This window comes from Helianthus annuus, chromosome 16, assembly GCF_002127325.2.
Source record: "Helianthus annuus cultivar XRQ/B chromosome 16, HanXRQr2.0-SUNRISE, whole genome shotgun sequence".
Lineage (NCBI taxonomy): Eukaryota > Viridiplantae > Streptophyta > Magnoliopsida > Asterales > Asteraceae > Helianthus > Helianthus annuus.
This window is the reverse complement of record NC_035448.2, coordinates 1,012,819-1,156,997: the sequence shown is the minus strand read 5'-3', so window position 1 is coordinate 1,156,997 and position 144,179 is coordinate 1,012,819. Positions and strand designations below refer to the sequence as shown.

Sequence of the window (144,179 nt, the reverse complement as noted above, 5' to 3'; positions counted from 1 at the left end):
GGCTTCTTAACGATGCTATGGAGCTAATGCCAGCCAATTACGTGTAGTACCTGCACTTAATCTTTTTGGGAAAATACGTCAGTTTACACTGGTAAATACATTCAACCGACTCTCTTGTAAATGTTTAATAAAATTGATTTGAATGCACGAGGCACAAATTCTTTTATAACTTGGGAGAATTATTTAAAATTATAATCATGTGAACGAATTACATGTTCCTTCTTTGCGTTCAGTAGCCCGGATCGTGCCGGGTTAAAGATTAATAGACACACCACATTTGCGTAAAACCGAGGTGGGTAAACCATCGGCTACGTCTTTTAATAGTATAGACATCATACCGGGTGTACGCCTACACCCGGGTGTCGAGGTCGTGGCCATTTCGTAAAATGATGCCAAGGATATCCGGGACATGGTCATTAACCCCCCAAAGGCTTTTAAGTAACAAGACTGTTTAAATGAGCCGATCAAACTATTCAATTAACCACCTAAACGGTGGAATTATTTGATGCTCAATCAAGCGGTATTTTATATACCGTAACCCAAGCCCGTATAAGGGAAAATAAGTCAAAAGTATTTACCTTTGCAATGTATATTCCTTAATCAATTAAATCACCGATAGCTTTTACTGGGGCTCCTTATTCTAGAACGAAGGTTTTAAATAACCTATTAGAATCCTAACGGGTCTTTATATTAGCCGTAGCCTAGACCGGTTAGTTTCGAGGGATAGATACGGTTTAATCGCGTGAAAGGCGAAAACCGAGAATGGAATGTGATTCTGACCCAACAAGTTCGGAGACTTGTTTTATATGGGTTTAATATTCACACTCTGGATTTTGAGGTCAAAATGATATAGTTTGCCCCGTATCGGCTAATTTATGTAAACTAGTTACATAAGCCGAACCGTGCGCGCGATAGGCGCAACGGGTAACCGTAGGAGTCCTACACTGTTTTCCTAAGTCAATATACTTTAAAGAGGTTATGGTATCAGTAGGATACCTTCCATAATGCCCGTAACGAGTTTTAGTTCACTATACGCCCCGTAGGGGTTTTCCGGTCATTTTAAAGACTTTTAAAAGGGATTTCTGAGTTCTACAGGAAACCTAAGCTTCCCGATCAGTTTAATAAGTTTAAAATATCTTATTTATTATTTAAAATCAGTAGCAACTGGAATCGGGTCAAAAGACCTTGTAGAACTCAAGTTTTGGCCGAAAAGGGCATATTCGGTATTTACCGAACCGTAGCCATAACCGCAGGTTATGAGCAGGTTAAAATTAATTAAAAATCTTTAAAAATCCCAAAATATTATTTTAATATAGTGGGTAAAAGTTTTGGTAACGAAATCTTGGTTTAGGTAGGCGTTATGCTAATTGCGCCGTTTATTACAAAAGTTTCTTATAAATGCGCTAATTAGCATAACTCCCATTCTAGACCTCGGATTGGCGCGAAACTTTCGGGACATGTTTAGAATTTAGTAAGCAAGGTTAAGGTCCCTTCACGTGTCCGAAATACTCGTTTTATTTTAAAATGGGCGTTACGGTCAACTTTTAAGTAATTAACGGAAATGCGTAAAGGACTCGGATAAACAACGAACCGGTCACACAGGGTGATACCAACACGTGACCTGGTCCTAAGAGAGTCCTAAGGCATATCTACATTGTACTAAAACGGGTCAGAACTGAAGTCAAAACAAAAGTCAAACTTTTGCGACATTCGGCTCCGAACCGGGTCAATATAGCAAATGGCCGAATCAAACGAGTTTAGACAAGTTTATATACTTAATATCATGTTTTATGATCATCAAAATAGGTTTCATAGCATATACATTACAGATTATGCACAAAGTTGCAAAATGACTTTCTGTTGACTTTTTGGGTGCACGTTTGACTCGACATTTGACATAGTTAGAGTGGTGATCATGGGGAACCCATTCAGGGGTTTATTACCCACATAAAAACCAACACATAACTACCTTTGATTCGACATAAGACTGAGCCATTAAGGATTTATCTTGAAGTCAAACCGTAGTTACGACGGTTTGGTTTTTAGCTATATACTAAGCAAAACTAAACCACAAAGGATTTAAACGACTTACAGAGGCTTGATCACGAAGTAGGATGATAAGAGAAAGCTTTGAGAGCTCCAAGTATGATCAGAAGAGTGTGTTTGAGGTGTGTTCTAATTGTGAACAATGAGTGTCTATTTATAGTGCAATGTATGCTCCTAGATCATTACAACACACCCTACAAGTGAGTATGGATCAATGGCAGGTGTCCTAAGGTGTTATGGGTCGAGTAGGGGGTGCCCATGCCTCACTTATTGCCTAGTTGATCCTTCACAAGCTCAAAAGGCATGCAAGTCCAAGGTTTCTGCATCTGGGCGTCTCACGCGGCCCGCATGGACGAACCATGCTCTTTGTACGCGGGCCGCCTGAGTTTAAATATCAGACGCGTATCAATAGGTGGCTCGCGGCCCGCCTTCACTTAACCCAAACTGTAACGCGGCCCGCGAGAGGGTTGTTTTTCAAAGATTTTAAATCTTTTGTAATGATTATCAGAATCTAGTAATTAATAACGAAATCTTTCGTAATTATTAACCTGACCTTTCGGGTTTGAAGGGGTAACTTTGCAGTTTGGCCCTCGATTATTTACAACTAAGGGCCTCATGTTATTTACCCGCATTGTTAAGTCCCCGGTTAGTTTATTAATTATTTGGAAAGCCTTAACTTTCAGTGTTGACGCTTTTAACCTTTCTCGTACGAATTTGATCATAACTTTCTCGTTTTTAAAACGGAACTTCGCGGAATTTATACAGTATATCCTAGGGAGCGTATTTTACTGTTACAAAGCCTCGGGTACGTCAAAGGGTCACTCAGAGGTATAATTAAACATGTTGACACAGTTAACCCCCGCAGCTTGTAATCTCCCACTTTCTTCCGCGTTTCGCTTCCGTACGATCCATGATTTATTCGTTTGAAGGTACGAGCACCATTTAGGGTTACCATACAGTATACTTACCCTTGTTTGACATTTATAACCCTCGAATTTATATACTTTCAAGTTTTGTCAACATTAGTCCTTTATTTAAATATAATACGCCACGTGTAACTTAAGACACGTGTCAATACATTATTGGACACAAAATTTCGAGGTGTTACATCTATTTATAGGCAAACCAAACCACTGAAGTATCTCAGCTGACGTCACCATGATAGTGACATCTAACGACCTAACAACCTATAAACACTATTCTACACAAACTACTGAAATGCAACATCTGATTATCAGTATAATACAAAACAAGAGATAACTACTGCTTCACGTTCCACTGTTGTAGCCTGAGCACTGATGTTGAACTTCAGTGCTTTCTTCAGAGATGATCAGTCTTTGAGTGGGCAGTGCTTGAGTCTTCAGCAGTACTTAGGAAACAGCAGTAGATAGAACAACAGCGTTTGTCTTCACTAGTCTTTAAGATCTCATCAGTGTTTGGTTCATCAGTGGTTATGGTGAGCAGTACTTAAGATTCATCAGCAGTTAGAATACCACTGTCAAGGGGAAAGCAAAGTGTAAACTGCTGCTTATTGAAGTCCTCTGATGTGATCCGGTTTTGGCTTTACATTATCTGTTCCTCTGGTAGGGTTCAATCCCAACATGTGGTAAAAGCGTTCATCCCCAAGTAGTTAGGGTTCTAGTCTCATGTTAGATAATTATATATATATATATATATATTTATTAATATCTTTACAGTTGATGACGTGGGTAGCTCAATCTTAACAAACCGACGAAAGTGTAATATAGCTTAAAGGGTTGAAAGGTAAAATGGTTCGATAAATGACCAGCTGTGGTGAACAACAAAAGCATGAAGCCTCCCACTCAGCCGCAAAAGAGTATGTGAGAAGTAACACTCTTTTACCCGCAGTTCCAAAGCCTTCAACCTACCAAAAGGTAACCCCTCACTGAATCAACGGATCACTAGTCAAAGGTTTTCTCTCTTGGTTCACTCTTTCCCTATAAATGACCACATTTGGTCATTCAGCCAAACATTCCGAAATCTTACTCTCTCTCTAGAACTTGTACTCTACTTGTTCTATTCTTCACTTATCAAATCATGCATAAGTTCTGGGTTGAATCTCTTTTAATCTTGAACTCAAAGCAATCAATAGAAGAGTGATCCGACCCTACGTATTGCATACGTAGGGGGGCCCGCGGCATACGTTAGGCAAATCAAGACCCTTGAACTCTTTTGCCTAACCAGTCTAACCACTATCCTTGGTCTTACATTTGTTGTAGCAACTATAGTGCGTATGAGTTAATCATTCTAAATTTTAATTATAATATGAGTTCTCTTTGGTGTGTGCAAGATAATTGATATAATTATTTAAAAGGAATATCTTCACGGTAGTTAAAGCTCAAGTTGACCTGTCTCTTATTCATCGAGTGCGATTAAGTGAAATGAAATAGCTTGACGCCAACCCCAATCTACCACCCATTGAGTCCCACAAAGCATGCCTCATGATCTCTTCTCAAATCCAACTTTTATGTGCCACTTTTATTTCACTTATTTGACCATCTTTCTCTATCTTAGTTTATATAATGCGAAATCAGTATCATAAGATCATCTTAATTCACATGTGTTATGTTCTTAACAAATTTTACGCAACTCGAAAGACGAGCATAACTCATTCGTTTATAGTTTGTATGTCTCTTGGCGACCCTGCAATTTTTAGATTTTGACTCTTTTTGGTTCAAACTTTTTTCACAGTTTCAAAATCTTGATATTGAGATAGGTATAGTGGTCTCTTTTAAAAGTCGGTAGTAACTAATACCATGACTAGTACTTTTCTTGGGAATACGTTTTGAGTCGAGATTACACCACAACACTACACCCTTTGTTGTACATTATAACTCTAAAAAGAAAAATGAGACAGGAAGTAAGATGGCAAATATGAGCTCATACTTTGTTGAGATCATGTTAAAAAAAATTTCTTCCAAAGGTTTTCAAAAAACTGTAGGTAAGACATTAGTTCAAACACAGTCATTGTGCAGGTTAGAAGGGGGGGGGGGGGGGGGGGTGGACCCCCCCGTAGTGTAATATATGTGATTTTCGTATAGAAATTTTTTGGTATATACGTTTTCGACCTCCCGTCGGAAATCTCAAGCTTCGCCACTGAACATAGTACTCTGAGGCCCAAAACTTCAAATATCAGTTAAGTGTCAATTAGATATAAAAATAATAAAAGTCTTAACATCTTGTCTCAGTATTTACTTACGATACGCCTTTGTTATAAATTAAAAAAAAAACCTATAATAAAAGTCCTCAAAGACAAATGCAATCAAATTTAATAATGGCTAAAATGCAATCACATAGATCCAGACCCGGCCTATTGCAAGACATCAAGAACTTAAAAGAGGAGTCGAAAGGCGTATTACATATATTTAAAAGATAATATAGAATAAAAGTCAAGGAAAATGATGCATCAAGGAAAATGATGCATAAAAGCATGCAACTAAGGGGTGGATGATGCAATGCATAATGTGACACATATTTTATTATAACCTTTGCGTGCTTTTAACGTTTATGTACGGATATATAAAGCATGTATATTTGATTAGTATTTTTCTATAGTAAATAGCATGTTTTATTTTTAGTTTATTTAAGGGGTGATACTTTTGTCAAAGAAAACAATATATTGATCATTTATTAATTTGCAACTATACTTTTGGATGAAAATTTATCTCAATAAAGTTTCGGATAGTTGGTGTTCTTGTATGTTCTCTAATCTTTTTTATATAATAACTTCATGAAGAGTGTTTATTCATTCTTAGCAATCATTCTTTTTCAAACTTTTTTTAAAGATGATAATGATGTTGACAAAGTTGCTTATAAGCTACCATAACAAATGATAAATTAAATGTTTTATGTAAAACACATGCTTACAAAAGTTTGACCTTCACATTTATCAATCAATCATTTTTAAAATTTGTATTTTAACGAAGGCCTTTTTTAACTAAACCCATTTAGATATCGCACTGCAAAGATCAAGAGCAATAGCGGCGATAAAACGTCGCTTATAATGTGTCACCGTTAATACACATTCTCTAATGCCCAAAAATTTTGGCTTTAAATAAGACTTTTTAGCACATTTGAATATTTCAAACTGGTTAAGAATCATCCCAAACAACCATGTTTTGAAATCTAAGTGGGTTTTGGTTAATTAAGTAACTCGTAACACGTTAAACACACCATTCGGGTCTAGCTTTCAAAATATCATAAAAAACGGGAGATTGGTATGTAATAATCCCATCTAGACCTTATTGGAAAAATATGTGAAAGGTGGGACTGGTGGGGGTAATATTATGAGGTGGGATTATTAATGACCAATAAAGTTTAGATGAGATTATTACAGGTCAATTCCCCTAAAAAACCAACAAATTACATAGTAATTTCAATAAAAAGAAATTAGTATTATGTTCCAAATAATGATAATATTAGTTTTTTTGAAAGGCAATGATAATATTAGTTAAAATACTATTGAAGCCTTTTGAACGTAAGAAGATGGTATCAGGTATATATTAATATTATATATGTGTCCTTACCATCCTACTAAAAGAAATCTTGCCTCCGCATGCACAACACAACCATCAAGACTGCCTCTTCATCCTCAAATAACTCTACTTACATGCCTTGTCAACTACATCAAAATACATATAAATAAATCAAATGAATCACACATTAGGTAATACCAAGTTAAATAACTTGTTTAAGTTAGTTGAACTCAAATCTTAACTTAAAGCTTATAGAAAAATCACTGATAAAATTTATTTTCATAGACAGATCACCGATAAATAGATCAAAATCTTACAAGAAAATTAGCTATCGGTAAAATAGGTGTCCATGTTCCTTTGGTAAAAGACCCATCAAGGTTCTGCCGGTAATATTGGTTGATTTTTCCATGGATCTTCAATAATTGCTATTTAACACGCTACGTTATGCATCATATGATCATTGAATGTTATATAGTTAAAATTGTTGGGAGTTTAGATATAGATAAGATTGCACAAATCAACCTTTATGTTATACCTTAAATTGAAATGAATATGAAAACTATTGAGTTTGAAAAAAAAACTATCGAACTAAAAGTATTGTTTTTGACAAACTATAGTGACTAAAAGTCAGTTTCGGGATGGGTTGTGAAATCTATAATGATAAAGTCAGGATCATATAGGTTAAAGTGTTGTTGTCTAATAGTCTTGAATAAAACAAATCAAAGTCTAAATCACATTATATTTTGTTTCGGTTCTAAAAGATTATGTAATTTGCATCTATCTTAAGAACCGAATATATTATGATTACTAAACTTATGATAACTGTAAATACTATTGACTTATATTTTTATTATGTCAAAACCAATATTTATTGTTTAAATAAAACACATGGTTCTTATATCAAAAGACAATAGTATATCTTTTCAAATGTTCTACTTTGGCACTTGTGTTTAGGATTGGAAAACTTGCCTTGTTATGTTAAATGGGACAAATATGACATGACACGTTTAACACAATGTATTAAGTTATCCATGCATACTAGGGGTGTAAACAAGCCCAGAGGCTCGAGAGCTACTCGTGATCAGCTCGGTTAAAAGCTCGAACGAGCCGAGCTCGAGCCTGACATAGAGCTCGTTTTGTTATCGAGCTCGACCTCGAGCCTGAAATACAAAGCTTGTTTAGGCTCGCGAGTCTAAACGAGCCCATACAAAATTTTAATTTTTTTTATATATATTATATTAGTAATGATGATAACATTGATGAGCCGAGCTAGAGCCGAGCTTTGGCTCGTTTAAGCGATGTTGAAGTGAGCTCGAGCCGAGCTTTTAGCTCGTTTAAGGTTGTTCTCAAAATAGTTCGAGCCGAGTCGAGCCGAGCTCGAACTTTGGGTTTTACTCGCGAGCCGAGCTCGAGCTCCAAGAAGTAGATACCAAGGCAAAAAAACCTAACGAGTCGAGCTCGAGCCTGGTCGAGCTCGGGCTTGGCCCGGCTCGTTTACACCCCTTACGAGTGTTCCCAATGAATCGAAAATAACAACATGAATCTATAACTGAATAAAAAAAAAAAAAAAAACCTTTTATATAACTACTAAAATCAATTAAAGGTAACGATGACCCTTACGTAGTAGTCATACCATCTAAGTAGATACCAAGGCAAAAAATAACGATAATGATAGAATAACAGAACACGCATATAAATAATTCTAGAAAGTAATAACGAAACCAAATCAAAGATCAAAGTGGAATGCTAAGAAATCAAAATCTTGCTATCCTCATGTTCTCCTCCTTGGATATCCATGTCACCTTTCTAGTTTACCACAAGTTTTCATTGAGGTTAAAAGAATATAATGGAACATTCAAGTATCAAGGTGCCCTTTTTGTGAAGATATTGATTATTGCACGCGGATGGAAGACTTTTCTTTTCAATCCTCAATAGTTGTGAGTTCGTAAAGAAAAGTGTGACTTGACATAGCATTTAATAGCACTAGAGGTTTTGATTGGACGACTGAAAGTGATATAAGGTGAGCGTGATATTACATATACATTTAATCTCTAGTATGTATAAATGGTGTAGATTTATGAGTAAGTTTATGGGATGTGTAAGTTTGCGATAAAAAAGTAGTTATATCATCAAACAAACCATTTTTATTAGCTAGTTGTAAATGTTGGATAGGATGTATGATGTTCATTGATTTTGGATCTTTAACTTGAAAATAAAATAATTTATGTAAGAAGGAGATAAGTGTGAGAATACATAGAAATTGATATGTAGGCATCAGGTTTTAGACTTAGCCATGATCTTTTGGGTTGTTTTGGCAAAAAAAAAACACTAAACACAACAATTTAATGTATTATAGGCATGAAATTTAATACACAACTAAAACACCCCGCTTAACACTTAAAACACACTACTTAACGTTCTTGGTTTGGTTTCGGTTTTCAATAATCTAAAACCGTTACTAGCGGTTTGGCTCATAGTTTGACCTAAAACCGTCCAAACTGAACCATGAACACCCCTATTTAATGTAGTTAGAAATGATACAGGAATCAGAGAATGGAATAGACGATGAAATGGAATGGACGAGGTAGTGGAATGGACAAATGAATGAAATGGATCATTGTCATCCCATAGTCTTGTTTGGTTACCATATGTAAATGGAATGAACGTTTCTTTGTATTGTTTGCTAGGCAGGAAAAGACGAAGGCGATGGTGGCGGGCCGGGGGCGGTGTTGAAGATGCGTGGTGGCGCTGGCGAACAGCGGCGGATCTTGCCCGTTGAACGTGCCAGGGCCGAAAGACACGAGCACTAAAAAAAGCCCGGGCAAGCCCGTGCCAAACATAGTATATATAAAAAATTTTGATCGAAATACGGAAAACTAACACTGCGGCCGAAAAACTTGCCCGGGCCATGGCCCTGCCAGTGGCCTTCTACGAACCGCCCCTGCTGGCGAAGGGTGGGGCCGATGGTCAGTCGTGGCGTGTGGCGATGGCGACGAGTGTCGGCAATGGCAGTGGTGGTCAAATTTGATGGTGGCGGTGAAGGTGAAGGGTGAGAGAGGGAATGAAATGGGAAAAAAACAAGGGGATGGATGGAATGAATTTGATGTTTTTATAGGGAATGAAATGTCTTATGTAATGGGTGATTCTATTACCTTGACCAAAAAGACACATTTTTTTCATTCCTTTCATTAGTCCATACTATTACGCCTTCCACTCCTGCATACCAAATAATATCTAGAATTTTGAAGAGTAGAGCCTTTTTTTTCTCCTTCTTTTACAACAGAGTACTGCCTACTTGTTAAGTAAAATAACAAATATTTGGTGGTTTGTCTTCATATTCATCATAGTGAGCGCAAATAAAATCCATGGACGTGTAAAATTCATTATCATCCATTTTGAGCCTCAACTAAAATTAAAATAACATGACACTACTACTCATAAAATATAAACTACACCAAGCAATGAAGCAACTTAAAGTCCAACCTGTATGTTTCATTTGAAAACCAAAGAAAACGATCTCCATCATCATCTCCTCCATCCAATATAATTATTCTTAGAAACATGTAGGCTAGCCTTATTTTCATCCAACAATCAGAGTGTAGTATTTATAAGACACAAAACAACAAACACCGTCCCACACCATATCAATGTCATCTTCATCACCATCACCTGTGATAATCCATCCTGTTTCATGTGTTTACATGATAAAACAACTACCAGTACCATTATTGATCTTGTGAACGCAACATTTATTAATAGTTCGACGCCCATGAATCATAATATGTGTACTTCATTCGTAAACTCATAATGTTTGTGATCATCAAGTTGAAACTTCGGATGACACTGTATATCAGCATGGTTGAATCATAAATTCAATACATTTTTTACTACAAACTCAAATGCTACGAGCTTTGGCGATCAGCAAAATCATTTTCTGAAAAAAGAATGAAGGATATTAGTTACTAGATAGAAAAAGAACATGCTGATATGGTTGAATTGTTTAATTGACATAATACAAGGAGTAAACTGCCATTTTGGTCCCTGTGGTTTGGGCACTTTTGCCATTTTAGTCCAAATCTCAAACTTTTTAAATCTGGGTCTCTGTGGTTTCACTTTTGTTGTCATTTTAGTCCAAAATTCAAATTACCTCCTATTTCACTATTAAAAGCTGATAGGTTTGTCTTTTTATTCAGGGGTATAATCGTCCAGTTTTTTATAACAGTTAAATCATTAAATTAATTATACTCGTTAATTCCTTTATACCCCCCATTTAGCCATCATCTTCCCTAAAAGACCCTAACAAGAGTTCATCTTCCTTCACATCCTCAAAGCTCTCAAACAAGCTTCACACAACCTCCACCAAAACCCTAACCCTTCACAAACCGATAACAACACAGTTTCAACCTCTCTATCACAGACGCTGCCGGCACCACCGCCGTCGTCTCTCCTGCAAACACTCCGGCGATTTGCAGAGGCCCAAATGGTGGTGGAGGTGGTGGTGGTGGTGTTGAAGAGCCCCAGCATCTCTCTACGAATCCTCACCGCCACTGGTCAACCTACTCACCGTCTTCCCCATCCCGTTTCCAGCAGAGATGGTGGTTGCAGTTCTAATGGTGATGGTGGTAGACTGATGGTGATGGTGGTGGAAGAGTACACGCGCCTTCCATATACACGCTTTCACCGCCTTCCTCCATTTCCCTTATAAATACCCCAAATCAAAACCAAAATCTCTTCTCTCCACCGATCGCAAAACCCTAACCCTAATTTAACTCCACATTCCATATCAATTTCATCATCATTATCTTTCTCGCAAACAGTATTGGATCTGCATCTAATCTGTTGACACACAATGTCTGCGATTGTGTGTGGTAAAAGATCCTTATTCGAAGAATTATCCACGTCACCGACCTCTGCATCGCCTCCCGTTGCTAAGAAACTCCGTTGTTCTTCCACTTCTCCGGTTCGGCTTCTGATTTTTCATAATTCATCGCATGTATCCGCTTTTACTGACCAGCTTCGGGCTCTGTTTTCTAACATGGATAAGCAGGTTTGTTCTGAGTTCATGTTCAAAGTTTGAAGTGTTGAATTAGTGATAAATGTTTGATTGTCAATTGGAAGACGTATTCAAATTTTAATCATTTTGTTGATGTGTTTGTAGACTGGATCAACAAATTGAAGAAAAGAAATGATGAACTAGAGAGAGAAAGGGGGTGTTAGAGAGAGAGGAAGTGTAGAGATTTAGGGGTGTTTGGTATTTTGTATATGTTATAATAAAATTAAAATGACTAAAATGCCCCTGAACAAAAGCACAAAACAATCAGCTTTCAACAGTCAAAATAGGAGGTTTTTGGATTTTGGACTAAAATGACAATAAAAGTGAAACCACAGGGACCCAGATTTAAAAAGTTTGAAATTTGGACTAAAATGACAAAAGTGCCCAAACCACAGGGACCAAACTGGCAGTTTACTCTAATAGAAGTATAAAACATCAAAAGTTCAAATAAATGATAACTTGGCGTGCTAACTAATATATCCTGTTTTATTTTAATTTTTAACTGGTGTTACTTATTAGTTACTTACAATCTTATATCTTATGTATTAACGGGTTGATAAATATAGTGCTATATAATTATTGGGATAGCATATAATAGGAAGTTTATTTGGGTAAGAAGCCTAGGAAGTAATCTTGACCATCTATTTATTTAATCAAGGGCTAAGATTAAATGTGTTAAATTGAAGGAAAAAAAGGAGGCGCGTGGGTTTGTCTAGGGGCATTCTAGTCAATCCAAGGCAATAGTTTCTTTCTCCTCCAATTCCCTCTTATTTTTTAAACGTTAAAGTGTGAGAGAGAGAGAGAGATTGTGTGTGCGCGCGCACGTTATTGTGTTATTGGGATGGTTATGATTTTGGGAGAAAGGAACTTAGAGAGAGAAGTTGATGTGGATTTATTTTCAAGTACCCTTTTAGGGGAGGTCTTATAATTCTTGTGACGAGGTTTAATAATTCTTGTGACGAGGTTTAACGACAGAAATTCATAACATGTTTCGTGATCATGTTTTGTTTATTTATAGTATTATTGGATCATGTTTTGTTCATTTGTAGTATTAATTGTTCTCATGTTAGTCTTAAACAAAATTGTAGAAATCAACCTTTATGATTTTACCCAAATTGCACTTCGTACTTTTTACTATGAAATCGGCAAAAACCAACCTTTATGTTCATGTTTTGCTATAGGATCAACCTTTGCCACTACCTCGTTTGTTATCTTGGTTAAATGGCCTCACATGTGTTGCACGTAAGGGCATTACAGTCAGTTCACCTATCCTTTTGATGTCTTTTTGTTTTATATAAACCATAAATAAAATAGCAGGTTGTTCATCTTCATCCTCTTGTCATCTTCATTCCCTTCCTATAACCAAACCCTAATACTCCAAAGTCCAAACCTTACCAAAATCATGATAAATAATAATAAGAGTTGGGAGCTTGCTACATCGATTATAGAAACCCATAACAATGAGGTCTTGAAATGAACTCACCAAATCTATGCCATTGAAGTGGGCGCCTTGTTGCGATTCAGTTACTATTGGAGCTATTTCGATATAATTTGCAGAAGTGGGTTGTTGTGTTACAGGTCCGACCGAGGAAAAGAACCATTTCTAATTTTTCTCTCCAAAAAAAACGCGATGTTGATTGTTCAAATAATAGAGATGATGGGTTTTAAAAAAGGGCTTCTTCAAATGTAAAACAAGTGTACTAGTGATTACCTGTGTATAAAGTGAAGGATCTGGTGCACAAAACACCTTTGAATCTTGAGATTTCACCAGAAAAAGTTCAAGATCACGGTGGCGGTACGACGACATAACGACAGAGATATTAGTTAAAGGGTGTTTGTTTGGGTTGAAGTTAGGTTAAAAAACGTATGAAATTCGGTGAAGTGGTCGGCATTAATTCCGACTACTGATGGGCCAAGGAGATTTAGTGAGTTATATAAGATTTATATGGCTTTTCATGATCATGAATCCCGGTAGGCATAAACTAAATCTTGAAACTTGAGGCTGAATACATGAAGTATGGGTTGAATTAAGCTTCTTCTAATAGCAAAATGACATCTTGTTTAAGTGGAGCTTATAGATTTTATTTTGAAAATATTGCTAAAACATCATCATCATCCTCTTCCTCTGCTACTTCAAATAAAAAACTGAATTCTACCATCTATGTGAGTTATAGACTGAGTTTTGAGGTGGCGGGTTATAGAGCTACTTTAATTACTTAATAACTAAAAAAATAGAATAAAATGACAATAATGCCCTAACAAACAAAGCATGTGAGGGGTGTTTAACTGACTTTTTAGACTATATTAGTGGTAAAGGTTGACCATGTAGAAAAAACATGAACATAAAGGTTAGTTTTTGTCGATTTCATAGTGAAACCATGTAGCAAAGCATAAACATAAATGTTAGTTTTTGTCGATTTCATAATAAAAGGTATGAAGTGCAGTTTAGGTATAACATAAAGGTTAATTTGTGCAATTTAGTCTTAGTCTTATGACTGGTAGGCAAGAGACCTAAGGTGAGTTAGCCAAAAATAGAGTTTTGAGTAAAATTACTTTTTGAGTCTCTGTGTTTTAGTTGTTTTAACCACTTGAGTCCAAAATCAAAAAGTTTAACGCCCTGAGTCCCTAGCCATTTATTTTATAACGTTTTGAGTCCAATTTTGTTCATTTTATAACATTTTATAACGATTTGAGTCCAAAAAATTGGACTCAACAAGTTAAAGTTTGGACCCAAAAGGACTCAAATGGTTAATGAAAATGCTTATAGGGACTCAGGTCGTTAAACTTTTTGCTTTTGGACTCAACTAGTTAAAACCACTAAAACACAGGTACTCAAAAAGTAATTTACCCTAGATTTTAATATGTTTTCAAATAAAGAACGATTTACAACTTCAAAATTCATATATTAAAGTCATTTTTATATTTAAAAAACTATAACTCCGAACTAAAAATCTCCCTATACTAATAAATAAAAATCTTTTTTGGACACGTGTCATTTTCTGATCTTTTCTCACTTTATTTTTTCCTATTTATCTCTCATATTAAATAATAATAATAATAATAATTTTTAAAAAAAATATTAGATAAGAATAAATATTTAGATAAGGATAAACATTTGTTTTTATTATTATCATAATAAATAATAATAATAATTTTAAACAAAAAATTAGATAAGAATATAAACGTTTATTTTTATTATGATCATATTAAATAATAATATTAATAATTTTAAATAATAAATTAGTTAAGAATACATATTTAACAAGGTAAAATGTTATAATAAGTAAATAATACATTAAAGTTCATTTTTAAAAGATTAAATCTTGACGACTGTATGTGTTAACATATGACATTATATTTTATTAAACGCGTGCAATATACGAGTTTTTTTTAAAAATATATCTTTTTTATCATTTATTATATCAAATTACATTTATGCAAAATAAAAAAAAGTAAAATTTAATATTAAGTAAATAGTATATCAATGTTCATTTTGAAAATATAAATCTTGATGACTGTATTAACATATATCATTATATTTTATTCAACACGTGAAATATATGAAATTTTTTAAAAATATATCTTTTTATTATTTTTTGGGTTATTGGATTTTATCACCCTTAATTATTGGTTATTGGCCGCTGCTACCCCCAACTATCACTTTGACACCCGCCACCCCAAACTTAACACTTAGTGTGTTCTGTCACCATGTCGTTAACTGATCACTAACTTTTGATCATGTTACTATACTTTTTGGGGTATCCAAAGATCCCCAAAACCTTTCTAAGATACCTATGACACCCCCAAAAGTATAATAACAGGATCAAAAGTTAGTTGTCAGTTAACGAAACGACGTGGTGACAGAACACACTAAGTGTTAAGTTGGGGATGACGGGCGTCAAAGTGATAGTTGAGGGTGGCAGCGGCCAATAGCCAATAGTTGGAGGTGATAAAATCCAATAACCCTTATTTTTTATATAAAATTATATTAACACAACACGTGTAACACACGGGGTTTTAACCTAGTTCTTACAATATATGATTATCTAAAACAACTTTGGTTTAACAACTCATCCATATATCTATCTATATACATTGTAGGTGTCAGCAGAAAACCAAAAAACCAAACCGAAATCGTAAAACTCAAACCGGTTTCTTTGCTAAAACCAAAGAAACCGACACAGAACAGTTTAAAAAAAACCAAAAACCGAACATTTCGATTTCAGTTTTGATTGTATCACAAAACAGAACTGAACTAAATCTTACACACCCCTACATGGTATGAAACAACATGTTATCGTGATTGATTTTAAAACTCGAAACTAGTGAATTAGAGTGGTTGTTGGTCCCCACATAACTTGATATGCAAAACTATCTTTGACAACTTGCATGTCAAACTGTAAGTTAACTAAATGTCAAATTCCATAAGTCTATAATTGCTAAAATATGGCCCTTTCACTATGATACGACATAGAGTGGGCGTTGTTTCTTGGCGTTGTTGTCAGTCAAAGCCCACTTTCCCACACCGTCCCCGCATTGTTTGGGCGAGAGATATTCCACCGCGTGGAGGGCTAAAACGAGTCGACGTGTAACTTGGTTATTGGTTGTTTCAAACTACCGTTCAAACGGCTAGTTTGACCTTAAAAAAACTTTTTTTACTAACATATTTCATACCATTTTTTAAAAATCACACACTCAATCATCCATTTATCTTTTCTCAACTACCTATTCTCTCCCATTTTTACAAAATATTTAAAAATGATGGACTCAAATTCTTCACCTTCATCTTCTTCGTCGTCGTCTGGGCTTGACAGTTTAATTTTATTCTCGTCAGATGACGAGAAACCGACACTCATAATTTCAGCAGTTGAAAAGGTGGTTCAAACTGTAATGGAAGACGAAGGGTGCTCCTTAGAACTCAAAACCCAAGAGGAGAAAATACATAGTACGTGACCGAGTCACTGTACATGAGTTATTAAAAATAATAATATTAAATAAGTGTCACGTGTCGAATAACGCCTCTCTTCCACGCCCCTTCCCACACCATCTCCTTTTTCCATCACGTCACTTTTCTAACGCGTGCTTACGTGTCATTCACATGTCACATGATACGTATTTTTCAAGCCCTTTCACAACGTGTAATTCACGTTAGATTGATATCTATGAAAATTATCTATAATTAGTAAAATGAAGTATATTAGTTTCATACGCTATCAGTTATGTTTTTAATATGCGGATCAAACATATAATACTTCAAAGAGTATACATTATTTGATTTCAAGCATTCATACATCGAAAAAACCTTTTGATTTGACCTACAGATTTACGAAAAGTTAAATTTGATAATCAAGTACTTAATAAAACATATTAATAGATAATATTGACAAGTTTTATAAAACAATATCTATATTATATATTTTTTTGAACGGCCAACAAAATCAATTCCAAGCACACTCGCGGTACCCACTTGACCGAACGGAGTACTTCGAGAGTAATGCGAGTCCACAACCAATTCCGCGGAAAACCCAATAACCCACCCGCTCGTAGACACGACGGTGAAGTTACCGGTAAAACCCGTTTCGCTCAAGGATCGAACCTAGGTTTCCCTGGGTTTCCTATCATTGCCCACCAGTGGCTCACTCTGCACCAAGTGGGAGTTGAACTACATCTCAAAAAAAAAAAAAAAAAAAAATACAAAGCTTCCACCACTTAGTCGAGAGATCATTGGCAATATCTATATTATACATTCCTTCATATTACAGCACCCACCATAGGGCCGTATTTTAGTATTTTTTAAATAAATGGTGTGATGTGAATGAGAGAATCGTGTGGAAGGATGTCTCAAACAGGTTTTGAGTAAAGGTACAAGGTAGGGAGAGTGTGTGTATGTGTGTTATTGCGTTATTGGGATGGTTATGAGTTTGTGAGAGGGTAACTTAGGGGGAGGGGGTGGTTATCACTTGCAAAAATTTCATCACTCACAACATCCAATCAAGTTCCGTCATGTCGTCAACCATTATTCCATCACTCACAACCTTTTTTAGTGGCAATGGTCATCACTCACAACACCCAACAATAAACCCTCACACCCCTCACATCCATCCATTTATCATGCGTGAATTTTTTCACGGAAGTATCTAATCACTCGTTAAAGAATGTTGGTGGCGGTGGAATTTGATCAACTTCCATGCGTTGATAATTTCCATCACGTGAATTTTAGGCACCGCTCCGCCTCCCCTTAGAGAAAGAGAGAAATAGGTGTTGATATGGATTCATTTTCGAGTAACTTTTTAGGGGAGGTCTTATAATTGTTGTGGCGAGGTTTAATGATAGAAATTCGTGATCATGTTTTGCTCATTTGTAGTATTAATGGATCATGTTTTGTTCATTTGTAGTATTAATTGTTCTCATGTAAGTCTTATGACTTATGACTGGTAGGCATGAGACCTAAGGTGAGTTACCCAAAAATAGATCTAATAATGTTTTCAAATAAAGAATGATTTACTTCAAAAATCATATATTAAAGTCATTTTTTATATTTTAAAAAACTATAACTCCAAACTAAAAATTCTTGCAATATATGATTATCTAAAACAACTTTGATTTAATAACACATCTAAATATCTATATACATTATAGGGGTGAGTAGAAAACCAAAAACGCAAATCAAAATTGAAAAACTCAAACTGGTTTCTTTGCTAAAACCAAAGAAACCAAAACCGATCAGGTTTAAAAAAACCAAAAAACGAATATTTCGGTTTCAGTTTTGATTGTATTACAAAACAGAACCGAACTAAATCTTACACACCCCTACGTGGTATGAAACAACATGTTACCGTGATTGGTTTTAAAAATGGAAACTAGTGGATTAGAGTGGTTGTAGGTCCCCACATAACTTGATATGCAAAACTATCTTTGACAACTTGCATATTCTGGAAATTGTGTGCGATATACATGCACAACAAGTGGATTGTAAGATCACAACTAGGATCAATGTCTTTAGTTTTATATCCATAGATAGATACTCTTCACCAACTTCATCTTTTCTTTAAGATAACATTCAATCAATAGTAACAAACTACTTTTTTTATCTCTAAAACATTCATTTAAGATATAGGTTAAACAAATATCCAATTCAATACATAGTATTATATGAGTTACACGTTAAGCCTTATATTTTAATGTCCCTATTATCCATAAAAAGAATTTTTATAAGTCACTCTAATTGAATATGACAATATGTTTTAACTTTATAATTGATATCAAAATAGGTGGTTAAACCCACTTTGACCAAAAAGGCATAATCACCCTACATGTGAGAGCACCTTCAATGGTAAATCAGTCGATAAGATCGATTTAATCAGCAGTTCGTTTCTCAAAATACGATTAGTTTAACACATTTATTCAACCATGATAAGTATCTTTACATGTGTCACTTTTTTTTTTTTTTTTTTTTTTAGCTTTTTTAGTTGTTGCACGTCACGACCTACTTTGCATTTCATCCAAGTGAAAAAAGAAAAGTCACTTCTTATGGCTATAGGTTTTGGAAAAGGTTTAAACAAAACTAATTTTTCTATTCCATTATATTATACTAGGTTATAACCCCGTGTGTTATATGGGGTGAATCATAATTATAATATTAAATATAAAAATATGTTGATAATATGATCTAAGTATATATAATATAGAGTAATATGGAGACCAAATATGAAATAAATATTGGAGTTTGTATAGCCATTCATAATAATAAGATATGTTATTTGTTTTAGGATTTGTCATAGGAACTTAAAATTTTGTACCACTACTAATATGATATGTTATCTGATAATAGATTATTCAGAAGGATTAATGTTGGCATAATATTATATTTTCTACCATCTAAATATAGTTTCATCACTTTCGCTATCACCAACATTAATATAAGATTTGCTCGTATTCAAAGCTATAAACCAATATGAATTGTACGAAATAATTACTTAACCAATAAAAACTATTGATAATGTAATATGTCTCATACCATTTGAAAGGTCTGAAAAATGACTTCTAGACAGATAAAAGTAATGTAAATAAATAGACGAAAATTGAATCAATAAAACCAATTAACTATAGTTGAGAAAATACCATGTATAGTGTAATACTTTACATGTACAATTGAACCAATGAAACATATATATAAGTGAAAAAATAAAGACATGAGACACTATACGACAACTAAGTAAATCTAAATTTAAAAAAAAAGGTTATGACATTCCGAATGTAAAGATACCTTCCACACACCTCTACATCTTAGTTACAGTAGGAAAAATATGTATGTTAAGAGTTTACCTTGTTTTAAAACACATATATCTAGAATTTTTTAAAATATTTTAAAAAAAAATCTCATTTGATTAAAGGGGAATAAATTATTACTTATTTGACATGCTAAACTTATTTGAAAAAACATGATGTATTCTATGTGACATAGATAATATGATGAAGAGTAAAATAACATACCTAGTATGTAGAATGAAGCGGGGTTTAATTCTACATATTGGATGTAATATATTGAATATTAAATAATGATTTTTTCTATTCTTGACAAAACTTTAATTATCACAAAAATCTAATTTGATTCCAGAAGCGAAAGTAAAACTTACGAAATTTATATTAACATTAAAATAAGGGTTTTTTCTAAAAAAACATTTAATTGATTAAATGGTTACTAATTTTATGGGTTTTTATTTTAATAATTTCAAATCAAAATTAAATCCTTAAATTATAGATTAGATTTAAAACACATTTTAGACTTTAGATTTACAATCAAGATAAAATTCTAATATAATATTTAAATCTTTTTATTTTGAAATTTAAAATTTATCTATAAATTATCAATGCCCTCATTGAATGACATGCGTCCAAAATCAGGTTTCTTTTATTATATAGTATAGATTGCATGAGACTCGCTATTATCTATATATGGGTTTTTATTTTATTTTGTTATACTACTAGTATTAAGCACTTGTGTTGCAGCGGTTGTCGTAAAACTGTGTCAAGTAGTACCAATGCTATACCATTGTCAGCGACCACCAACACCGGAAAAGATCGTAAAAACAAAATAAATAAAAACGGGAAAAAGTAACGCCGAGTAAAAAGTAGACGTGAAATCTTTGAATCACGCACGCTCGTTGCAGAGAAATTAAACCGAAACGTAAAACATAGAAAAAAAATTACTAATTAAATCCAGGACCTGCGCGTTGCGATGAACTTGTTAAACGGAGAAAAATATAAGTGTTGCGACGGGCCAGTCAAATGGGAAAAATATACGAAAAATGTTGAACCCCACACGTAGGCTGCGGTGCGTTAACTCATAAAATTTAGAACGAAACGAAAAATTTGGGAAAGATGAAAAGTATGGTGGACCAAAATTGAAAATAAAAAAGAGTTAGGTTAAATTGCAAAAGATAAATTTTTTTTGGTTAAAAGTAAAAAAACAAAAGGTCTAAATTGCAAAAAAAGAAAAATTTTGAGTTAAAAGTAACAAAAACCCAATACATGAGGTACAACACCATAAATTACAAATAAACTAAAAAATCATTTTTGTAAAACTTGAATAAACTATTATATATTATGGGTATGTTTGGCAAAAGTAGCTGATGACTGGTAGCTGAAAGCTGCAAGCTGGTAGCTGGTGGCTGAAAGCTGTTAGCTGTAGCTGGTAGCTAGTAGCTGTAGCTTTTTAGATATATTTGGTGTTTGGTAGAGTAGCTGGAGCTTTTAATAAAATGTATAAAATTACCAAAATGGACATAACTAAAAATTTAGAAAGTTGGTGCATTAAAAAGTTTCTTATTTTGAGAGGTTAAAATAGTCATTTTTCCTTAAAAGCTTGGAGCTCCTTCTAAACGCTACTAGTAGTAGCGTTCAACCAAAAGCTTCAAGCTCCTAACCTAAAAGCTTAAAGCTCCTTCAACCAAACAAGACTTTTTATTAAGTAGGAGCTTTTTTTTAAAAGCTTAAAACTTGAAGCTCCTAAAAGCTCCATGCCAAACATACCCTATATATATTAATAGAGTAACTCTAGTTAATGGTTAAATACTTATATATATATATAGGAGAAGTTTCCTTTGAGAAGAAATTTAATGTGAGAAAAAAAAAGGGCATATTAGTAAAATAGTATTTCATTTATAACTCATATCATTAATTTTTCTCTCTTTAATTAATTAGTCAACTAATCATTAATTATCCTACATATAATCTACAAAACCTACACATATCAAAATTTTCCTACATATACCCTACATATTATAGAATTTTATCCTACACAGTCGAAATTTATCCTACACACCTCGAAATATATCCTACACAACTCGTAATTTATCCTACACAACTAATAATTTATTCTACACTTTAAATTAAGTTGTTTTTTTAATTTGGAAAAAGTATATATATTTTGAAAAGGAGTTACAAATTTAATTTAGTTATTATTAAAGGGGAAGAATACGAATTAATGATTTATGTAAGTTTACCAATATACCCTCATATTAAAATTAAATGCAAATATTAAATGAAGTAAAATGAAGTAAAATGAAGCATTCTTATTGGTTGAAAGTTCTTCTTTTTTCTTCTTATAAAAAAATTCTTCTCATTTGAACCTCCACTATATATATATATATATATATATATATATATATATATATATATATATATATATATATATATATATATATAGTGGAGGGTTCAAATGAGAAGAAATTCTTTGTAAGAAGAAAAAAGAAGAAATTTCAACCAATAGAAATGCTTCATTAGACTTCATTTAATATTTGTACTTAATGTAACTATAAGGGTATATTAGTAAACTTACATACATCATTAATTGGTAGTTTCATCTTTAATAACTAACTATATTAAATTTGTAACTTATTTTTAAAATATATATTTTTCACAAAAAATAAAAATAAAAATTCATTTATAGTGTAGGATAAATACGAGGCGTGTAGGATAAATTACGAGCTGTGTAGAATAAATTTCAATATGTGTAGGATAAATTTCGAAATGTGTAGGATAACTTTTGATGTGTGTAGGCAAAAATATTTAGTGTGGAGGATTATAGTCTTAATGACTAATTAATTAGTCAAACATAATAATAAATGAAATGAGAAAAAAACTATTTAATGTTTTACAATTATACCCTTTTATTCTTTTTCTTCTCAATAAAATTTTCTTCTCAAATGAACCTTCCCCTATATATATATATATATATATATATATATATATATATATATATATATATATATAATTTTAAATAGGGTTTGTGGAGGTTTGTAAATTGTGGAAACGGTAGGATTTTTTAGAGAATTCTGAATTCTGATGAGGCGCTAAGGTGTCGGTTTGTGGAAGTCTCAAATTCTTGTACTTTGTGGATGCTCAAATTTAGAACAAAGATGCCTCATAATTCTTGAAAAGTTCTAGAAGTTGGCTTAAAATATCTATGATATTTCCTATAATATATTATTATAGATTTCCAAAGGTTTCTTAGTAAATATAGTTTTGTATAAAGTAATCTAGATTAAGAATGTTCTAGTCTAGTTACAACATGCATAAATAGAAGGTAAACTTCCTTTACACAAATCATCTCAAAAGATAATTATAGTCATTCTTGTTAAGTTCTCTCAAAAGCAACACAAAAACTTAATTTGTTCAGACAATCTTCCCATCACTTTCTCATTAAACGAAAGGTTAAAGGAATGACCTTATAATGTGACGAGGCAAATGATTAAAAATTGCATTTGCTCGAGTTTATTAAGCATGTGAGTTTCTCGTTAGGCTACTCGGTGTGGGGAGACGTCCAGGCCCATCCTGGACCGTCGCTGGCCCTCAACACCATTTCCAGGGGTGCAGCGGCGTCGTAAACGTCCTCCCCAAGTGTTGACAAGTATGAATCATAGAAGAAAACCAGAAAATAACGACAAAACTGTGGAGAAAACTTTTATTAACCCAAACCAAACATTCCCCCAAACCCTATATCTTACAGAAAGTAAGATCAACAACGATACAAGATCAAACAGAATAGACAATGATCATCTACAGATGATCAACGAAACAAGAACAATATGTAATCTCTCAAATGTACAATGGAGATATTACAAGAACAACTAATCGAACAATACAACTAACAAACCCTAAAAAGAACCAGAGGGAAAATGTGAGAGATGAGACGGTGAAGAATAATGATGTGCATAGTGATCCTCATCTTTTTTATACCAGCATCAATGAATGTTTCACTTTGCACCTTCAACTACTCACTAAAATGATCGCAGTCCCTCATTTAAGCTATAAGCAGCCCTTCATGTATGCGTAATTGTTCATTAATGCCCCCCTAAATATAACAGCTTGTACACATCTCACAAACACATTATATTGTCACAAATAATACTTATAACAGTTATAAATGTGACACATAACAAATGAATGATATAATATATAGTTTTAACACCAAGACGTTTATGTCGGGCCTCCCCCTTCTCACACACACATATACATACAACACACACACACACACACACACACACACACATATATATATATATATTTAGGCTCATCCTCCATTTCCCTTGGTCCATCCTTAGAGGGGCATCCTCCTTGGATGTTGACGTGGCGCTGACGTGGATGGGCATCCTCCAAGGACTTGCCTCTTCCCACACCGAGTAGCCTTAGATCTTCATGTCATTTAAATGTGTCTTAATGATTAATTAATTAATTTTATCTCATAAGTGCTTACACTTCTTGATCTTTCTAGTTGAAAGTTAGGCCACTTCAGGGTCGAGCATATGACACGGTGAAACTAGCGACCCCTGGTCACATTATTACAATCATAATGCTAGGTCTAGGCAGTTTTTGTATTTCAATCATAATTTTAATATTTTGTTGAATGTTTATCAGCTGATACACATAGAAGCCTGCTTTAGCGGGAGTCTTTTGACCATGGTAAACTTCCAGAGTATCTAAACATATATGCCATAACTGCTGCTCGCAGAGAACAAAGTAGCACCGGAAAGTATTGCAGCGATGTTTAAGAAGTTGCCTAGTAGGATACCCGATTTGTTTGGGGAACAGGTTCAGTGATGCGTGGATGAGCTACTTGATGGAACATGATTTGCGAACGAAAACTCTAGGTGAATACCTTGAGGCAGTGAAGATAGACACCGCAAATCATAGAATATTTAGATCGAGTGTTCAAGAATTTGGCTCACTGAAATTAAAAAAGCGGAAGCTAGAATCCTTTTTCGGTACACCAACCTGCTAGGCTACTAGACCTGAAGAGTATCATTTGAATCTTGTCTTCAAACACCAACCTGCTAGGTCTGACTATGATGTGATATTTGTTTTCGTTAATTTCCGAATATAAGACAGTCTACTGCTCCTTTAACATTTTTTGTATTATATCTAGTTTTTGCCTACAACATATAACACTTACAATATATATTAGGATGTGTATCGGTGTATGTCAAAATTACCTTTTCCAATATCATCAAACTCTACCGAATCTTCGATGTAGATTTCCTTTTTAATTGATGCACGAATCCAATCCTCTGTACATATTAATGCCTCGACAATCGGAGTTGATAAAGAAGTTCGATAAGTATCGACAACTCTTCCGCCTGTACTAAACGCCTCCTCAGAAGCCACACTGGATACCGGGATAACCGATATGTCTATAGTGATTGGAAGAAAATCTAATTAACACTAACGTATTATTATAAGTAATATAAATAAACTACTAATTAGTAAACATACCTTTCACCATTTTCGCTAATACAGGGTATTTTGAAGATGCAGCCTTCCACCAACCCAGAATATCAAACCCCTTGTAATAGGCCTCCTCTCCGTCGTCTAGGTGCCTCTCAAGTTCTGACTTGGTGGTATAAGATGTAGAACCGCCATCCGCTTTAAGTTCTGTAAAAAAAAAATCACTCTCTCCTTGTGCGGATGGTTCAAAGTTCTCCTGACTTGGTGAAACTTTATCTGAACCTTGTTTTTCACTACTTGATGCATAATGCTCATACAAAAGCTTCAATTCGTCCTTTATACTATTAACTATAATTTGAACTCGTTTCTTCAAGTTATCTTCTGTCTCTTCATCTTTTTTTTTTCAGCCCTGAATATTCTCTCAAATCCAAACTGAATAACACGAACCTTTAACCTCGGATCTAAAATTGCAGCAAAATACAGAATGTAATTAAAAGATCTGCCAGTCGGTATATTTCTCCAGTACTTGTCGAACTTCTTGTGTATCTTAGCACCCATAAGTTTACCTTCCAAGTCAATTCCGTCTTTCATCTTCCTTAAATGCTTGTCTATATCCATAACCTTGTTAAAAAATAAATTAACGGTAACTGTTTTGGAGCAGAAGCATTGGTAGTTTTACGGTGAAACAATTCTAACACACTTGCCAATTGTCTTGTGTAGCTCCAGTCAGTAACTCTAGGAGCATCATCACCCAAATCATTTTTATAATTTGGGTCATCCAGATCATATATGTTTAACGCCTTCTCAAATTTTTCTGCCTTGTCTAACATCTCCCAAGTCGAGTTCCATCTTGTAGCCACATTTATACCTATTAATGCTTTGCTTTCGATCTTTTCTGCCTTAACACACTTTTTGTAAGTATCTAATTAATTAGGATACAATCTGATATAGCGAATTGAATCTATAATACGATTTATGCATTATGACCCATCACGTAAGCCGTCTTTCACAATCAGATTGATTATGTGTGCCATACATCGGATGTGCAAGTATCTCCCGTCGAACAAGAGGTTGTTTAACCTTCTTTTTAGAAATTGTATGGTCAGCACATTTTCAATATCCCATTCTTTTAAACATTGAATAAGGGACCTACCTATCTCATCTCCCTTGTGGCTGAATATTTGCTTGAAGTTGATGATCCTTTTGTGTAACACCCAATTGTCATCTATAAAATGAGTTGTAACACACATATAGTTAACCCGCTAATTTGAAGTCCACATGTTTGTGGTTAGACACACCCGTGTGCTATTCTTTGAAAAAAATGACTTCAACTTCCCTTTTTCCTCCAAAAATATTTCCCCAATATCCCTCGCAATCATAAACCTTCTAGGCATCTTAAAATTCAGATTAAAACTTTCTATAACCCTTCTAAATCCCTGATGCTCAACAGTTGAAAACGGGACCTCGTCTATTAACACCATCTCTGCTATGGCTCTTCTACTTGCTTTCGCACAATACTTCCATGCCTTAACCTCACCGCTACCGCCCTCACCATCATCGCCTTTTTTCAAGAAAATATTGCTTTGGTTTTTTAAAAAAAAAATCCGGATGTTTTTCACATCCCCTACTATGTTTACTCAATGCTGATGTGCCATTTTATACGTGTCTGCAGCCAAATCTTTCGAGCAATGCTTGCATCTTGCTCGTTGGTTTCCGTCCTCATCTTTATACTTCTCAAAATCAATCCAAATAGTAGATTTTCCTGATGTTTTAGAACCTGTCGTTTTCTTCGTTGTTGTGGTTTTAGCTATCTTTTTTGCAGTTTGTTTTTCGACATTTTGTGATTTCCTCTTTCCTCTTCCATCTCCTTTAGAATCGTAGCTTGATACATTCTCGATGTCGACATTTGATGAATCTATCTACAATTTATCAAACAGAAAATGGGTCAGTGTATCAAACATAATAAAAAATTACCTTTTTAATAATCTTATAAAACCCAAACCTAATTGAATGGGTCAGTGTATCAAACATAAAAGGTATTAGTGCTCAGACATAAAAGTCATTTATTAATTATCAAGGCTGCAACTTTGTTTATTAAAACTGTGGACATAAAAGGTATTAGTGTTTATTAAAACTACAGACATAAAAGTCATTTATTAATATCAGTTGTTTGTGCAGTCGTCTGCAGGTCTGAAAACATCAGTTGTTTGCAGACCGGCTGCAATATACAATGACTTATCGCTTGTAACGATTAAGAGATAAGTGTTATAAATAATAATGACTTTCACTTGTAACGATTAAGTGATCACTTGCCAGCATATCAGTTGTCTGTGTGCAGAAGACTTGATTAATGAGTTATGAAATTCTTAAGAAGTTTTGATCTTGATCCGACACCTTATATTTTCCAAAAGACGCCCCATGATATTAAACAATTAACTATCTAATTTTAATTGATTAAACAATTCCAGAAGTTTTGACTTGATTATCAGTTAGGGATGAGCTCGGAACCGGTCTGGTACTGAAAGTACCGGAACCGATTTTCACTAAAACTTGGTACCGGTGCCGAAAATACTATACCGGTTCTAGTACCGGTACCGGTTCGGTACCGGTTTTTCGATATGGTACCCGTATGGTACCGAATTTTTCATCAATTAATCACAAGATATGGAATTATGTGTCTATTACAATGGCCAAAAAAAATCGCTGAAAAAAAAACCTGTGTGAACTGGGAAATGGTAACATACCAAACAAACTAACATATAAAATCATAAGGTTGTATTGAGTAATGGTTCATGCCAAAACAAATAAATGTTTCAAGCATAAACCATACAAAAAACCTTACCCCCTACAAACTATTTTGAAAGTAATACCAGATTAGGAGTTTTAAAAGGCACTAAGGCCAAATAAGAACAAAATAATAGTCTATCTCCATGTGAGCAAAAGTAAAAAGTCAAAATGATGCACAGTACTCAAATTCCATTTCCTTGAGTTTGTTCAAGCCTTGTCATGCACTATCCCTTTCACCTTTTCATTTTGTTTTTTTACGGCATCTTCAATCTCTATAGGAAAACAAGAATTGAATAAAGTTAACAATGCCAAGTGGCGCTAGCTCACTTGGTAGAGGCTCTTGCCTCTTAGTGGGAGGTCTTAGGTTCAATCCCAAGCAAGGGTGAGTTATTTGTAAATATAGGAGTTTGGAAGAATAACGGTAGCCATTAAAAAAAAGAATAAAGTTAACACCCCATTTTACAACCATTTATGATGAAGCTGAAGAAGTGATCTATAATAAGTGATGAAAGAAATAATTGAGACATTACATCCTACCTAAAAACATGTACATCATTTAGACAATAAATTTGAAAGAACCATTTTATTACTTTATTTCTCTATAGGAATATTTTTTTTCATATTTAAACCACAATTTAATTCATCATCATCGTACATCTCTATTTCTCTGTCATTAATATTCAATTCAATGGCATTTACTCAAAAAACATTACAACAATAATAAATGGTTTTGCATTTATGTATAGAATGTACACCATTCAGGTTATACTATGCATCTAAAAATCTCATAGTAATACATGCTTCAGACAAGAACCATTTATGGATAATCCAAACAACACATTACTACTACATCTTTGTAATTAAAAGAAAGCCCTAAAAAGTAAACACCATAAAAATTATGGGTCTCACCTGAAGTTTTTTGAGTCAAAATTAGAGCATCGACACAAATGGAGGCTGACGGCACTGGAGAGTGGAGAATTTTGATTGTACAGGTGAATATGAGGCCAAAGGAGGAGGTTGTGTGTGTGTTCGTTTTTTTTTTTTTTTTGACCTAGGGAGAATTGGGAAAGATGAGTTGTTGATTTTGTGAGAGATCAAATGATATTTCTTAACTTAGCTTTGTACGTGGCTAGTAGTAGGGATGATAATGATATGGCAGTATGGCTTACTTGAGAAGACCACCAGTCACCAGCCTTTGAATTTTAAAAGCCCATCTTAGAAATCGGTACCGGTACTAGACTTTGTGGGAAAGTATATAATATATAGTGGGTAATAATGAAGCGTATAAATAATCGGTACTAATGCGGTACTCCCGGAAAATACCGGTACCGAAATATCTTAATATTTGGTACCGGTACCGAATAGGACCGGTTCAGTACGGTACCGGTACCCGGTACCATATGCTCATCCCTATTATCAGTTGTCTGTGGTTCTGTGCAGTCGTCTGTAGACACCTGAAATTCTTTGTTGTTTGCAGACCGGCTGCATTGCTGCAACATACAGCCAGCATATCGACTGTTCGTGTTTGTGCAGTAACCCACCAGCATATCGACTGCAAACCTAGATGAACTTTTAATAAAAAATCAACTTTTAAACTAGATGAACCTGAGTTTTTTGTGCAGTAAACCACCAGCGATTTCTTGTTCTTCAGTTATTTTGACTTTGTGCTGCACCCGACCTGTTTTGATATTAGAATTGAATTAGGTAATATTGCATGATGTTTTATATGCTCAGCCGACCTGTTTTGATATTAACTTGGGCCCCACGTTTTTGCAAGATTATGAGCCCTTGCCCCTTATCACTTAATCAGTTAATCGTTTAACCTCAATTCTCCTTATCACAGGCTTACGACTGCAAGAAGACATGCACTATTTGCTGGATGATGCTGCCGCCAGCTTCTGAAGTATTGAACTCGGTATGATTTACTTACGCATCACGTTTTTATGATTTGGTGGGCCCCTAAAATTCTTTATTAAAAGTATATTATTGTGTTATAATCTAATGATAATCTTGACTCAATACGAAATATTTTTTTATAAAATTGAGTTTAATAGATATGTATATTTTTGGTTTTTGTGTGTTTTAAAAATTCAGATATATCTAATTAGTTGTTTCACTTCAAAATTCAAACTAACTATAACTTGTTTACTTACTTATCACTGTTTTCATACATTCCTACATACATAATGTTGAACATGACACAGATAATAATGAACAAGAATCACATAATATATAGTCATCTAATATCATGTTTATCATCGTTTTCAAACAAATTCAATTAAAAAAAACAAAAGTACAATGACCAAAGAAAACATAAAGCCTTCGTCTTCTAATTATTTTCCAAATTCATCCACCGGACCACCACCGTTCGCTTATCAATAACATTTTCTGCATAGCATATAGAAACGATTTTAATTTGTATACGATATATTGATAAGATAAGGTAAAATGGTTATATCACGTACCAGGGTATTTCTCACATCTTTTCAGATGCCTTATCAATGCCACTGTTCCGATTTTTACCTTGTCCGCATTGACAACCATCGAGCAATGCTTGCATCTTGCCTTAGCCTTCCCGTCCTCATCTGAAAACTTCTCAAATTCGTCCCAAACATTGATATTCGCATTAATCCTGTTTCGAACCATCTAAGTACAAACAACAATAAGAAGACAACTAATTGAATTTCTTGAAGGCATGATAAAATTGTGGTAAATTGCAAACTAGATGATACGATCGATTTGTTTTCTTTGTATATATTTTGTAAATCGATTGTGGATTAATATCTATCATGTGTATTCTCTATTGACAGGTTATCAAATCACATGCCTCGTCAATGATCAGCCAATGAATGATGGATGAATGATGGTACTAGTGTAGCAGCTAACAATTTTGTAGATGATTTGATGTAGGATTTGGAACTACATGCAGGCTTGCAACCATAATTGGTATATGAATGATAACATTATGTTTTCTTAGGTATTAAAAGCCCACACGCTACTCAGCCGTAGCCTTTACTTCATTATAATATCAATCAATATCGGTCCATTGGTCCAACTCGGTTTTTATATACAAAATACCCGGAATCGACCCGACACCAATTTTACATGTAAACAAGGAACCGAACTATGGACCTATTTGCGTGGGTCCGGGTCGGTATCGGTTTTTTATAGGGTTGGTTCTCGGTTAATTTCGGTCCGACCCTAATTATGCTCACCCCTATTTGTAACACCTATTTGATTTATGTTTGTTGATGTGAGTTATGGACTTGGTGAATGGCGTTATATTATATTTACAAAATATGTAATATTATATTATATCACTAACATTTACCACATTACATTCGATGAACAGTGGCATACAGCCTGCTGCGTTATTTTTGTGGATTTGAACGTTTGGAATAGATTTTTCTTTCACTATGTGCACCCCTTTTATACCACGTATTCTTCGATAAGATAATAAGATGAAGTGGTTTCCTTTTGTGTTTCTAAGATAATTTATTGTAACACAACTGATAAATAATATACGAATATATATAGATACTATATAAGCCGTTTAAGATAGATTTTAGGTGGTGGAGATTGCGGATTCATTAGTTTCGTTTGGTTCATATGGTGTCGCAACTCGGCATAGCAACCGAAGAGAAATAACAAATACACTACACCTAGCAACCAAAAAATAACCAAAAAGTAAAGTTGTAGCAAAACCGAAATGATACCTACACGTGTTCAGTTCAATTTGGACAAAATACTAAAAACAGCTGTTTCAGGATTGGTTAAAACCGAACAATCACAACGCATTAGTTATAATTCAGTTTTAGATTTTATTAATGGAACCATTAAACTTTTCTATATTACAATTTGACCATCTTAGTTTTCTCCATAATTCCTATCCTTTGAAATTTTTCGTTTACTTTTATATTTTTTTTTATCAATCTTTAAGCCTTACTTATTTTATCTATGTTTTCAACCCACCGTGAAGGGTGTATAGTTGCCCACTATTAATTTATGTTACCGCTTGTAAACTTCAACGCACTTACCATACGGTTCGTAAACTATCGTTTGTCGCCGCACGTTTTGTACATGTTTGATCCCTGCATTAACGCGAGTGAGAGACTAGCTAGTTAGAAATAAAACCTAAAAACAAGTTTTTAAGTTTAATTATATATATATATATATATATATATTAAAATTTACATCTGACAAATATAGTTTATTGTGTCACTAAACTAATGTACAAGTGAAGATTAAAATATAAATAAAATGCTTTTAAGTGTAAAGCTATATAAATTAAAATACTTTTTCTACGATTACAACTATTAAATGAGAACAAAATCAAATGAACGAGAAACGTTGTCTCGAACAAATAGAGACACATATGTAAGCCTTCAAAATGGAGGAATGCAAAGGAGTTTGAAACAGTAAAATCTTATCATGAATTCCCTGTTTTTATAGAATATTTAACTTTTAAATTATAGCATTTAACGTAGCCATGATTGATTACTATGTACTTTAACCGATTCGTCTAGAGGACAGACATGTTAGTGCACGGATTTTGATTAAAAAAAATTCAATTTACGCTATTAATTTCTTTTTTATATTTACGACATCACCTGGTTCTTACATCCGGTCCGACCGACCAGACCCGACCCGACAAGTGAACTAGTAAGGAGAGCAGTTCGACATCTAGTCTGATACTAAAAAACATTGCAATTAATAAACCATTTAAGTTAATAAACCAATCACGTGGGAAGATTAGAATTATGGTCAAAGTCAAACAACATGATGATCCTTTTTGCTTCTAAAAATGGGAAAGATAAAAGAAAAGGCTGGTGTTGTGTTTCAAGATTTATTTGAAAAAAATTGACCAATCCATGAAAGTACATGCCTCGCACCTCTGGTTTGTTTTTCATGTCGATCATCCCCCCCTCTACTTCCCTTTGTAGCTTATCGCCCCTTTAAATTTAACTCAAAAGCTTTAAGATCACCAGTAATGTGGGTGAAATAGGGAAGTCTGAATTAAGTCATCAATTTCGGACGAGGAGTAAATGTTTTCATACATTGTGGCACTTTTTTAGAATGAAAGTTTGAACTATTTGTCCGGAATTTCGGACTCTATTTCGTACAAAATAATGAGAACCCCCCCCCCCCCCACACACACACACACACATAGAGGATTCTGAAATCTGATGAGGCGCTAAGGTGTCGGTTTGTGGAAGCCTAGAATTCTTGTACATTGTGGATGCTCAAATTTAGAATTTTCTAAAGAAACAAAGATGCCTCATGAGTCATGATTCTTGAAAAGTTCTAGAAGTTGGCTTAAAATATCTACGATATTTCTTGTAATATATCATCATAGATTTCTAAAGGTTTCTTAGTAAATATAGTTTTGTATAAAGTAATCTAGATTAAGAATGTTCTAGGCTAGTGACAACATGCATAAATAGAAGGTGAAGTTCCTTTACACAAATCATCTCAAAAGATAATTATAAACATTCTTGTTAAGTTCTCTCAAAAGCAACACAAAAACTAATTTGTTTAGACAATCTTCCCATCCCTTTCTCATTAAACGAAAGGTTAAAGGAATAACCTTATAATGTGACGAGGCAAATGATTAAAAATTGCATTCGCTCAAGTTTACTAAACCATCAGTAATGGGGCTCTATATCACGCCTACCCCTCCCATAGCGCCCCATGACGCCCCTGAACACCATTAGGGGGGGCGTCATGTGCTGAAAATCCCTCATCCTCGCGAAAATTTTCACGGCGTTGCTCATTCTTCCCCACTCACACACATATATATACATACATATATATAAAGCCCCATAAAGCCTCTCTCTTACGCGTTTCGTCACTTGTCGCATAACGCCCCACAAAGGGCTTTATGTCGCATAACGCCCCACAAAGGGCTTTATGACTACACATGCCCTTAAGCAGTTCGTTAGATCTTCATGCCATTTAAATGTGTCTTAATGCTTAATTAATTAATTTTATCTCATAAGTGCTTGCACTTCTTGATCTTACTAGTTGAAAGTTAGGCCACTTCAGGCGAGCATATGACACGGTGAAACTAGCGACCCCTAGTCACATTATTACATGCGGAGGAACTCCTTGACCATCTTCAAAGATGTCCAGACCTCAAACTATTGCCAGGGACAACATAGGTTGTGATGCGACACCACATGCTTAAGGTGGCCCTACAACACTAGAGGTTCATCATAAACTATGTATGGGATAGTGTAAGCTTTTACAACCGAATACACTGCTATTGTGGGTCACCATTTGTTTATAGAGAACCCCGGAGAGATCCCTGTGCCCATTAGGTTGAACTCTAAATATAAAATTTGAATTTTAATTTGAATATAGCATTTCAATTAAAATATTTACATTATTCACCTTTAATTTAATATTTTACGACGTATTGGTATAACGATTAAAATAAAATTTGAACAACACATTATAATTTTAAATGATAATATATCAAAAACCTTATATGGATTGAAGATGTGTTTCCATTGAGCCTCGATATCAATGACCTGCAACGTCATACATTTTTCTTTTTTGTTATATGAAGCTCATAAACCAATATACTCGATTCATCCAGATGCAACAAAGAGACATCTAGATATAAAGAGTGAACTTTGGTTGCTAGGTATGTAAATATACAATACTAGGTTAGAACCTCGTGTATTACACGGGTTTAATAAATGTAATTTTATATATTAAATAATAAAAAGTTATATCTTTATGAACCCTGTATATTGTACGGGTTAACTAAATGTAATTTTATATATCAAATAATAAAAAAATGATATATTTAAAAACCATGTGTATTACACAAATTAAATAAATGTAATTTTGTATGCTAAATACTAAAAAAGTCGTATCTTTAAAAAACCCGTGTATAGTCGGGTTGAAAAATCTACCAAATAATAAAAAAAAATTATATCCTAAATAAATGTAATTGTTTATATTAAATACTAAAAACGTCGTATCTTTAAAAAACTCATGTATAGTCGGGTTGAAAAATCTACAAAATAATAAAAAATAATTATGTCCTTGAAAACCTCGTGTTTTACACGAGTTGAATAAATATAAATTGTATACCAAATAATAAAAATAGTTATATTGTTAATAAATTAGGATAACATTTAACATTAATTTATTATTTATATATTTAATATAAGATAAGTAGATAAGAGAGGTATTTGTTTTAAAAATATATTAAATTAACAATTTAGATTTGAGGATAATATTTTATTAAAGTATGATAAGATTCAGGGCCGGCCCAATAGGCATACAACCCTAGGCCCAGGCCTAGGGCCACTAGATTTGAAGGGCCACAATTTTTCTAATAGGGTTTTCTTATACTAGGCCCATTTTTACAAGATAGATTAAGCCCAAATTTGTTATTGTACGTGATAGAAGGCAGGGAGGCCAGAACGTGAAACACAAAAGCTCGTGGAAAGAATGTCCTGACGATGCCTATGTAAACACGCAAACGATGAACGATAATCATGGCTTCCCAATTTCAATCCGCAACAATAATCGCGGCAGGTAACTAACGGTCGATTTTTTACTCTTTTTATATGAACTGAAGTTACTCAAAGTCTGAAATCGAACACATTGGCAACTTCAATTTTGTGAAATCAGTTTGAAATCCGTTTCTGATTCGAAATATTTGTGATTTGCAGCAGCAGTACTCTGATTCAATTTTGTGAAATTGGTTTGATTTGAAATCAGTTCTAGTGGTTTGGAACCTCGAGGCTGGAACACATCGGCTATTTGGCACGTTGACTCCTTTTTGCGAATTAATTTTGTGGCTCTCACTCAGGTCAGACATCTTCATTTGTTGATTTTAAGTTGTTGTTTAGGGAATTAGGGCTTATTTGTTGTTAGGCATTCAGGGCTTGTTTTATTATTTTAGTTTGTTGTTTAGGGCTCATTGTTAATCTATATAATAGATTTATATTTTAGCAATGTCGAATCGAATCCGAACTTTTGAATCCGGTTATGCAAAAAGGCAAAAAAAAAAAAAAACTTAAACAGGAAGCTTTAATCGAATCACAAAGGGGGGCACTTCTAAAATTCTATACAAGTGAATCTCCAAACGATGATATACCTACAAATAATGAAGCTACGAATGATATACCTACAAATAACGAACCTACGCCAATTACAAATTTTTTAGTTTATAATTGCCGTTCCCAAGCCCGGGTAAAGGAGGAGGGTTTTGTTATTAAATGTGTTGAAAAGGAAAATTTTGTAAAAGGACCTCCACTTCGTAGTTCGCTTAGGGCCTCTAAAAACGTAGGAACGGCTCTGATAAGATTTAATATTAATTTATTATTTATTTAGTGAATATAAGATAAATATAGATTTGAGAATACTTTCAATGAATGACATGTGTCCAAAAGTTGGTTTCTTTTATTATAGTAGTTAGATTATGATAATTTTATAACTTTGATTTTGTAAGTTGTAAATAGTGTATGGCTTTTAAATTATAAGGTATGTGAACATACAATGCTATGATAATAATGACTTGTGTAACGGGTAATTGATTACCTTGACAAACTAAACAAATTTTTTTTTTTTATTTCTCGCAATAGTCTATTCGATTCCGCTTCTAATTTATGCATACAAAACATTACCTAATATCCATCTTTAATTCAAATATATCTTAAGTTGACCAATATCTTTTGGTTGGATTTGATCTGCTAAACCTTTAAAAAAATCGACCTTACTTCAAATATATCCTTAATTTATAATTATAATCTATAATCATAATGATATTTTTGAGTTAAACTTACCAAAATTAGATTTTTATGAATATTTTTTGTATTAGATTTATAATGATAATAATATTTATAAATTATGTTACCAAAAATGGCTATTACTTCAAATATAATTTATTTTCAAGCTTTTAATCACGGATATTTATTTAAATTCAAAGCACGACCATTCATTTAAACACGTTTATCTAATTTTTAAAATTTTATTGTTATATATTTTTTAAAATTTTATTGTTATAGAAAAATAAAAATAAGTACTTTTAAAAAATATGTTGTTATAAAAGATACAGTAGAAACTCTATAAAATAATACACTTGGGACCAACAAAATTGATTAATTAAAAGAGTTATTAATTAATCGATAAATTAATAATTATTAATTTATATATTAATTAATATTTTATTAATTTATAGTAGAATACTTAGTTTACAAACACCTTTCAAGCTTCCACTTAATTATTGTATACAATGCATGTATATCAAATGAACGACCCAATTTGAAAGAAACCTTCAATCTCCCACCTTATTATGTTTCTTGTGTTCAATGTATCACTTTATGGACATTAAAAATATTTTCTATATAAATACAAGATCAAAATAGGTTAACACAAACAAATCATACACACAACATGGCTTCCCATCTTAAAGGTGTGAAAAAAACAACAATGACAGACGAGATTCGAAGAGCATTATGCAAGCACAACAAGGATAATCCAAGTCTCACTCAAAAGCAATTGCAAGAATGGGTTCATAGTAACTATGGTTTGCAGGTGAGTCAAGCGACAATATCAAATACAGTTAAGCGGTCTTTAGAATATCTCTCACTTGATCCCGAAAGAGGCGATGTTAAGCGACACAAACCGACAAAATTTCTTGTTGAGCTATGAGAAAACAACACCAGAAGTTCTTACCATGCTAAGGAAAATTAGAGACGAGATTTAAGGGGAAATTGATTTCAACAAAAAACAAAAGACAATTGAGTCATTTTTCAAGAAACCTTCATAAATCATTTATGTAATATGTTATATATAAGGAATTATTAATTTATATTTTATATGTGGTCTAAAGAAATTATCAAAAATGTATTATCTTATAATTTTAGCGAATTATTAATTTAGCACCCTATCCCCGAGTCGGGACCGGCAAAAAACGTTATCTTAGAGAGCTTATTAAATAATCGAGTATTAATTTATCGAGTTTCTACTATACAAATAAAAGTTTTTATTATTTAACCTTTTATTATTTAACCTACAATATACGCGAATGTATCTTATTCTTGACAATAAAACAATTTCAAAGGTGAGGGAAGGAAGCAAATTTTGAGATGATCTCACTTTCCATGAGCCTTTACGGTTTTACCTTGTGTGTATGACTCAAAGATAAAAATAAATTAAAAAAAATCTTTTTTTTAATTTATTTCTGCCTTTATAGTTTTACCTTGTGTGTATGAGTCAAAGATAAAAATAAATTAAAAAAATCTTTTTATATTTTATTTCCATCTTATAAAAAAAGATAATCTTTTTGTTAATTTATTTCCATCTTATATTTTATTCCCACGTGGGACCGTAACGCTAGCAGCTTTTGTTTTACTAAATCCTTTCTCATCAACTATATAAGGCCCCATACTTCTTCCACCATTCGACTTTTAAATTTCTTTCATTTAAGAAATCATTATAACCTCACAAGAAACGGCTGAATCAACCGTTTCGAGATGCAGACCTTCATAAAAATTATATTATTTGAGAACAGCCGATGCTTCATAAAATACTTTGATTGAGTTTTCTACATCTTAAAAACACCACTCACTTGTTTTCCTGCCAGAAAACGAGATCTTGCGTAGTCTAATATTTCTCCAAACACAAACAAATATAAACATACATAGATCTTGCTCATGAAGAAATTAAGAGGACACACCGGATCCGTTAAGTGTGGAAGAACAAGATCAGATCTGTTTGAATCATTACATGATGATCTTGTTATATCTATACTCTGCAAGCTTAGTTCTACTGCGTCTTCTCCGTCTGAGTTCTTCGCTATTCTTATAACGTGAGTTTTCATTCACACGTATATTTTTTTTATTTGTTTGATTTTTTTCTGATTGAAACTTGTAGACTGTCAATTTTTTTGGTAAGTATTTATTTGATTTTTTTTATGAGTGAAACTTATAGATTATTATTATTGTTTTGTTGTCACAGATGTAAGCGTTTGAAGAAATTAGGCCTTCATCCGTTAGTTTTATCACAATCATGTTCAAAAGTGTTTGCCGTAAGAGCTAAAAACTGGTGCAACGAGGCTCACCAATTTTTGAAGCTATGTGTCCACGCCGGAAATAAAGAGGCATATTATACTCTTGGAATGGTAAGTATTAACAACTAGGATTTTTATTATTGTACATATTTTAAGGATGGCTGTTTTAGAAAGCAATGGTGTGTGTTGCTTGACTTGACTTGTTTTGTTTTGTTTTGTGTATCTGTTTTTTATGTAGATTCGATTTTATTGCTTGCAAAATCGTGTAAATGGAGCATCGTTGTTGGCGAAGGCGGCAATGAAATCATATGCTCCGGCACTGTACTCGCTCGCTTTGATTCAGTTCAATGGTAGTGGAGGGTTGAAGAACGAAAAGGACCTCTGTGCAGGTGTAGCTTTGTGTCTCAGAGCGGCCTTCCTTGGTCACATTGACGCTATCCGGGAACTTGGCCATTGTTTCCAAGACGGTTATGGTGTACGTAAGAACATCCCCGAAGGCCGTCGTCTTCTAGTGCAAGCTAACGCACGCGAACTTGCATCTGTCCTACACGGCTTCAAAAGTCCATCATTTCCGTCTTCTTTGGCATGGAAGTTTTATAACCGCCGCCAACCACCCGTTGTACCAAGTAAGTCAATCAGAGCTCCAAGTCAGTCAGATTTTGACTTTGAGTTGTTTAGCGACTATGGTTTTAATGTAATCACTAGAGAAATGCATCCGGTGAATAAGTTTATGGTCGAATGGTTTGGGTCAAAAGACGGGAAGCTAGGTCAGGGTTTGAGAATGTGTTCTTATGAAGGATGTGGGCGACCTGAGACCCGAAGAAACGAGTTTCGAAGATGTTCGGGTTGTGGGAAAGCGAACTATTGTTCTCGTGGGTGCCAAGCACATGATTGGAGGGTGTGTCATAAGGTGGATTGTGCACCCATGGCGGAATGGATGGGTCATGCAAATGATGGCGTGGAGGAAGATGCTATGAATGGCGGAAATGTTGTTATGGATGATCAAACGGTGCAGAATGAACAAGGCTAAGTTGATCGGATCCGGATCTAAATTTATAATGTTTCTGTTAGTATGATTTTCTTTCCTTTTTTCCAATATTGTTTTCTTTTTTTCTCCTTATAGATGGTGTTAGTAGCACGATATTCAGGCTACATCCCATATATGGCATGGACGGTAGAAATATTCTTGTATGTACACACATAAGTACAAGTAGCGGTTTTTTTATTTAAAGATAGCATAGATGTTTTATTCTGAAAAGATAGACGAGGGTAGTATTTTCTAGGTGTGTTGTACTTGTATATTGTTGGAGAAAATCATGTTTATATCATGACATACTTGATCTAGAGTTGCATATCTACGTTATCTTATAAATTCATATTCTACACGATAGCAATTGTGCATCATCCTTTCACCCATAGGGTGTTAGAAATCATCTCTTTAGTGATAGATATCTGACAATTAATTGTTATATAAGTTATTGTAATTTTTGTTGAAGGGGTATAGTCTTAAACAGCGTGCATGGCCATACGCATACAAGACTATACCCATAGTCACCTAAAAAACCACTCAACTGGCTCAGAGTTTACTGTATAGGCCTAACCGCGTATGCGCAACATGACAACTTATGAGAGGAACAACCGGTACATGTGGTAGGAGTCTGCAGCCAATCAGTAATGTCAGTATCTGCCAAAACGTTCCCCAAAAAAGACAATCGTTGTCACCCTCAAAATCCACATGCGGAGTACTGCCGCGAGGCGTGTGACTGACCAAGATCTAGCCACTAATCATGAAGAACCATTCTCGTACATTATAAATTTTCCAATTGACACGATTTGTGTTCAGGATTTAAATGTTCAAAAACACAGTTTAATTTAGCAGCGGAAGTATAAAGAGAACCCATGTTAACTAAAAACCCGAAGTTAGTTAATTATACGTTAATCATGAAACTTACAGACCACACACTCCAGCTGATTGCAACGTTCGTCCTAAGTTGTATTGAGCAACCTGCAAAGCATGCAGTACGGTGTCAACATAAAGTTGGTAAGTTCACGAGTTGTCCAGTTTTAGTTCCAAAAACGTAAGTTGTTTAGATTAGGTATTTATAATCACTTTATGGCCATGTTTGGCTTAGCTTTTCAGGAGTGACTTATGACTTTTTGAAAAGTCAGGATGGAGTGACTTTTTGGAAAAGTCACTTTTCCCCTCACATACACCCTTAATCCAAACAGACTTTTTGAAGCTTATGACTTTTCAAAAAGCCAATAAGTCAATAAGTTGTTTCAAAAAGCTTAGCCAAACATATGGGGAGCTACCCCATCTGTAAGCTCACTAAACTGTAGATACCGAATACTGGTGACGTTGAGTTGCTGTGCCCCAAGTCAATGTCTATCATCATTGACCAAGTTGCAAGGCCTACTAGTTCACGCCTGATGCCCCCGGTCACGGTGTGAGATTTGTCAAACCTAATAGCGCTATCAACTAATATCTTGTTCGCCCCCGACGATTAATACTATGAAACAACCCATTTCATCATATGTATGGAATTTACTCAAATCTAACTTAGTCAAAGACTTTAAACATTCATGTATAAATGATTTCAAGCACATTTTAACATCAATATAACATTAATTTCATCATATCATCTAAACCCATTTCAAGTCATATATAAACACTTAATCAAATCACAAAATTGTTCATGTATTTCACCCATACAAGCAAGTATGTTGGTTATGAATATTACAGCATCATCAATTTCATCATATCATCTAAACCCATTTCAAGTCATGTATGAACACTTAATCAAATCACAAAATTGTTCATGTATTTCACCCATACAAGCAAGTATGCTGGTTATGAACATTAAAACATCATCAATTTCATCATATCATCTAAAACCATTTCAAGTCATGTATGAACACTTAATCAAATCACTAAATTGTTCACATAGCGTTGTTTAGATGATGTTAGATAGCTAAAACCTTCAACATGCAATCAAAATCCACTTGATATCATCCTTGATTTCTAGGTTTTGTGCTTGAAGGTTGTAAGGGTTCTTCCCTTCCCTTCTCTCCTTCTCTAACTCACGACACATGTGTGTGTATTTTTTGTGTTTTTATCTTTTAAGTACCCATGTCTTTTGTTCATACCCCTTTCAGGCCCTATGGTCTAGTTGTATTCGGTTTGTTCATGACTCACCCCAACAGTCGTCAATGTTAACTAGGTTAACATTCCTAGTTATGTACCACATGCCGCTTTTTTTTATATAAAACAAGCATGATAATTATATTTGCTAAGTTCGGGGATGCTACGACCCAACTTAATTATGTCCCGATAGCCCGAACCTTTTATTAACTTTATCTACTAAAAGTATTTGCTCATCCTTTATTTAACATTAAGTTTATTTAATTAAATTCTAATGTATTTCTGGTTTAACTTTTGGCACTAGCGCTATTTTACCCGCACATCCCAATGAGTTTGGTTTAATTACCAAACCCGTTTTTAGGGTTTACATCATTATCATCATCCTCGTCATCGTCATCGTCATCGTCATCGTCATTTATTTTTAAATAGCTAAAATTACCACATCTGCTTTTTGTTTGGATTTGAATTCGCAGTCATTGTTGTTATTGTTGTTGTTATTCTTTCGTTAATTCTACTTTTCCATGAAAAATTAAGTTTTATCTTTTGGTTACACATGAGCGCTTTTCCACGGTATAGGGAAACTTTTTAACAATAAATAGCTATGATTTGTCACTTATAGATCCTAGTTGAAGTTTAAATTATAATTTATAACTATCGGTTGTTTTCAAATTCAACATCTATCTAACAATGAATAGCTATGATCGTCAGTTATAGATAAATTGAATACAATAGCGTTCATACATATCGATTTTTTAATTAAAGATATTTTCTATATATAAAATGTCATGCCATTTGTAAATTGTAAAATTATGCAAATACTTTATCGCTCTTAAACGAATCAAGGTTAAGAGTTTTTATTTTTTAAGTAGCCCAAACTTTAAGGCTCCCTGTTAAACGAGTTGGGCCGGGCCCTTAACTACCCAAGCATGATCATCGTTCTCAGTTGCCATTTTACATGCTTTTAGTATGCAAATGCAACCATTAAGCCTTTTAATTATTTTACAAATGCAACCATTAAGCCTTTTAATTATTTTACATTAAAATATTCAGCCGGTATAGTAAAAAGTAAATTGAAAATCATTATTTTACGTTTTTAACCTGTAAAGTAAGTAAATAAGTGATTGATAAATGCTTTTAGTTCATAGCATTTTTATAATTTTTGTTTGTTAACTTTTCTTGTTAATATGCAGCAGGGCCGGCCCGGAGAATTCAGGTGCCCTGTCCGAGCTCGAAATATATGCCCCTTCGGCCTTAACAAGTGTTAAGTAACAAGACTATTAGTAAATTTATTCACTCTTAAATTAACATGATGATTAGCAAAAATGCAAAATCCTCAATTTCTAACAAAGTTTTTTGACAAATTAACGGCCAAATAATCGACAATACATATTAAAGCCTAAAATCAAACAATGCATACATACTGAACATCAAATTAAATAAAGTCATAAATTAATAAAGTATCATTATCATTATCAGTTGTTAAAAGGAAAAAAAACAAACTGAGAATGCTTGTTTATGCAAGCTTTTAAAATAAAATAGTACTAGTAGGTAAGCTTAACTCATTGCCTGAAGAAACGAAAAAAAAAAAAAAACAGATTTGCTGGGAATCGAACCAGAGAGATCTTTGATTTTTAGCGGGCAAACTAGCTTACAACCAAACCTTTAACCATTAGGCTAGTTCCTCACTATTAGTTATAGTTCCTTTTAATTTTTATTTATGGATGCACTTAGTATTTTTTATATGCGTTATAAAAAAATATGCCCTTCGGAATCACGGGCCCTGGCCGGTTGTCCTCCCCACCCACCCTCAAGGCCGCCCCTGATATGCAGTTTTGCTTGATTTTTTTTTTCTCTCTGCATTTCTGTATATATTTTTTTAAAACAAAGTTATATTCAAAATATAGTGTTTTTATTGGTATTGTATCGTAAACTACAGATAGAGTGAAAAAAACTTGGTCATTATACAAATCCTTTTTTAATTAAGAAAAAAAAATAACAGTTAATACTCAATATTCATCACTATGATCTTCACTAGTATTTTCTAGGGGTGTTCAAGATCGGATCCGAAAACTGGATATTCAAAAATGTTGGATAGTGAATATTAATATCTAAACCCGTATTCAAAATTTCGGATATCCGAAAATCGGGTATCTGAAATTTTGGATACGAATTCGGATATCCAAACGGATATCCGAATTCATAAAAAAAACAAAAAAAAAAAAATTGTTTCTTAAAACTAAACATATATTCGATCTTCCAAATTTCCAGCATTGAAAACTAAAAACATAATCCACATCCGAATCCGATTATTTACTATATTTTTACTATTTTTTACTATATTTCGAACTAAATATAATGTTCTTATATTATATATATTTATAAAAATAATTAGTTTTCGGATATCAGATAATCAAATTATCTGAAATTTTTGAAATTCATATCTGAATCCGAAAATTCAGATTATCCGGTTTCCATATATCCGAAATTTCTGATATTTCGGATACGGATTTTCAGATATTTCAAATTCAATTTCAGATCTGAATAATTTTGAACACCCCTAGTATTTTCCAAAGTATCAATGCCATCCTTTCACAAAACGATTAGGAAAGCAAGTGATTCACGTTTTCATAAACTAAAAGTAAAGATGCTATTTGAACAGTGGGTTTTTAAGTACTTCTTTTTAAATTCTAATAATTAAGGTCGACTTGTTTTTTTTTTTTTTTTTTTTCTGATAAAGTAGTTAAATAGCTAAGCCAATCATAAAAGGTTTCTGTTGTATCTTATCTTTATTCTTTTCTTCAATGCTAACAATTTTCTTTTTTCACTTTTGAATTGTTTTTATTGTTTATGTTTCATAGGGACCCTCACTGTTCAGAAGAGCATAACGCAATATTCATATTATATTACACATCTATCGAATAAACTAACAAGTCAAAAGTGTGAATCGAACGTTGCATGTTAATTTGCTATATATATTATATATATTCAGCCATTTATTTAAATAACTGTTGGTTTCTTCATTCAACATGCACAGAATGAAGATTCAATTTTGTTTCATTTTTGTGACATTTTTAACTTCATTTACTTCCATTCCATTAACCCATGCCACGTCTCGTTACTATCGAACACTAGCGGGTGGTCACCGCCAAGGTGGTTCGACCAAATTTAACGAACAACCACTAGCGGAAATTGCAATCTACGAGGCGGTTTTAGCCCTCCATGAAGATGCCTCCGTTAAAGCTTCACCTAACGTTCTTGGGTTAAAGGTATCGGCCATATCTCTTTTTGTTGTTGGGTATGCATATTCACACACCTTAATGCCTATTTGCATAACTATATATACGCCACATATAGACCTGTATGTGGCGTATAGTCACCTTTTTCAATTTCCAAAAGAATATCTGAATGTGTCCTATCATGGTCCTATACGCCGCGTATAGTAAAAAAGATCATTTTACCCTTGGTTTAAGGCTTATACGCAGCCCAAACCAGGGGTAAAATGGTCTTTTTTACCCCTTGTATACGTCGCATATAGGAACAACCAGACCATAACTGACATCAGTCAGACTCTGATTTTGATGCAACCCGGCCTATACGTCACGTACTCTACGTGGCTTACATAAACCCTAAAGTGTGCAAATAGGCACCATGGGCGTGCCAGTAGTTTGAGCCTTTTTCTTAACAACGAACACATACCCGGAAAATTTACTCTTAAAATTCACCTGTTGTGGGACTCGAGCACCACTTTAGTGGGACTAAACACCTTGTGTCACCGGGCCAAGAGGCTACGGACATATCTCTACGCTTAATATTTAGAATATCTTGTTAATGATATTTTTTGTTAATTTAAAGGGTGAGGATACTGAATGGGTTACCATCCAAGTTGACCATCCAGAACCTTCTCCAGATGATTGGGTTGCTGTTTTCTCTCCAGCACAATTCAAGTAACTTTTGCTTTAATTTTCTCTTGTAAACTGTGTGTGTGGTGTAAAAGTGTGTGATAATATATAATATAATTCATCATGTTATGTTAGTGGATCAACTTGTTCTTATGAAGATTATACAAGAATACAGCCTCCATATATATGTTCATCTCCTATAAAGGTTTGCTTTCCTTCCATCTATATATAGAACACATTATTCATTCAGCAACATCTTTTGTTCTTCGTTTCAATTATATATTATTCCCTAAATATGAATGTATCCATCATCACAGTTCATGAATGTAAGCTACGAAAATCCGGATTACGTGAATACAGGCAAAAGTTTACTAAGGTTGCAGATCATAAACCAACGTTCTGATTTCTCTTTTGCATTGTTCTCCGGTGGCTACTCAAAGGTAAGGTACTTATTGTTGTTGTTCTTCAGCTTCAGCTTCAGCTTCAGTTATGGTTTATATCTCAAATATCGTTAAAATGCCAGCCGGAACTAAAAGCAGTCTCGAATACTATAACATTTGCAAACCCGAAAGCGCCTCTTTATCCTCGCCTTGCTCTCGGGAAGTCTTGGGATGAGGTGACTTTTTTTTTTTTTTTTTTACTTTTAATTTCAAACTATCGTTATGTAAAAACCTAATTAACCTAGATAGCATGTCGTTAGTCATTGTTAGATGATTATGAAAATTAAAATCCAAAGGTTCTTTCTACTCATGATGAATTAAACTAATAATGCAAGATTAAGTTGCAACTAAACTAAGAAACGAGAAGCATAACGCTCACAAAAGCAAGATTTAATTGTATCAGCCCATCGAAAAGATCTCAATTAATATTATTTGTAGCCCAAGATATCTTCAGCCCACCTAGATTTTCATCAAAGCCCAATTAATACTTCAAGGTAGTGCACTAAAGCCATCTGCTACCTTTTCTTATTCCAAAGAGTAAACTGCCATTTTGGTCCCTGTGGTTTGGTTAATTTTGTCACTTTGATCTAAAATTCAAACTTTTTGCATCTGAATCCTTGTGGTTTCAGTTTTATTGCCATTTTGGTCCAAAAATGAAACCAGGTCATATTTGTCTTATAAAATCCTGTTATTTTGTCATTTTCTGCAGGGGCAAAATGATCATTTCTTTTTTATAAATAAATACCATATTTTATAAGACAAATATGACCTGATTTGCCCCTAGGGAAAATGAAAAAATTACAGGATTTTATAAGACAAGTATGACCTGATTTTATTTTTGGACCAAAATGGCAATAAAAATGAAACCACGGGAACCCAGATGCAAAAAGTTTGAATTTTGGACTAAAGTGGCAAAAGTAACCAAACCTCAGGGACCAAAATGGCAGTTTACTCTATTCCTAATTCCTAAACAAACTCATTTATTTTTAGTTAAGCCTCAATAAGATTTAGTTAAGCTTAATTAAATTTAGCATATATTAAAAATTTGAGACTATCATTTTAATATACAACCGTCTTAAAACCTATATAAAACATATAAACGAGTTAAAGTAATATACAACCGTCTTAAAACCTATAAAACATATAAACCAGTTAAAGTGATATATTTTATAAAATCGATCCATTTATACAAAAATAATATACAGTATATAAAATGTGGGTCAGGATAATAGGAAAGTTTTTTTTGCTAGGAAGAGTTAGTAAGTAATCTTAACCATCATTTTATTAATCAAGGGCTTGGATTAAATGGGTGTAATTGATAATGTTAGAATTGGATACCAAAGAACGTATTGAATTAAAACTCGTTTATTGAGGGTTACAAATAAATCCTTCTATTTATAAGCCTAATAACATGTTCAACAAGTAAACCTATTTGACTCAAACTAGGATTAAAAAACTATCTCAAAAAACATACCCCAAGTTTATAACCTGGTCACTTTTTACCCGAACTTTGTAAGTCGGTCACTTTTAACCCGAATTTACGCATAATATGCAAGATTAGTCTAACAATTACCCCCCTAATCTTGCAATACCGAGAAGATATCTCATCTCGATAATCTTCAGTCGTGGCACGGCTTTTGTGAAGATGTCAGTCCGTTGCAAATCCCCGCTAATACGTTCCACTTTAACTTGATCTTGCAATAAGTTCTTGACTTTCAAACTTATCTCTTCGTTTGATAAACCGAGCATCCATTTAAGTATTGAAGTGCTGAAAAACTGATCTGTCGCAGACTTGTCGCTAAAAGTTGTCACTGGCTGATCAGATTCTGTCGCTAACTGGTCAGATTTTGTTGCAAATTGGTCAGTTTGGTCGCTATATGTCTGCTATGTCGCTGACTGCCCAGATTGGTCGCTAATTCCTGTTTGCTAACTGATCTGTTTGGTCGCTAACTTCCGCCACAATAGAGACTGGTTGGTCGCTATTTTCAATATTGTCATCTTTAGTCTGTATGCAAATTGGAGATACAACCTCAAGATTAATCTTGTAAATGCGATTAGGTGAACGAGGTACCTTCATTAGCAAAGTTCCGTCTTGCTCAAACATCCAAAGTATACCGTCTTGGATTGCGATCTTGTACCCTCTCTCGTCCAACTGACCAATGCTTATTATATTACTTTCAAGTGCTGGAATATAGTAAACATCAAGCAACACCCTTTGTTCCTCAGATTTTCCTTCCAAGACGACCATCCCTTGTCCTTTAATCTCTACGCATGACCCGTCTCCAAACTTCACTTTTCCCTTGATGTTGTGATCGAGGTTAGTGAACCACTCTTTTTTACCCGTCATGTGGTTACTCGCCCCGTTATCAAGAAACCATGTATTGAGTTCACTTGGGCTCGAAGTATACATCCTTGGAATAATCCTTTCCTCGTCTAGAAACACATCATTAGCCTCTTCAACGTGTGTTTGCAAGTGAAGAACCGGTTCAACCCTTTGAATAAGATTGTTTTCCTCGTCCTCGTCCTTTTTACGTGTAGGACAATATGAAGAAAAATGTCCACATCATCACATCGAAAACACCTTATCTTAGAACGATCCTTCTTTAGTTTTTGATCTGGTTCCTTGTCTTTATCTTGACCCCTAGTGTTTCCTCGACCGCGACCCCGACCTCTTTGACTAGACTCGGCCGTTCCTTTTCCTCGATCGTACCCTTCCTTTTTTCTAGCTTCCCACTCCTCATACGTCAGCAATAACTGATCACTTCTAACTGGTTGCTCCTTATCTTCAAGGTTGACGCGTTCCTCATAAGCTATAAGACGACTTACGACATCATCAAATCCAACTGTCTTAAGGTCAATGGATTGCTCAAGAGAGGCAACCGTGTGCATAAACCTTTTTGGCAAACCATGTAGAAACCTTTTAACCAGTTTCTCTTCTTTAATCACTGTTCCAAGAGAAGCAGATCTAGAAGCAATCCCTAAAATCTTTCATGCGTACTCAGCGATCGTACTTGGTTCATTCATCTTCAAACCCTCAAATTCCGACATTAAGGTTTGAAGTCTTGCTTCTTTCACACGTTCAGCACCTTGATTGCGAGATTTCACTGTTTCCCACATCTCTTTTGCTGAATCATTGTTCCCAATCTGCAACACTAGCTCTTCTGGTAACCCTTGGAATAGCAAAGCGATTGCTATAGAATCTTTGTGAGTATCGATGGTTGTTCCTGGGTCAATCACATCCCATACCTTGTAAACCTTGAAGATTACTTTCATCTTCATAGCCCAAACAGTGTAGTTTGTATCCGTAAGCATTGGACATGGAAGACTAGGCATTGGTTCCTTCGTTGGAGGTACCCGGTTCGTGTTATCACCCATCCTCCGGTTTCTTCTACTGTTGTTAGACTTTGTGGTTTCTTCAAGGAAAATAAAGAACCTTCTGTTACTTTCGCTTCTTTTAATTCCTATCTCAAAGAAACAAAAACCCTTTTTTTTGTTTTTTTTAATCGTAACTTTCAAAACTAAACAAACCCCTTTTGTTTAAATTGTTGATCTAAAAGAAGACACCCACTACTTCTCTCGATAAAAACACACTTGCTCCTCCTTTGAAAGCAACCTGGAAAACAAACCAATCTAAAGAAACCGATTCTGACCTTATCGATTTCTTCACAGACTTACGCGCCAAGTCTCGTCTGCCGCCGCCTTTTGTGATCTTCGGAACCCGTCGCAAGATACTTCAATCGCTGACCTTCGCTGATTGATCTCTTCTTGCCGGACTCCAAGATCAACAGTCTTGATCGTGGGTCGAACTCCTTAGAACTCTAATACCAAATTGTTAGAATTGGATACCAAAGAACGTATTGAATCAAAACTCGTTTATTAATAATTGGTACAACTAGGGTTACAAATAATTCCTTCTATTTATAAGCCTAATAACTTGTTCAACAAGTAAACCTATTTGACTCAAACTAGGATTAAAAAACTATCTCAAAAAAACCCCAAGTTTATAACCCGGTCACTTTTTACCCGAACTTTGTAAGTCGGTCACTTTTAACCCGAACTTACGCATAATATGCAAGATTAGTCTAACAGATAAAAAAGGAGGCGCGTGAGGTTGTGTAGGGGTATTCTGTCAATCAGAAGCAATAGTTTCTATCTCCTCCAATTCCACCACGTTTTTTAAACGTTAATAACTCTTTCATACGATATTATTTTTTTATAAAAATTGCACAAAAAACGAGCGTTTTTTATCTTTAAAACGAGTATACTACTGCTATATTTTTGAATTTTTTTTCGAAAACCCATATGCATAAAACGCAATGGACAAAAAGCATAAAAATGACTTTTTTTCTAAAACGCAATTGACAAAAAACACAAAGAAATGCTTTTTTTTTTTTTTTTCTAAAACGCAATAGACAAAAAACACAAACGAAATGTGTTATTTCTAAAACGCAATGGTTGAAAAACACAAACAAATGTCCTTTTTGTAAAATGCAATGGCCTAAAAACACAATGAAAAGTCTTATTTCTAAAACGCAATGGCCAGAAAACACAAAGAAATGTCTTTTACCTAAAACACAATTGACTAAGAACACATAAAATGTGTTTTACCTAAAACGCAATGGACTAAAAACACAATAAAATGTGTTGTTTCTAAAACCCAATGGCTTAAAAAACACAAAGAAGTGTCTTTTACCTAAAACGCAATGAACTAAAAACATATAAAATATGTTTCACCAACGCAATGCACTAAAACACAATAAAATGTGTTGTTTCTAAAACGCAATGGCTTATGTTTTTTTTGTAAAACGCAATGGCCTAAAAACACAAAGAAATGTCTTATTTCTAAAACGCAACGGCCAGAAAACACAAAGAAATTTTATTTTCTAAAACGCAATGGCCAGAAAACAGAAAAAAATGTGTTTTACCTAAAACGCAATGGACGAAAAACACAATAAAATGTGTTGTTTCTAAAACCCAATGCACTGAAAATACAAAAAAAAATGTCATTCATTACTTTGTAAAACGCAATGACTCAATTCAAAAACCCAGATCGTAAAAATGCAAATAAAAAATTTCTTACATAGATCGAAGCCGATTTCTTCAGATTTCTTCCACGGTTGACGAAATTTGAATGCTAGAAACACTTATCAGCGATTGAATCGAACGAATCGAATGATTCGAATCAAAATCACGGGAAAAATGAGATATTGTATGAAATTAAACTGGGGTTCTTCAAAAAAGTTGAAGAACACGTTGATTGGGTGTTTGAATCATTGATTGGTGACGAAAATCGCATTATAATGTAGTGATTATAGAGATAGAAGGTGAAGAAAAGGTTGAAGATTGTGAGTTTTGAAAATGGTGGATTTTGAAGTTAATGGGAGAGAAAAGGAAGAACATTGGATAAAATTAACTAAAATACCATTCCCTTTATTTTTAAATTTATCACATGTCATAATCCTATTGTTTCATATCCTTCCTAGCCATATTAAACTTCTTATTTGATCATCTCCCTATAAAATGCAGTAAACAATCCGATAATGTTAATAAAATATTTTTACCATTTAGCAATTTCAATGGTCTGTTAAAAAAACTATAGTTCCATATGTTTTAAATAAGTTTTTTAGATAACATTTAAAATAATTTTTTATAACATATTTAAAACTTAAATGCATTAAAAGTTTTTGTTTAATAGTTTTTTTTTTGAAAAAAGTATATTTAAAAACTTAAAGTTATTACAAACTAAATTTAAAAGTTCAAGTTCCGCAACTAATAGTATGTTTGGCGTTTGAAAAGATGACAGTAACATGGTCGAGCGGCTACAACATAGATGAAGCGGTGCCATTTGTCGAATGGGCTATGAAGGGTCACCACCAAGCACAATCACGTTCACCCGCCGGAACACTAACATTTACTCAAAACGACATGTGTGGTAACTATCTCTTTTTCTTCTTGATCCAAATTCTATTATCTTTATCATCATTTGTATATAGTTTGTCTTTTAACTTTGTTTGTTTGTTAGTTATTACTACATTTCTTTGTTAGTAATAGTTATATCTCTAGTTTGAATAGTTATTGATGGTTTATTATTATTAATTGGTTAGCTTTATCATTTTTCTTTATTCTTTCACTTCTATTCATACAAAGAGATTTGATTTTCATTTGTACCTGCGATATTGATGTAACTCGGCCAGTATTTTATTTGTACTTTTAGTTCTTTCATATGCATCAAACTACAATCTTTATATGTACAGGAGGAGCAGCGCGTGGTGTAGGATGGCGAGATCCAGGCTTCATACACACGGCTTTCTTGAAGAATCTTTGGCCAAACATGGTGTATGCAACCTATTCAACTCGTTAATGTTTTAAACTTGAAACTTCTTGCAACGGGTTTGGTTAATTTTGATTGTAATGGTTTTCTAGGTACATGTACCGAATGGGTCATATGTTACAAAATGGCGAGTATGTTTGGAGCAAGACATACTCGTTCAAAGCGTCACCTTACCCTGGCCAGGACTCGTTACAACGCGTAATAATATTTGGAGATATGGGAAAAGGAGAACGTGATGGCTCTAACGCGTATAGCAACAAGCATCCTGGTGCAATCAATACAACCGACACACTCATAAAAGATTTGGAAAATTATGATATTGTTTTGCACATAGGAGATATGTCATATGCCAATGGATACATTTCTCAATGGGATCAATTTTTGGCACAGATGGAGCCCATTAGTTCAAAAGTCCCCTATATGGTTGCCAGGTTTGTAATTTTCGACATGTTTTAATTTTAGTGAAGTTAGGAGTGTCGTTGATCAAATTACCAGTATCAATTTTTTAACTAGTAGAGTAAATTACAAAATCGTCCTTTATGTATGTCACTTATTGCAAACTGTGTCCTTTATCTTCAATAATTACAGAAAATGTACTCGATGTTTGCAGACCCTTGCAAGTTATGTCCTTTAACCCTAACTCAGTTAATTTTTTTTTGTGGTTAAATCTGACCAAATGGACCCACATGAGGATATTTTGGTCATTTTACTCTCATGTGGGGTCCACTTGGTCAGATTTAACAACAAAAATACCCTCATGTGGGGTCCATTTGGTCAGATTTAACCACAAAAATTAACTGAGTTAGGGCTAAAGGACATAACTTGCAAGGGTTTGCAAACATCGAGTACGTTTTCTGTAATTATTGAAGATAAAGGACACAGTTTGCAATAAGTGAGATACATAAAGGACGATTTTTGTAATTTACTCTAATAGTAATTCATAGTTGGGATTATTAAAATCTAATTTTCTTGAATTTATAAACTAAAAATCTTTAGGTTATTCTGAAAAAAGGTTATAAATATCTTTTGTTTTGTGCAAATTTTGGCTTTCTCAGTGGAAATCATGAACGTGATTGGCCAAACAGTGGATCGTTTTACGACGTCGACGATTCTGGTGGCGAGTGTGGTGTGCCAGCCGAGACATTGTTCTACGTTCCTGCGGAAAACCGAGCAAAATTTTGGTAATTTCGACAATACCACGCTTTTAAGAACCTTTTGACAAGTTTTGGCACTTAACATGGTTACAACTTACAACATCATTGTATGGTCATTTTTTAGGTACTCGATGGATTACGGGATGTTTCATTTTTGTGTAGCGGATACAGAACACGATTGGAGGATCGGTACAGAACAATATGCGTTTATAGAGAAATGTTTGGCATCAGCCAATAGGCATAAACAGCCATGGCTTATTTTTGTTGCTCATCGTGTTCTCGGGTATTCATCGAACGAATGGTACGGACTTGAAGGCTCGTTTGAGGAGCCCATGGGTCGAGAACACTTGCAACATTTATGGCAAAAATACAAGGTTGATATCGCATTCTTCGGCCATGTTCATAACTATGAAAGAGTTTGCCCCATTTATCAGGTACCATGGTTTGAATAATTATAGCTTAGAGTACTTATAATTAAATAAAATTATTTCTTAGGTTAAGGTTATTGTAAAAAAAAGGTTAAAGTGTGAGAAATGTGAGAAATATTGTGGAGATGACATGTGTTCTAAATCTAAATTAATTCAAAAGAATAAACAAGTAATTTTATCATTAATTCAATTAATTAAAAACTTCCCATAACCGCTACCTTAATTATAAGAATTGGATTTTTTTAAAAGATCTCTATAAACACCATTCAGCAAGTATATATAACACCATTCAGCAAGTATATAACACCATTTAGTAAGTATATAATACCATGGACTAAACATCTGATCGAGACATATTTTTTTCTCTATATAAATATAGCAATATGGTACTCATATTAAAGATAAAAAAACGCTCGTTATTATGGTGTAATTTTTTTTTAAAAAGTTACGTATAAAAAATTATTGACGTTTAAAAAAGACGGGGGAAGTTACATGTGCATTAATGTTAGTTTCTTAATTTAAAAATGTTAAATTTACGTATATACCATTAATCTATAAAATTAATATGTTTAATAGTAAACATTATTTACAATTTTGTTATTATAATCTCAACCATTAGATCAAATATCTAATGGTGCATAATCTTTCTTACCTTTCTTGCAGAAAACCTTTTTTTTTACAGGAACCTCTACCTTCTTTTTTTATCAAATAGTTTTTTTATTTTTTTTACCATAATTGTCATTTTTTGTAACAAACCTTTTATATGTGTTCATGTAGAATCAATGTGTGAACAATGAAAAATCTCACTACTCGGGTACAGTGAACGGAACGATTCATATAGTTGCTGGTGGTGGAGGGAGTCATTTGTCTGATTTCTCTGAGCTGGATACAGTTTGGAGCATTTACAAAGATCATGATTTCGGGTTTGTAAAACTAACCGCGTTTAATCAGTCATCATTGCTTATGGAGTACAAGAAAAGCAGCGACGGAGAAGTTTACGACTCCTTCACTATTACAAGAGAATATAAAGACGTGTTGGCTTGTGTTCACGATGGTTGCGAACCCGTTACACTTGCAGCTTAACTTCCAATTCAACTGACAATTGTAAATTTAGCTTTTAAGTGCATGTTTCATTAGTATGGTATTTCATTATAGAATAAATGTACCTTTTTGTTGTAATGAATGTAATGTACTTTTCAACTTTAAAGGCGTTACACACCAAGTGTGTAGATAGTCACACCCAAAAAGTTGTTTTTTATCTTATATGCACACCTTACAGTATCAAGTTGTGGTTAAAGCGCGGCGTTTTGGTCCGGTTAACCAGACAAAGACTGACGGGTCTGTTGACCAGATCAAAACGCCGAGCTTTGGCCGTGTTTTGGCCCTGTCAACCAGACAAAAAACTGACCGGGTGTCAGTCTTTTGTCTGGTTAACGTGGCCAAAGCTCGGCGTTTTGGTCTGGTCAACAGACCCATCAGACACCCGTCAGTCTTTGTCTGGTTAACCGGACCAAAACGCCGCGCTTTAGCCACAGCTTGACACTGCAGGGTGTGCATATAGGACAAAAAACACCTTTTTGGTGTGCCAATAGGCAAATGGGTGTTTGAATAGGCACACCCTTTGAAAATTATTATTTTTTTGGCAAACTAACCTACTCCTTTTTTACCCGTAATGGGACTTGACCCTGCACTACTTGGATAAACTCCGTCCATTTGATCATCGAAGGATAAAACAAAAATTTAAAGGAAAACTAGTATTTTTATAGTACATGAAGGTTTGGTGCAACTTGTTTAGAAAACCCCATATTTGCATTTTGGATGTACTCTTTACATTATCTTTATGTGGTTGTCTAACCAACTGATCATCTTTGACATTTATAATATATTTTTCATCACAATAATATTGTTGATCTTCATGACTTTGTGATTAACACCTATAAATAAGCTATAAGTCTTCATGACAAGTGTTTGATGATGTCTACGTTCAATAATCTTTTCGCGTTATTCTTGCTTTTGGTCTCCAATGATATTGCATATGGAGTTGTTCATCATGCTTCATCATACCCTAGTCATGTAAGCAATGTCCCCGAGCAACATGTTCATGCTCCAATTGTCGAACAACCACTTGCCAAAATCGACATTCTTAAGGCTGTTATCGCGCTCCATGAATCAGCTTCCATTCGTGCCAACCCTTTTCTTCTCGGGTCTAAGGTAAGAAAATGCTTACTTCATCTTTGTTTACACATTAGAATTCTAGTAAGTTTCATTGGTAACATTAATGAGGCGTTCTCGATGTGATTATCAGATTATGTACGTTTTGTGAAAATCTATAGCTAGAACAAAGTTTGATAACAACATAGGAAATGTATACTCATTCATTATGTTTCTTGATCGCTTCATAATAAGAACAACCAATAAACTAGTAACTATGTATGTTCTTTGTTACAACCATGAAGATCATTACAGATTACATATTTTCACTCAAATTGTATACTCCTAGTTAGGGCGCCAGGCAAGCGCCTTTGTAATCTTTAATTACCATGATTGACGTTGATTCGAGTGAAAGAGAACATAGATTGGTTTGTAACTTGAAATTTTTGTAAACAAACACAACTAACACACTATTTAGACCCCATTGTACGACACATCGAAAAATGGTCTTATTAGATGTATGAGAGTGAAATCATACTACCCATATAATGTTTTGGCTGACAAAGAAATGACTAGTGTGAACTCATATGACTTGTCTGACCTTTTTCACCATGTTAACGGCCCCGTATGATATGACAAGTGGGTTGGTATACACTAATGAGGGTGATGTTTCTTTACCAGCACCCGTTCAGTTATTATAATAGTAGAGGCAATAATAACTTTCTTTAAATGTAAAAAACTTAATTGTCATTTAAAGGATTCTGATTAATAAATAACTACCCTAGTATAATTATAATTCTATCAATAATTACATTTTTTTGGGGGAAATGATCCCAAATATGAGCAAAAACTAAAAGATGGAGATGTTCTAATTTGTTTTAATTAAGCATGATCCTTAGTTTCTCTCCTTTTCACAGTTAAATATTCAAATTCTAAGGTTTTGGGGTCACTTAATTACTACTTATTGTTTATTTGTTTCAAAGCAGAAGCATTGCATATAAGCAATCCCAAACAAACACTCTCAAAGGCCAAAACAACTTATAGTTATATCAAACACAACAAACATTAAAAAGTGTTAATAAGCAATCACAAACAAGTAATTGGTATAATACATAACTGTTGATATGCTCATAGGGTGAAGATACCGAATGGATCAACGTGAATCTCGAGTACCCTAGACCGACCAATGATGACTGGGTAGGCGTTTTTTCACCCGCCAAGTTCAAGTAATTAATCTTACCTATCAACGCCTATAATACCTCTTTAAGTGCTTGCATCTTGTAATTTGGTTTTAAAACAAATTCTAACACCTTAATGAATTTGATAGTTCATCAGATTGTTACCCAGAAACTGGTACCCGGCAAGAGGCTTCGTATATATGCACATCCCCAATAAAGGTACGTTACTAAGTAAAGAACTATGATAACCGCATAATATACATGTACGAAATACTTTGCTTATTTAATAAGGAGAGAGAAAAAAATGTGTGGGTTAGGCAATTACATAACTGTCTTAGGGGGGAGGGGTGGTCATCACTTGCAAAATTCCATCACTCACAACATCCAATCAAGTTCCGCCATGTCATCAACCATTATTTCATCACTCACAACCTTTTTAATGGCAATGGTCATCACTCACAACACCCAACAATAAACCCTCACACCCCCTCACATCCATTTATCACTCAATACCCCATAACGCGTGAAATATATCACGCACTACATCCATCACTCGTTGAAATATATGGTGGCGGTGGTAATCTATATTGTCCACGCGTTGAACATTGGTCATCACGGAACATCACGTGTTCCACCCCCACTGCCCTTATGCATTACATTGAGAAAGATACAAGTGTTTATGCGTTTCTTGTAGTTATCTACTTATTCTTGATTACGCTATGCATTGTAGTTTAACTATAAAAAGTGTAATAACACCAGCCACATAACTGCCACGTAGACAATGGACTTTAACTAACTCACCCTTTAACTATCACGTTGTGGTTTAACTAATAATAAAATAAAAGAAACATGAAAATTGGTGATTGGCCAATGTGAAACGGGGGCCCACTCTTTTCTCCCTCACGCCTTGTAAGGGGTTAGCCAGCCCCCCCCCCCCTCCCCCCCCCCACCCCGGTGTTAAAGGCTAATGCGGAGGAGGGTGCTACTCCAGAACGCCTAGCCTTATGTATTGAACATATCTTTATTTTTGCTTTCGGTTCATGTTAAATAATAGCATGAAACATGTTTTGTGATAGTACAAATATGCAAACCACTCCACTGCTGATTACGTGCGTCGAGGAAAAGCAACATTGAGCTTTCAGATTATTAACCAACGCGCAGATTTCTCCTTTGCATTGTTTACAGGAGGGTTCAAAAATGTGGGTGAACTCATTCTTTAACTTTGCACATGTGTGCTTTATTTAACTTTTAAGTTTTAACTAGCATGATTCTCGAATATGGAACTAATTATGTTTCTGGATTCATAGCCAAAATTGGTGGCTGTTTCAGACCCTATATCGTTTTCAAACCCAAAGGCCCCTTTGTATCCTCGTCTTGCTCATGGAAAGGCTTGGGACGAGGTACATTTATCTTTCATCGTTAGCTTATGATATTATGTCTTATAGTATTGGTATCGTTATATCATGCTAACAAAGTTCCTGCTCATAATAACTAAATTAATTGCCAACCGACACACTCTTTCACAAAGCATTGTGTCGTTTTAGCTAAAAGTTGTGATGAATCCCCATCTATAAAATGAGATGCTTCATTCTATGATGGATACATGTTTCACAACATTAAATACATATTCGGGGGAAAGTTCTTGTACAAATAATCTTAACATACTAAACATACAAATTGAAGGAAAACTCAAAAAGACAAGGTGATATTTTTGTAATTATCAATAACTATCAAAGTTACTCTACAAATATACCTAAAAACCTGATAAAAACCTAGCCCCCCCCCCCCCCCAAAAAAAAAAAAACAAAACCTAAACCCCCCCCCCCCCCAACCCACCCACCCAAGCTAAACTAACCCCCAAAAAACCTAAAAAAATCTAAAAAATAAAAAAAAAATACACAAATTATTTTATTTTATTTTTTTTAACATTTTTTATTAAAAAATCGCTACTTTTAGTAGCAGCAAAAAAAAAAAAAATTCTAACAAAATGTAGCGATTTTTTTATAAAAATATTTAAAAAAAATGTGTTTTTTAGGTATTTTTGGTTGAGTCCACATTTGTATAGTAACTTTGATAGTTGGTGGTAATTACAAAAATGCCACCTTGTCTTTTTGAGTTTTCCTTCAATTTGTATGTTTATTATATTAAGATTATTTGTATTTGATCTTTTGCCTACATATTCGTATACTTTTTGTTAATTTATAGCGATCACAAATGTTCAGTATTGTAGTAGTGAATATATTTTTTTTGTCAATTTGTATCTTATTTTGTTCATTATAATTATGATGTCTTGTGTTGTGTGGTTGTGTAGATGACAGTAACATGGACAAGTGGCTACAACATTGATGAAGCCACCCCGCTTGTTGAGTGGGGTAGGAAGGGCCATAACAAAAAGCTTTCTCCGGCTGGAACATTAACCTTCACACGTGGCAGCATGTGTGGTATGTATGGTGTATCTTATACAATAAACTGTTGAAGTTGATTGAACCGTCTAAACTGTAGCAAGTCGATTGTTTTGGTCGGTTTGATATTCATAAGTTTAAGTTTTAGTGGTTTGTCGGTCTAACGGTTTTGAAACCCGCTGAATCACCTAAACTGTAGCAAGTCGGTTGTTTGGTCGGTTTGAGACCCAAACGTTCAAGTTTTGACAGTTTGTCGGTTTAACAATTCGATCCTATTTGGAACTTGGATACGGTACTTTAACTTTTGTTATTATATGTGACTTTTCAGTTTTGGATTTTTTAGTTACGTATATGCACTATGATCATGAATTTTCTTTATCATTTTAAATTTTTAATACGAACTAATGATTTTGAAAAACAAATAAAAACTTTAGCTCAAACCGCCAAAACCAAGCTGTTAAGCCATCAAACCAGTAAAACCAGCCGACCTACCTAACTCGGCCAGGTTGGTTCATCATTCCCCAAAACTGTAGTTAGTCGTTACACCTATAACATATGTTAAATAAAAATGTGGCGAAATAGACTTATGTACGTATTTTGGTGGTCTATAGGTGCGCCTGCGCGTACAACTGGATGGCGTGACCCTGGTTTTATCCACACTAGTTTTCTAAAGGAATTATGGCCCGACACCATGTATGTGTGACATTTACATTTTCCGTTAGATCATTTATTATCTTATTTTGTTAACAAAAATATTTTCAGATACGAATACCGAGTGGGACATCTGTTGAAAACTGAACTAACTATTTGGAGTAAAATTTATTCATTCAAATCATCACCATATCCGGGACAAGACTCGTTACAACGTGTTATAATATTTGGAGACATGGGAAAGGTAGTATCAACCAACTTTTATAAAAAAAAATATATATATATTTTACATTGGAAAAAAATGTTCTCAATTTCGGCTATTATCTTTTAGGCCGAACGTGACGGCTCAAACGAGTATGCGAACTATGAGCCAGGATCATTGTTTACTACAGACCAATTAATCAATGACATTAAAAACTATGATATAGTTTTCCATATAGGAGGTTTGGCATATGCAAATGGATTTCTGTCACAATGGGATCAATTCACCGCGCAAGTCGAACCCATTTCATCAGTAAAGCCATATATGATTGCAAGGTTTGTATAAATGTATCTCTTATAAATATTTTTGTATCATCTATGAAAGGATACAACTTGCAATGTTTGTAGAATAGTAGATAGTTTAGAAAACAAAGCTCTCGGGGCTTGCTTAAGTCATAAAGCGCCTTCTTCAACAAACATGCATGATGAGGCTGAGTCGGGTCAACAAAGCCAGGATGTTGTGACACTACGTGTAACAATTTCGATAATAACTTTTTAAATCTTGTAGTGGAACCCATGAACGTGATTTTCCAAACTCCGGATCTTTCTATGACACTTCGGATTCAGGTGGGGAGTGTGGTGTGCCAGCGGAGACCATGTATTACGTTCCTGCGGACAGTAGAGCTAAATTATGGTATTAATAAATATTTTTTTCTAACAATTTAATTGTTATTTATCTTAAATTTGTATAATGTTTACAGGTACTCAACAGATTATGGAATGTTTCACTTTTGTATAGCGGATTCTGAGCATGATTGGAGGGAGGGCTCGGAACAATATGTATGGATAGAGAAATGTTTAGCTTCGGTTGATAGACAAAAACAGCCGTGGCTGATATTTGCAGCTCACCGTGTTCTTGGATATTCATTGAATAGTGGGTTAGCCGATGAGGGTGCTACTGAAGAGCCCATGGGGCGAACACACTTACAAAAGCTATGGCAAAAATATAAAGTGGACATTGCATTTTATGGTCATGTTCATAACTATGAAAGAACTTGTCCTATATATCAGGTACTACTTATCCTTTTGCAATGATCAATACTTAACAACTAATCAAGAATTGATGTAATTTATGATGATAAAGATTATTATTAACTTATTTGTCGTGGTTTGTGTAGAATCAATGTGTAAACTCAGAGATATTTGATTATTCTGGTACTATGAACGGGACAATTCATGTTGTGGTTGGTGGTGGAGGGAGTCGTTTGTCGGATTACACTGAGAATAATACGTCTTGGAGTTTGTATAAAGATCGCGATTATGGATTTGTGAAACTAACCGCGTTTAATCACTCCTCACTTTTATTCGAGTACAAGAAGAGTATTGATGGAGAAGTCTATGATAACTTCACAATCACAAGGGACTATAGAGATGTATTGGCATGTGTACATGATGGGTGTGAAGCTACCACTTTGACAAATTAGCAAATGGTATTTTAGGAGAATAAAGTTTATATTAATTTTGTTTTCACTTGTAATTCAAGCTTATTACTTAGTAATCTTGTTTTTGTTTGTTGATTCTTGATATATTGTTTAGTTTTGTGTGTCCCATATTGGTATGATGGAAAAAGAATCATCATTCACATTATAGAATGAAATCATTTTACCAAAGAATGGCATCATCTTACCACCAATAACCTAAGGGGAGGTTTGATGTCAATTACCATATTATAAATTACCAACATATTGGTGTTTAGTAGACTTATACCTTAAGCTTTGGGGGTTTCCCAAAAAAAAATTGTTAGTGTTTAGTAGAGTTGTACCTTAAGCTTGGGGGGTTTTCCAAAAAAAAAAGTTAATACTAATTCATTTATATATACTCTAATTTACAACATAGTTAGGCTACATATGGTTGTACTCCAAGCTTAAGGTGTGTTCTCTGCAGTTTGGTGTTGTACCATATGTTAATTTGATTGTAACCCTTATCCATTTACATACACATTTATTCCTAGCCAAACACACGTAGAGAGAGAATGGGAGAAACCGAGAGGCAGCGTCGCCATCCCACCTTCTGCGGTACCACAGCCACGGTGGAGCTGTAGCGGAGTCACGGCGGAGATGTGGTGGTCGCGGCACCGCCAAAATCCAAATCGAAAGCTCGCAGCGTTATCTACTTCGTCAACCACAACCCAAGCGATGGTTTTCATCTGAGATTAGGGCTCCAACAGGTACCTTTAACAAACTGGGTTTCTAATTTTAGTTAACTTTAGGTTTATGTTATTGTTTTCAGATTTGAGTGTTCTTCTTCGGCTCCTATTTGGGTGGAGCAACTTTAATGTGTTCATATAATTCAATTCGAAAGTTGTTGCGAATGTGTACGATTTGTAAAACTGATGCAGAATCAATAGAAGTTAATATATTCAAACTATGTATGTAAAAGAAATTGACAATGTTATTATTTTGCTGAAGATGAACTCCAAGAACTAATTGGAGTTTGGTCCATATTCATCAAAACGAACAACCCACCTGCTTAAAAGCCTAACTTTTTTTACTTTTGAGCTCTTTTTTTTGAAGTATATGTTTTATGATAAGGTTAATGAGGTGTACCCTACAATATTTCCTGTGACAAATGATGGTATAACTTTATGGTGTACTTTCAGATTCTACAAGATAACCAATTAAGAGGCTATATGCTTTAGCAATACAATCTGGGCAACTTTCAACCGGTTTAACCGATTTCTTTTTTGAGCTATTTCTTTTTAAACTTCCTGATTAGTCATATACCTTTAAAATGAAGACGAGAGCGGAGCTGGAGGAGATTGCTATTTCTGAAGCAGATGTTGCTCGGTTGAAGCAAAAAGTTGCGAAATTGCATCAACAACGCCACCATCATCTCCATGGCTACCTTTCTGATGCTTCTGATGGACACCAACATCTCCATAACTATAATTCTCATCACTGAGTTATTTTTCTTAATAGAATGCTTAGTTTTACGATGGAACATATCAACTTTTTGGAGGCGTTTTAGCGTTTGGATGTGCTTTAAGAGAGTGATTATGTCATTTAATTAATCATAACTGGAAAATCAACTGCAGTAAATCTGTTATAAGATAGAGTGTTTTGACCTTTGTTGATGTTTTTTTGGATTTCAACTTACTGATGTACTCATTGTAATATTTGATGGGAGAGTTTTTCAACAAGATTTTGATTCTACAATTGTTTATATCAACCATGAACGAAAACAAAGATCAGAGGTAAATCTACTCTAAATATGATGTTGATTTCGATATAGATCAGTATGAATGGGTTGATTTGGGTTGTGTTTTGATTCTTAAGGTGACAAGCGAAACTGGGTCAAAAGTCATCCGAAGTGTAGTCAAATACTAAACCCCCAAAAACGAATCCGTGATACAATCTGAAAATCACTCTCAGAGTTCAGCAGCTGGATGTCAAGTGCGAGACTAAAACAAAGGTAATTAATTACCTAACTCCTCCTCTTTAACTTGTCATATTCATTTTTTACTTTTTTTGGGGGCATGGGTTTTGCTTTTATAGGATAATGTGTTCGTCAATGTTGTCGCTTCCATACAATACCGGGCTCTCGCTAATAAAGCAAGCGATGCTTTCTATAAGCTCAGCAACACCAGGTCCTAAATCCAAGCCTATGTGTTTGATGGTACAAACAAACATTCATCCACTCAATTTATGTTTATATAACTGTATTCATTTTCTAATATGGGATGTTATATATATTCTTAGTCATAAGAGCTTTTGTTCCAAAGCTGAATCTCGATGACACTTTTGAGCGAAAGAATGAAATTGCAAAAGCCGTTGAAGAAGAACTTGAAAAGGTATCGTTTATTGATTATTGATTATTGATTATTGATTATTGATCTGTTTTATATCTTCTTAATATTCTTTGTAGGCGATGTCTGCATATGGATACGAGATAGTTCAGACATTGATCGTTGATATAGAACCCGATGAGCATGTTAAGAGGGCAATGAATGAGATCAATGCGGGTAAACTTCTAACCATGTTTTCCAAATATGATTTTTTATATAAACGTTTACTTTTTTTTTTAATTTTGGCTGCTCAAGGATTAAAAATAATACATTATAGTAAATATTATATTATGAATAATAGAGGTAATTTAAAGAAAAAGATAGGCAAAGTTGTTAACCAAGTATATTGCAGCTGCAAGGTTGCGGATGGCAGCTACTGAGAAGGCGGAAGCTGAGAAAATTCTGCAAATCAAGAGAGCCGAGGGGGAAGTGGAGTCCAAATACCTGTCGGGTTTGGGTATAGCCCGTCAACGGCAAGCCATTGTGGACGAAACCATTCAACATTGATTGACCTAGGTGGAATATAACAAACAACTGGCGCAACGCAGCAGGTACATCTTCTATTGTTCTTAATTTGTAGGATTCATTTCACTTTTTTCGTCTGAGTCTTTTCTGGTCTCTTTGTTAGTCTCTGACTGTATCTTCATTTAACCGTCAAGATACAACCTGGTTGTGGTTGTTAATGTCTTTACATTGAACAATTGTTTTTGGTCACACACATCACAATGTATGTCCGCCCGTATCGACTACACCGACTACATGTCAATTTGGTTCGCCGCCGCGTCGCAACGCGCGCGGTCCGGTTTTCTAGTTTAAATTTAAATAATATCAATTAATAACAAGTTTATGCATTATAGTCTTGTACATTGTGCTTTAGAACTTTGTTGTTCCGTAGGTTGTTGTAATTGGATTGGAAAAAGATGATTTTTATCTTTGTTATTGGATTGGAAAGGAAATCATTGAGGTATAGGTATCATCTGTCACAGGTATATGTATCATCTATCATAGATTCTAGCATCCTTTTTTTGTTGGGATTTGTGTAAGTTCTAATATATTTGTTACGAGGTACCATTTATTACTATTTATAGAAAGGAGGAGCCCCTAAGTCTTTTTTAGGCGTCCAGAGCCACAAGAACAAGTGGTTTGGAGAAGAAAGAAGCGAATGTGATGAAACACGTCTTTATAATCCCGTTCTGAGAATTGATGAGGAGTTTTAAGTTGACACAATCTAGATGTTTAATAAGTTGATACTATAAGGCTAAATCAATGGAATCTAAATTTCATTTTCAAAAGTTTTTGGTTCCCATAATTTGTTAGACCTAGAATCTAAATTTCATTTGTTTGTTTGAGAAATGGAATTGAAACGTATTCACTAAATCGTGAGTTTCGTTTGCGATTTTACGCTTTGTCTCGCCGACGCAACGTGCGGCGGGCAAAAATCTAGTTAAACATGAAAAATCAATATTACGAAATAGTGAATTTTAATAAAGTTTAAATTAACATAAAATTTCATAGTATTATATATTCCTATTAATCTTTTCAAAAGATAAAAACTTTCATAATTACTTATATCATATCATCATAGGGTTAGGATATAATAGGAAGTTTTTTTTTGCTAGGAAAGCTAGGAAGTAATGTTGACCATCAATTGATAAATCAAGGGCTAAGATTAAATAGGTGAAATTGAAGAGAAAAAAGAGGCGCGTGAGTTTGTGTAATGACATTCTAGTCAATCCAGAACAATAGTTTCCCTCTCCTCCAATTTTCCCCTATTTTTTAAACGTTAAAAACCTTTTCATACGATATTATTTTTTTTTATAAAAATTGCACCAAAAAACGAGCGTTTTTTTTCTTTAAAACGAGTGTACTATTGCTATATTTTCGAAAAAAAATCGAAAACCCAGTTGCGTAAAACGCAATGGACAAAAAAACATAAAAATTAATTCTTTTCTAAAATGCAATGCACCAAAAACACAAAAAATGTCTTATTTCTAAAACGCAATGGCCAGAAAATACAAAGAAATGTCTTATTTGTAAAACGCAATGGCCTAAAAACACAAAAGAAAGTGTTCATTCTAAAACGCAATGGACTAAAAACACTTCAAAATGTGTTTTTCTAAAATGCAATGGACCAAAAAACACATAAAAATGTCTTTTTTTTTTTTCTAAAACGCAATAGCTTAAAACACAAAAGAAAGTGTTCTTTCTAAAACGCAATGGACTGAAAACATATAAAAATGTGTTTACCTAAAATGCAATGGACTAAAAACACTTCAAAAATGTGTTTTTCTAAAACGCAATGGCCAGAAAACACATAAAAATGTCTTATTTCTAAAACACAATGGCCTAAAAACACAAAAGAAAGTGTTCTTTCTAAAACGCAATGGACTGAAAACACATAAAAAATGTGTTTTACCTAAAACGCAATAGACTAAAAACACTTCAAAATGTGTTTTTCTAAAACGCAATAGACCAAAAAACACATAAAAATGTCTTTTTTTCTAGAACGCAATGGCCTAAAAACACAAAAGAAAGTGTTTTCTCTAAAACGCATTGAACCGGGGTATGTTTTGTCTGTGAATTGTCTGAACCAGGAAGTAGGAGATCAAAAATTGTCTACGAATTTTTGTCTACGAAATGAGGCAATTTCCAGAAAATTAAATTTCCTGATGCAGTCTTATTAAAGCAAAGAAGTGATGTGGAATTGGTTCGTTCGAGTGAAATTAGGTCAAGTTCACCGGCGCCGGAGTTAGGTTTTAGATCGGAGAGTGTTGTTAAGTCGGTGCTGATTCAAAGTCCGGTTTCTTCGTTGACTTCTCCGTCTAAAACGAGAGAGAGACTGATTTATATTTTTTATACATAGTTTTAATATTTATAATTCTATTTTTGTTTTATTTATTAAATAGATTTTAATTAAATGAGTAAAATTACCAATTAATTGAGTTAGGGTTAAAGGACATAACGTGCAGTGATTTGCAAACATCAAGTACGTTTTTTGTACTTTTTGAAGACAAAAGACACACTTTGCAATCTAGTATAACATAAAGTACGATTTTTGTAATCTACTCTTAAATTATCAGTTATTTACTTAAGATGAGTAGAAGAGAAAATTTAAGGATAAGATTTAGTACTTATTTGTTATTTAGTTAATATTAATATAAGATAAACATGAAAGAGAAGCGGGAAAACAAAAAATTAAATGCCTTCAATAAATGACACGACTTAGGCTAAAGAGTGTAGGGGTCATGGTTGAGACATGATTCGTCACGTAGGAACATGAATGGAATGCTACACCATCCCCTTGCATAATCCACCATAGTTTGCATGATTAAAACCATGGCAACCATGGTCATGATCACACCCATTAGCCTTACAATAATAATAATAATAATAATAATAATAATAATAATAATAATAATAATAATAATAATAATAATAATAATAATCTTTCTATACTAATAAACAAAAATCCTTTTTGGACACGTGTCATGCTCTAGTAATTTCTCACTCTTATTTTTGTATTTATCTCTTTTATTAAATAATAATAATAATAATAATAATAATAATAATAATAATAATAATAATAATAATAATAATAATAATAAACATCAATTTAACTAAATCTATTTATCTCTTTTGTTTTCTTAATCTGAAATTGATTTCTTTTTTAACTCTAAAGTTTCAATCTTTGTCAATTTAAGTCTAAAGATTCAATCTTTGGTATTTTAACCCCTTTGATTAATTTGATTTTTCACTTCTAATTCAAAAGTTTTCATCTTTTGCAATTTAACCCCTTTAGTTTTTTATTACTTTCAATCCAAAGGGTTTCATCTTTCGCAATTTAATCTCAACACTTTTTTTACCTTCAACTTTAGTCTCTTATATACTTTTCATCTTTCATAAATTCTCCGTTTAATGTTTCGTTCTAAATTTCCGAGTTAACACGCCGCAACGTGCCTGTGGGGTTCAACGTTTCATCTGTTTTTTTTCCTGTTTGACATGTCCGTCGCAACGCGTCATGCTCTGGTAATTTCTCACTCTTATTTTTTTATTTATCTCTTTTATTAAATAATAATAATAATAATAATAATAATAATAATAATAATAATAATAATAAACATCAATTTAACTAAATCTATTTATCTCTTTTGTTTTCTTAATCTGAAATTGATTTCTTTTTTAATTCTAAAGTTTCAATCTTTGTCAATTTAAGTCTAAAGATTCAATCTTTGGTATTTTAACCCCTTAAGTTTTTTTTTTTTTTTACTTTCCATCCAAAGGATTTCATCTTTCGCAATTTAATCTCAACACTTTTTTTACCTTCAACTTTTGTCTCTTATATACTTTTCATCTTTCATAAGTTCTCCGTTTAACGTGTCGTTCTAAATTTCCGAGTTAACACGCTGCAACGTGCGTGTGGGGTTCAATGTTTTTTCATCTGTTTTTTTCCTGTTTGACATGTCTGTCGCAACGCGTCTATTTTTCCCGTTTGATAGGTTTGTCGCAATGTGCGAGTCAGAAATCGACTTAGTTATTTTTTTCTCGGATTTACACATAGGCTCGTGGTCGCCAAAGATTGAAACTTTAGAGTTAAAAAAGAAATCAATTTCAGATTATGAAAACAAAGGAGATAAATAGTTTAGTTAAATTGATGTTTAATATTATTATTATTATTATTATTATTATTATTATTATTTAATAGAAGAGATAAATAAAAAAATAAGAGTGAGAAATTACCAAAGAATGACATGTGTTTCTCACTCTTATTTTTGAATTTATCTCTTTTATTAAATAATAATAATAATAATAATAATAATAATAAACTAATAATAATAATAATAATAATAATAATAAACATCAATTTAACTAAATCAATTTAATTAATTATAATTTGAACATTTTGTTTAGTTTGGTATCAAATAAATTTTAGGAAACCTAAAATAAAATTAACTAATATTATTTATCATTTATATATTTACGGAGTTTTAAATAAAGGGTTAAATTTATTGAAACTTCGTTAATAAATTTTGCAACAACAGAATAATCTATTTTAATCACGGAAACCAAACTTTGTATTAATATATTAAATATTTTTATTTTTATTTTCACTTTACAAAATTACATTTACTCGACCTATGTAACACATGAGGTTTTCTAAGATATAACTTTTTATTATTTGATATATAAAATTAGATTTATTCAATTCGTACAATACACATGGTTTTTTAAGAATATATATTTTTTAATTATTTAGTACAGAAAATTACTTTTACTCAAACCGTGTAATGCGCATATTTTTAAAGATGTAATTTTTTTTATTGTTTGGTATATAAAATTACATTTATTCAATCCGTGTAATAAATGAGGTTTTTTAAAGATGTATTATTTTATTATTTGGTAAACAATATTACATTTATTCAACCCATTAATACACATGGTTTTAAATATATAACCTTTTTATTTGGTACATAAAATTACATTTATTCAACCCGTACAATATGGTTCTTATAGATATAACTTTTTATTATTTAATATATAAAATTATATTTATCCAACCTGTACAATGAGGTTTTTAAAGATATATTGTTTATTATTTAGTATATAAAATTTATTTATTCAACCCAGTGTAATAACTAGTAATAATAATAAAATCGATCTATGCTACCAAATACTTTGTAAAAGTTGTTGTCTCCAAATAAGATAAGGAAGAAGAAATCGAAATAATTTGAATAGCAAATTGATCAATCTTTTAGATCTAATGTTTTCTAGTATACGTGATACCTAAAATATTTCCTCTAAATTATTATCAATTAAATATGGGATAACTGGATATTTTCCTCTAAATTATATTATATTATATTATATTATATACTAATAAAAATTGAACTGAATGAACAGTACATTATATACTATTATATAGGGAAAAGATCAAATAGGAAGTTAATTTTCGCTAGGAAGGATAGGAAGCCATAGGATTATGACATGTGGCAAATTTTAAAATAAAGAGAAAGGGTATTTTAGTCAATCCAACTCCTTCTTCTTCCTTTTTAAAAACCCAGTAAATTCAAAAACCCACCATTTTCAAAACCCACCATCTTCAACTATTTCTTCACTTTCTATCTCAATAATCACTACATTATAGTGCGATTTTCATCACCAATCAATGATTCAGAACCCGATCAACGTGTTCTTTAGCTTTTTTTGAAAAAAACCCAGTTTAATTTCATAAAAAAATCTCGTTTTTTCCGGTGATTTTGGAGATAATCACTCGATTCGTTCGATTCGAGCGTTGATAAGTGTTTCTATCATTCAAAATTTGTCAATTGATGAAGAAATCGGCTTCGATCCATGTAAGAAATTCTTTAATTTCATTTTCATGATCTGGGTTTTTGATTTAGTCATTGCGTTTTACAATCTTTGCGGGGGTCCGGGGGCGGCAGCCCCCGGTAGCGGGGTCCCAGGGGCGGCAGCCCCTGGCGGGGTCCAAGGGGCAGAGCCCCTGGCTCGGAAAATTTTTTTTTTCGATTAAATTGCTGTACTAAAAACGCATCAGAAAAATTAATTTTCCATAAATTGGCTCATTTCGAAGACAGTAATTCGTAGACAATTCAGACAGTTCACAGTGACACATTTTTTAGGTGTTTTCAGTCTATTGCGTTTTAGAATGAGTCATTTTTAAGTGTTTTCTGGCCATTGCGTTTTACATATAAGACATTTCTTTGTGTTTTTGGTGCATTGCGTTTTAGGTAAAACACATTTTTATGTGTTTTCTGGCCATTGCGTTTTACAAATAAGACATTTCTGTGTGTTTTCTGGCCATTGCGTTTTACAAATAAGTCATTTCTTTGTGTTTTTGGTGCATTGCGTTTTAGGTAGAACACATTTTTATGTGTTTTCTGGCCATTGCGTTTTACAAATAAGACATTTCTGTGTGTTTTCTGGCCATTGCGTTTTACAAATAAGTCATTTCTTTGTGTTTTTGGTGCATTGCGTTTTAGGTAGAACACATTTTTATGTGTTTTCTGGCCATTGCGTTTTACAAATAAGACATTTCTGTGTGTTTTCTGGCCATTGCGTTTTACAAATAAGTCATTTCTTTGTGTTTTTGGTGCATTGCGTTTTAGGTAGAACACATTTTTATGTGTTTTCTGGCCATTGCGTTTTACAAATAAGACATTTCTGTGTGTTTTCTGGCCATTGCGTTTTACAAATAAGTCATTTCTTTGTGTTTTTGGTGCATTGCGTTTTAGAAAAATGTCATTTTTTAGGTTTTTTTTTTCATTGCGTTTTACGTAACTGGTGGTTTTTCTATTGCGTTTTACGCAACTGGGTTTTAAATTTTTTTTTAAAATATAGCAATAGTATACTCGTTTTAAAGAAAAAAAAACGCTCGTTTTTTTGGTGCAATTTTTATAAAAAAATAATGTCGTATGAAAGAGTTATTAACGTTTAAAAAATGGGGGGGAATTGGAGGAGAGAGAAACTATTGGCTTGGATTGACTAGAATGCCCTTGAACAAACTCACGCGCCTCTTTTATTCTTTTCAATTTCCCTGATTTAATCTTAGCCCTTGATTAACTTAATGAATGGTCAAGATCACTTCCTATCCTTCCTAGCCAAATAAACTTCCTATTGTATCTCCACCCCTATTATATATTATATTATATACTAATAAAACAAAAAGTGAATGAACAGTACATAAGCTTTTTTTTTTATATGTGGTATTTAGTGGTTTTTTACATGTGTTATGTGGTTCTTTTATATATCTTAGACCGTAGCGTATGGTGGGGCGTGAGTTAGGGGCATGGTTCGACACGTGGAGTATGTGGCACCCAAGACCAAAAGCCTATTTCAAAGGGGTATGGTGGGGCGTGGCTGGGGTGGTGTGGAAAAAAAACAATTTCAAAGGGCTAGTGCTCCTGGCCAACGAGGTTCCGCCATGTCATGTTCGTAGCCCCGCCCAACGCTCGGGCTGAAACCCCCGCCTAAGGGGCCACGCCGAAACCCAAGCTCACCCGGGGTGGTGACGTGGGCGTTTGTACCCAACCCCCGCCCATACCCCATAGTCTTATGTAACTTGCGTTTGTTTTTTATTGATGTAATTCACGTGTCCGTATTTTTTGATCATATCAAGATTTTTTTTCTCTATGGGTTGCTGTAATTAGTGTAGGTGACGTAACAAAATAAACCGATACCGATCAAATTCCCGTTGTGTTGGTATATTTTTAGTCATATCATGATTTTTTTTTTCTCTATTGGTTGCTATAACGAATGTGAGTACTGTAATTAAACGAACTGATATCCACCCACCGCGCAACGCGCGGATTTAATAACACTAGTTATACGAAAGAGTCCAAAATTGACTCGATCTCTCCGCAATCATTGGCCGTATACGAGAGTTCAAAGATTCTCCCTCTCTAAACTATAAAACAAACAACTGAAATGAATTAGTTGACTTGCATAAGTTGACTTCATCCTCCACTCAAATTAACGTTTGGATCACTCAAAATTTCTGACTTTGGGAACTTCGAAACAGGATATTACTTCGAATCTTCCGAAACCACATAATAAAACCCAAAACCCTCTAACAAACAAAAAACCTGTTTCTTGCCTGTAAGCTGTTTGTGAAATTGCCTCAATGAAGATCCTATATACAATTGCCATCTTTTCATTGTCATTTTATGCTGTTTTAGCATCACCCCATATAATCAAAGATGGTGATTACCCCATCACCGAACAACCCTTGTCGAAAATCGCAATTCACAGATCTGTTCTTGCTCTTCATAATGAGGCATCGATTAAAGCTTCCCCTACAGTTCTTGGTCTCAAGGTAAAAGCTATATAAAATACCCGAGTTAATTACTGTTTTCGTCCCTGTGGTTTGTGAAAAATCGTTATTTCAGTCCATTAGTTTAAAAATTGCGATTTCAGTCCTTGTGGTTTCACTTTCGTAACCATTGCAGTCACTGTGGTTTCACTTTCGTAACCATTTCAATCCATTTATTCTGTAAGTACAGGGACTGAAATGGTTACGAGGTGGACTGAAATGGTTACGAAAGTGAAACCACAGGGACTGAAATCGTAAGTTTTAAACTAATGGACTGAAATAGTGATTTTTGACAAACCACAGGGATGAAAACAGTAATTAACTCAAAATACCCTCATATGTAATTTTTTTGAGTTAATTACTGTTTTCGTCCATGTGGTTTATCAAAAATCACTATTTCAGTCCATTAGTTTAAAAATTGCGATTTTAGTCCTGTGGTTTCACTTTCGTAACCATTTCAGTCCCTGTGGTTTCACTTTCGTAACCATTTCAATCCATTTATTCTGTTAGTACAGGGACTGAAATGTTTACGAGGTGGACTGAAATGGTTACGAAAGTGAAACCACAGGGACTGAAATCGCAATTTTTAAACTAATGGACTGAAATATTGATTTTTTACAAACCACAGGGACGAAAACAGTAATTAACTCAATTTTTTTTTAATTGTACTATAAAAAATTTAAATTCAATCGGACACTACGAATAGCTATTGCTATGAGTGAGATTTTACTGGTTACGTTTGTTTTTTTTTTTTGTTTATTTGTATGTATAACTTAAGTTCATCGACATGTATTATCGAGACTAATGATGATTAGTTGTTCATTTGATTAAGGGTCAGGATATTGAATGGGTGACTGTGGTGCTTACGCACCCGAAACCATCCAATGATGATTGGATTGGAGTATTTTCTCCTGCTAGATTCAAGTAAGTTTGGGTTCAATATTGTATGACTAGTTACATTTTAGTTGTTGAATTTAATAATAAATTGAGATTTTAAAATAATAATAATGCAGTGCATCAACTTGTTACTATGAGACTGCTGATTCTATGCAGCAGGTTCCATACATATGCACTGCTCCAATAAAGGTGAGTAGAGCATCAGTTATAGCTTTGGTAATTTATATTAGACCATGTGTAGTGGTAAATCAAAATAATGCCCTCACCATGGGGCATTATTCGACACGTGTCATCCCAGTCAGCATGGGGCGTTATTGCAAAAGTGGCGTAGTGGGAATAATGCCCAAATAATGCCCTTCCAATCATTAACAAAAAAAAAAAAAAAAAAAAAAAAAAAAAAAAAAAACCAATCTATTCTCTCATTGACCAGTCAAACCAAAGTCAACCCATCACAATCCCATTTTGGCGTTTTAATAAACACGCCGGACCCATTTTTTTTCGAAAAAAACGCCCCAAAACGCCTAGCGTAATGGGGGGAGGGGCGTTATCAGGCGTTTTTTTTTTTATTTTTTAAAAAAAACGCCCCACTACGGGTGGTCTTATATATGTTTGAAATATGTTGACTTTATCTGAGTTTGATTCTTTTCACAGTACGCATTTGCAAATTACTCGAATCCCGGATACGCAAAAACAGGCAAAAGTACGTTAAAACTACAGATAATCAATCAACGAGCTGATTTCTCGTTTGCCTTATTTTCCGGTGGATTATCAAATGTATGTATTTTTCATATTATATGATCGTTCTTCCATATTTGTTTCGTTCTTATGAAAATCGTTATTTTTTCTTATTTTGCAGCCAAAATTAGTGGCATATTCAAACTTCATTTCATTTGCAAATCCGAAAGCACCCCTTTATCCACGCCTCGCTCTAGGAAAATCTTGGAATGAAGTAAGTCTTGCAAATGTGTTTTTATATACGTCGTGAACATTGTATATATGTTTATTTTGTTAATGTAGATGACTGTGACATGGACAAGTGGCTACAACATAAACGAAGCAACGCCTGTTGTCTCGTGGGGAGTCATTGGTGAACGAGCTATGCTTTCTCCTGCGGGAACACGAACATTTCATCAAAATAGCATGTGCGGTACGTTCACTTTACTAAAAGAGTAAAATGCCATTTTCGTCCTTGAGGTTTGGCCGGTTTTGCGACTTTTGTCCAAAGGTTTGTTTTTCGCAATTGATTCCAAAAGGTTTTAAATCTTGCCATTTTCATCCGGCTCGTTAACTCCATCCATTTTTCTCCGTTAAGTCAGGGGTATTTTCGTCGTTTTTGTTAACTTAAAGGGCAATTTGGTCTTTTTCAGGGGCATTCGATTTTTTACATAGATTGAAAAAGACTGAATTGCCCTTTAAGTTAACAAAAAAGACGGAAATATCCTTGATTTAACGGAGAAAAATGAATGGAGCTAACAAGCCAGATGAAAATGACAAGATTTCAAACCTTTTGGATCTAGATGCGAAAAAACAAACCTTTGGACGAAAGTCACAAAACTTGCCAAACCTCAGGGACGAAAATAGCAATTTACTCTTATTGAAATATGAATTTTATATTAGGATTAGGATTGGATTATGCAGTTCTCATAGGTAATTTTCATAAATTACATTCTTAATTATAAAAGTTGGAACTTTCTACAGATTCACCTGCAAGGACAGTTGGCTGGCGTGATCCCGGTTTCATACATACAAGTTTCTTAAACAATTTGTGGCCTAACACCAAGTAAATATTTGTAGAGTTAATTACGTTTTTCGTCCTTGTGGTTTGTTGAAAATAACCATTACAGTCCACTAGTTTAAAAATTGCCAAAACAGTACCCGTACTTTTATGCAAAATGACCATAATGCCTCTCTTAATTAAAAAAATATAAGTTAAATAAACACGTTCACACACCCAGATCTAAACCAACACACGCAATTTTTAAGTTAAATATAAGAAAGTACTGGTACTGTTTTGACAATTTTTAAACTAATGGACTGTAGCGGTTATTTTCAACAAAACATAGGGTCGAAAAATGTAATCAATTCAAATTTATATTAGAGTAAACTGCCATTTTGGTCCCTGAGGTTTGATTACTTTTGCCACTTTAGTCCAAAACTCAAACCTTTTGCATCTGGGTCCTGTGGTTTCAGTTTTATTGCCATTTTGGTCCAAAAATGAAATCAGGTCATACTTGTCTTATAAAATCCTGTAATTTTGTCATTTTCCTCAGGGGCAAATCAGGTCATATTTGTCTTATAAAATATGGTATTTATCTATAAAAAAGAAATGATCATTTTGCCCCTGCAGAAAATGACCAAATAACAGGATTTTATAAGACAAATATGACCTTATTTCATTTTTGGACCAAAATGGCAATAAAACTGAAACCACAGGGACCCGGATGCAAAAAGTTTGAGTTTTGGACTAAAGTGGCAAAATTGACCAAACCACAGGGACCAAAATGGCAGTTTACTCTTTATATTATAATTTGAAGTTTTAACTACAAATTCCAGGTATTTTTACAAAATGGGACATAAGTTAGCTAACGGTACATACATTTGGAGCAAGAAGAAATATTCATTTACGTCGCCTCCTTACCCAGGACAGGAATCGTTACAACGTGTTGTTATATTCGGTGACTTGGGGAAGGTAAACGTAAAGCTAAAACTTTCATAATCTAAGTACGGTAATTAAATCAGTTACCATTTTTTAAAATATATTTCAGGCAGAACGTGACGGATCCAATGAGTACATGGATTACCAACCCGGTTCTCTTAACACGACTGACCAGCTGATTAAAGACATTAATAACATAGACGCTGTATTCCACATAGGAGATATAGTTTATTCGAACGGGTACATTTCACAATGGGACCAATTTACGTCACAAGTGGAACCCATCGCATCCGTTGTGCCATATATGGTTGCAAGGTTTGTTTCGTTTTCGTACTCGGATTTCGCAGATGTTTCAATCATTTATTAACGTTTTGTAACATTTTCGTGTAGTGGTAACCATGAACGCGACGTGCCTGGAAGTGGATCGTTTTATGACGGTAATGACTCGGGTGGCGAATGCGGTGTCCCAGCTGAGACAACGTTTTATGTTCCTGCTGAAAATAGAGCTAAATTCTGGTAACAAAAGTCGAATATTTGATAATTCGGATCGTTTTTTTATTAATTTAATTGATGTTTTTTTTTTTTTTTTTCTTGTTGCAGGTATTCAGCTGATTATGGAATGTTTCGTTTCTGCGTAGCGGACACCGAGCATGATTGGAGAGAAGGCAGTGAACAGCACGCGTTTATCGAGAAATGTCTCGCATCAGTAGACAGGAAAAACCAACCGTGGCTAATATTTGCTGCTCACCGTGTGCTCGGTTACTCGTCAGATTATTATTATGCATTGGCGGGCTCGTTTGCAGAGCCCGAAGGAAGAGAGAGTTTGCAGAAGCTATGGCAGAAATACAAAGTGGACATTGCATTTTACGGTCATGTCCATAACTATGAACGATCTTGCCCGGTTTATGAGGTACAATACTTTGCATTTTAATCGTGAGTACCCGTTACTCAATAAGTCACGGGACCCACCAAAACCCTGCTAACGAATTTTTAATTTTTTAATTTTTGGCTTAGGAACAATGTGTGAACTCTGAGAAATCTCACTATTCTGGTACGGTGAACGGGACAATCCATGTTGTGGTGGGTGGGGCGGGGGCCCACTTGTCGAAATTTAGTGAGATTAATACGACTTGGAGCTTATATAAGGATCTTGATCACGGGTTTGTGAAAATGACTGCATTTAACCAATCATCACTCCTGTTTGAGTACAAGAAGAGCAGAGATGGGAAGGTGTATGATTCATTCACCATCTCAAGAGACTACAAAGATGTGTTGGCATGTGTACATGATGGGTGTGAGCCTACCCTTTTTTAAATGTTGGTAAAATGTTTCTGTTTTTATTATGAATCAACCTTTTTTTTTAACTGTTGTCTTTTGATTGTCCTTTTGTCCATAAACCAATGCCAAAATAATGAGAAAATGTTTTTTTTTTCTTGTATCTAACATAATATCTTGAGTTAAATGTCATTTTAGTCCCTGTGGTTTGGGCTATTTTGCCAGTTTAGTCCAAAGGTTTCATTTTTAACCTGTGGGTCCAAAAAGGTTTCACAGTTGCCATTTTAGTCCATTGGGTTAACTTCATCCATTTTTTCTGTTAACGAGAAGGCCAATTCGGTCATTTTATATGGCTGAATTGCCCTTTTAGTTAACAGAATTACATACAAAATGACCAAATTGGCCTTCTCGTTAACAGAAAAAATGGATGAAGTTAGCCAAGTGGACTAAAATGGCAACTGTGAAACCTTTTTGGACCCACAGGTTAAAAATGAAACCTTTGGACTAAACTGGCAAAATAGCCCAAACCACAGGGACTAAATTGCATTTAACTCTAATATCTTTTTTAGCCTTTCTTATGGAGATTCTTATGTTAAATAAGCGGACTGTCGTGTTTGTGTTGATTATAGACAATTAAATAAAATTCACAACTACCTATAAGTCTCTTAGGAATGAAATCTTTGTTTAAGCCCTACCTAAGATGCTTTCTTTAGTGTTCTTTGTGTCGTAAAAAAGAGCATGTGGTGCGCCTAGGTGCAAGGTGGCCTCAGTTTGTTGTGCTTCTACCACCTACAAACGAGGTAAGTACAAGAGTCGGGTGAATTGGTGCGCCTCTATCAAAGGCGTGAACGAATGCGCTTCTATGACTTTTCAAGCCTATAGTTTATTTTATTTTTGAAAGGCTGACTCACACACAAATTAAAGTTCAAGACATAGTGGATATGATCACTGTAAGACTAGAATATTACAACCCAGATCTAAAAAAAAAAAAAAGGTAGCCCTTTGGTCTATTTGAGGAAATTTATAGGAGGCTTATAGCCAACAATCAGAAATTTAAAAAATTGAAATCATAAAATCATACATAGAAGAAACGAAGAAAGAACTAAGGATTATAACAAATTCTCATGTTTATTTAAAATAGTCAATAGGATTATAACCAATTCTCATGTTTAGCAGGAGAAGCTCAGACTACCGACGAAAATCATACAAATTTTGACGTAGAACTATAGGAACATCTACAAAAAATAAAAAATGAGGAGAATCTTCCCAAAATAAACCTAACAAAGAGAAAAAAACAAACAAGAAACATAAATATGCCCCTTCATTATACAAAGGAATCTCTACAAAAATAAGCTTTTATAACCTTTCATTGTATGACCATATAATAATATAATGCCTATTGTAGTATGCTATTTCTATATACAGTAAGTTTGTTTAGGGTTGGAGGCACACTAAATTTTGGCACTCTCTTTGTTTGTTGTGTTTTGTGCTCTTGATTTTCTATCATAAATAGTCTTCAAGCTTTGAAGCATCTTGGGTGTACAAGTAAAGATATTCTAATACTACTCAAACTTTATAATAGTTTTCGTGATTACATATATAAATCATGATGGTCTAAGCCCATAAAGTAAAACCCCCATTAAGAGATGATTCTAATATTTATAAGTAGTATTTTGTGAATGGTTAAACTAGCTAGGATAAAACTTAAACGGGTGAGGCTCATCCCCAAGGGGATGGGCCGCCATGTCACCCGTCACGTCATCGAGAGTGAGGATGAGTCTAAAGGGGATGGACCAAGGGAGTGGAAGACGAGGCATCACACTATTTATAAAAAACAATTAAAAAATATAATTGCTTTGATTTTTTAGAGAGAGAGAGAGAGAGGAGAGAGAAAGATGAAAGAGAGAGAGAAAGGTAGGGGTGCAAACGAGCCGAGCCGAGCCCGAGCTCGGCCAGGCTCGAGCTCGATTAACTTATGAGAACTCGGGCTCGAGCTCGGCTCGATTCGAGCTTTGTTTTCAAAGCTCGAGCTCGGCTCGATTCGAGCTTTGTTTTCAAAACTCGAGCTTGGATCGTTTGTATTTTCTCAAGCTCGAGCTCGGCTCGGGCTCGGGCTCGGCTTGTTTATTATCTATTAATTAGCATATTAAATAAAATAATATAAATAATAGACTTTTTAGGCTTGCGAGCTCGATAAGTAAAGCTCGGGCTCGGGCTCGTTTACTAAATAAGCTTATTTTTAGGTTCGATGTCGGCTTGTGAACAAGTTTAAATAAGCTCGGCTCGTTTACACTAAGGCTCGATAAGGCTCCACAAGCCTAACGAGCTTCACATGTGAGGCTCGAGCTCGGGCTCGATAAACAAACGAGCTTTGTTTTGAGGCTCAAGCTCGGCTCGGGCTCGATAAGGCTCGGCTCGTTTCGAGCTTTTTCTCGAGCCGATCTCGAGTGGCTCGCGAGCCGCTCGGCTCGTTTGCACCCCTAGAGAAAGGTGGCCCGGCTTGGGCGTCCTTGGGCCGACGGTGAAGACGGACGGACACGAGGAGGGCGGTGTGGTGGTGCGGGCCGGGGGTTCGCCGGGGCAGGGCCGGCCCCCATACCGGGTAGTCTAAGCTTCCCAATTAAAAAAAAGCCTTTTAGAGGATCTGTGACCGTTTTTTGTTTGCATTATAAACTAACTTGACGGTTTGTAATTGGGTGTGGCTAAATGCACCTCCATTTTTACTGTTTACACCTCTCTTTCCAAAAATATCGCTTTTATAATTTTTTAAATTTCACCCTTTACCTTTTATATATTATTGTTTTGTCCATTTTTTTGTTCATTCCATGTTTGTTCTTAATCAATTCTTGCATGACTAATACTAACATACAAATTATCAAAATCAAGCCTTAGTTACAAATTCTAACATCATGTCATTTGAAAAATTAGTGGAGGTAATAATGGCTGATTAATCACGGTAAGGTTAGACTCATATTGTTGGATGATTAATCACAGCATGGTCCGTGTTTAACAATTTGTTGCAGCAAACATGTTGAGATCAACAAAAAAAAATGGTTACTTCAAATGTAGAACACAAATATTGTTGGAAGCTTGAGGTATTTGGCATCAGTTTCTGTTGCCATTAATGGCATAAACGAAATATAATATATATTAATATAAGGTCTCTGGTAACAAGAAGTATTAACCAATTAGAGTTAACATATACATAAGAGTTAATTACACCGTTAGTCCCTGTGGTTTATGGAAAATAACAAGGTCAGGTACTAACATTTTAAAATCACGTTCTAAGGTACTAACTTTTCATTTTTTAACAATCTAGGGTATTAACACTAACTTCTGTTAATTTTTCAGTTAAGTTAGAGTAAAATTACTAATATACCCTTTTACAACTACATAATAATTTATGTAATTAACTTTATTTTAATTCAGGGACTATTTGTGTAATTATTATACACTTGACTAAAACCCAACCCAGCCCTACCCACCATATTCCTCTCACACAACCCGAACAACCACCAGCATCACACAATCCAAACCCTTAAGCTATTGCAACTTCATCACTACCGTTCCCCATAACTGATATAGCCGATGATGATGATGGTCACCGACGTTCGACCACTGTTGGCCACCACCCCTTTACTCTTATCGCCGCCCACCTCACCCTAAACCGACACCATCACTACTAGACGTCAAGACCTGCAACTCAGATCCGCAACTATAAGTGGCGGCGACACATCATAAGTGAGTTATTTTGTATTATGTTGTGTTAATTGATTGATGAATTTATGTGTGGTTATTTAAAGAATCGGATTTTGTGTAGAAATGGGGCGAGAATTAAACAAAAAAGAATCATTTTATTTGCTGAAATCAAGACCAAATTCTATTTTTTTAATCTCCACAAATTCCGTCCCTAAATAACCCAACCCCCTGTTTCAGAAGTTTCCGGCGCAAATTCCGGTTTCTGGTGTAACTGTTTTGAACAAACCTTCCCAATTTCCCATTATCGAAAAAGTTTGTGGAAACCAACATCATTAAAAGTTTAAGTTGGTGAATATGAATGAAACAAAAAATCCAAGCAATGAATACACAACTTATAGTGATCCGAATGTTGTTATATCATTGTAGCTTTGTAGAATAATTTTCAAATTGAAATTATTTGTAAATAACTAAATAAATAACAACGTAAATGAGTTTTGACTTATCGAAGATGGCTTGAGGTTTAACCAAATGAATAATGAGTCAATCAGAACCACCTCGCCGGAGTTAGGCTGACACCTCGCCGGAGCATTCAAATAAGCCGCCATTTTCTCACTCTGTCGCTCTCATCTCTCTTCGAACATCGGTGGAGTTCAACCACAGTCGCTGATGTCGTTGTGTTTGCAGCGGAACCCTAATCGCCACCGATAGTCTCCGCATCCTGCATATCTCTCTCTCTAAAAGTGTTGGGGTAATGTCGCATGTAGAAGCTTAACAAAGTGGGAAAACATTTTTAGAGTAATTACACAACAGGTCCCTAGATTAAAATAAAGTTAGTTACATTAATGGCCCTTCTAGTTGCAAAAGGGTATTTTAGTAATTTTACTCAAACTTGACAGAAAAGTTAACAAAAGTTAGTGTTAATACCCAAAGTTGTTACAAAATGAAAAGTTAGAACCCCAGAATGTGATTTTAAACTATTAGTACCTGACTTTGTTACTTTCCATAAACCACAGGGACTAATGGTGTAATTAACTCTATACATAAATTAATATTTGGCAGAAACCAAATAAGAGTTGACATATAAAGAAAACAATCAAATTGAAAGAATTGTATAAATATCGAGAAAGCTCCACAAATTAAAAGTTTGATGAAACTAAAAAAATGCACAAAATTGTTTCTTCAAATTCTTTCAATCGGTGTGGAATTTTTTAATGTAAATTGATAATATTTATGGAAAGTGGATAACCTTAGAAAAGTTAGGGATGTTTACCGATGCAAATTTAAATAAATAGAAAATATAAGGTTTGATTGTATTTATTTAAAAACTTGAAGGGGGAGTGCATCCAGTAAAAATAGAAAAAATGGGAGTGCATTTAACAACACCCTTTGTAATTTTGTAAAAATATACCTACTATTGACGGTTTATGGTTTGTAAAACGGTTACCAAAACTAATCATAAATTATTCATTACCAAGTTCTGGATAAAAATGGTTAGAATTAATGAAACTTTGTTTTTTTAGACTAATCATCACATAATTAAACTGTTCTATTGTTCAAACCCTTTTGTAAAAATTCGCCTCGTGTACGTTAGCCTAGCGTCTCGCCTCAGCTCCGGAGACCCTATCGCCTCGGTGCATCTTGCATCTTTAAAAAACATAGTAATTTACTGTTCTTGATGACACTCTAATGTACAGTGACAGACAGATCATGTTCAAACACTAGCAGTGATTTTGCAGACCATGAGCTGTTTGCTACAAGGAGATAAATACTTGGGCCATGTCATTTCAGATGCAGTAGTATCAAAAATCCAATTTAGTTTGCAATACTGTATCTATACATCAGTGTTAGCCCCTGTTGTATCCTCACAAACACACACATAGATTCATCCAGGAGTAAACTGCCATTTTGGTCCCTGAGGTTTGGTTACTTTTGCCACTTTAGTCCAAAACTCAAACCTTTTGCATCTGGGTCCCTGTGGTTTCAGTTTTATTGCCATTTTGGTCCAAAAATGAAATCAGGTCATACTTGTCTTATAAAATCCTGCAATTTTGTCATTTTCCTCAGGGGCAAATCAGGTCATATTTGTCTTATAAAATATGGTATTTATTTATAAAAAAGAAATGATCATTTTGCCCCTGCGGAAAATGACAAAATAACAGGATTTTATAAGACAAGTATGACCTGATTTCATTTTTGGACCAAAATGGCAATAAAACTGAAACCACAGGGACCCAGATGCAAAAGGTTTGAGTTTTGGACTAAAGTGGCAAAATTGACCAAACCACAGGGACCAAAATGGCAGTTTACTCTTCATCCAGATTATTGACTCGCCAGGGTTAAGCCACAGTGGAGATCAGCTGGGTCGTCCGTGTTGAAACTAGATCCACAGCAGGCGAAGGTCTGACATTACTTATATTCATAATAATAATATTATAATATTTAAAAGGGTTGAATTGCCACGTAAACACAGTAATTCAAAACAATGGCAAAACAACGTATAAACATTCGTGAGGATCAAACCTTCAACCAACCATTTCCACCTCGTTGCTCTCTTGTTCACTTGGACTGCCGATGGATGCAAACAGATGTTCTATCCGTAGAGGTGAATGACGAACCATGTATTGGAATACAATCTGACAATTAAAAAAAACAAGTAAATAATAAGTTTACGTTTTAGGTATAAAAAAAACTTCGAATGTTCGTTTCAACTTGCAATCAGTCAGTTTCTAACTAAGCATTTCTTTCAGAAATAAATTGTAAAATTTAAATACCTTGGAGTAACTATCCGCAAAAGCACGTGCGCGATGGACCTTTCCTATGTAGTGTAAATCAGCTTTCTCCAGTTTCCCATCCACAAACGTTAATCCACCATCATTAACAGCAAATCGTACAAGGTTTCCTGATTGCAGTCCTGTCTAATAATCAGAAAACGTCTTTTTGTCAATTTGTAAGATTAAGATCTGTGCTTTTATTTATAAGAGTAAACTGCCATTTTGGTCCCTGTGGTTTGGGCACTTTTGCCATTTTAGTCCAAATCTCACACTTTTTAAATTTGGGTCCCTGTGGTTTCACTTTTATTGCCATTTTAGTCCAAATTTCAAAACCCCCTCTTTTTTACTGTTGCAACCTGCCTATTTTGTCTTTTTGTTCAGAGGCATTTTTGTCCAAATTCTCACAATTTTTAGCCAATTAAAATTATAATGCACAAATCGGATATCAACATAAACATATAACAAATCATTTCCATATAACAACGACAATAACATCCTAAAAACCCTAACAACAACAACAAAAACAATACAAACCGGTTTAGCAAAATCAATCTTGAGCGATCCACCACGCAACACAACAGCTTGAAGCGACTCCTTGGCTCTCTTGGCATCCTCAGGCCGCTTCATATTCACAAAGGCATAACTACAAGCCGGATAACGCGTAACGCTCTCAACAACAGCGTGTTTCTCGAACAAATTGCGCAAATCTAACTCCGTAACATCGGCCGTCAGGTTTCCGACCCATAGATTGCTGAACATCGCATCGGAATATCGGATGGTGAAGAATCGGTTAGGTTTTTGTTGCTGATTGTGTTGTTTGATTTGAACGGAGGCCTCATGGGATTGATTGAAGAATTTTGTAATGAATTGTTGAATGATTTTGAAGGTTTCGTTGAACAACTGTGAAGATTTGTTGTAATGAAGAGGCAAGGGTTGTGGTTTTAGGAGGATATATGTTTGGTTAGGTGCATTAAAGGTTGTGGGTTAGGGTTTTTTTTTTTTTTGAAGATGATCTGCTGTCATTTTGTGGGTTAGGGTTTTTTTTTGGGGAAGATGATGGTTAAACAAGGGTATAATGGAATTAAATATATTTAATTTAGTTTATTACTACCTCCGTCCCATTAAATGTGTCTTATTTTGAATTTTCAAAGTCTTTATTTATAAACTTTGACTTTAATTATATATTTTTGTGTTATATAAAACTTGATGAAAATTAACCCAATAAAAACACTTGTAAAACACCCTCAAATCATATAACTTTCATCAAGTATTATCTAATACAAACAAAATTATTTAAGGTCAAAGTTTACAAATAAAGACTTTGAAAATTCAAAATAGGATATTTTTAATGGGACGGAGGGAGTAATTATTAATATGTTATATTAAAATCAGATGGACAAAAATGCCCCTGAACAAAAAGACAAAATAGGCAGGCTGCAACAGTCAAAAAAATAAGTTTTTGAAATTTGGACCAAAATGGCAATAAAACTGAAACCACAGGGACCCAGATGCAAAAAGTTTGAGTTTTGGACTAAAATGGAAAATGTAACCAAACCACAGGGACCAAAATGGTAGTTTACTCTATTTATAAACTAAACTGTTGCTTCAGATAATATTACACAAACCTCTTGTATGAAAGTTGCATTCAAGCATCCAAGTACAACCGGAGGATCATCGGATGTAACCAGCTGCCCGTTATCTTGTAGCTCCAAAACCACCTTTCCATTAACAAACAGAAAAATAAATTTCGTAAAATTTTAAAAAAAGAATCTACAAACACGCAAATATAAATGTCATATTACCTGCTGTTGATTTGGAACCTGTCCTTTGTTATCTGTATCAATAACATATTGACTACAACTCTCGTCCTTCCACACAAGCACCAGCGGTGTGTTTCCCGTTTGATAATGTGCATGCCTAAAGAAAAAAAAAATCACATCCATTTATTAATATTGTCACTGAAACAAGATATCTAAAAAAACGTTTATTTTCGTCATGTGTATCACATACAAGAACACAAACTGAAGCTTACTTGTTATAAAACAGTAGCCCATCCTTCAAATAAGGTACCGCCCCTGTATAAGCTGTTTGAAGCCCCTCATGATCACAACTATAAACAGGAACGAGGCTAAATCTATATCTATGATAAGTAGAGGGGCCCACACAAGCACCCGACTCAACAAGCTTGCTGTTCATCCAAAAAAACCTGAACTCAGCAGTGCATTCGTAAAACGAGATTCCCGCCCAGCATACCATGTCTATTACATAGTAAGTTTGATCCGACTACAATCATAAGAAAGAATGAACAATTTTTAAAACATTATTAAAAAACTGCAACGAAAGGCACAAGTTCTGACTCCAGAAGTGATATCATAATACCTCGTGAAATATGCAGTCAAGTATACAATATGATTGGCCAGATCTAGAACTTTCTCTGGTTCTGGCGCCATTAGGTAAAGCTGAAGGAAAACGGTGCAAGAGTGAACCGTTTCGTAGCCTGCTTACGGTGGTTCCGTTTGATGAAACAACAAAGCATCGTTTTCCGGCAGGCCTTGCAAATACGTACCTGCATGTTTTATTCATTAAAATAGAAAATCTGTATGTCTAAGAGCCCTAATTCTAAATTATGTTCTTAATTTAAACTATGCCGGTTAAAACAGACCAAATTAGGAATATAAATTGAATACTTGTACGTCTATGAGCCGTAATTATCTAAATCAGACTCTTATATGCTACATAACCTCACCAATTTCTAATCAAAACTATGAAAGTGAAAACACATCAAATTAAGTAATAACAATATATAACACAAAATACGATTAAACGAACAATTGAAAAGCATACCAGTCCTCATTAAGGCGGTCAGGAACATCGATCATCCACTCCGGAAGCATGAGCTGACTAGCGAACCAGCGGCGAGCTTCGGAGCCTTTGAGCCGAGCGGCATGACGGATGTCGATTTCGCTAATATCTCCGGTGGCGTCGGTTTCCGGTTCTTCAACAATAGGTTCGGGAACAAGGTCGAGTGGTTGAGGATCAGAGTTGTGGTTCGGGAAGGAGAGGATGGAGGAGGCGAGCCGGCGAGCTTGCAGCTGAGCTTCAGTCCGGTTCTGAGCCTGTCGTTGCAGAGAGAGTTCACGGCGTTTTTGTTGATCGGAGATCGCCGCGCGTTTGAACGGTCGCCGGATGTCGTGAGGCGCCATTGATGCTGGGTTTAACTAGACAAATGGACTTTTTAAAACCTAGAGATGAAGTGAGTGAGTGAGTGATATTCTATAAAATCCAATTTTAAAGTATACAAGTTACATACCGGAAGTGGCCCTATTTTTTGGTTTTTCCTGAAACGTAGGTCCGTAACCTAACGTTCATTAACTGTTCATGAACTTGTTCAGCGGTAAGTTCGTTTATGTTCGTTTATTTAATAAACGAATGAACGAATACGAACAAGAAAATTTTGTTCGTTTAATTAAATGAACGAACATGAACACACCTCGTGTTCGTTGATTAATGTTCGTGAACATTCATATATGTTAGTTCATTTATATTCGTGAACGTCTGTTTATGTTCGTTTAAATTTAAGTAAATACATCAATAGTTATATTTAAATGAATATTGGCTTTTCTAACTGCTTATATAAATATAACTAATTAGTAATTAAGTTTTATAGTAAAATTGAATCTTAAACTTTTTCTTAGATAGTAACAGATCACTTACTTAATATTTATATAAAACCTACTTAATTTTAACATCTATGAACCCAAATTTAGATGTGTTTTCGGATAAACTGTAATATATTAGACTCGTTTGTTTGTGTTCACTAATGCTAAACTGTGTTTGTTTATATTTGTTCAATCACGTTCATTTGTGTTCGTTTATGTTTGTTCAATCATGTTAATTTATGTTTGTTTATGTTCGTTTGTGTTCGTTTAGGCTTTAAACGAACGAACATGAACATGACCGATTTCTTAATGAACAAACACGAACAAAAAAATGTGTTCGATTACATGTTCGTGTTCGGTTAAAGTTAAATGAACGAATACGAACATGCCTATGTTCGTGTTCGTTTGATTCATTTACAGGCCTACTAAAAAGCACGCCCCCATGCCCATTCAACTGCGCCTAGGCGTTGTTGAGCTAAATTTGTTCTGCAACGTTCTCTAATTCTCGCCTAACTTTCAATTCTTTGGCCAATCACATGTATTCTTGTTTTGCTTGCCCAATCACATGCATTTTGCCTTTTAACATAATGCCCCACAATGTTCACATCCCCACTACACCCATTTTAGAAAAACGCCCCATAATGCCCCATTGCTGACTGTGATGTCACATGGCGCAAAGCGCCAAAGGGTAGAGTTATTACCACTACACATGGTCTAACAACCTTACTCGTGACTTAGAATAGTGTGTTCAATTAAATTTTGACACACTATTAAGTAGATATGTAATCAAAACTCATTACAAGGACTGGTCTTAATGTAATCCCTTTGTTTTACCATAATATTTTTGGTTTTTTTCATGACCTGATGTTAAAAACTATGTTAAATTCATACGAGATTACAATGTTATTTGGGTAATCCTCTTAGTATGTGTTATTTTGTAGTATATTTCTTTGACAATAGTTTTTTTTTTTTTTTCAGTTTCATATCAAGAATCCTTACATAAACCAACTTTATATCGTGGCAATTCATCATATATGGATCCAGTTGCGAATCTAGAAACGGATCGTAGCCGTAACGTTTTATAAATAAGCCGTAACGAAATCGAAAAAACGTCAAATTTTTCCAAAATTTACATTATTTTTTCCAAATTTTTCCGTGCCAAGCCGTAGCGGGCGTTGCCCCTTGTATAAGCTACATCCGCCACTGTATGGATCCAACTTCGAGCAATAAGAGTCTATGTCGATAAAGAAAAGCTTAACTAGGTTTCAAACAACATTTTAATGGCGGAAAAATGACTATGGACTCGTATTTTTATCTTACTAACCTTCTAGCAATATAAACTCCATTATTGACTTATTGTAGATGATGACCTTCTTTGCAATAATGAGAACATGAAAAATCAACAACATATCTATAATACTAACATATCTCCAATGTACAAAAAAAAAAAAAGTAATTTTCTTTAAAATTTTAAGATGGAATATCAAAAGCCAAGTTAAAAAACCAAAATTTTTGACATTTTTTCCCCTTTCTGCCCTCCTCTCCCTTCAACATCGCAGTCGATTACACAATCCCTCTCTTCATCAATTTGCCATTAATATCATTAATCTGCCATTTGAATGCAGAATTCCAGTCGACGTTCCCAATCCCCCAACCGACATCATTCCCGTTTGCCCTCCCCATTAAAGAGAGGTAAACGGGAGTGAGAGATTTAGGTTATATGCCACACTAGAGCCGAAGCAGATTCAGCAACCAACAATGGTGATTTTTTTCAATTCTTCTTTTCATATACACAATTTGATCCGATATTAATCCATTGCTGTTCCAAGCGGATGTTGAGGTCGATGCTGCAGCAGCCGGAGCACCGAAGAAGAGGACGTTCAAGAAGTTCAGTTTCAGAGGAGTTGATCTGGATGCTCTCCTTGATATGTCTACTGATGAGCTTGTTAAGCTCTTCACTGCTCGTGCTCGCAGAAGGTGTATACATATATATTCATATGCAATATTGTGTATGATTAAAATAGTAATTTTTATAGATCTGTCGTTTTTATATGTAATTTGTGTGTTTGTAGGCTCCAGAGAGGTTTGAAGAGGAAGCCTATGGCTTTGATTAAGAAGCTCCGTAAAGCTGTATGTTTTTTTTATAACATTTTACTGTCATAGTCTTGTTTTATAAGGAAATTTATGATGCTGTGTGTTACTGTTATATGCTATTTTGTTACATTATGGTTAGTTTTGTTGCTGAAATACTTTATTGATATTTGATTTGATTGACATTGATGGTATCTCACAGGTTACTCTTAGGAAACAAAGATCACTTTTTATCCATTTAGTGGGGTGACTAAAGAGCTAAAAGCCTTTTTAAGTGACATCTCAGGGGCCCATATGCAGGTATTATCTATATAATTATATGTATACATGTATATTCATTTGCAAGTATCTATTCCAACTAGAGGTAAAAAAGATGGGCTGGCTGGATAATGGGTCAAACAAATGTTAGTTAAAAAGAGTCATTTTAGTATGGGTCAAAAAGAGACATTTTCGAAAGCCACACAAAGTGTATTAAGAGGCATACGGTTATATTAGTAATCATGTAGGTGCCGTAGTAGGACCGAGGAGCAACAACTTCTATAGGTTGCTGAGCTGGTGTCAATCTTGGTGGTGGTGCCGCCGCCGCCAAAGCATCAGGTTACGCATAAACCTGCTGTAGGGCAGCCTGCGTGGGTTGTAAATTATAGATGTGTTATAAAAGATTAACATACTAACATGAGTAAAAAATATAAGTATGATAGAGCATTCATTTCAGATGGATAAATTATAGATGGGTTATAAAAGATTAACATACCGATGATAAGATTATGCTCGTTAGCGGCTTCTTTGTTGTGGAAGGTCGAGTGGATGTGGGACAAGTGACACTCACAACTAGATGGTACCTGTCGGGTAGAAACTGTGAGAGACAGTTGGCGATGTTACGAGTTAGTGCGTTTCGGCGACGAACCGGGTCGATACGGTCAGTACGACGAACCGGGTCTTTCTAAGGATTATACTTTTTAGAGAAATGAATGAAATTTATAGCTGGAATTGGTTTGCTCAAATTCTTTCATGTACAGGAATTCAATTTTCCTTTGGATTTAACCAAAGAAATTGGAATCTTTGACCACTCTTCATCGTCACATCCACCACCCATTTGATGAACTTTTTATGCATGTTTTATCACTTTTTAGCATATATTTTATTGTATTTCATGCTTATTCCATCCATATATATGTCATTTAGTAAAATAGGTGTGTTTGGTGGATTGAAGTATACTTTGGTTGTTTTATAGCGATTGCGGGGAATAACCGAGAGATATGATTATTTGAAGGGATTCCTGATGATAAAAGAAGATTAGGACATGATTTTGGTATGTTGGGTTGAATCTATAAAATGTCACACAAGAAGCTCAAAACATTCGCGTTGAACTTAGTGTATCATGCCGGCGCGCGAGTTCTGTGGTAACAAATTTGTAAACCAAAAATAGGTGTTAAGTTTTATTTTGTACATCAGCAGAAGTGTACCAGTGAATTAATTTTGAAAGAAATTCATATTTATACTCTATATAGCATATAACACATTGTTAAAATACCCAAAAATTAAGACTGAAGCGACTTTTTGTTAATGCAGAAGCAGTCCAACGAGCTGCTACCATTGCTGAAGCCGAAGGCGAGAACAAGATTGAAATTGTTATTGCCACACCTGAAAGGTTAATTGATATGTTGAGTCTCATCATATAAACTTGCGGAGTCTCGTGCTCGATGAAGCGGACCGGATGCTAGACATGGGTTTTGAACCGCAAATGAAGAAAATTGTTTCCCAGGTTTGTGATTTATGTGAAAATATGTAACATAAGTTTATTTAGAAGTATAATCATCAATGCCAATAATTAAACCGGCATTTTTGTTTTTAGATTGATAAATGCTTAATGAGGAAGGTCGAGTGGATGTGGGACAAGTGACACTCACAACTAGACGCTACCTGTCGGGTCGAAACGGTGAGAGACAGGTGGCGATGTTACGAGTTAGTGCGTTTCGGCGACGAGCCGGTTCGATACTTAAAAGTGTGGCTTGCGTGAATCTTTGTCTTAAAGACATATAATTAATTTTTTGTACAAATGTGCATGTGGCATATGGCGGAGTTGCAATCCGTCACACATCATGCGAGGCGGAAGCGGAAATTGACCAACTCGAAAGACATACCCTTCTACTGAAACACAATATATTAGTGAATTGGTAAAACGTTATATAGAGCTAGCAGGGCCAACCTTGAGAATTCATGTACCATGTTCGAGCTCGAAAAAACGATATAAGTTGGTTCTTTAATATGTACTCTTTTCTATCATTCACATGGTATATGTATTTGATCATGCAGCAGTAACCCGTTCAGTATCCAAAGAAGAGCCAAGATATAGAATAAAAGGTCAAAGCTCAATTGAGTCTGGTCTCTCAAGTGAGAGTCAAAATTGTTGGGCGGATTGCTTTGAAAAACTTGATTTCCAAATTCTCGTATGTCATTCGTTTCAAAAAAAATACCCAATCACCCAATGTTCCTATAGTATTACTTGCCTTTTTGTATTTGTACACATAGAGGTCGAAATTTCAATTCTATTTATGATTGAGTTGATTATGGTTGTCTTTTATCTCTTAAGTGGTTAAATCTTTTATCTATATATACAACTTATATAAAATTTATGTTCCCACTCCGTCTTGTCGACTCCGCCGCAACGTGCGGGTTTCCCACTAGTTAAATTTAAGAGCTTACACCAATTACATCTTAAGACCATGGGGTATGGTGGGTGTTAGGACTCAATCAATCGAGTTTATTATGAACAATAGGGTACAATAAATAGATGTACAAGAGAGCCTATTCTAGGAAAGCAAATAACACAGAATAATACAATAGATACAATCCATATATACTCAAATCACTACCGTGATTTACGGTAGACTATTACCCCCCGTCAATCGAACAGGTGGAGGACCAACACGTAGCAAGCCACGAAATTTTTCAAAGAGAGGCTTGGGAAGACTCTTCGTAAAAATGTCTGCAACCTGAAGATTGGATGGAACAAACTTTGTATGAAGTTGGCCAGAAGAAACAAGCTCACGAACAAAGTGATAGTCAATGTCAATATGTTTGGCACGCTTGTGAGCGACAGGATTTTGACTAAGAAAGATGGCACTCTTGTTATCACAAAGAAGAGTAGGTCGATCCACGGGCAAAGCGTGCAATTCACGTAGGAGATGAGTAAGCCAGATGATCTCTGCAGCAGTGTTGGCCATGGCACGATATTCTGATTCACAACTTGACCGAGACACAGTTGGTTGTTTCTTGGCACTCCAGGAGACCAGATTACCACCCAAATAAATAGAGTAACCGTAAGTCGAGCGTCTAGTCTCAATGCATCTAGCCCAATCAGCATCAGAGTAGCCCACTAATTGAGTAGTGGTTGGTTTGGAAAAACATAAGCCGAAGGCAATAGTCCCTTTGACATACCGCAGGATGCGCTTGACCGACTGAAAATGAGAGACCGTGGGAGACTGAAGGTGTTGACTCGCTTGATTGACCGCATAAGAGAGATCCGGACGAGTGATGGTGAGATATTGAAGAGCACCAACTAAGGATCGGTAAAGTGTCGGATCATGAAACGGAGCACCTTCACTGTGAAAAACGTCAGCGGTAGAGAGCGGGGTGTCAACTGGCTTAGAATCTAGTAAACCGGCACGGGCTAAAATATCGTGGGCATATTTTGCTTGGCTGAGATAAAGACCAGTTTCTGAATAAGCAACTTCAAGACCAAGAAAATATCCCAAGACACCCAAATCTTTGACCGAAAATTCTTTATTCAAGCGAGAGATGAACGACTGAATAAACTGAGGATCACTGCCTGTGATAATAATGTCGTCCACGTAAACTAAAAGATAAACAATAGAAGCTCCTTTCTTGTAAATGAATAAGGATGTATCGGCCTTGCTGCAACGAAAACCATTTGTGAGTAAAAATGTACTAAGGCGCTGAAACCAGGCACGAGGTGCCTGTTTGAGTCCATAAAGGGCCTTTTGTAAGCGACACACATGATGAGGAAACTGAGAGTTTATAAATCCTGGCGGTTGTTCCATGTAAACCGTTTCAGTGAGATTTCCGTTGAGAAAGGCATTACGGACATCTAATTGTCGAAGCGACCACCCGTAAATAGTTGCGAGTGCAAGAACAACCCGAACAGTAGAGGCCTTGACAACGGGACTGAAGGTGTGCATAAAATCAATACCCGGAACCTGAGTGAAGCCTTGCGCAACCAGACGAGCCTTGTAACGATCAATAGAACCATCAGCTTTGAATTTGGTGCGATAAATCCATTTTGAGCCAACAATGTTTGCATCCTGTGGACGAGGAACAAGAACCCAAGTATGATTTTGTTGCAGAGCATTAATCTCTTCTTCCATAGCTTTGACCCACTTGGAATGTTTTGCCGCTGACTTATAACCACGAGGATCCTGCGCTGCAAGTAAGGCATAATGTAAAGGACCTGAAAACAAAGACAGATTAGCATAATATTTGGGTTTGTAAATTCCATTCTTTGATCGAGTCCGCATAGGATGAGTTGGTATCGGCCCAGCAGATGATCCATCCTCGGGGTTTGAGGTAATGGTAGGAGGAGGGCCAAGGATACTGGTAGTAGAGGGAGGAGCAGGAGATTGGGCCGAGGTGTGGGATGGAGAGGAGTTGGGTGAATGGGCCGAAGGAGATAAGGGTTGGGCCGAGGAGTGTGAGTGGGCTGATGTGTGCGACGGAGAGGAATCGGAGTGGGCCGAGGAAGCAGTAGCGGAGGCCGAGAGGGATGGATCAGTTTGGGCTGAGGAGGCGGAAACAGGCTGGGGTGAGGTTTGGGCCGATGAGGATGGAAAAAGATGGGCTGAGCACATGGAACAAGGAGAAGAGCCTTGTGTGTGTGATTTAGGCGAAGAACATGGATGGGGAGCAGTAGGTGTGGGTAAAAAAGGTGGGTTTGGAAGCGGATGATGTGGAAGGGTCTCATCAAAATTTGAGAAGATCAATGTGGCTTGATCAACTGGAGAGACATGGGCACCGAAAGGAAAATTTTCCTCATCAAATTGTGCGTGGCGAGTAGTGTAAACACGTTTAGTGGAAGGATCTAAACACCGATAGCCCTTATATTGAACATCATAGCCAATGAAGATACATTCAGCACTGCGAGGTGCAAGCTTATGTTTGGCATAATCGCGCAAGTATGGGAAGACCCGACAACCGAAAATGCGAAGGTTGGAATAGGTCGGACAACAGCCATATAATATTTCGTATGGAGATTTGAAGTTAAGGACCGAGGAAGGTAGGCGATTGATGATGAAGGTGGCAGATGCAAAGGCATCGGACCACAGAGTGGCGGGAGCATGGGAGTTGAAAAGCATAGCAAGACCGGTTTCGGTGATATGTCTATGCTTTCGTTCAGCACGACCATTTTGTTCAGGGGTGTATGGACAAGACATTTGATGATGAATACCTTGATCATGAAAAAGTTTTTGAACACGATTGTTTGTGAATTCAGTCCCCCCATCACTTTGAAACACCTTAATTTTACATGATAACTGATTTTGAACAAAAGGTGCAAAAATTAATAAAGCTTCATAAAAGTCTGACTTTTGCTTAAGTGGATAAAACCATGTAAAGCGGGAGTGGTCATCGACAAAAATGGCATAAAATCGATAGCCACTAGAGGAGGTGACAGGCGATGGTCCCCATAAATCGCAATGGACTAAATCTAAAGCATGCATAGATCGTTTAGAATTTAAATTAAATGGCACACGATGAGATTTAGACAATTGACAAGAAGCACAAACATTAGGTTTTGGCAATAATGAAGTAACAATTAAAGAACCATGTTTATGAAGTCTAGAAATAATATCAAAAGACACGTGTCCAAGGCGGTCATGCCACTTTTCGTAGGAGGCTTTTAGATGCGCAGTCGAGTAGGAAGCAATGAATGCATGATTTCCTTCGCGAAGAACATAGAGACCATTTTCACATGTGCCCTTTGCTAGGATCGCCTTGGTTGTTCGATCCTGAATGTGAAAAGAATTATTAGAGAACAAGACATCAACAGGAGAATCGTGAGTAAGTTTGCTAATGGATAAAAGGCGTTTGGTAAGATGTGGAACAACTAGAATATTTTTTAAATGAATATTGTTTGAAAGGGATTTTGTACCAATGTTCGTTACGGGCAATGTATGACCATTACCAAAACGAACAAACTCAGGACCCGATACGGCTGAGGAAGTATCAAGATCCTGAACAAAGGGGGTCATGTGGGCAGACGCACCTGTGTCACCAGTCCAGTCAGGATGGTCCTCGTTAGTGACGTGGCATTGAGCATGAAACGCCTGTGCGAGATGAGCATCAATAGTGGGGGCAGCCTGTTTGGCAAAACTGGCAAGATTTGGGCACGTATTTGCATAGTGACCATCAGTTCGGCAGAGTTGACAATGGGGTGGGCGACGAGAGCGACCACGGCCTGAACCACGGCCACGGCCGCGACCTGCACGAGGAGAATAAGAGGGAGTAGAGGTGGAACGAGACGTATTACCAGTCCGGGATTGTTGGGCCGCAAAGGCAACTGGGGGCGGTTGCTGGCCATGAAGAGACTGCATGAAGGTTTCTTGATTTTCAGATTTGGCTAGGAGATCACGAAAGGAGGCAGTGCCGAGAGCACGGTGGGTGGTGGAAAAATGCTCGTAGGCCGGACCAAGACCGCAGAGAAACCAGTGGCACTTGTCCGTTTCAGAAACTGGATGACCAATAGCAGCGAGTTGGTCACATATAGCTTTGAACTTGCGACCAAACTCAGCAACTGTGGAGGAACCCTTCTGCAGAAGACGAAGGTTATCACGCAGAGTATGCATCCGATCGGTTGAGCGATGGCTGTAGGCACTCTCTAAGGCCAACCAGATTTGGCGAGCCGTAGATAAACCGATAACTTCGGACATGGCCTCTTCCGACAGAGAGGATTGAATCAGAAGACAAACAGTCTGATCATCGGCTATCCAGGTTAGATAATCAGGGTTGGGAACAGGTTTTTCATTTTCTTGAATGGTTTCGGCTGGGGTGGATTGTTTACCGTCAATATGGCCGGTAAGTTTTTGTAGGGAGAGCAAAAGGGTGAGCTGCTGACTCCACGCCAAATAATTTGAGGCGGTTAATTTGTGGGGAATGAAGTGAAGAAGGGAGTGAAGGGTGGAGTTGGCTGCAATCGAAGAGGAGGGAGAGGCCATGATCGGCGGCAGTTAGAGTTAACGGACAAAAAAAAGACGGCTGGAAGGGATCGAAAAAGAAAGAAAAGAGGTAGGATCGCCGTGTTAGGCTGATACCATGTTAGGACTCAATCAATCGAGTTTATTTTGAACAATAGGGTACAATAAATAGATGTACAAGAGAGCCTATTCTAGGAAAGCAAATAACACAGAATAATACAATAGATACAATCCATATATACTCAAATCACTACCGTGATTTACGGTAGACTATTAGTGGGGCTTGGGTTGGGGCTTGGGTTAGGCATTTGGTGACACGTGTAAAGGGAGCCCCCCCACTGCCTGGTTACGTGTCCGCGGGGTATGGCGGGGCGTGGGTTGGGCTTGGGTTGGGTGCACCGCGTGGCAGAAAAGTTTAAAAAAAAATACAAAAAATTTATAAAAAATCACACAACATTTATAAAAAAAACCTACAACTTCATTAAAATTTTAAAAATTACATAATCCTAAAAATTACATAATTTCTAAAAATTACAAAATAAACAAACCTAGAGCGTTAAAAAATTTTCAAAAAGGTCGATCTTGTCGAACGCCTTGTTTTCCTTGCCTCGAAACTCTATGTTCGCCACCGCCATCCGGTCCTCGTGGCTTAACTCGCCACCGGGAACGGCTTTGTAGTAAGCCTTGAAACGCTCGAGCTTGGGCCGTAGCTCGCGCCATTTATGTTGGCACGCGTTGAGGTTGTGGCGGTCGTTACCGACGTTATGTCGGTAGGCCGCGAACGCTTCCGTCCAATATTTTGTTTGGCCCGGTGGCCTCCCCTTCATAGCGTTGACGACGCTAGTGACGAGTGCCATTTCTTCTTCACGGGTCCAGTATGCCATAGCGGTGTTTGGTTCGTGGGATGGGGGGACCAGTGGGTTGGGGTTACAATATATAGAGGCCTTTGGGGGACCCGGGTGGCGGTTAGAGAAGATGGGGGGATGGGGGGACCGTTTGAATTTTAAATTTCAAAATTTAAAAAAACCGCCTGACGTGGCGGGTGAGCCAATGAGATTCAGCCAACTAGCATGGTCATACCGCCCCACGCCCGGCTTGAAAGCCAAGCCCCAAGGGGCCACGCCCCAACCCAAGTCCACCCGGGGTGGTGGCTTGGGCGTTTTACCCCAACCCACGCCCCAACCCAGGCCCCATACCCCACGGCCTAAGCATGAAATTGAAACACATCCTTGTTCAAAAGTAACCCATGAAAAATCATTCAATTCACTTTAGATGAGGAAATTGAGTTCTTCTAAAACATCTTTCCATAATCCCATAAGTTCAAGTTTAAACAGTTCAAACAACAACCAAAAACTAATAGCTAAAGTTTTAACTAAAAGGTAAAATCAGTTAACTATACTCACTTTAATAATGTCTAGAACACAAATTTCACATAAACACATCTAGTTTTAACATCTTACTTCACGTAAACACATCTAATTTCAAGTTTTGTTTAAAAAAAAAAAACAAGAACAAGAAACGAACCTGGATTTATGCTGATAGTTGACGGCAATGTTTTGAAATCCGGTTTTTATACCGTACCGAATTGAGCTCAGAAACGATTTAACCGGATGTATCGAACCGTTCAACCGGCCGGTTCTACCGAACGGTTCACCTGGCCGGTGTGAACCGGGTTTTAAACACCCCCCCCCCTCTCTTTATTTTTTTATTTGAGTCCAACAGTAAAACTGGTTAACATTAAAATCCAAGTGAGCCCATAGCCCAAAACTCAAACCCAAACCGGTGAGCCCATAGCCCAAAACCCAAACCAGTGAGCCCATAGCCTCAAAACTTTATATGTCTCTATTAGCTTCTCTCCATCGTCAAAACTCACCTGTAACCCTAAAACCCTAAATCTCCAGTTCTCCATCAATCTCGACACCGGCCCGTGTAAGTAGCTTCTCCAATTCTTTTTGTATAATCAACATACCAGTAACCGTGTTCGTTTCTGTTATCGTTCATCGACAATTTAACTACATGATGTAAATATGTAATCTGTCCTGTTTAATTTTGATATACAATTTCATAAGCAGATACTAACTGTTGCGTATTGCTCATGTGTGTAATCTGTGAAAGTATATGCACTGACTGGTACATTAAAAGCATTCTAAAACTCATCAACGTTTAAATTGGTGAAATATTGAACTATTTTGGTGTTGTTTTAGTTTCAAATATTAACTTCAATGTTTTCGATTAGGGATGTTCTTTATCCTGTTCAAACTGATCAAGCCTATGATACAGTGATATGAGATTGTGTTTAGAAAACCAACTTCTTTGTCTAAATGTCTTTAGATATATTATATTCGACATGTTGATGGAATTCGTATAAGATCGAAAGCACATTGCGAACGGGTCATCAAGTGTCTTCAAGCATGAATTGAATCATTAACTAGATGTTTTTTATATGTATGCAAAAGATTTACAGCTTATATTAAGTTGGTTTGGTAATTACTCTTTTATGGTACCCATCTTGCAGAAACTGTAAAGCAATTGAGCCATTTTTGTTCATATAGTGATAGCGTATTGGTCACAGAGGTTTGGATTGTAACTCTTTAACTGCAATAGGAAGGCCTAATTCCCTTAAACATTCATGTTACCACCTCTTATTAATGCAATATGCATCTATCAGTTCTGGTAAAAAAGCTTGCTGCCCGACGTGAAGCGCGGGCTTACCCAAACTCTAGTTGATGTCTAACAAAATATATATTATTTAGATGAGGGTAGATTGGTATAAATTAGGCCTGGCAATTTCTACCCAAATACCTAAACTTGGTTCAATTTGGACTTTAATTTTAAGCTGCTGGGTCATTTTGGGTTGATTAAAAAAGACCAGGTCAGTATGGGCCATTAAGAAAAAGAGAATGGGTCAGGATGGGCCATTATCTGTTTTACCCTAACAACTCATCTACGCTCTCCTCATCTTTTCTACTCTACTACCAGTACGCTCTCAATTTCTACCCAAATACTCCCTTAAATCAACCTATTAACAATCTATTCTACACTTCTTGATCGATTGAAAGGTATGAATTTCACTTTTGGTTGATTTATTTTCTGTATGCATTCTAAACTTCTTCTTAATTGTTCAATTTCAAATACACATCGAAACCCTAGTTAGGAATCCGTGAATATTCATGACGATTTAGATGTCGTTTAGGTTGTATGTTGTCTTGTTTGATGGATTCACATTGGGATTTTGTACTACCCGAGTTGTTGGATACTTAGATTCTTGTTTTGGGAAACTGTATGATTGATTTAGGCATAGTTGTTAAAAGCCATCGCTTCTTGCGCCTAGGCCCATTTTTCAGGCGAGGCGAGGCAGTTGCGCCTTAAGTCGAGGAAATTGCGCTTTGATTCTCCAGGTGATGGTTCAGGTGCACATTCCGGCGAGATTCCTAGATTCCGGAGAGTTTCTGGCCAAATTTTCTAAATTCCGGCAAGATTCTAGCCAGATCCGTACTTTTATCCACGGAAAACTACTTTTCTACACTAATACACTAATATTTTAGAACTTTTGGTACTAAATAAATGATATAAAGTGTTATATAATAGATTTTGTTTATTTTATTTAGAGAATAGTATTCTTTTTCTAATACATAATATATTTTTTTATTTTTTTTTTCATTATGCGCTTTATTTTTCTCAGGCCCTTGCTTTTTTTGCGCTTTGCGCCTAAGCCCCAGGCGAGTCCTATGCACCTTGAGTGCGCCTAACGCCTTTAATAACTATGGATTTAGGTTAATGTGGTTGTTGCTTTATGAAAGTTTCTACATGTTCTGGTCTTGTTTGGCTCTCTAATTTGCTTTAACTTTTGTTGATGGTTGAAAATTGGAGTTACTGTTCGAGTGTTGGTTTGACCCTATGTTGGTTAGTATGATGGGATCACATTAGGATCCTAAATTTGGTTTCTTTTTCGCTTTGTTGTCGACTGTCGTGTGGATTTGTTAGTTTGTCTTGCGTTGTTTTATTGTGGGGTTTTAGCTTACAGATTGTATTTGGGTTGTGTTGGTTTGAAACTACGAATTAGATGTTGTTTTGTCTGATGAATTCACACTGCTGAACAAACACTTGAATGAGAAATCATCAATTGTTAGTTGTGTTATTATTATCATCTGTTTGCTGGTAACTTCAGAAGAAGCAATAGGAATTACATTTTGTGCATACTGCATGCTTATTCCTTTTTATATCAATTTAGACCCCAAAAATGAAAATGACTCTGTGAATGGATCCAGATTATTATTTTGCCACTTTCATCATTTATTTTTGTCTTTTTCCATACGATTTAGGTCGATTATTACGGATGGAAGCATGTCGCATTCGGGTTGAAATAGATACACAGTCTTTTCTTATCTTATAAAACAGATATCCTGGATTGTGTCACACATTGTACAAAAATAGCATAATTAAGTCTTTCTTTAATTCCTATATATGAACTATACACAATTGATGCGAAAATAGTCTACGGGAACAATGAACCACGTCAAACGGGTCAGGCGCCCAAACAAACTGAGGAGCATCAAGAAAGTATTTAAGTGTAATAAAAGAGAAAGTTTAGATTGTTTCTGTAGCGATATACATTTTATAAACTACATAGCACACTGGTTATCAATAAATATAGTAGTAGACTCTTCAAACAGAGATCGAAGGTACATCATAGCATCAGGTATGTTATGCAGGAAAAGTGCAGATCGTTTTTTATAATTTTTTTTTCCTTTTTGTAATTTTTTTTGTTTTTTAATTTTTTCTAAATTTTTTTATTATTTGTAATTTTTTTTCAGTTTTTATTATTATTGATTTATTCTCAACCCATCTTGACCCAAACCCATCCTGACCTGACCTTCTTTCTTTTACCCTTCTTGACCCAAACCCATTCTAACCCAAACCCATCCTGACCCAACAACCAATCCAATCCAACCCATCCATTTTGCCACCTCTAGTATAAATAATAGTCCTAATAAATCAGGTAGTTTGCAAAGATGGTAAATTTTTTATTTTATTTTTATTTTTATATTTTTTTATATTTTGTATTTTTTAATTTTTACTTATTTATTTATTTCATTTTTTATAAGTATTAATATATTTTATTTATTTTGTATTTTTAACACACCCTGACCTACCCAAACTTCTCCTGACCCTAACCCATTCTAATTTTTTTCTTAAAATAGCCATTTTGACCCAAACTTATCCTAAACTGAATCCATCTTGACCCATTACCCAAACCATAGTTACCTAAATCGCTAGGGTTACCACGATCCACGTATTGGATCGCGGTGTACCCAATCGCAAATCGTAAACGATCCGGAACGTCGGTCCGGGGATCCGAGTTGAATCGGTACGGCGTTCCAGATTGAAAAGGTCCGGCGCTCCGATGTGTTAAGGTTCGGCGCTCCGATTTGTTATGGTACGGCGAATTTGTTACTAAATGAAGTGTAAGGTCGCCGGATTTGGAGTGTAAAGGCTTGACTGCTGCAAGAAAAGTGATGAAGAAGAAGACCTAATCTATGAACGACGGCAAGAAAAGTTATTTAGAAAAAACCTAATTTTAGTCACTGTTGTGTTGTAATATGGGCCTTTCTTAAAACTAACTACACAGCCCAATATTTTATTAAAGGGCCTAATTGCCTGAAACACAAATAAGGAAAGAGAAATTATGGAATAGTAAATAAGTAAAGAGAAATGATGAAGTCTGAAAGCTATAATAATTAATATGCAAATTTATATTTTATCTAATTTTATGATGGAAATTTATATATTTATTTATTTATGATGGAAATTTATATTTTTATCTAATTTTGATTATAATATTTTATATGTTAAGTAATGATTTTGGTATATTGAACCATATTTCATGGTACACCGTACCGGTTCGTACCGAAATGAACCTACCCCCTTCGTACCGAATACACTTAATCTAGCGAATCGCGTACCCGGTCCGTGTACCCGTACTGGAGCGTACCGCGATTTAGGTAACTATGACCCAAACCCACCCAACCTACCCACTTTGCCAGGACTAACTACATTCAATTACGGTTTCAAACCTCAATTACAAATTCCAAACCGGAGGCAAACCATATGGTTTTAGTTTCCAACGGTTTTGGTTTGGTGATAGTTTTTTTTTTCAAATTTTTGAATGCAAATTCAAGGTTCATATTGATCCTATATGTTGAGTTCTTTTAAAACCATTAAGTACACAGTTAATGTAAATCCGATAAGTCTAAACTGTAGTGAAGGTATTTTATATCATTGGTGAATTTTGTATGTGGAACTTGACTCCATTTTGACCTCCAAGTGACCGGGTTAAAAATGTTTAACTAACCGTTTTTTTTCGCCTATATAAATATAGGCTTTTTTGTGTTTTTTTTTCTTTACCATGTTCAAAGTTATTATTTCGAAATGGAAATATGTTAATTTTATCCTTTTAACATATGGATCTTGTTTGCTTTGTATGGAACCGGTGAGGCTTTTCAATTGAAGTTATATGTGTTTGTTAAGACCATATTCAATGTTTCGACTTTCGAGCAACATGGAAGTGATTATCATATACGAATATTCAAATCATGATTCGATTATGAAACATTTGGAGATGAATTTTTTTACTTTACAGAGTTGTAGTAAATGAACACATTGCAAAAGGCTTTATAACAATTCATATCACTATTAATTTTTTTTGTTTAATACCAGAATCTGACATTATGGATGACACTGAAGTGAAGAACAAGGATACTGACAAAGGAACGAGACACAAAGGGAAGCATGACAAACCAAAGCCTGATGTCGATCCGGCTAAAGTTTGGAAGATTGTACCTGCTCCGGATGAAGCATGTTTACTTGAAGTTAGCTCTTTCTCTACTCTCTTCCCTCAATATAGAGGTACTCACTACATTTACTCGTTCTTCTTCAAATAATCACCCCCCCCCCCCCCCCCCCCCCCTCTCTATATATAACTTAAGGATGTATTGCATGCAGAGACGTATTTGCAAGGTGTTTGGCCTCAGGTTAAAAGTGCATTGAAAGAACATGGAATCACATGTGAGCTGGATTTGGTTCGTTATGATCACTATCATTTTCTAAATCTATATATTCGTTTTTATTTTTGCAGTTGTTGGTATTGATTAGTTATTCTTATCTAGGTCAAAGGGTCAATGACTGTTTCTACAACAAGAAAGACAAAGGATCCATATATTATAGTGAAAGCTAGGGATCTGATTAAGCTCTTGTCCAGAAGTGTACCTGCAAGTCAGGTACACTGTACGCATATGTATAAGTTATCGCTGACTGTTTCATGGGACGTGTTTTGATGTGAAGTTTTTACATGAACGTTATTGTTTTTACTTTTCACAGGCACTTAAGATTTTAATTGATGAAATGCAATGTGACATTATCAAGATTGGTGGCTTAGTTCGAAATAAGGTATTTGTTCGAATATATAGGAACAAAGATGTAAATACAAACATGGTTTGAAAGTACATGCATAATGCATTAAAACTAACTGTGGAAAAAGCTGATGATCTTATTTATTTGCAGGACAAATTTGTCAAACGAAGGCAGCGGCTGATTGGGCCTGATTCTTCCACTCTAAAGGTTTGTATACCATGATGCTTATATTGATTCAAAGTTTTTAAGTAGTTACATATGATTACAAAAACCAAAAATATTATTGTAAGCGATTTAGTAGGTTTTGCCTTAACAATAAACTCGCTGTGATTTCAACCAGTTTTACACAATATGTGTAGCTAGCTGTATATATTATTACCCGTGTGATCTGTTATAGTTAAACGTTACCTGAATCGGCTCATTCGTAAGTAAATGGCGTGTTTTGGGCTATTTTGCTGCTACCATGTCAAATAACTCTATATTGTTAATCATCCATGATATAAATAATAGACAAAAAAGTGTTCGCAGTCCGGATATTTATTTATGGTTTATTTTTTTACATTTGTTACTCTTTTGTTTCGGGCACACTTTTTTCTTTTACGAACTTAATTTACATGTCTGATATGTACTTTTTGGAATGCAGGCACTTGAGATTTTGACAGAATGCTATATTCTTGTTCAGGTTTGACTTTTTAGATGTTTAATAAATTTTTTTTTTTTTTTTTTTCAGAAAACAAAGTATTGTCGAATATACCATTTAAAATGCCATTACTTGTTGATGCACAGGGAAACTCGGTATCTGCTATGGGTTCCTATAAAGGCTTGAAACAAGTAAGAAGGATAGTAGAAGAATGTATGTTGAATAAAATGCATCCGCTGTATAATATTAAAGTGAGTATATTCACATTTTTTTTTTGTTGTGATTATTATTTACCGTCATTGATCTGATGCACGTTTTCTGTATCTATCTTTTCTTTATTATTTCGATAGGTGCTGATGATGAGGAGAGATCTTGCTAGTAATCCGGAACTTGCGAATGAGAACTGGGATAGGTTTTTACCCAAGTTTAAAAAGTAAGTTTTTTAATATTATTTGACCTAATGTTTCGGTTTTGAATATTTGTTTTATTATTATTCAGGAAAAATGTTAAACAAAAGAAAGTTAAGAGTAAAGAGAAGAAAGAGTATACACCATTCCCTCCGCCGCAACCACCAAGCAAGGTTAGAAAATTTGATTTTTTTTTTTGTTGCAACGTAATTTTTTACGTAATATGCAGTGGAAATAATTAAAATATTTGATTTCAGATCGATATGCAACTAGACAGTGGTGAATACTTTTTAAGTGACAAAAAGAAGTCCGCAAAGAAATGGCAAGAAAGACAGGAAAAACAGGCGGAAAAAACTGCAGAGAACAAACGAAGGCGGGAAGAAGCCTTCAAGGCTCCAGAGGTATGCATGCATAATCACATTTTATTTTCTGTATTTTTAAATAATATTTGTCTCATTTTTATTTTGCATTTTCAGGAAGCTCGAGTGCAAGATGATGATAAAAACCACAAGGACGATATAGCAGCAATGGCTGCATCCTTGAAGGTAACCAAACATGCTGAGCTGGTGATTCTGGCAGTTTCGGTCAACCCACAAATTTTTTTAATGAAATATTATTTAGAGTAAAATGCGCGGATAGTCCCTGTGGTTTGGTGAAATTTCACCTTTAATCCCCAACTTTTCAAAATTACACTCTTACTCCCTGTGGTTTGGCAAGTTGTTACTCGGATAGTCCCCAAAGCGGATGAAGGTTAGTTTTTCTGGTTAAGTGGGTGTGAAATGACAAGGACTATCCGAGTAACAACTTGTCAAACCATAGGGACTATCCGAGTAACAACTTGTCAAACCACAGGGACTATCCGAGTAACCTTCATCCGCTTTAAGGACTATCCGAGTAACCTTCATCCGCTTTAAGGACTATCCGAGTAACAACTTGTCAAACCACAGGGACTAAGAGTGTAATTCTGAAAAGTTGGGGACTAAAGGTGAAATTTTACCAAACCACAGGGACTATCGTGCATTTTACTCTATTATTTATAAAAAGTAACTGGGTTATAGAAACTAAACTGGTAGAGAAAATATAACTTTTATTTAATTAATTAGTTTAATGGAATTTGTGCAGAACAAAGCAAAGGAGTTTGGCAATAGGAAATCTAGTAATGATGAAATCGATGCTGAAATGTACATCGCGGCATCAGGTCAGCCATCGTCTAAGAAAAAACGGAAGAACAAGAATTAAGTTAGTACCATGCATCAGCAAAGTTCTAATGTTAGTTTGGGATGATTTATCATCAGTTTTGTTATGTATGTGGGAGTGCATGTTAAAAATATCTATGTTTTTATATTTATATTTATCTTGAAAATTGTTAAAACGTTATCAAGTGTTTTTGCCTTTTTGGTTAGTGGATAAAAAATTTAAAAAATGGCTAAATATGAAGTTTTGAAGCTATAGGAGGGTAATATAATCATGGGTAAAGTTATCCGACAAAGTCTCATAACTATACAAAGACACAATAGATCGCAAAATATAACACAATATCGAGCAAGATATGACACAATGTCGAGGAAAAAAGAATGAGTCACAAAAAAAAGGGAAATTGACCTGTAATAATCCCACCTAGACCTTATTGGCCATTAATAATCCCACCTCAGAATATTCCCCCCACCAGTCCCACCTTTCACCTATTTTTCCTACAATGGTCCCCCGTTAAAAAAACTTAACGGAGTTAAGCTTTTTTCCAAATTACAAACAGATTTTTTAGGGCTTTTGATTAGAACGACGATACGAGTCCATTGATGTAAAACTTGCCTCAAAACGGTGCTCCAAATGATGAAAACGGCGTTTCAATTCGGGTGTTTAAATTTTAAATTAACCAAAATCAAGTCACTTGGAGTACCATTTCGAAGTAAGTTTTACATCAATGGACTCGTATCATCGTTCTGATCAAAAGCCCTAAAAAATCTGTTTGTAATTTGAAAAAAAGATTAACTCCGTTAAGTTTTTTTAACGGGGGACCATTGTAGGAAAAATAAGTGAAAGGTGGGACTGGTGGGGGGAATATTCTGAGGTGGAATTATTAATGGCCAATAAGGTTTAGGTGGGATTATTACAGGCCAATTCCCAAAAAAAAAAAACATAATGCTAAATAAAGACAAAATGGTATAAACAAAAATTTTAAAATCTACAAGCTATAAATCCAAAAGTAAAAACCTATGATCTTGAATATTGTAGAGTTTGATGAGACGGTTCTCATGTTGTTTGAATGAGGTCAATCAAAGTCCGTTTGATACCGTTTTTACCACCTCTTATTTTTAGAAGACTTTGTATTTGATTCTAACACACATAATATATAATGATAGCTGGATCTTTTCGTTAACCAAAAGAGAATATATTTACAAACTGTCTAATATTTACCAAGTCAAATAAATATATTGCTTAATATTTCCTAGCAAATCTGAGCACTAGCTGGATGAATGCATATAGACTGTACTTGTATATGATGAACAATTGTCGAGGAAGACCCTTAGTAAATATATCATTGTGTTGGCAGTCAACAAGATTACGAAGGAATCTGATAGAACCATCATGTACTTATATTTTTTTAACAAAGTGTAAACAACCGTGCCATGGCGAGTTCGAACTGATAATTCAACTAACGGGTTTCGAAGCCAACTTGTTTCGACAACTGTATTTAGAACACCTCGATATTCGAACTCTATACTAGAATGGGAAACTGTCTACTGTCACTTTGATGACAATGAGACCCAATTATCTCCTATGAACACAAAATATGTAGAAGTCGGATGAAAATCCACGAGACCAGATGATAGACTGTCGATGAGAATCCATCTAATCTACAGATATATCTTGTCGAAAAGGATGTGCACGCAAAACTTGTATATGTAGAGTCGGATGAGGATCCACCAAGACTTTCTTTTTGCTATCCCCATAGACGAACTAGGCCAACATATGTCATCGGTGGAGTATCGTTCTATCCTTAAGTATCACCTCATGATTCCTCTTTTTCCTGGTTGATGAGATATGTCCTTTATGTCGTAAGACGTGTTTGGACATATTTGGGGAGCATGCAGTACATTGTAGAGTTCTACTGGGGTTCAAGTACTTACACGATTTGGTTAGGGAGGTTCTTTCTGACATATTCCTACATGGCAAGATTTCTGTTAAGAAATAAGCACCTGTTAATTTCATGACTGATCCATTGGAAGGAAGATCAACACTCATACCAGCTATCAATTTGGTCTTTGGATGGATGGGAGGGAAACACGCGTGTGTGGATCTAACAGGGGTCTCCCCTCTTATGGGTTTGGGGACCAATTTTTTCACTAGGGCTGACAATTCGTGACATGTTTAAGAAAGAGCACACTATGTAATTTTGTACTCTTTAAAAAATAATTAAAATTAGGATGCTAGGCTCCATCATTTTTCCTTCTTAGTACATAAAACATACAATTGTGCTATGGACATGAGGTATAAAGTAGTTAAATAAGTCGTATTCATGTTATCGCATCGTCTCTGACCTGTTAAACACAATAAGACATGTTTTGCTAGCCCTAGTTTTCACGGTGGGTCAGGATGCTTTAAAAGTTGCTTCATACAAAGTGACCAAACATGAGAAAGTGTGTCTTGGCAAACAACACCTATTTGTACCATTTGCATTTGATACTTTTGGTTTCCTTGCACCTGAGGCTATGGCGCTACTTAGTCGAGCCTAACGGATCATGCATAGTAATGCTATGATCCCAATATATATGGATGTTGTTTCTAAAAGACTTAGTTTTGCTATTAAAAACGGCTAGGGGCACAGTTTGTTTCCCGTTTGCCTACTTTTTCAATGTGTTAGTTTACTATTGGGAAACTAATATAAGAAAGAGTAGATTGCCCGGATGCTCCTTGTGGTTGTCCCATTTTTCATCTTTAGATTTAACTTTCTAAAATTAGATGTTTCATGTGGTTTACAAGCGGGTAACACTTGTGCTCCCCAACGTGGATGGCTGTTAAGTTCTCCAGTTAAGTTGTGGGAATCGAACTCAGAATCTATTGGTTCTAAAACCTTATCTCACCCTAAGATGCCACTAGGCTACTAAGCCATGGGCTGTTACTTTTATTTGTTTTTAGATATTTATTGCATAAATTAATAGCATGTGAAATTTGTTTTTGATTTTTATTTAAGCTTTTATTTTTATGACCTTATATATAAAAACTTTTTAAGAGTGCGTTTATTTGTAATAAAACTATCACTTTTAGGGAGGTGCTTCTTTTGTTTTTTTTTTTTTTAAATTTGAATAATCATCACGCAAAACACGTGTAATAAATACTAGTTTTTTTCAAGCACTTAAATTTAAACGTTTATAACAATAATGTACATTTTCCAAAGACTTTCAACTTCTAGCAGGTTTTCAATTCAACCAAAACGCAAATCAAGTTGCTATTTAACATGTATAAAGTTTATAAATTATGTTCTTGTAACATAAAATGTCTTAAACCCTTTCAGAAATAATTTGCAAAGCTTGAATTTTCTCCATTTCTAGTACAACGTTCATATTCCCAAACAACATGCCAATCCCATGTCAGTGACTTCAACTTCAGCTAGCTTTGACGTTTACTTTCTTATGCACTCGTTAATTGTAATAATAGTATTTGTCATCCAATTAGACACAATGTTATATATGTCCAAATTTTAATAGTTATCGAGAGTGGCGGATTTAAGAATTTTTTTCACTGGGTTACTTTTGATAGATTCTCACTATTTCTTTTTTCAAATCATACGAGGTTTTCACTAAATTTTTCCATTTTTTCTAAACCGAATGGGTTCCTGGAAACCCAAAAAAGTGGCCTAGATCCGCCTCTGGTTGTCGAGGATGGTAGAACAGTTGTCGAGAGGTCTACCTTAAGATTTGTAATGTCAAGAGTTTATTTAATACAACATGTTTATCGAGGATGGTAGAATAACTGTCGAGAAATCTACCATTCTACACTATTAAGATTTGTAACATCAAGAGTTTATTTAATACAAAATGTTTTTTTAACGGCAAATAACCTACTCTTTAATATATGTGCATCTTGTAGGATTGAACTTTCTGTCTCTTGAATAGAAGATAGAACATCTTATCACCACACCATATTTCTTAAGGACTAATATGATATGTGACTCTTACAAGGTTTTATATCTCGAAATATCATAGCAACATTAAGTATACACGTAACTATATCAATCAATTTAGTAGTTATATTTAGTAAATAGTATTTGGATCATGTACAAGAGAGAATTCTCGTATGAACCATAGGTGAGAAGGAGGGAGTGACAAATGTCATTGGTATGAAGGGTAATTTAGTCTTTTTTTTCAAGTGAACTAGTTTCCCCCCTTGATTTTCAAACGGATATAACTTTCTCATACGTTAATATTTATAATTATACCGTATGAACCATAGTTTTCTTAAAAAAATTACAGGATTTTGAATACCAGTTACGTGATTACGTGGTTTTGAATACCTAATACCCATTACGTGATTACGTGATTTTGAATACCTAGTACATGACTACGTGATTTTTGAATAATCATTACGTGATTACACATTCAACATAACACGTTCAACATAAATTCATTACGTGATTACACATTCAATAATACGAACTTGATTGTTTTATGCTTTATTACGCGATTGAATCTCTAATATATAATTTTGTATATAATTTATTCTTAATACGTGATTATACGTGAAATATTTGGTATTCAAAATCACGTAGACACTTACTGGGTATTCAATATCACGTAATGGGTATTCAAAATTCTGTAATTTTTTTAAGAAAACTATAGCAATAGGCTGCTCGAATTAAAGAGAATGAAATGTTCGTTAATACAATGTAATTTTTATAAAAAAAAAACATTAACATATGAAAAAGTTATAGCCAGTTGAAAATCGGAAAGTGAGTTTATGAGTCTAACAATATTGGATTTTCCTGTTTTGCCCTTCTCTTGTTTTCCTTATTTTTAGTTATTTAAATTCTAAATTTAAGGATAACTTAATCTCAACTATTAATCTTGCAAATTAAGGGTCAAACTCCCCTTTACACTTCAATCATCTGGTACAATAACTTTTCTCTTAGTAAATAATACTGCATTTATATCTAGTAGATTCATTTTAGAATTCATAAAATATATTTCACTCGAATTAAACTTGTTAATTTCCATTCATTTCCAATCTATAAATTAGAATCATGTTATTGCTTTATGTTGTTGTAAGATGTGCATTGGGGTTTTTTCAAAAAAAATTGCATTTTGCACTATTAACTTAAAGATTTTTTTCTTTTGCATTTCAATCTATAAATTTGTCACACTCCCAAATTACCACCTAGGGCGTGTCCCTAATGGAGATGTAACGATTCAACAAAGAGCCACCAATCATATCAAACACAAGTTATAATGTAATAAAATACCCCATTTGAAAGAAATGTATCGTTTGAAAAGTTAAACCAAAACCAAAATACTGAGCGGAAGCATAAATGTATAAGTGCGTAAATGAATGAAAACCAAATCAACATAATTGTTTATTATGACCACAACCACTCCAGCAGCATCAGACAGCAAGCTCCCAAGTTCCTTCAATAATTACCTACAAGCATGTAAACAAGTGTGTCAGACTACGCTGGTGAGTTCAAGGTTTTGTTAACGGGTTGAGTTACCAGATGTATGTTAATGCGATTCAATGTTGCGTTACAATGTTGCTCATGTTAGATACCCTAGGGAATGTGCCCATGTGTATCCGGGGAGTGGGTACCCCTTAACGACTGATTGCTATGTTGCCTTCGTTAGATACCCTAGGGAGAGTGCCCATATGTATCCGAGGAGTGTGCCTCTAACAACCATAGCCCTACCCAGATAATTAGTTCACGCCCGTCCTTACGGCCCGGTGTGAGGTTTCCCACCTAATAGCGCTATCAACTAAATACCTCCATTGCCCTCCAGGCAATAACCAAAACCGATTAAGTTGTTTACCCAATGTTTCCCTTCCGAATGTTTACCAGTTGTCCCAAACCACCGGGACGCATGCTTGAGAAAATGCAATGAACTCACCTTGATTTGCTCGGCAGAATATTTCACTTGTTAATTTATTCAATACTCGCGACCTAGGAGAGTGTTTGGTAATGATCAGTTTTACAGTTTGTTTACACATAGATCACATCAGTGGTTGTCACGTATGGCACGTATAACAGTTAAGCAACCATTCAAGCAAAGAACAATGATTGTCCAAACAGTTGATCCAACAGTACATAGTATCGAGTAGTCCAGTCAAGTTACAAGGTTCGATCCAATCAACAATCCCAATCCGATTATCCAACCCTAACCGGATTGCCCTTAACACTATAGAACCGATCCGGATGGCCCAAGTCCATCCGGTTAATATATAATTCCATCCGGTTAATATATATATTCAACCTATCCATCCCATACCTCCTATTATTTATGAAATCGTTTGTTATAAGGTAACCCATTTAATCAACTGTCCGGCCCAAATCAATACATTAAACCCAATAAAACATTTAACCTAGTGGTGGGTTCAAATAAACAAACGCAGCCCAACCTAGCAGGCCGTTAATGCTGGCTAACCCACTGACCAGAGGCCCAACGTCCCTGCGTCCCGTCACGCAGCCCAGCCCCGGCCGGAGCCTCACTTCACAGCGGGGCCCAATAGACTTGGCCCAATTGCGTTTGCTTGAAGTGCACACCTCAATAGTCTATTGTGGCCCAATCCAACTACCATGTTCTCACAACACCTTATAGCCTAATCCAGTTTCTTTCTACCCAAATCTGACCGGCCCAGTTAACGTTATGTTATCCAATTAATGTGCTGTTGTATTTTAATAGTTTTTCCTTTATGTTAATCCTCAATCAATCGATTAACAATCCTTAGTGCACCCATGAACAAGTCGATTACTGAAACATGATTACTAAAACATATATACTGTTTCATAATTTTACATATAACGAATAGTATACTTGGTATGATCGCATATTAACATAGTCAGGTATGTTATTTAAGGTGCACAAGAACTCTAAATGTTTTTCATACTTTGAACCCAAGAACACTTATACCACAGGTTATTATGTCTAATTTAACCTAACAATCCTCACATAAACAAGCAAGTCTACTGCCAAATAATTAGTTTGTTAAAGACATACAACAAGATCATGCAACCGTAAAACCATTAACACCTTAGATAGAAGTTACTAACCAAAAGTTTCGGCTAATCAGAGTTATCTCGATCAGGGGGGGGGGGTTTCTCCTGCTGCCGATCGTATGAGAGAGATAGGGTAGGGTTTGTTGTGAGGTTATGCGCAAATTAATAATGTGTGGGGAGATATAGTTGCACTTTTACGTATCCTACAAGTAATACATATCTAGCCTAACAGGCCGGTTACAACAACTAATCAGTGGGCCGATGAACAAGTAATGGGCTCAAGCCCAATCACCTACTTACAACAACAAGAGGGAGCCGGTCATTACTTGTGTTGGGCTACTAGGTTAGCGGCCCAAGATTGTTCAACTAAAGGAGGAATTGGGCTGGACCGCACTAATTAAAACAGGATATGCGTACCGAAGCCTTAATATACATGGGCCTAAATATGTTGGAACACTCGTTTATATGTTAATGGGCTAAGACGGGTATTGTGTGTGTCAACTGTGCTACATGTTTCATTTGGGCCTTGTCTAATATGTGTTGATACGTTAACAGAATGCATACTAGATTGTATGATTGAACTATGGTTATGTGGAACATGAATTATGTCCGAAGTTTAGATTGTTTATTTACAAGCGTTTTCTTATTTATATTATTGCAAGGGACGAACACAAGAATAACTAAGAAAAACAGAATCATGAGACTAAGATACTAACCATTCAAGTCCGGGTTGTCACATCATCCCCAACTTGAAAGAAATTTCGTCCCGAAATTTAGCAAACGGTCACTGAGGAAGCTAGTTTTGTTAAGCGTTTTCGCGGGGTGTCACATCATCCCCAACTTGAAAGAATTTTCGTCCCGAAAATTGATCTAAAACAATGGCTTGAAGTGAGTTCCGACGAACTCGATCTATAGATACTTTACAACGCCTGAGGGGGCTAATTTTGTGATCAGTGGAAATCATGGTATGGTGGTTAGCGTGTTGTTATATCAGTTGCCGATCAAAGAAACAGGGAATTAATGAGGTTCGTACAAAGAATCGAGCGAAACAGGGGTCCATTAAACATCCGAAGGATTTAGCCAGCAAATTTGTTGTCTAGAAATAATTTCCAGTAGTGGTGCATGGCGGCATGGCACAACAGGGAGGTTCGTTACATTGCGGTCGCGCGAGTGTATCATTTGTCCAAAACAGAGTTTGGTGGGTAAAGATTAGTGTTGCAAAACGACAAACGCGTGTAGCTGTGACTGCTTCACTTCTAGCGGCGATGACAAGTGAAAGTGATAAGGTTCGTCTACAGGGATGCGTGGGTATAGTTCTCCTAATCCCGTGTTCGTTCGGAAGTTCCATTTAGCGATGCCATCACATGGTTAGCTCTATTGAAACAAAGGTGCACTGGAGGCCCTTGTTTTCGGTCTAATTGGTGCATTCGGTACCGTCTAAGTAATGCCTCCCACTTAAATCCAACGACCACGGTTTCCACCGGAGATTGTAGGTCGTGCAGTTCCTCTCCGTAACACCATTACGCAATTCATCACTCTCTCGTGTTGCATCGGCGTGTAACTGGGACTCTGAATTAAGCCATCATGGTACATCGCTGGATCATCGGTACTCTCGGATAGAAGTGATGCTCCGCGTGTTGTAGGGTTGGGTTTCAAAAGCTGAAAAGACGTTCCGCGACTTTGTTTTCCTAAGGATTCACAGCTCCCGGCTGTGCTAAGGAGGTTGAAGTTGCGAACCCTTCGAAAATCCTATGATGAAGCTGTGATAGTATCCAGCGAATCCAAGGGATTGCTGTACCCCAGAAGGAAATCAGGATTTGCATAAGGTCAATTCTAAAATTCCACCTAACGACGTGGAGGTAAACCAGGTAACTCTTTGGAAGACATGTCAAAAATTTCACGAATAACATGAAGATACTCGATCTTCCTTTCTTAAAGTGGCGAATCGGTGACAGGAGCTAGTATAACAGAGTAGCCCTTCCGTAGGCACTTCTGGGCTTTCACGACTGTGACAATGCCAACAACGGCACCACTACGATGATCTTAAACGGATAAGGATTCCCCACTGGGGAGAGGGAACGCACGATTTTCTTTTTGCAGGGGATTTCTGCTTGATACGTAGATAACCAAGTCCATGTCAACGACCATGTCAAAACTTACAAGAGTATTGGGAAGTAGGTCAATATCGAACACTTGACCCACGAGGTCAAGTTTACAACCAAAAAGAACATGAGAAGCTTCTATCGATTTACTATCAGTTAATTCTACTACATGCTTATTTACAACAAAGGTGGGAGTCAGTCCTAACTGACGACTGAACCCTGAGGCACATAACTCCAATCGAAATGAGGTAAAAGTCGAGTATCACATTGAAATCTACAAACTACCAAGTTTACACACAATAGGGCAGACCCTTCTCACGCTCATTAAGCCTCACTGGGATTTGCATGCACCTCGCGCTATTATTATGTGTGCACCCATAATAATAAGGCGATTTGCATGCTTATCTCAGTGCCTCTTAACTTGCGCTAAAAGGTTCCCCGCATTCAAATAGCAAGCGAGGGGTTTTATGGGATCAAGAATCGCAATAGTCGAAGGGAAGTGTCACACTAGCAGTTCACATAACAGGGGTTGGTAATGTAAGGGCTCATGCTGTTGTGCCAAGTGTGCATTCACGTGTAATGTTATACATAAGTGTACACTAGATATACTATGCAATAGTAAATGAGAAACGAACCTTGCAGTCTGGAGCTGAGTGTCATGGTCATCGTTTGGATCAATTCGGTTATAGTCTGGTTTTATGAAAACATTTTTAAAACCGAGTTCTCTATAACCAGTGGCTCTGATACCAAACTGTCACACCCCCAAATTACCACCTAGGGCGTGTCCCTAATGGAGATGTAACGATTCAACAAAGAGCCACCAATCATATCAAACACAAGTTATAATGTAATAAAATACCCCATTTGAAAGAAATGTATCGTTTCAAAAGTTAAACCAAAACCAAAATACTGAGCGGAAGCATAAATGTATAAGTGCGTAAATGAATGAAAACCAAATCAACATAATTGTTTATTATGACCACAACCACTCCAGCAGCATCAGACAGCAAGCTCCCAAGTTCCTTCAATAATTACCTACAAGCATGTAAACAAGTGTGTCAGACTACGCTGGTGAGTTCAAGGTTTTGTTAACGGGTTGAGTTACCAGATGTATGTTAATGCGATTCAATGTTGCGTTACAATGTTGCTCATGTTAGATACCCTAGGGAATGTGCCCATGTGTATCCGGGGAGTGGGTACCCCTTAACGACCGATTGCTATGTTGCCTTCGTTAGATACCCTAGGGAGAGTGCCCATATGTATCCGAGGAGTGTGCCTCTAACAACCATAGCCCTACCCAGATAATTAGTTCACGCCCGTCCTTACGGCCCTGTGTGAGGTTTCCCACCTAATAGCGCTATCAACTAAATACCTCCATTGCCCTCCAGGCAATAACCAAAACCGATTAAGTTGTTTACCCAATGTTTCCCTTCCGAATGTTTACCAGTTGTCCCAAACCACCGGGACGCATGCTTGAGAAAATGCAATGAACTCACCTTGATTTGCTCGGCAGAATATTTCACTTGTTAATTTATTCAATACTCGCGACCTAGGAGAGTGTTTGGTAATGATCAGTTTTACAGTTTGTTTACACATAGATCACATCAGTGGTTGTCACGTATGGCACGTATAACAGTTAAGCAACCATTCAAGCAAAGAACAATGATTGTCCAAACAGTTGATCCAACAGTACATAGTATCGAGTAGTCCAGTCAAGTTACAAGGTTCGATCCAATCAACAATCCCAATCCGATTATCCAACCCTAACCGGATTGCCCTTAACACTATAGAACCGATCCGGATGGCCCAAGTCCATCCGGTTAATATATAATTCCATCCGGTTAATATATATATTCAACCTATCCATCCCATACCTCCTATTATTTATGAAATCGTTTGTTATAAGGTAACCCATTTAATCAACTGTCCGGCCCAAATCAATACATTAAACCCAATAAAACATTTAACCTAGTGGTGGGTTCAAATAAACAAACGCAGCCCAACCTAGCAGGCCGTTAATGCTGGCTAACCCACTGACCAGAGGCCCAACGTCCCTGCGTCCCGTCACGCAGCCCAGCCCCGGCCGGAGCCTCACTTCACAGCGGGGCCCAATAGACTTGGCCCAATTGCGTTTGCTTGAAGTGCACACCTCAATAGTCTATTGTGGCCCAATCCAACTACCATGTTCTCACAACACCTTATAGCCTAATCCAGTTTCTTTCTACCCAAATCTGACCGGCCCAGTTAACGTTATGTTATCCAATTAATGTGCTGTTGTATTTTAATAGTTTTTCCTTTATGTTAATCCTCAATCAATCGATTAACAATCTTTAGTGCACCCATGAACAAGTCGATTACCGAAACATGATTACTAAAACATATATACTGTTTCATAATTTTACATATAACGAATAGTATACTTGGTATGATCGCATATTAACATAGTCAGGTATGTTATTTAAGGTGCACAAGAACTCTAAATGTTTTTCATACTTTGAACCCAAGAACACTTATACCACAGGTTATTATGTCTAATTTAACCTAACAATCCTCACATAAACAAGCAAGTCTACTGCCAAATAATTAGTTTGTTAAAGACATACAACAAGATCATGCAACCGTAAAACCATTAACACCTTAGATAGAAGTTACTAACCAAAAGTTTCGGCTAATCAGAGTTATCTCGATCAGGGGGGGGGGGTTTCTCCTGTTGCCGATCGTATGAGAGAGATAGGGTAGGGTTTGTTGTGAGGTTATGCGCAAATTAATAATGTGTGGGGAGATATAGTTGCACTTTTACGTATCCTACAAGTAATACATATCTAGCCTAACAGGCCGGTTACAACAACTAATCAGTGGGCCGATGAACAAGTAATGGGCTCAAGCCCAATCACCTACTTACAACAACAAGAGGGAGCCGGTCATTACTTGTGTTGGGCTACTAGGTTAGCGGCCCAAGATTGTTCAACTAAAGGAGGAATTGGGCTGGACCGCACTAATTAAAACAGGATATGCGTACCGAAGCCTTAATGTACATGGGCCTAAATATGTTGGAACACTCGTTTATATGTTAATGGGCTAAGACGGGTATTGTGTGTGTCAACTGTGCTACATGTTTCATTTGGGCCTTGTCTAATATGTGTTGATACGTTAACAGAATGCACACTAGATTGTATGATTGAACTATGGTTATGTGGAACATGAATTATGTCCGAAGTTTAGATTGTTTATTTACAAGCGTTTTCTTATTTATATTATTGCAAGGGACGAACACAAGAATAACTAAGAAAAACAGAATCATGAGACTAAGATACTAACCATTCAAGTCCGGGTTGTCACATCATCCCCAACTTGAAAGAAATTTCGTCCCGAAATTTAGCAAACGGTCACTGAGGAAGCTAGTTTTGTTAAGCGTTTTCGCGGGGTGTCACAAAATTAGAATCATATTCTTGCTTTATGTTGTTGTAAGATGTGAATTGAGGGTTTTTCAAGAAAAAAAAAGCATTTTGCACTATTAATTTAAAGATTTTTTTTCTTTTACATTATAATCCCGTTGACTTTTTTACTTTTAACCCAAAGTCTTTCACCTTTTTACAATATAACACTAACACTTTTTTTTTACACTTTGTACCCCCATACTTTTCATCTTTCGCAAGTTTTTCATTTTACGTTTCTTTCTACATTTTGTGAGTCAACATGCCGCAACGTGTATGTGGGGTTCAATGTTTTTTCGTCTGTTTTCCCGTTTAACAGGCCAATCGCAACGCGTCGATATTTTTTTCCGTCTGTTTTTTCGTCTCTGTTTGATAAATTCATCGCAACGCGCAGGTTCTAAATTGACTTAGTTATTTTTTTCTACGTTTTACGCTTATGTCTAATTTCTTCGCATTAACGCGCCGCAACAGGCATGAGTCATTCAACGATTTTACGTCTATTTTTCATTCGGTTTCATTTTTTATTTTTTATTGAGTAAACTGCCATTTTGGTCCCTGAGGTTTGGTTACTTTTGCCACTTTAGTCCATAACTCAAATCTTTTGCATCTGGGTCCCTGTGGTTTCAGTTTTATTGTCATTTTGGTCCAAAAATAAAAACAGGTCATACTTGTCTTATAAAATCCTACAATTTTGTCATTTTCCTCAGGGGCAAATCAGGTCATATTTGTCTTATAAAATTCTATTATTTTGTCATTTTCCACAGGCAAAATGATCATTTCTTTTTTATAAATGGCAATAAAACTAAAACCACAGGGACCCAAATGCAAAAAAGTTTGAGTTTTGGACTAAAGTGGCAAAATTGACCAAACCATAGGGACCAAAATGACAGTTTACTCTTTTTTATTTATGTTATTTGTACGAGCTCTTCTGATGTTGGTGGTCGCTGGCAGTGGTGTGACATTAATGCTAGTTGGTACGATTTTACGAATGTATTTAGCCTATTAGGTTTTTTTTACTAATAATTTGTTTCGAGTTTACCGCTATACCTTCTTTACTTAAGAAAAACTAATTTTTATGTCCATATTTTTATGTACGTGTCTGTATAAATTTGATTTGCTCTATATTTCGACGTAAACTTTTTCTGTAAACGAGTCAGGTTAAATATAATACGTTTTCTTTCAAAAAAAAACATTTTTACATGAATATTTTTATGTACATTTCAAATAAATTCGAGTTGGTGTATGTTTCGACGTAAGTTTTTTTGGGAAACGAGTCAGGTCAAATATAATATGTTTTCCTGATTATTTTATGAATGTTTTGTAAATTTTGTTTTGATCTGAGTGGAGTCAAATTGTAGTTTCTTTTTTCTCTTTTTTTAAAAGCTCTAATTAATCTCTTTTGATTATACATGTCAGCTTTTCCGTTACCCGTTACGTTTTCGATGTATGACTCTGGTCACATATAATATGTTATGATCGTACGGTGCAAATTTGAATTGCTTTTTGTTTTGATCCAATCGCAATGCTTATATAGGTTACATTGAGTTTAATCAGATACCTTGAAACGCATGTTTTCATATGATTAATGCATCACATAACATTTAGACTAATTCATTTGATGTTCGTGATGTACCCGTACCGCAACGCGCGTAGATCTTATTGCTAGTTATAATTCATTTATAGAAAAAGTCATTCCCATTAGTCATTGGGTGGGAACATTGAGAAAAATAAATGTTAATTATAGAGACTAACATTACACCATATAAAAACTTGATTCCATATAATAGTTGTTGCAAAGCTACCAGGGAGTAGGTGGCCCACCGTCTCTATATCTTCTTCACATAGAGCACAAACCTCTGAATCGATCGCGAGGTTTCTCCTAGTTTAGTTAATTTATAATCCATTATTTACTTCTTTTATTTTAATGTTATTTATATAGATAATAATTTTAAAAATTTCTAATTTGAACTCATATATTTTTATTCATTGTTCATATTCACTACTAGCTAGATTGGAAACTCGTGTATAATATGGGCTAAAAAAAGTAAATATTAAATAGTTAATAATACAAATTTAGAAATTATAAAACGATATTTTGATATAAGATGTGACTGGAGTGAACATTTATAAATTAAGAAATAAAATACAAATTGGTGAAATAAGAGAATGAGGAAAAATAATTACAGGCTTACAGAATTGTAACATATAACACATATATACAATTACTTATTTATTAGTTATATAGTCCACTGGATGATGATTGCTGCGGGAAAACAATAATTTTATTTATTGTAAATTTAGGACTTACACTTTAAGTTTTAACAAGAGACCTAGAAGTCTTCTATATTTTAGAAATTTGAATTTTCACCCAATTTAATGATGCCCATGAAATTACTTTATTTATTGTTCTTGGCAGTTTTCCTTTTTGACATGGTGGAAATTTGGAAGACTAGTGCACTAAGTTTGCAAGAATTTCGAATAAACAATTGTAATAATTCATATAGATACTTTGAATATGTTACAATACTAATTGAAAACAATTGGATCATTACAAATCCGTATGAGTTTGATCGATGGATAAAATTACAATACAGATGATCATGTTAACAAGTCTAGCACAACAAAATATGCAATCAGCACTGGAATGGACACAATAGTGCCAAAGATGACCCTGAAAGACAAAATCAGACAACATGAGATCAATTCAAGGTTTGTTAAAAAGATATAATAAAAACAGTTGTAAAGAAAGTAAAAAACATCAAAGTCAATTATGATATCTTGTATTTAATTAGTTAATACTTATTATATATAATCAAAATTATGAACTTACGCAGTACTAAGGACACTTGTATGGAGTTCATATTCTTTGGCAAATATGAAAGAAGTAATCGCTTGGGGTAGCGCAGCCTGTGAGCAAAGAAATTACAAATTATCCCAATATTGTTAATGCTAAATAGTTTATATAAGTTATATTAATAATATAATCAAGTGACATAATTGTATGAAAGTGGTTAAAAATTACCTGAATGATGGCTATAGAAAGGATATCACCACGCAAACCTAAGATAAGAGACCCGACAGCCAATGTTGCTGGTGCAACCACAAACCTCATTAGCATTGAAAATGCGGTTAGTCTCCATCCGCAATCAATTATCTTCGGTTGTAATGCCATGAACAATCCTGCATCGATCAAAGAGAGAAAAAAAAAACTTAGAGGTCTAAGTTAATTCTAATTAGGCCGACGTCTTGACTATAAAATAAATAAGTTGAAGCCGGGCTCCTGTATTGTAAAGCCCCCCCAATGGGTTATTTTTCAAATTTTGATGAGACGAGTTTTTATTTTATTTATCAACTACAATTCTAATATGTGTGATTTTGTATCTTTTACAAATTGTATATAAAGAATTTGTGACATCGAATGTTCACGTGTTAGGATCGTTTGACTTGAACGACGCTATTATTTTTCTTGAAAAGTGACCTTATTTTAGAATCCGCTTTAAACCGCCCTAAAAGATTTTAGCGGATGGATCGTGTAATCACCTAAAAACATACGTACTAAATAAGAATATATAATCACCAAATAACATACTAAATAATAATATATTTAACCTAATCCAAGTACGTAATATTCATGTGAAATCCTCACCAATACAAAACATGGCAACTCCTGAACCAGCTCTTGACATGATCAATATTGATCCTTCTATTATACTTGGCATTTTTAAATCCCACCTGAAATGAGTATTTTTTTTTCAAGTTAATGAATTAGAATGCGTACATGACATACAATAATGTCAAATGAATTTAATATATACACTAATACACACACATATAAAATATGGAAAATGACTTGCCTGTTTGATACAAGCGCCCATGCAAGCCCAAGGATGCATGCATAAGCATTAGGATTCTTAGCAAGCTTTACACCAACAGTCTTGATTAAAATCAACAAGGAGGGTCTTCTTGTAACCGCCACGTGATCCACCTCTAGCGTATTACCTTCTAGATCTGTTGCTGATTCGTCTTGTGACAATTTGTTAACGCTCTCGAACGCATACATTGTTAGCAAGATTATATTCCAAATTGTAAATTGCCAAATAGAGGATTGAATAACAAGGTTCTGTCCGACAGGACCAAACATTGCTTTCATAAGTGGAACCCCTACAACAAGTGAATTATTCAAGCAAAGCAAAGAAAAGCTTGTGATGGACCAAGGTAAGTTTCCTTTTGTAGTAAACGTAGCCCATAAATATATAGCTATGAGGATGATGCCTTTGGAGATGACGTCAGCAGCTAGGAACCTAAAGTTCATTTTGTAGGGATTTATTTGGGTTGTGAAGTCAAATGTGAAGAGAGGGATGATGAAGTAGCAATTCAGCCGGTTTATCGCGTCACAATGGTCCGGCTTGAACATGTGCCACCACTTCACCGATCCGTACCCTAGAAGTAGGGCTACGTAGAGCGGAAACATTGCTGTTACCACCTTGTAAATGTCATCCAAACTGATCATTTTAGTTTCAGAGTGTGTGTATGTGTGTGTGTGTGTGTGTTTTTGGGTGTACTTGTTTGTACTGATGATGAAAAACAAATCAACAAGCTTGTTTATATATAGGGCAAGTTTAGTAACATCTAGCTGTTGTTTTTGGACTTTATGCTAGCTACATTTATACACCTTTTATTTTAATATTCTGTTAAAAGATGTAGTAAACGTAGATGTGACAAAGGATGCACTAAATATAAGCTGGATGGCAGGAAATATGTCAGAATTTTAAATATCATCTTTATAGTAGTACTCCACTAAAATTCTTAACCAATTTGCTGGTTTTAAGAGCTAGTTCTCACATCAGTGGATGGGTTTGAAGATGAAGCTTCCTTCCACAAGAAAAGCTTGATCCGGTTTTTCTCTCTTTGGACGAAGTCCACAAATACACTGACAAGATAAAACTAAAAGGAAAATGAATATGTTCTTTTAACTTGTGGACTCCCTAGAAACCAAAACAAATTCCAATACATATCCATTAATTTGAGCTGGATTTCAATTCTTTTGACTTTTTATTAATTTCAAAATTTCAATAACGTGTTCATTTACTATCACTTCATATTGCATGTATTGTTTATTTCAGGTTTAATATTATGTTAATAGTGTGCGACTGAACGTGCTAGCTTTCCAAACTTAGTCTTAAACTACATGCATACGTATAATTTCAAAGCTATTTATCACTATTATCCGGTTTTTGAAATCCACCCAATTGGTGAAATTGTGAGACACTAAAGATATTTTAAATTATGGGTCCTAGTGATCCAATGCCACCCCAACCTCAAATGGTCGTTAAAATAGGGGCTATGATGCAAGTTCTGGCCTTCAAAAGTCCATTCGGCAAATCTTCAAATGACTGTTTAAGGGGGTGGCTATTGTTGATACATGATGTGTGGACGCAACTCGGTTCGACGCGACTCGATGTGATTCGGTGTGAGCCACGACATTCCTCTGTCGTGTGCAACTACAACAAATGTGGACTGAAACACATCATTGGGCTAAACAAAGTAGACGAAACAAAACTTGGGCCTCAACCGGTTTGGGCCAAAGCCCAAGTCGACGAAACAAGGTGAATGTCGACGAAACATACATGTTTCGTCGACCTTGATTCCATTTCGTCATCTATTCTTGTGTTTCGTCGAGTATTGTGTTTCGCCGTCCTTCTGTTTCGCCATGTTCTGTTTCGTGGTGGGTCTATGTTGCTGTGACTATAAATAGACCATCTCAGACAGAACACAAAGGTGAGAGAGAGGACACAAGTGTGAGAGAACTAGAGAGAGTTTACAGAGAGAATTTGTAAACATTGTGCTGTAACCGTTTTTCAAATATTAATACAAGGGTGTTAATCATTGAATCTCCGTGTTTAGTATCTTGTGTTTCCTTATCTCTATCTCGGTTTGCATCTCCGGTTGGATTCCGCACAACCGGGTGTGTTTGACAACAAGGATTAGGCGACTAGATCCTCCCCTAGCCGGACCTACAAGTGGTATCAGAGCCTTGGCTCTTCTCCTTGTTAAAACCGAGCGGTTTCGAGTGTTTTTCCGGGTGTTTGAAGTTTGTGTTTTTCTTGGAATATCTGCTTGAAATCTTGAAAATCTTCATATTTTGCAGAAAGTTCTTATAAAAACCTTTTTATTTCTCATTTTCACATGTTAAAAATTGGTTTTTAGTGAAGTTTCAAGCAAGAATGTGTGTTCGGAAAGTTACGGTTCACCGGAAAACTCATACGTTTACCGGAACATTCATAAATTTCTGGGATGTTCTTTATATGTTCATAAGTATCTTCAAAGTGTTCTTGGCATTTTCAACTTTTTGATCCTTTGGAAATTAAGTATTCAAGTTGTTTGTGTCTGGAAAATTGTGATTTGATTAAAATAGTATATCACCTTACTGGTTGGTAAAATGAGCATGGTGTGTAGCCGAAAGTTGTGTCTGCAGTGTCAGGTAGGATAAGGTTGAGCCAAAAAGTCTCACCAACTTTTCACCAACTCCCGTTACTTTTTCGACGAAACGCACAACAGACGAAACAAAGCATTTCGCCAAAAACACCTTCGATGAAACACAAGCTGAGTTTCGTCGTTTGTCACAAAAGATCTGTTTCGTCGCCTTCTATTTCGTTGCCAATCAGTTTCGTCTTCTATCTGTTTCGTCACTGTTTAGTCAATCAGTTTCGTCGAGTCTAAATTAGTTGTGTTTCGTCGGGCTTTTTAAACAAACAAATCAGTTTCGTCCTATTTCAATCAAAAGTGTGTTTCGTCATTCAGGAATCCAGTTTCGTCGCAAGGTTCAAAAATTGAAGTCGTGTATTGGGCCTTAAGTTGATTTGGGTTGTTTCGTCGATCTAAAGCCCAAAAAGGAATTCTGTTTCGTAGTAGAAACTAAGTTTGTTTCGTGGAAACCTGTTTCGTCGAGTGTGTTGTTCAGTTTTAACAGAAGGATTGTAAAAGTGTGTTAACTGCCTGTTTCAAGTGATTTTATCAGATACTCAGTTTTAAATACTCAAAATGAATCCGGATTGGTGGGGTAATCCGTCTACGACAGAAAGTAAGTATCGAAGCACGGGTTTGTCACCTTCGTGGGTCGAATCTCCCGCACCCGTTTCTTCACAAGTGAATCCAGTTTCGACGGGTCAATGGGCATTCGTATCAAACCAAACTCCAAGTATTCAAAGCATACTCTTAAGCGAGAGCGAAACCGGAAGTTTAAATCGCCCACCGAAATTGATGCACATAAACGAATATCCGGGATGGGTTGATAGATTTCATACATACGTCCTTGGTCAAAACACAGAATTGTGGTTACGTTTTACCACAGATTTCGATCAAGCTATCGAGACTGCCGCTTCAACCGCTGCTACATTTGCCGATCTTCCAGAAGATAAGAAAAAGGCATATGATTTAGAAAAGAAGGCATATGCCATTCTCACTCAGGCGTTGAGCAAGGATATCTATCATCAATTCGTCAGCTTCAAAACAACAAAGCGATTATGGGATGCGTTGAAGACAAGAGGGGTAGGAAATGAAGCGACACGCCAATTGCGACACGACTTACTCAAGAAAGAGTTTGATGGCTTCACGTGTATGGAAAAGGAATCCTTGGGAGATATGACTAGTCGGTTTTATCACTTGCTTACTGAATTGGGTAATTATGGGGTAGTAACAACTCCAGCAGAGGTAGTGAAAAAGTTTGCAGATGCTTTGCCACCTCAATGGAATAGTTTCTTGGAAATTCTGAAGTATAATGGAGTTTTGGCTACGACAAACATCATTGACTTTGTTCAGCTCTTGGAAAACAAAGATCAGGAGGAAACCCTAAAGGCGAAAAGAGTTCCAGTGCCATAGAATCCTGATATGTATTATGGAACTTCCAGCACTTCTTCTGCAAGACCAGTTTCACATGCTCCACTTCAAATGGCGTTTGTCACAAGCACAGATTTATATGGCAATCCGATACAGGTTCCTGTAAAGCCAGCTCCAACAACAGACTTGTATGGAAATCCTCTACCGCCAGCTCCACAACAGCAAGTCTATCGACCATTGTCACACCCCGAAATTTCCATATATTACCGGTGGGCCCGGTGGGGAGTATCGTGACGTAATTGATATCATCATAGTCAAACAACACAATTTAAATGCACAACGGAAGCAAAAGATAATTTTATTACAACCGAATGAGAATATCAAAGTATTACAAACGGTATGCAAAGGGATCCACAGGCGGATCAAAATAAAAGAAAACTGTTCAACAGACTTTAGGCATCTAAAACTTGCAAGATTCCCTATTGACGCCCTGAGCTCCCAGCCAATTACGTACAGTACATGTCACTTAACCTTTTTGGAAAATACGTCAGTTTTCACTGGTAAATACAATTTAACTGACTCATTTTGAAAACGTTTACAAAATTGATTTGTATGCACAAGGCACAAAATATTTTTATAACTTGGGATAATTTTATTAATAAAAATCTTGTATCCGATTTACATGTTTGTCCAACATATAGGGCCGGTGATAATACAAGCCGGTCAAAATTAATAGACACACCACAAATATAATCTCACAAGAAGACACCCTTACGAGTGAGTATATGCTTTACATAAGCAACAAGAGGTGTTATGCCTACACCGTGTGCTTACGTTGTGGCCATTCACTTTTTAAATGAGCCAAGGATATCCAGGACACGGTCATTAACCCCCAATGTTATTTGTTATCAAGCAATACAGATTAAAACGAGATTATGCAATTTAATCATCTCCGATTAAAAGGTTTCTACACCCGACCAAGCGGTATTTTTTTTTTATAATACCGTATCCCAAGCCCGTATAAGGGAAAATAAGTTAAAAGTATTTACCTGAGCTAGCAATGCAATTTATACTCAGCCGTATATCCTAATCAGCAAGCACAAGTACCTTTACTGGGGCTCTTAATCTGGAACGAAGGTTTTTAATAACCTATTAGATTCCTAACGGGTCTTAATTAAGCCTATGCTTAGACCGGTTAGTTTTAAAGGAGGATACGGTTCAAAACGCATGATTAAGCGCAGACCGGATTAGAATGTGATTTAGACCCGACAAGTACAAAGACTTGTATAATATGGGTAAACTAAACACATTCCGGATTTTGAAGTGAAAATGATAAGGTTTGACCCGTTTCGGTTATTTTATGCAAACTAGTTACATAAACCGATCCGAACGCGAAATATGCGTAACGGGTAGCCATAAGAGTCATGAACAAGTTTCCTAAGTTAATATGCCTTAAACATGTTGTGATATCAGAATGATACCTTCCATTATGCCCCAAATGGTTTTAGACCCAATTTATGCCTCATAAGGGCATTTTGGTCATTTTAAAGGGTGAAAAAGGGTTTAAATAATAACCTGAGTTACAGGTCTGATTAAATCAGTAAATATACTTAATTTACTAAGTTATAACAGTAGGGTATTAATCCTATGTGAAATTTATCGATCTTAATCATTCTAGACACCGCAGGGGCGTTTTGGTAATTTCACATATGCTTAAAAGGTCAAAACTGGAATTCTGATCTTAAGATATTCTCCTGCTGTTTAAAATATAAAATTTTACTGAATACATCAGTAGGTTTCAACCTCATATGCTTAGATAGGTTCTAGCACATACTTATGCGTTAAAAACGCTTAAAAAGGCGATTTGGAGCCATTTCTGGGTTTTTTATAGAAAGCTGATATTTTTAAAATTCCAGAAGGCTCAAAATAATTTAGTTAACATATTAGATCAGTAGAAAAAGGTTTGGGGTCAATCGGATTTATAAAACTCATTTTATAGCCCAAAAGGGCAAAACCGGCATTAGCCGAATTAAGCTTAGAACACTAAGTTATGCTCAGCCTAAAAATAAATAAAAATCTCCAAAAATCCCAAAATATTATATTACATCAGTAGGTATAAATTTTGGTATCGAAAATCGGGTTTAGATAGGCTATATGCTAATTACGCCGATTAATTCATAAAAACTTTCTAATTACGCTAATGAGCATAACTCCTATTTTAGACCTCAAATTGATATCAAATTTTGGGTACAAGTTTATAAATCAGTAACTAAGGTTTCTACTCTTTTACATTTCCAAAAATCACATTTTAAGGGCATTTGGGCATAATGGTCAACTTTTAAGCATTTTACGGAAACATGCATGAACTAGGATTTCTATGGAACCAAGTTGTATAACCTTGGAGGGTTATACTAACTTATAATATGGTCCTAATGGAATCCTAAGGCATATCTAAATTAATCTAAATCGGGTCAGAACTGAAAGTCAAAGCAAAAGTCAACTTTTGCGACTTTCGGTTCCGAACCGAGCCTATACTTAGAATTGTCGGGTTGAACATGCTTAGACATGATCAACTAATATTTACCAAGTTATTAAAGTGAGAAAACTGATTTTATGGTTTTTATATTAATAGTTATGAATTTATTTAAAACTAACCCGTTTGACTTTCATTGACCCGACAATTTAACTAAGTAAACGTGGTAATTAGGAGGTGCCCTTTTGAGGGTTAAACACCTACCTAATTACGGTCACGCAGCCGTGTTCGTTGCGAACAATGGCTTAACCATTTAAAAGTCAAAGCGTTTATCGAAAACGCTTGACTTTCGGTTAAAACGCTAAAAATTAAACTAAACATGAAGGGATTACTTACAAGAGTCCAAAGGACTGAGGGAGGTTCTCAAAAAGGTTCAAGATCCTCTCCAATTCAGAGAATAAGCAGATTAGAAGGAAAGGTGCAAAAGAAGTGAAGTGGGGAATGGGTATTTATAGGTTTTTGAGAACCGTTAGGATCGTTCCTCGTAAACCGTGATTGAATCTGAACCCTACACATGTTACCCATGGTTTTATAAAAAATGGACAGCCCCTAGTTTCCAAAAAAACCATTTACAATTGATAGAAACTGCTGGAACAGGCTGTTTACAGCTGTTTAGAAGCAAACAGCACTTTCATATATGGCAGAAATGGCCCCTGTGAGCTTTTTATGGTCACTTTAGGCACGTTCAAGGCCCGTTAACCTCATTTTAAGGCCCCACTATGATGTTTAAACATAGGGAACATGAAACATGTTCAAAAACATGTCGGATGTCGGTTCCTTTGGCCGTACGGTCACGTAGTGCGTCGAATTACGACGAAACACGGACGAACGCTAAAAACGGTCCAAATTACGCGACGAGTGGAATTTTATCATGCCACACACTAAAATAAAATATTTTAGTGCTTACATAAATTTTTGGGTGTCCGGGGATATTCAGAATGCGAGATATGCGCAAAAGTGCAAACTTGTGCACTTTTTGACACTTTTAGTCCCTGCATGACATAAAAGTTTATTTTTGCATACCAAACACCTCTAAACCTATATCTAAGCTATATAAAGGATAAATAGGGTATGTTTAACTTATGGACATATTCCGGAAGGTCCGTTGCCATACGATTCGACCTCCTTTTGCAGTTTGACGCAATTAGTCCCTTAATTGCCCAAAGTAGCGCGAAATGCCGTTTAATGATATCTAAGCCTTCCATGGACCATAATAATCATTCCCAAGCATATATTTAAATATTACTACGCTCCTGTTTGCTTAAATGGTCACCGAATGGCGTAGATTCAAAAGTTGACGCTTTAGCCCCCTCTATTGCGCAAACTTGCGCATTTCATCACTTATTAGCATTGAAACCTCATCTAATCCATATTAGGCATCCTTGAAAGTATTATTAAACATTACGATGCTTCGGGTTCTCTAAAAGGTCATTCAGAGGTATAATTAAACATATTGACACTTTTAGTCCCTTATACTTACAAAGTTGCGCGTAACGTCACTTAAAGGCACAAAAGCCTTGGACGGCCAACGATTGGCATTCTCGAGAGCATAATCAAATATCATGAAGCTCTCGGTTTGTTAAAAGGTCACTCAGAGGTAAGAATTAACATGTTGACGCTTTTAACCCTTTATTGCGCAAACTTTCAATTAAATACACAAACGACTACACTTGATCAACAAGTGGCTTATTTGTAAATATAAAACCATAAAAGGTTATTTAAAAACTTATTTTAGGTATGCTAACACTTCCAGTCCTTTCATAATCAAAGTTTTTGATTTTTCAAAAAATTAGTCCCTAAATCCCAAGGTTTGACTTTATTAGGGTTTATTACACGTGTCAATACATCATTGGACGTGATTTTACGAGGTGTTACATCCTCACCCCCTTAAAAGAAATCTCGACCTCGAGATTTGCTAATGTAATGGAAGTACTTTCTGTCTTATATTGGACTTAATTTTCATAGTATATTTGGGGCCTCTCCAAGCACCCAAGTTGACCTCTATAATAGGTACATGTATCCTTTTGGAGCTTCTTAACCTGCCGATCCTCAATCGATATGGGTTTCTTATCATATCATAATGTTTCATTAATCTGCCTATCATTACGCGGTGATGTGTTTCGACTTATAGGCGAAACCTATCCTTAAATCATCAGTGTGGGTCGCATTGCGAGCTCCACTAGGCTCCTTACATAGGTTTTAGCTTATAGGCTATTGACCTTTGTTGCATTCGATTTCCGAATGCTCCTATATATCCAGGACTTAACCTACCCTGAGAAATTTAAAATTTAGCACACCCTTCTTAGGGCGACACCTTCGATTGAACCTTATTTCTTATTAAGGACTTAAGAAGGTTGCGACTTTTATCGATCCTTAATTTTCTGCCGAATACTGACAAATTTAAGATGATTATAAATTCGAATGATCTTACTTGTTGTTCCTAATGCAACTTTCAGATCCTTATAACTGGACTTACTAGTCTATTGTTCTAACAATAGATGTTTAACATCCATTTATACAAGGTCTCCAAAGGAGCAACCTTGATGCTTATATAACAACTATTATGGAAAAGCTTATTTTAAGGTGAGATGGTTATTCCAACCACTGCTTAAAACTAATCTTAAGGGATAGCTAATCCTTACCGCTAGTTAAACAAATCGACGATCCTGGGCAGCTAATGGCGATTCTTAATTGTTGCTTAAATAGGGTTGCGGTAATCAATGCATAAGCAAAATGAACCATATTTCTTATGTAACAATATCAAATTCTCAGAATATCGAGTTAGGATATGTGAATCCTCTATTTTAAAACTTACTTAATCAGGGTTTCGATTATTCCAATGATGATACCAGTTATCATGGAGGTTTCACAATAATGCAGCCCTAAGCGGGATGTTGATCTTAACTCTACTTGCCTCTAAGGAGGTAAACAGGGTAATCTTTGGAGAAGATAATCAAGACACACCGAGATTACAGAGATTTTCCAAATCTCAGGCTTCAATTCACCCATCATTGCTTGTGTCAATTAAGTGACACGTTTATGTTACAAGTCCATGAATTCCGTAATTGGGAACATTTACTTGGACAATTCCATTCTGGATATCTTCTTTGAATATCATTAGTTGACTTTAGTACCATATGACCATCGGAATATCTTTGTGGTCCCATGCATTAAACCTCCATACTGATCAGGCATGGAAGCAATCTATAGAACATATTAAGATACACCAATCCTCATATGGCGCTTTTGTCATACCACTTGGTATTCGTAATCAATAGGGATCAAGGAGATATCAATTACATATGAATGCACTTTATCTGGAGAGAGGGTACATTAGAATTTCACGACTGGAGATTTCTGACAGGAACAGAAGAAATGGTTCCTATGATTTTGTTTGTAAGTTTTATCTTACTCTTAATATCTAGGGTTCCTATGAAAGGTTTCAAAAGCTTGCTATACTTATAGCTTATGAAGGATTTATTGGTACCCGAAACAAAATAAAAACTCTTAGCATTTATATCACTGATAAATGTCAAGGAATGTACCTGATGCCATTATTTATGAACTAGCTCAAGCATTTTAGGAGCTTTCATTCTTAGGCTTTCCTTCCTTAGCCGCATTTCCTTTGACATATTTAGGGCACGTAGTCTTGATGTGGCCTTTCTCATTACAGCCGAAGCAGACTGCATTCTCCATGTCCTTGCAATCCAATGTTTTATGCTTCCTTGATTTGCAGATCCCACAAGCCCTAGGCTGTGACTGGGATTTTGGTTCGTATCTGCATTTCCCATAATGGCGCTTCTTGCATGTCTTGCATACAGGTTTCTGGTTGCACTTTTGTTCGTTCTTTTTCTTAGAACTCTGGGAGTTATCTTCCTCCCTTTTCCTTTTTAGTTCATCCTTTGCACTAAAGGCACGAACGAGATCCTTCTCGTGAGAAATGAAGAGTGGTCTTGGTTGAGATTTGGAGCAAGTAGCATTGGGCTCCTTGAGCTTTTTCACAGCCTTCTCCACAGCTTTTCCAACAGCTGCGTCTATCATAGTCTGAAGAACATCTTTGGAAATTCTAAGGTTCACAATTGTAGCATCATTGGCACGTGTCGCATCATCCATAACACGATCAACGGCTGTCTTATCCGAGTTTTCCATACTCGATATTGGTTCCTAACACCAATAACACAATTACTTAGTTGCAATCCAACAACCGCTATTCACCATCCCGATGACCCAACATATACTATCCATGGTACCATTAAACCATATAGGCCAATATAGTACAAACATTCCTAATGAACGTTATTTAGATATGTATATATATATTAATTATACTTAGCCTAGGCCATAAAAGACCATCAATGGCAATTAAGGTTTGGATCCAGTCCGTCACCTTTTTGACAGGGAATCAAACGTCACATCTATCTTGAGCATATTGATGAGTTTGGATAGCTTGAAAGCTTGACATAGGGATGTTTGATAAGAGTGATTCCTAGTATAAAATATCTATCTAAGATTGTTGAAGCAGTCTCTAGAGTATCATCGGCCAATTCCACCTTGCGTTATATGCCTAAGGTCCTGCTATATTGTCGTCATTCTGCACCATCTCCTGGGCGTTCCTCTGGAAGACTCACGCGTTTGCTTCCCTGGCCTCTCCATGCTTCTTTACAAGTTTTGGGCAGTTGGTTTTGATGTGCCCCTCCTCGTTACAATTGTAACATGTCGCGTTCTTCAACTCCTTGTAATCTAAAGTCTTGTGACCCTTGGTCTTGCAAATTCCACACAGCTTAGCACGAGGGTCGATTGTACATTTTCCAGAATGTTGCTTTCTGCAGTTACTGCATTTGGGTTTGTCATTAGACTGACTCGAGTTTTTCCTAAACTCGGATTCTTTCTTATGTTCAGAACTTCCCTTCTTCTTCTTGTTAGATTGATGAGAGCTTTCCTCTTCTTCTTTCCTTTTTCCCTCGCTAGAGGTCTTAACATACTTATTTCTGATTGCATCTAAGGTGAGAGATAAGGATAAGTCCACCGCGGACCTATATGTGGTAGGCCTAGATGCTTTAACATTTCCCTTTATCTCTGGTGCTAGGCCTCCAATAAAACGCGCTATGCGTTTAGGTTCAGGGGTGACTAAATACGGAACTAGGCGGGACATAGTGTTAAAACTTGTCACATATGCCTGACAATCCAAATTCTTCATGACCAGAGTCAAGAAGTCCGATTCTATCTTTTCTACCTCATGCTGAGGACAATAGTTTTCCTTGATCAATGCCTCAAATTGATCCCAAGATAAGTTATAAAGTAGGGTCTTTCCCGTGGCTTGGAGCAATGATCTCCACCATGCCAACGCTTCTCCTTTGAATGATTGTGAAACAAATTTCACAATATCTTGTTCTGCACAACCGCTGATGTCAACAACAGTGTCCATTTCATCGAGCCATGTCATGCAATCGATGGCTCCTTTCTCTCCTGTAAAGTCTCTGGGCTTGCAGGAGACAAAATATTTATAGGAGCAGCTCTTAACTGGTGCCTCTTGATGAAGCACAACCTGACCAGACGGGACACTCCTCTGATTTGATGAGTGATGAACATCGTCTTCCTCTGACTCATGTGATTTAGGAGGGGGCTTACTACGAGCCAAAGATAGAGTCTTAGAGTGTGCATCCCTTGATTCATTATTTTGTCTGTCGAGAGCTCGAGTAACAGCATCATCTATTAATGCCTGTAGTTCTGCACCAGTTATATTAATTCTGGTAGTATCATTGTTCTCCTTCGGGTGGCTGTTAACCTTATCTGATCCAGCCATGTAGCTTGATTGCTACATAAATATTGACAATGATTTATTCGAAGGTTATTATTGTCACACCCCGATTTCCACGTGTCTCACCGGTGGGCCCAGTGGGGGATTACCGTGACGATGTTGGCAACAATATAGTCAAACCACACAATTATATAATGCACAGCGGAAGCATAAGATAAATATATAAATTTCAACCTCTGATCGTAATATCAAAATGTATTACAGGGGTTGAATATATCCACAGTGGATCGTAAATAAAGGTAAAGTAATGTTCCATCAGATACTGCAATCAAGCTTGCGAGGCTTATCCTGACGCTAGGGAGCTAATACCAGCCAATTACGTTTAGGTACCTGCACTTAATCTTTTTGGGGAAAATACGTCAGTTTACACTGGTAAATACATTCAACTGACACATTTGAAAATGTTTATTAAAAATTGATTTGAATGCACAAGGCACAAACTCTTTTATAACTTGGGAAAATTCATAATAAAATCTTGTGAACGTTTTACATGTTCTTTTATGCGTTCAGTAGCCCGGGTCGTGCCGGGTTAAAGATTTATAGACACACCACGTTTGCGTAAAACCGTAGTATAAAAACCAACGGCTACTTCTTTTAATTTTAATGTCGACACTTTATACCGGGTGTACGCCTACACCGGGATGTCGATGGTCGTGGCCATTTCGTAAAATGATGCCGAGGATATCCGGGACAACGGTCATTAAACCCCCCAAAGGCTTATAAGCAACAAAACTGTTTAAATGAGCCGATCATATTTAATCAATTAACCACCTAAGCGATGGAATTATATAGTGCTCAATCAAGCGGTATTAATATACCGTAACCCAAGCCCATATAGGGGAAATAAGTTAAAGTATTTACCTTTGCAAGTATTAATCCTTAATTTAGATCAAGTCACCGATAGCTTTTACTGGGGCTCCTAATCTGGAACGAAGGTTTTAATTAACCTCTTAGAATCCTAACGGTCCTTATATTAGCCGTAGCTTAAACCGGTTGATTCCGATATTTAGATATGGTTAATTCGCACGGAAAGGCGAAAACCGAGAATGGAGTATGATTTGGACCCAACAAGTTCAGTGACTTGTTTCATATGGGTTTATAGTTCATACTCTGGATTTTGGGGTTCAAATAATATAATTTGACCCATATCGGCTATTGCACGAAAACTAGTTCCATGAGCCGTACCGTGTGCGCAAATAGGCGAAACGGTTAACTATGAGAGTCGTACGCTTATTTCCTAAGTCAATATGCCTTAAAAGTATTTTGGTATCAGTAGGATACCTTCCGTAATGCCCGTAACGAGTTTAAGTTAATATTATGCCCCGTAGGGGCTTGTCGGTCATTTTAAAGACTCTAAAAGGGATTTTCGAGTTCTACAGGAAATCTGAGTTTCCCGAACAGCTTAAAAAGCTTAAAATACTTTATTTATTATTTAAAACCAGTGGCAATTGGAATCGGGTCAAAAGACCTTGTAGAACTCCCGTTTTGGCCAAAAAGGGCATATTCGGTATTCACCGAACCGTAGCCATAACCGCAGGTTATGAGCAAGGTAAAATTTATTAAAAATCTTTAAAATTCCCGAAATATTATTTTACCACAGTGGGTAAAAGTTTTGGTGACGAAAACTTGGGTTAGATGGGCGTTATGCTAATTGCGCCGTTAATTATAAAACTTTCTTAAAAGTGCGCCTTTTAGCATAACTCTCATTCTATGCCTCGGATTGACGTGAAACTTTAAGGACATGCTTATAATTTAACAAGCAAGGTTTTGGTCCGTTCACGTGTCCGAAATACTCGTTTTAATTTTAAAAGGCCGTTACGGTCAACTTTTAGGCGAATGACGGAAATACGTAAAAGACTTGGATAACTCATGAACCGACCACAGAGGCTTTTACCAACATGTGACCTGGTCCTAAGAGAGTCCTAAGGTATATTTATACCTCACTAAAACGGGTCAGAACTGAAGTCAAAGCAAAAGTCAAACTTTTGCGACATTCGGCTCCGAACCGGTTCTATATAGTAAATGATCGATTAAAACGAGCGCAAACATGTTTATATACTTATTATCATGTTTTATGATTATCAAAACAGGTTCCATAACATATACATTACAGATTATGCATAAATCGCTAAAATAGCTTTCTGTTGACTTTTTAACCGCACGTTTGACTCGATATTTGACATAGTTAGAGTGGTGATCAGGGGGAACCATTTTAGAGGTTTAATACCCACATAAATACCAACTCAGAACCATTTTTGATTCGTCATAAGACTGAACCATTACTGATTTATTGTAAAGTCAAACCGTAGTTACGACGGTTTGGTTTTTAGCTAAAAACTAAGCATAAACTGAACTATGGATGATCAAGGTAACTTACAGAAGTTAGTACTTGAATATGGAGCAGAAGAGAATGCTTGGGAGCACTTAGAATGATCAGTAGTTGTGTGTTTTGATGTTGTGAATGATATGAGCCAATGTAGCTTATTTATAGTGCTTAAGAGCCTTCAAGATCATTACACAACAATCTACAATTGATCATGGATCATGGGCAGGTGTCCCTAAGTGGTATGGGTCGAGTATAGAGTGCCCATGCCTCATTGATTGAGGTTTGATCGTTCAAATGGTCCAAAGGCCAAGTAGTTACAACAATTCTGCATCTGGGCGTCTAATGCGGCCCGCATGGAGGTTCCATGCGTTTACAATGCGGGCCGCCTGGAATTAAAAGATCAGACGCGTAGTTGAGGAGGCTCGCGGCCCGCCTCAACTTAACCCATTATACAATGCGGGCCGCGTAGGGTTAAGATTTCAGAAATTTTAAATCTTTTTGCAATGATTGCAGAATCCGACCATTAATAACGAAATCTTTCGTAATGATTTACCTGACCTTTCGGTTTTGAAGGGGTAACTTTGCGGTTTGGCCCTCGGTTATTTACCGATAGGGGCCTCGTGTTATTTACCCGCATTATTAAGTCCCCGGTTTATTTATTAATTTATATTGGAAAGCCTTAACTTTCACTGTTGACGCTTTTAACCCTTCTTCTACGAATTCGATCGTAACTTTCTCGTTTCATATCGAAACTTCGCGAAATTCATATATATTATTTTAGTGAGGGTATAATACCGTTACAAAGTCTTTGGAACGTTAAAGGGTCACTCAGAGGTATTATTAAACATGTTGACACAGTTAACCCCTGTAGTTTGTAATCTCTCACTTTCTTCCGCGTTTTGTTTTTGTACGATCTATAATTTATTCGTTTGAAGGTTTAAGCATTATTTAGGGATACTATACAGAATATTTACCCTTGTTGACATTTTTATAACCCTCGAATTTATATACTTTCAAGGTTTGTCAAAATTAGTCCTTTATTTATTATGGATGCCACGTGTAAACAAATGACACGTGTTAACACATCATTGGACACAAAAATTCGAGGTGTTACATCCTCACCCCCTTAAAATAAATCTCGACCCGAGATTTACTCAAATAAATAGGGGTATTTTTCTTTCATTGTAGCTTCGACTTCCCACGTATATTCAGGGCCTCTACGAGCATCCCATTTGACTTTTACAATCGGTACGTGCTTTCTGCGAAGCTTCTTCACCTGTCGATCTTCAATCGACAAAGGTTTTTCTATGAACTTTAAGCTCTCATCTATATGCACGTCTGTGTGTGGAATCACCAACGATTCGTCGGCGAAGCACTTTTTGAGATTGCAGATGTGGAACACATTGTGAATTCCATTGAGCTCTTCAGGCAAGTTTAGTTTATAGGCAACTGATCCGACTCGTTCAATGACCTCAAAAGGCCCTATGTATCTCGGACTCAGCTTGCCCTTCTTGCCGAAACGCATCACCCCCTTCCAGGGTGACACCTTAAGCAATACTTTTTCACCCACCTCGAAGTGAAAATCCTTACGCTTTGGATCAGCGTAGCTCTTCTGCCTATCGCGGGCAGCCTTGAGACGTTCCCGGATCTGGACAATCTTGTCCGTCGTCTGGAAAACAATCTCTGGTCCTGATAATTGGACCTCTCCTACTTCCGCCCAACAAACAGGCGATCTACATTTCCTACCATATAATGCCTCAAAAGGCGCAACCTTTATGCTGGTGTGGTAGCTATTATTGTAGGAGAATTCGATCAGGGGTAGATTTTTATCCCAGTTACCACCTAAATCGATCGCACATGCACGAAGCATGTCTTCTAGCGTTTGGATAGTACGCTCACTTTGACCGTCCGTCTGTGGATGGTAAGCCGTACTAAAATTTAAACGCGTGCCCAAAGATTGCTGGAAACTTTTCCAGAAGTGAGATGTGTATCTAGTATCCCTGTCGGAGATAATAGACACAGGTATGCCGTGTAAGGCTACAATCTTATCAACATAAAGTTGGGCTAACATATCGGAGCTATATGTCTCCTTAATGGGTAGAAAATGAGCTGATTTAGTCAGCCTATCGACTATGACCCATATTGTATCGTTTCCTTTCCTGGTTTTGGGTAACTTGGTTATGAAGTCCATAGTTACGCATTCCCACTTCCACTCGGGAAGCTCAGGCTGTTGTAGCAAGCCAGACGGCTTTTGGTGCTCGGCTTTGACTTGAGCACAAGTCAAGCACTTTGCTACATGGGCGGTTACAGACTTTTTCAAGCCTATCCACCAATAATTTGCCTTTAAGTCTTGGTACATTTTATCAGCACCAGGATGGACTGAGTATTTGGAACTATGGGCTTCCTGGAGAACAACATCTCGTAGTCCTCCATATATCGGAACCCATATACGTCCGTTCAGTCTAAGAATTCCATCCTTGCTAAGAGTCAACTGCTCCTCAGTTACTCCCAGCTTTTCATTAGGATAATTAGCTTCCAACACAGCCTCACGCTGCGCGGCTATTATCCTTTCCATCAAATTATTTTTAACTTCAATGCTCTTGGCATTGATTCGAATGGGTTTTACCCTTTCCTTCCTGCTCAAGGCATCGGCGACTACATTCGCCTTGCCGGGATGGTACCTGATTTCACAGTCATAATCATTCAGGGTTTCCATCCAACGGCGCTGTCTCATGTTCAACTCCTTCTGGTTGAACAGGTGCTGGAGGCTTTTGTGATCAGAATAAATCACAAATTTAATACCATAAAGGTAATGCCTCCACAACTTCAGTGCAAATACAACGGCACCCAACTCCAAATCATGGGTGGTGTAATTCTTTTCATGCACCTTTAATTGCCTTGAAGCATAGGCAATCACCTTGCCCTTTTGCATAAGCACACACCCCATGCCTGTGTGTGACGCATCGCAGTAAACCACGAATTCATCTGTACCTTCTGGCAATGTCAGCACAGGTGCGTTGCTTAGCTTCTGCTTCAGGATTTCGAAGGACTCTTGCTGCTTTGGGCCCCAATTGTACTTTTCTTTCTTCTTGGTCAAAGAAGTCAAGGGCGCAGCAATCCTCGAAAAATTTTCGATAAATCTCCGGTAGTATCCTGCTAACCCCAGGAAACTACGAATCTCGGTAGGCGTCTTTGGCTCTTGCCAGTTCATGACTGCCTCTACCTTAGCGGGATCCACTTGGATACCACGCTCACTCACAACGTGCCCTAAGAATTGAACTTCTCGTAGCCAGAATTCACATTTCGAGAATTTGGCGTAGAGTTTCTCACGCTGTAGTAATTCGAGAATGCAACGGAGGTGCTTCTCGTGGTCAGCTTGGTTCTTGGAATAGATAAGGATATCGTCGATGAAGACTATGACGAATTTATCTAAATACGGCTTGCACACGCGATTCATGAGGTCCATGAACGCAGCCGGTGCATTTGTGAGCCCAAAAGGCATCACTAGGAACTCGTAATGACCATAGCGAGTCCTAAATGCAATCTTGTGTACATCTTCATCTCTGACCCTTAGTTGATGATAGCCCGACCTTAAGTCGATCTTTGAGAAGTAGCTCGCTCCTTGCAGCTGATCGAATAGATCATCGATCCTTGGTAAAGGATATCTATTCTTTATGGTAACTTTATTCAGCTCTCTATAGTCGATGCACAACCGCATCGATCCGTCCTTCTTCTTTACAAATAGGACAGGAGCTCCCCAGGGAGATGAACTAGGTCTGATAAAACCTTTCGCCAGCAGTTCATCCAACTGGGTCCTCAGTTCTTTCATTTCCGTTGGCGCTAGTCTGTAAGGTGCTCTGGCTATCGGAGCTGCTCCAGGAATGATGTCAATTCTGAACTCCACTTGTCTATCTGGTGGCAAACCAGGTAGTTCTTCAGGAAAAACCTCGGGGTATTCAGAAATGACAGGAAGATCCTCGATCTTCGGCTTTGGTTCTTCAATTATCACCTGAGCCATGTAAATTACACAGCCTCTGTTCAAACACCTTGAAGCTTTCAGCATAGATACGTCTTCGGGCAATCCGTAATGCGTATCACCTCGAATGGTAAGAGATTCACCACTCGGAGTTTTTAAAACTATTTGCCTTTTACCGCAAATAATTTGGGCCTGGTTATGGGATAACCAGTCCATGCCTAGCACGATATCAAAACCCGCCAATTTGAAGGGAAGTAGAGATAAAGGAAAAGAATGGTTCCTAATGGATATTTCACATCCCTCTAGAACAGTAGAGACGGTTTCTATCGTGCCGTCTGCTAACTCTACTTCGTATTTCACGTCAAGGGTTTTGATTGGCATATTTAGTAGTTGGCAAAATTTCTGGTCTACAAAGGATTTATCAGCGCCAGAATCGAACAGTACTCTTGCAAATATATTATTTACAAGAAAAGTACCTGTAAGCACATTGTCGTCCTTAACCGCTTCCTTTGCATCCAAGCGAAAAACTCTCGCATTCGACTTCTTCGTCTCTTCCGCCTTCTTGGCATACTTCGGGCAATTACTCTTTATGTGCCCCTTTTCGTTACAATTAAAGCAGGTTGCATCCTTTATCTTTTTGCACTCCACTGTCTTATGATCCTTGGACTTGCATAGCCCACAGGGTGGAGTCCTTTGTTGCGACTGTGAACCAGACGCAAACCTACACTTCCCGGAGTGAGGTTTCTTGCAGACCTTGCAGTGAGGTCTTCCATCAGCTTGCCCCTCCTTCTTTGCCTCCGACCCTCTCTTGCCCTCACCGTTTCCACGGTGCTTTTTCCCAGACTTTCGTGAGGTATCATCCTCACGCTTTCGCTTTTCAGCCTCCTTGCTCCTTTGTGCCCTCAAACGGACAGCATCAAGTGTAAGAGACAAGGAGAGGTCAGTAACTGACCTGAAGGTCGTTGGCCTAGAGGCCTTTACACTGGCCTTAATTGCCGGCTCTAAGCCCCCAATGAAACGGGCAATCCTTCTAGGTTCTGGTGTCACAAGATATGGCACCAGGCGTGACATAGTGTTAAAACTTGTCAGATATGCTTGACAATCCAGGTTTGTCATCACTAGTGAGACAAAATCAGCCTCAATCTTCTCAACCTCGTGCTGAGGGCAGTAGTTTTCTTTTATGAGGGCAATAAACTCCCCCCATGACATTTTGTACAAGGCAGACTTACCTGAAGCCTGTACCAGAGCTCTCCACCACGCCAGGGCCTCGCCCTTGAACGACTGGGACACAAACTTAACCACGTCCCTCTCAGCGCACCCGCTGATGTCCACTATCGTGTCCATCTCGTCCAGCCAGGTGATACAATCAACCGCACCTTTCTCCCCTGTAAATTCACGGGGCTTACATGATACAAAGTATTTGTAGGTGCAACCCTTAGCACTTGACGCAT

General features: G+C 35.8%; 8 protein-coding genes, 1 long non-coding RNA gene and 1 pseudogene across 24 annotated transcripts; 7 read left to right on the top strand and 3 right to left on the bottom strand.

Annotated features, from left to right (window-relative positions):
- Positions 1–24,188: 24,188 nt before the first annotated feature.
- Positions 24,189–29,333, bottom strand: LOC118488407. Its single transcript, XR_004884625.1, has 3 exons — positions 29,017–29,333; positions 25,369–27,239; positions 24,189–25,286 (listed from the first exon to the last, which is right to left on the bottom strand). It is a non-coding gene; the product is annotated as an uncharacterized LOC118488407 (long non-coding RNA).
- Positions 29,334–38,549: 9,216 nt separating this feature from the next.
- On the top strand, positions 38,550–40,496 carry LOC110916255 (F-box protein At5g50450). Its single transcript, XM_022160989.2, has 3 exons — positions 38,550–38,941; positions 39,091–39,253; positions 39,381–40,496. The coding sequence occupies exons 1-3, from the start codon at positions 38,787–38,789 to the stop codon at positions 40,170–40,172; spliced, it is 1,110 nt and encodes a 369-aa protein (XP_022016681.1). The 5' UTR covers positions 38,550–38,786; the 3' UTR covers positions 40,173–40,496.
- Positions 40,497–44,983: 4,487 nt separating this feature from the next.
- LOC110916488 (probable inactive purple acid phosphatase 27) lies at positions 44,984–55,738 on the top strand. The gene is made up of 11 exons (XM_022161212.2): positions 44,984–45,550; positions 46,137–46,228; positions 46,319–46,388; positions 46,501–46,623; positions 46,707–46,799; positions 52,420–52,555; positions 52,878–52,959; positions 53,047–53,385; positions 54,010–54,135; positions 54,233–54,542; positions 55,314–55,738. Exons 1-11 carry the CDS (start codon positions 45,311–45,313, stop codon positions 55,617–55,619), a joined length of 1,917 nt encoding a protein of 638 aa, XP_022016904.1. The 5' UTR covers positions 44,984–45,310; the 3' UTR covers positions 55,620–55,738.
- Positions 55,739–56,483: 745 nt separating this feature from the next.
- Positions 56,484–62,699, top strand: LOC110917307 (nucleotide pyrophosphatase/phosphodiesterase). 2 transcript variants are annotated; one of them, XM_022161887.2, is made up of 12 exons: positions 56,484–56,747; positions 57,822–57,913; positions 58,015–58,084; positions 58,942–59,064; positions 59,173–59,265; positions 60,177–60,306; positions 60,879–60,960; positions 61,030–61,162; positions 61,250–61,455; positions 61,688–61,813; positions 61,881–62,190; positions 62,298–62,699. In XM_022161887.2, the coding sequence occupies exons 1-12, from the start codon at positions 56,508–56,510 to the stop codon at positions 62,601–62,603; spliced, it is 1,911 nt and encodes a 636-aa protein (XP_022017579.2). In that variant the 5' UTR covers positions 56,484–56,507; the 3' UTR covers positions 62,604–62,699. The 2 variants fall into 2 exon arrangements, with proteins under 2 accessions (XP_022017579.2, XP_035841851.1); XM_035985958.1 differs by lacking the exons at positions 58,942–59,064; positions 59,173–59,265.
- Positions 62,700–63,126: 427 nt separating this feature from the next.
- Positions 63,127–78,783, top strand: LOC110915671 (probable inactive purple acid phosphatase 27). Of its 10 annotated transcripts, none has more exons than XM_035985966.1 (18): positions 63,127–63,346; positions 64,366–64,372; positions 64,455–64,590; positions 64,674–64,794; positions 64,878–64,969; positions 65,044–65,140; positions 65,316–65,514; positions 74,623–74,714; positions 74,804–74,876; positions 75,339–75,461; positions 75,544–75,636; positions 75,705–75,834; positions 76,386–76,467; positions 77,241–77,376; positions 77,453–77,658; positions 77,734–77,859; positions 77,944–78,253; positions 78,358–78,783. In XM_035985966.1, exons 9-18 carry the CDS (start codon positions 74,838–74,840, stop codon positions 78,655–78,657), a joined length of 1,545 nt encoding a protein of 514 aa, XP_035841859.1. In that variant the 5' UTR covers positions 63,127–63,346; positions 64,366–64,372; positions 64,455–64,590; positions 64,674–64,794; positions 64,878–64,969; positions 65,044–65,140; positions 65,316–65,514; positions 74,623–74,714; positions 74,804–74,837; the 3' UTR covers positions 78,658–78,783. The 10 variants fall into 10 exon arrangements, with proteins under 10 accessions (XP_035841859.1, XP_035841858.1, XP_035841854.1 ...); XM_035985965.1 differs by having other exon boundaries at positions 64,308–64,372; XM_035985961.1 differs by having other exon boundaries at positions 63,916–64,372.
- Positions 64,350–65,514, top strand: LOC110917310 (annotated as a pseudogene).
- Positions 78,784–84,703: 5,920 nt separating the features above from the next.
- Positions 84,704–88,354, bottom strand: LOC110916018 (snurportin-1). The gene is made up of 7 exons (XM_022160775.2): positions 87,933–88,354; positions 87,468–87,654; positions 87,121–87,371; positions 86,891–87,005; positions 86,714–86,806; positions 85,089–85,232; positions 84,704–84,950 (listed from the first exon to the last, which is right to left on the bottom strand). Exons 1-7 carry the CDS (start codon positions 88,289–88,291, stop codon positions 84,840–84,842), a joined length of 1,260 nt encoding a protein of 419 aa, XP_022016467.1. The 5' UTR covers positions 88,292–88,354; the 3' UTR covers positions 84,704–84,839.
- A 1,899-nt stretch (positions 88,355–90,253) lies between these two features.
- LOC110916133 (40S ribosomal protein S15-4) lies at positions 90,254–93,177 on the top strand. 4 transcript variants are annotated; one of them, XM_035985956.1, is made up of 8 exons: positions 90,254–90,508; positions 90,576–90,724; positions 90,820–90,877; positions 91,041–91,138; positions 91,345–91,757; positions 92,073–92,241; positions 92,411–92,603; positions 92,694–93,177. In XM_035985956.1, exons 1-4 carry the CDS (start codon positions 90,506–90,508, stop codon positions 91,086–91,088), a joined length of 258 nt encoding a protein of 85 aa, XP_035841849.1. In that variant the 5' UTR covers positions 90,254–90,505; the 3' UTR covers positions 91,089–91,138; positions 91,345–91,757; positions 92,073–92,241; positions 92,411–92,603; positions 92,694–93,177. The 4 variants fall into 4 exon arrangements, with proteins under 4 accessions (XP_035841849.1, XP_035841850.1, XP_022016584.1 ...); XM_035985957.1 differs by lacking the exon at positions 91,345–91,757 and having other exon boundaries at positions 90,255–90,508; positions 92,073–92,150; XM_022160892.2 differs by lacking the exon at positions 91,345–91,757 and having other exon boundaries at positions 90,255–90,508.
- A 6,693-nt stretch (positions 93,178–99,870) lies between these two features.
- On the top strand, positions 99,871–107,880 carry LOC110915783 (KRR1 small subunit processome component). 3 transcript variants are annotated; one of them, XM_022160537.2, is made up of 13 exons: positions 99,871–99,975; positions 104,764–104,952; positions 105,049–105,125; positions 105,213–105,323; positions 105,424–105,492; positions 105,607–105,663; positions 106,100–106,138; positions 106,243–106,347; positions 106,447–106,529; positions 106,595–106,676; positions 106,761–106,904; positions 106,980–107,048; positions 107,626–107,880. In XM_022160537.2, exons 2-13 carry the CDS (start codon positions 104,775–104,777, stop codon positions 107,740–107,742), a joined length of 1,131 nt encoding a protein of 376 aa, XP_022016229.1. In that variant the 5' UTR covers positions 99,871–99,975; positions 104,764–104,774; the 3' UTR covers positions 107,743–107,880. The 3 variants fall into 3 exon arrangements, with proteins under 3 accessions (XP_022016229.1, XP_022016230.1, XP_022016231.1); XM_022160538.2 differs by lacking the exon at positions 99,871–99,975 and adding an exon at positions 101,015–101,105 and having other exon boundaries at positions 107,626–107,857; XM_022160539.2 differs by lacking the exon at positions 99,871–99,975 and adding an exon at positions 102,615–102,745 and having other exon boundaries at positions 107,626–107,857.
- Positions 107,881–122,747: 14,867 nt separating this feature from the next.
- Positions 122,748–124,801, bottom strand: LOC110917649 (auxin efflux carrier component 5). Its single transcript, XM_022162133.2, has 5 exons — positions 124,094–124,801; positions 123,886–123,971; positions 123,262–123,419; positions 123,070–123,146; positions 122,748–122,910 (listed from the first exon to the last, which is right to left on the bottom strand). Exons 1-5 carry the CDS (start codon positions 124,747–124,749, stop codon positions 122,838–122,840), a joined length of 1,050 nt encoding a protein of 349 aa, XP_022017825.1. The 5' UTR covers positions 124,750–124,801; the 3' UTR covers positions 122,748–122,837.
- Positions 124,802–144,179: the final 19,378 nt, after the last annotated feature.

Coding starts and splice junctions, on each gene's coding strand:
- LOC110915783 (XM_022160537.2), top strand. CDS start 104,775: ATGGATGACACTGAAGTGAAGAACAAGGATACTGACAAAGGAACGAGA. Junction 105,324..105,423: donor GAAGTGTACCTGCAAGTCAG/GTACACTGTACG, acceptor TACTTTTCACAG/GCACTTAAGATTTTAATTGA. Junction 106,348..106,446: donor ATCCGCTGTATAATATTAAA/GTGAGTATATTC, acceptor TTATTTCGATAG/GTGCTGATGATGAGGAGAGA.
- LOC110916488 (XM_022161212.2), top strand. CDS start 45,311: ATGCACAGAATGAAGATTCAATTTTGTTTCATTTTTGTGACATTTTTA. Junction 54,136..54,232: donor GAAAACCGAGCAAAATTTTG/GTAATTTCGACA, acceptor GTCATTTTTTAG/GTACTCGATGGATTACGGGA. Junction 54,543..55,313: donor GAGTTTGCCCCATTTATCAG/GTACCATGGTTT, acceptor GTGTTCATGTAG/AATCAATGTGTGAACAATGA.
- LOC110916018 (XM_022160775.2), bottom strand. CDS start 88,291: ATGGCGCCTCACGACATCCGGCGACCGTTCAAACGCGCGGCGATCTCC. Junction 87,006..87,120: donor GGGCTACTGTTTTATAACAA/GTAAGCTTCAGT, acceptor TTTTTTCTTTAG/GCATGCACATTATCAAACGG. Junction 84,951..85,088: donor TTGCGGATAGTTACTCCAAG/GTATTTAAATTT, acceptor TTTAATTGTCAG/ATTGTATTCCAATACATGGT.
- LOC110916133 (XM_035985956.1), top strand. Junction 90,725..90,819: donor ACTGCTCGTGCTCGCAGAAG/GTGTATACATAT, acceptor GTGTGTTTGTAG/GCTCCAGAGAGGTTTGAAGA. Junction 90,878..91,040: donor TTAAGAAGCTCCGTAAAGCT/GTATGTTTTTTT, acceptor GGTATCTCACAG/GTTACTCTTAGGAAACAAAG.
- LOC110917649 (XM_022162133.2), bottom strand. CDS start 124,749: ATGATCAGTTTGGATGACATTTACAAGGTGGTAACAGCAATGTTTCCG. Junction 123,972..124,093: donor TGGGCGCTTGTATCAAACAG/GCAAGTCATTTT, acceptor TACTCATTTCAG/GTGGGATTTAAAAATGCCAA. Junction 122,911..123,069: donor ACAAGTGTCCTTAGTACTGC/GTAAGTTCATAA, acceptor TTTGTCTTTCAG/GGTCATCTTTGGCACTATTG.
- LOC110917307 (XM_022161887.2), top strand. CDS start 56,508: ATGATGTCTACGTTCAATAATCTTTTCGCGTTATTCTTGCTTTTGGTC. Junction 59,065..59,172: donor TTACAGGAGGGTTCAAAAAT/GTGGGTGAACTC, acceptor CTGGATTCATAG/CCAAAATTGGTGGCTGTTTC. Junction 59,266..60,176: donor ATGGAAAGGCTTGGGACGAG/GTACATTTATCT, acceptor GTGGTTGTGTAG/ATGACAGTAACATGGACAAG.
- LOC110915671 (XM_022160402.2), top strand. CDS start 73,602: ATGAAGATCCTATATACAATTGCCATCTTTTCATTGTCATTTTATGCT. Junction 74,877..75,338: donor TATGCACTGCTCCAATAAAG/GTGAGTAGAGCA, acceptor TTCTTTTCACAG/TACGCATTTGCAAATTACTC. Junction 75,637..75,704: donor TAGGAAAATCTTGGAATGAA/GTAAGTCTTGCA, acceptor TTGTTAATGTAG/ATGACTGTGACATGGACAAG.
- LOC110916255 (XM_022160989.2), top strand. CDS start 38,787: ATGAAGAAATTAAGAGGACACACCGGATCCGTTAAGTGTGGAAGAACA. Junction 38,942..39,090: donor TTCTTCGCTATTCTTATAAC/GTGAGTTTTCAT, acceptor TTGTTGTCACAG/ATGTAAGCGTTTGAAGAAAT. Junction 39,254..39,380: donor CATATTATACTCTTGGAATG/GTAAGTATTAAC, acceptor TTTTTTATGTAG/ATTCGATTTTATTGCTTGCA.